Source organism: Rhamphochromis sp. 'chilingali', assembly GCF_963969265.1.
Source record: "Rhamphochromis sp. 'chilingali' genome assembly, chromosome: 12".
In the NCBI taxonomy this organism is placed as follows: Eukaryota; Metazoa; Chordata; class Actinopteri; order Cichliformes; family Cichlidae; genus Rhamphochromis; species Rhamphochromis sp. 'chilingali'.
This window is the reverse complement of record NC_137939.1, coordinates 22,895,761-23,039,939: the sequence shown is the minus strand read 5'-3', so window position 1 is coordinate 23,039,939 and position 144,179 is coordinate 22,895,761. Positions and strand designations below refer to the sequence as shown.

Below are 144,179 nucleotides of genomic sequence, written 5' to 3'. Positions count from 1 at the left end.
TCCATACAAACACTGACATCCAAACAGAACAAGTTGAGGTTTTATGGGGGATTATGTTCCAGATGATTTCTTGCAGCTTCACATTTCGAGTCCTGAAACAAGTGTTGTATTTCTAATCTAACACTCAGTCAGAAAGAAAATAAGCTTATTCCCCCACATATCAATCCTTCCTGCGGTAGCAATTATGCCTATTTTTGCACACAAAAACATCTATATATCTATATAACTCTTAATAGCTTGTTTTGTTGTTGTGAATTGTTCATAAACTGAAATCACTTCCTGCCATTATGATTCATCAGTCACATTAAAACTTTGTGGATTTCCATCTTTGTGGAAAAACTCACTAAAACCCAAATTTGTATGAAGCAGACTTAATAAAATAAAAAAACAACAACAACTGTGGATTCAGGTGAAGCCTGTTGTTTTAATTAAAAAGCTTTGTTCCCTGATGTATCTTCAGCTTTTTGCCAATTTTTATTGACAGCACTTCCTGACTTGGGGAAAAAAGTATTACTATTAAAAGGATCTATTTTGTCCATAGATTTTCGTAATTGTTTATCAAGGTCATGGTTTCATAATTGAAATCGTGTATTTCAAAGGAAATAATCAAACGGAAGAATAATAATACCTTTCCACGTAAATAGCCAGAGATAACTGTTTTGACAAAAAGTAATTTAAATATAAGGTCCTCTGCTGCAATTCTAAGGAAAGACTACGAAGAGATTAACACACCTCCACCTCTGAGTGACATATTACCAATTTTGATCATGTCTCTTTAAAGCAACACAGACTGAAGGTCGCTTTCCACATAAGTATCATTTAATCTTAGCAGACAAAAGAGGAAGGCTGCGTTTCGATTGTGTGCAGGTGCCTGCAGGCCTGAAGTATTGTGCCATCTTGATTATCCACCCGATGCTTAAATATTCTCTCCTCTTGTGCAGGCAAATTAAATCCACTGCAGGTGAACTCTATCTCACTACTAATTAAGAGTGTTTGTCCATGTGTGATATTGTTTCTCATTTCATACCCCCCAATCTACTCTGAACAGCAAGGAGACTTAGAAATGTTTTTTTCCTTTTGTGTGTGTCTGCTTTTTCACTTAGATTTGTGTGTGGTTTCTCGAAGAGTTTGTGCACACACACAACACGTTTAAATCGTCTTAATAAACAATGGACGTATTTTTCCCTGCAATTCTTTTTCCCCTGCATATCCTTTCATACAATTCTCAGAGCTTTAATTTTGTTGCACTTACAAAATAAAGCAGCCTTAAATGTCCGTTCTGTTCTGTGTCCACTGTGAATTCTCTCCGGTTTCTTTTGTTACTTGCACAACTGCTTAGAGGTCAAAGATCCATGACATGGGATCTTTTGCAGTGTCCTTACTTGCAGGGACAAGTTTCAACAAAAGCAAACAGAACTCATAATCTACACCAGATCTCTGCTGGTTTCATTTAAAATGTGTTTGTGCCCCTGTCTAGGACTGCTTTCTTTTATCTGTGCAACACTGTCAAAATTAGGAACATCCTGTCTCTGAGTTAAATGAGTTCATGCGTTTGTTACTTCAAATCTAGACTATTCTAATTCCTTATTATCCCGTTGTCCCAAAAGCTCCCTGAAAAAACCTTAGTTGATCCAGCTTTCCTCACCAAGAGTACTAACAAGCACTAGAAAGAGAGATCACATCTCTCCCATATTAGCTACTTTTTTCATCAGCCCCTTGTTAAATCCAGACTTGAATATGAAATCCTTCGTCTCTCATACAAGTCCAGAATTATCCATCATATCTAAAAACCCAGGAGTTCCATTTTATCCCAACAGAGCACTGCACGGCCAGCGCAGGCTTACTTGTGGTTTCTTATTATTTTTTATTTTATTAGTCCTTTATTTATCCAGGTAAAAAATCTCATTGAGATTAAAAATCTCATTTTCAAGAGAAACCTGGCATCATGGCAGATTTTACAAAAGTAAAAGTAAAGTTGTAGGCAGAGGCTTCAGTTTTTTGTGGAATAGCTCCCAGTTTGGGTTTAGGATACAGACAGTCTCTCTGTTTCTAATATTAGGTGTAAAACCTTTCTTTTTAATAACGCTTAGATTCAGGGCTGGATACACCTATAGTAATGCCGCTATAGGTGTTGTTCCACTTCCCTTTCACTGCTCCTTTGTTCTCCTTTTTCTATTTCTATTTCATAATTTGAACTCACCAACTAGACACAAGAGTTGGCTGAGCCCAGTTCTTGCCTGCCAGGAGTTTCTTTTTGTTAAAAGGGAGTTCTTCCTCCCAACCATCACCAAGTGCTATTCATACAGGATTTGATTTCTTGTTGTCTTTTGAGTTTTCTCATTAATATTATGTTTTAGCTGGCTGTTATGAACTGGTGCTATGTGAATAAAATTGAACTGAATTCACTTGAATTGTTGTAAATAAGTAAAATTATAAATAATAAAACAAAATATCGAACAAAGCCTGAAAAACATTTGTTGTCATCAGTCTGTGTGTTTACCCAGAATCAGCTAAAACACATTACATGTAAGGTAATGGCTAAGTAATGCCAATCTGATTTTTTCTTTGGCTACAGATGAAAAATAGTTTTACCATCAGTTGTCTCTGGAACACACGCATGCACACACACAAACACACACAGAATTCATATCAGTAGACAGGGAGAAATGCATAAGCAAATTCTTTTGTCTCCCTGGTGATGTGATTTTGAGCATTGGTTGATAGACTGTGCAGAGATGAGGATTGGCAGCATCTCAAGATGTCTTTGAGGCTTCTCTCACAGCCATGCTTTATGGTTAAGCAGCCAGCAAATTGGGAAAGTGGCTTTATCTAATTAGAAAATACATTCCTTTAGTAACAGTCCCCCAGGCAGAATCATCATTATTTAAGCTGGCTGGCCTTGAGAGAGGCACAAACGGCATTCAGATACATATCTAATGCTCACCATGGAAATGACTATGTGCAGTGGATATGCTCATGGTACAATCATTACATTTTTCATTCTTTTGCCTTTTTCCCTCTAAATATAATTCTCTCTTTCTCTATCACAGTTCTTAGTCTCCCAAATCTCTACTGTGTATTAAAAGGCTAAGAAATAATTATCTTAGTGCCTTTTCATTAGACAGTTTTCATGCTGTGGTGAAAATCATCTTGCAGATTGTCTCAGTGTGCTGTTACTCCACATTAATGTATTATGATTGGTGCAGTGGGTGCAGCAATCACAAGAGGAAATTGGTCTAAAATCCTTTAGGCTGTGCAGCCAAACATATACCGGTATAATAGACGTGATATCTTGAACTGTAATTATGTGATATTTTCCACAACATATTGGTATCAAATGGTCAGCGCAACACAAAAGCAGTAGACTTTAATGTAGGCCATGGATGCCAAAGGCACGGAGGGATTAAAAGGAAACCTAATGTACAGATGCTAGCTCAGACTGCAGGCTATGCCGCAACAACTTAACTAAACAACATGATACCCACCATAATGAGCTTTCACCATCCATGTACAATGCACATGGGTGTACTTTCACTACATTTTGTGATTTTGGTCTGTGTGTGTGTGTGTGTGTGTGTGTGTGTGTGTGTGTGTGTGTGTGTGTGTGTGTGTGTGTGTGTGTGTGTGTGTGTGTGTGTGTGTGTGTAACACTCACTTTGAAGCTTTTGTTTGTACAGTGAACAGTCTCTGAGTATCTTAGGCTACTATGAGCCCTTCTTTTGCCCAGCACTGTTAATGAGGCCTCTGGGAATGGACATGGAGGTGTGTTTCAGCACATAAAGCCTTTAAAGTTTTACACGTCTGCGAGCGTGCATGCAAGCGTGCGTGCATGTGTGTGCGTGTGTGAGAAAGGGAGAGAGAGAGAGCATGTGAGGGAGAGAGATCACAAATCACAAGCTCATTTTATTTATACTTTTGGATTAGTGCCCCTCTAGAACTGGTGTAATTTTCAGCAGTCACATCTGCAGATTGATTTCTTCGTGTTGTGCAATCATATATAAATATGTCTGGATTTGTTCTCACCTCTTCCTTTCATATGCTTTAAATATGTTTTTAGAACGATTGAAGTCTATAGTCAGAGCCCCCTGAGGCTGTAGACCTCATTACACACCATGAAACAAAACATTTATAGATAGATTAAACACAAAGAAACTACAATTGTAGGTCAGGACTGGTTCTTCCTATTGGGAATACAGGCATATTTTAGTTGTTGGTTATTTTCCTGGCAAAATCATTAATCAATGGGTCATTCAAGGACGGTTGGAAAATTGTAAATCAAATCGTTTCTGTCTTAAGAGGGTTATTAGCGGTCTCATACATTGATTCATTGATCAATACTACTAGGATATATAGCAATGACATGTTGGAAGAAAAGTGTAGTTGGATGGTTGCAAAGAGAGGAAAGGTTGTCAGAACTAAGGCACTACCAGAAGGCAACATTGCAGACACTGAGGATAGCTGCAAGTACCTTGGAATCCCACAGGTAAATGAGAACCATGAAGCTGCAACCACCAAATACCTGCAGAGGGTTAGGCAAGTCCTGACTCTGGTAGAGGACCCAAACTTGAAGGATAAAGGCCACCAACAGGTGGACTAAAGGCTGGATAATTAAGTGATAGTAAAAGGAAATAACCTGAGGAAGATTTTGCCACTAACAGGTTAAGTAGCAACAAATCAGTAACATGATTGTGTATAAAAAGAGCATGTTATAGAGGCCGAGTTTCTAAGAAGTTCAGTTCAGTTTTATCCATCCAGTCTCTTCTGCTTATCCTTATCAGGGTCGCAGGGAGCCCCAGCTACCACAGGGCGAGAGGAGGGGTACACACTGGACAGGTCGACAATCTGATGCAGGGCCAACACAGAGAGACAGATAACCATTCGCATCTTTTGTAACCAGTTGGATGTGAAAGGAATAAAGATAAGCAGAGATTCACGAATGTGCAGAAAAATGTATCTATAAATTGTGCAGCGATTTCAGAAAAATCTTCCTCCACATAAAATTGTGAAGATTTTATCTTCATCTGGTTATCTCCAGTGCATAAAATCATTAAAAAAAAATTGGGAATCTTGAGAAATTTCTGTGTGCAAGGGATAAGGCTGGAAATCAATATTGGATTCCTGTGATGTCCAGCCCCTCAGAGGGCACTGAATTAAAAACAGGTATGAATCAATCATGAAAAATAATCTTTGCATGGACAGAAATCAGTGACTACAAGCATTGTGTGAGCCATCAACAAACACATGATCCAGAAAGCAATCATGGACTGGGCAAAGTGGAAAACTGTTCTCTGGTCAACAATCAAATCTTAATTTAAGGTTTAGGTTAAAGGTTAATAAAATGACCTTGTTTGTTTTTTCCTTTAATATGTGTGTAATGCTTGCATTGGTTTCTACAGCCTGACAAGGAAATTTATAGTCCAAGAAATTTTAAACTCTTTTAACATTTTTAAATGATATTATTATAACATTTTTAAATTTATATTTATTTATAATTATGTGTCATAACAGGTACCACTGTACAGCATATAGATACTAATGCACTGTCTATGGCATTATTCTGTTCTGCCTTATCTCTTGTCATTGTGCACTGCAATATGCTATGAGTCATTAATATAATGAAACACAATAGTTGTAGGTATTTTACAGTTCACTTATCATTACAGATGCACTTTTGAAATATGTGTTGCACACTTGGACAAATGACACTTCCAGGCGTGCATGAGTTCAGAATCGTTCTCTTTACTTGCTCTTTTGCAACTGCAAATACAAAACACAAGCACTTCAGTTCAGCGTAGCTGCGCTCTGCAGGCTATCTGTGCAGTAGAACACACAGGACCCCAAGGCTGCCCGATTCAGTGCCTGCATGAGCCCGAAGCTGCCCGTTTCAGTGCCTGCGTGAGCACCACCCGTGGGAATCATCATTGATCAGAGTATCCTAGCTATATTGCCAGTTATCACAGTATGTGTCAGAAATAGTAATACAGAACTGAACGCATAACATAACAATGATAAGAATGCATAAGATTATGGAGGGGGGGCAATATCTATTACAATACTTCCATCTGTGCCCACCCATTACATGAGTCCCACACTCTCCCCTCCAAAAATGAATGTCATCCTGACATTAGAGATTTTTTCCAGAATGCATGTCTTCAACAGACGGTTACAGCAGTAGCTTCACTGGGAGTCAGCCTCTCAAGATACGTTCTGTCCGGTAACAGTCTTTGGCATGACATACATCTCCCCCTTCCTGTCATGTACCAGCAACAGACACTACTGGCCAGGCAATGTCTGTAAAGTCTCTCCGCCACTCAGGCGTGCTCTGTATCCGGCTGAAGGTGTAGACCTATCACTCTACCATGTAACCTTTTACACAGACACACATTTACTGCTGTATATCTCACATACAAGCCAGTATCTCTCTATGTGTAGCTAGTCTGGTTCTGGTATTCCCTGTTTAACTCATGTGAACTATTAAACAAATACATGCAGTTGTTGCTCTGTCAAATTTGCTCTTTTTAACATTTGCTACTGTGAACACTTCCCTTTCTGTTTAAACTGTCACCACAGTAAACTCAACATGTGACAATGAACTTAGTTTTTTCCTCTTAGCTGTGGACATCACTTGTGTCTGTTTATGACTGATGGCTGACCTAAGGTGTCATACGTGAATGTCTTGGGTGGATTTCTGCATCGGAAAGGATACTTTCTTGTGGGAACTGGCTGTGAGTTGGGCTCTCCCTCGTCTTCTTCATCAGATGACGACACCTGTCCTTGACTTCTTCTGTTCTCCTCCCCAGACAGCTCACTTCGCCCTGCCTCTTCCTCCTCTGCACTTGACTCCAGTCCACCTTTTCCACCCTCGTCTAGGCACTCGCTGCTGACACCACCACTTGACAGTTCTCCGTTAGCTTCTTCTGGCTGGAACTCCTCTGCCTCTGCCCTCAGCTGACTCCTGATCTGGGTGGGTGATTCCGCAGCTTGTGTGGTGATAATTCCCCAGTCACCCTCATCCTCTGAACCGCTGTCGTGGTCACTCTCCTGCTGCTTTTCTTGGGTCTTTCCTTTTCTTTGTTGTTTGGCATCCTCCTTCCCATTCTTGTTTTTCTCCAGCTTCTCCTCCTGGACGGGGAGAAAGTCACAGGGCAGTAGGAGGTTCCTGTGCAGAACTCTCACTTTCCCTGGTCCTCTCTCTGGCTGTACGGCATAGACAGGGCTATCTTTGTGCTTTCTTTCTAACACGACATGTACTCGCTCCTCCCAGTAAGACCTTAGCTTTCCGGGCCCACCCCGATCTCTGAAGTTCCGTACTAGCACCCGACATCCCGGTTGCAGTTCCACTCCATGAGCCTTCCGATCATACTGCTTTTTCGCTCTGTTCCTCTCTTTCTGGGCTGTTTCTGATGCCAGTCTGTATGCCTCTTGCATCCTACTTCTCCACTTACGGACGTAATCACTGTGAGAAGTACTCTGGTCACCTGGAACCAGGCCAAACATGATGTCCACTGGTAGGCGGGGGTTTCTGCCATAGAGAAGATAATATGGGGCATATCCTGTTGCTTCACTGCGTGTGCAGTTATACGCATGCACCACTTTGCTCAAGGAGTTTTTCCAGTCCGCCTTGGCTTCCTCTGTCAGGCTCCTCAACATGGAAAGGAGTGTCCGATTAAATCTCTCCACCTGGCCGTTCCCCGCTGCATGGTAAGGTGTTGTGCGTGACCCCTGGATTCCACAGTACTTTTCCAGGGTGGCAAACAGCTGGTTCTCAAACTCCCTTCCCTGATCATGGTGTAACTGGGCAGGGAATCCAAATTTGAGCACAAAATCTCCAAAGATCTTTTCTGCCGCTGTTCTTGCTGACTTGTTGGTGCATGCATATGCCTGTGCAAACCGGGTGAAATGATCCATCACGACTAGGATGTACTCATATCCTCCTTTACAACTCTCCAGATGCAGGAAGTCTATTGAGACCATCTCAAAAGGGTATGTGGTGACAATGTTGACCAGCGGTGCTCTGTCTGGTTTGCCGGGACGTTTCCGTTTCAAGCAACTGCACACCTTAGTCACATAATGTTCCACATGTCTTTGCATATGTGGCCAATAGAATCGATCACGGACCAAGGCGAGTGTCCGCTCCACTCCGAGATGTCCCATTTCCTCATGGAGCTCCTTGTACACCAGCTGATGGAATTTTGTGGGTAACACTAGCTGAGCTCGAGCAGCTAATTTCCTGTACAGGATGTCATCTTTGTCGAGGTACAGCTTACTCTTTTCCCGGCTTAGAACGGAAGTGTCTTCCCCCCTGTCTCTTCCTCTCCAAGGGGGCCATTTTCCTGTCATAACACATTCTCGCACCCTGCCAATGACTGGATCATCCTCCTGTGCTTTCTTTAGTGTCTCTTTGGAGATCTGTGTCACTGGGGCCATTACTCGTTCAAGCTCTACATCAGCACATGCTGTGGTTATGGTAGCTGGACACATCCATGGCTCATCTTCATGGGCTTTCAACTGAAGCACCTCTGTCGCAGGGGTGATTACCTCTGGTTTCATTTCCTGCGAGCATGTGCGCATGTACTCCTCCATGTCTAGCGGCATTCGTGATAAACCATCAGCATCGCCATTAGCCCTTCCCGGCCGATACTTGATTGAGAAGTTAAAATCGGCTAGCTCAGCAACCCACCGGTGTGTTGTAGCATTTAGCTTCGCTGTAGTCAGGACATAGGTCAACGGATTGTTATCTGTATACACTGTGAACGAAGGTGCGTAGTACAGATACTCCCGAAACCTCTCACAGATTGCCCACTTCATTGCTAGAAACTCTAGCTTTCCAGAGTGGAGGTGGTAGTTGGTTTCTGGAGCTGTTAGAGTTCTCGACCCATACCCAATGACAACCAGTTGGCCCTGCTGTCTCTGGTACAGGACTGCACCAAGCCCTTCTTGAGAGGCATCACAGTGCAGCACAAATGGCCTTTCGAAGTCAGGGTATGCCAGGAGTGGTGGACTCAGCAGGTGTTCTATCAGTTGGCATAGCACTGCCTGGTGTTGTTCTGTCCATGTGATTGGCTGGCTTGAGTGGCGTTGGTCTGCTTTTTTCCGCTGTCCTTTGTGCTTTGTTACCGTTGATCTTCTGTCAGTAATCACTTGACTCTTTCCGATCGATAGCAGCTGGTATAGTGGCTTGGCAGTGCGTGAGAAGTTTGGAATGTAGGGGCGGTAGTATGACAGGAAACCTAGCATTTTCCTTAGGTCTCCCACAGTCTCAGGTTTGCGGTTTTTTAGTGCTTGCACTGGTGCCAATTCAGCAGGGTCCATGCAGTAGCCATCTTTGGATACAATTTTTCCCAAGAATTTCACCTTGTCCTTGAACACTTCACACTTTTTGGGGGTTAGCTTCACCCCGTGCTCTTGGTAGCGGCGCAGGACCTCCCTCAGATCACGCAGGTGATCCTCAAATGATCTGCTGTGGACCAAATTGTCATCCAGATATGGCTGAGATATTTCATCCCTCAAGCCTGCCAGGCACTCTTCCATACTGCGCTGGAACTCTGCTGGAGCCGAGGACAAACCAAAGGGAATCCTTACCCACTCATATAAGCCCCAAGGTGTGATGAAGGCTGTGAGGGGTCTGCTACTCTCCTCCAGGAAACCCTGGTGGTACGCCTTGCCCTGGTCCAACACTGAGAACCATGCACTCCCAGTCAGGCTGTTTAGCATGTCTTGAACACGAGGGATGGGGTGACGGTCAGGAATGGATTTCCGGTTTAACTCACGGTAATCCACGCAGAGACGCAGACTTCCATCCTTCTTGCGCACACAGATGATGGGCGATGAGTAGGGGGAACGGGATTTCTGAATCCATCCTCTATTCAACAGGTCCTCCAAATACTCCTTCACCTCCTTGTGGAGTGGCTTGGGGACTGAGATGTATGTGCGTCTTACTGGGGTTGTGTCATTCAATCTGATCTTTAACTGCAGGGAGGGGATGCATCCCACATCGCTCTCATCTTTTGAAAATGCAGCACACTCATCACGCAGGACTTTTCTCACCTGCTCCTGCTGGTCTGGGGTCAGGTGATCAACTGACACCGGTGGGTCCCATAAATCTTGGCTGCATCTGCCCACCTCGTCATACTCCCCTTTGTGCTGTTCTGGGGCGCTGATGGTGCTCCCTGTGTTTTCACTAGCACACGTCAACTTGCCCATGTTTTCAGCACTTACTGGTCTTACGTCTACTGGGTAAATAGCCTTCACTTGCTGTAGCCGTCCCAACACTGCATGAGGGAGGAGGGTGATGTCATGGCTGCTGCCATTCGTGACTGGAATAACCACCCTGGACCGGGTTCCCCTCTGCAGTCCAATGACAGTTTCATTCAGGTTAACCCCCTCTGGTAGTTTTGAAATGTCCTCTGGTTCGAAAAGAACCTCCTGTTTCAGGCGAAGGGGACCTGTCCTCACACTGCACTTAACCTCCCTGCTTTGTCCCGCTGGAATCACTATCTTTTGCCTCCCAACTTTCACCACACCCTCCTCGTCGCTTTTGTGGCAGCGCTGCACGATGTTAATTAGCACTTCCGCTTTCTTACAATCAATCGAGAAGGCTTCCCTTACCACCGCAGGTGTAACGTCTGGATGCTGCTCCATTCCATCCTTCACAAAATGCTCAATCACATTATAGCCAATGATGGGTGGCTCTGCTACTCCTGGTTCTTTTGAGACAAGCACGGGGACAACTAGCTCTGGCTGTGGATCTCTAGTTGACCCCAGTCTAAATTTTAGCTCAACCCAACCTGCGAAGGGTATGGGTGTTTGGTTCGCTGCTTTGCCCACCAGAGCCTCATCCTCACCTAGGAGTTCACTTGTGCTTCTCAGTTGGATATGTGGAAAGCAGGACTTCCTCCAGTTCTCATTAATGATAGTCACCTGTGAGCCTGTATCCCACAATGCTTGTGTTTCTACACCTTCAAAGAAACAATCCACCATACACTTCTTCCCGATCAGGGCTCTCAGCTTAGCCTGACAGCGTAGTGAGAGATGACTGGCATACGTGGCACCCACAGTCTCTTTAGCCTTGCCACTCTGCTCTAATTCTGCCTCCAACTGTCTTATCCGATTCCAAAGCAGTTCATGCAACTTGTCATCTGCTTCAGCATGGATGGGAATTAATGATTTGGGAGGGGCGATGGTCTGGATTCCCACTTGAGTGCTCTCCGATCTTTCTGTTGCCCCCCTTCGCCCTCTACAGCCTCTGGAGAGGTGTCCTGGCTGGCCACACTTGAAGCAGTGTTCACACCCTTCATTGGTTCCCTGCTCCTGGCATGCCTTACATCCCCTCCTCCCACTGGTTCTTAGTGGGCGAGTGGGGCCTTGAGGGGTGGTGATGCTCCTCCTTAATTCAGCCATCTCCTCTCTCAGCAGCCTGACCGCTTCATGCAGCTCTGACTCTCGGGAAGCAGCTACAACAGGTGTTCTGCGGTTCTTGGGTTTCACCACTTCAGCTGATTGCTCTTGAGTCCCCAACCTAGTTTCAGCTACACCCAGACCCAATTGACTGGCTGGCCTTTCCGTCTGGAGTTCATTTACTTTCACAGATTTGCTGCCTGTAGTTTTCTTTTGCTTCAATTGTCTTTCTGATTCAACACTAGCTGCTTCATTCATCTTATCAATGAGGATTTCATCTGTCACCCGAGGGTCATCCAGATAGGGCTTGAGCTGAAACATGATAGGGTCACTCAGTTTAAAATGCCCCTTTAATATGGCCTTCAATTGGGGGAGGGTGAGGTCACGTTTTATCTCAAGCATGTCTCTAAGACTCAAACCTGGGCTGACAGACTTCACCACAGCCTCTATAACCTCCGCTTCACTGTGTCCTTTGTTCAGACCTCTGTCAATCTGATGCATCAGGTTGGTGTATGAGAGTCTGTCCTTTTGGCCCTTCTCCCCAATTTGACCACAGATTTTGAATTCCCTCCTTATCGTCACTTCCGAAAGGCGGTTGGCTGCGACAGGAAACACATTTTGTGGGGTGGTTGGTTGATTTGGTGGTGTCCTCTCCACCCTTCCACTCAGCCTCCTAATTTCTTCCTGCAGTGCTTCGCTGTTTCTCTGGAGCTGTGCGTATCTCTCTGCTAAATCAACTTCTTCCCTTATTTCCTGAGCCCCCTGTGGCAAGCTCGTTGGATTTGATCCACTTTCTGTGCTTCTGGAGCTCCCTATCGCTGGGTCGACACTTTCTAACATTTTCTTTAGATAGCAGAGCGCAACATCCTGCTCTTCATCATTAATAACCTTGTCCATCGATTCTGTAATTAATCTTATTAACGCTCGTCTTGTTGTGACATTTCCACTAGGGATTTTAGCTTCAGCACATACCCCTTTGAGTTGGTCGAGTTGTAGGTTCCAGAGTGTCTGGGACACAGTCTCTGCCAGCTCCTCGAGGTCCATCGTGGTTGCTGTAGCCACGCCCCTTCCTTATTGTCATCACGCTGGACACGGCGTTAATAATCCCAGCGGTGCCTCCAATATTTGTTGCACACTTGGACAAATGACACTTCCAGGCGTGCATGAGTTCAGAATCGTTCTCTTTACTTGCTCTTTTGCAACTGCAAATACAAAACACAAGCACTTCAGTTCAGCGTAGCTGCGCTCTGCAGGCTATCTGTGCAGTAGAACACACGCGACCATTTTACATATAACTACTGAACACGTGTTAACAAAGTACTCATTTACTCAGTATTTTCCCACCAATGTTCATATTACAATATTCTGCACACTCGTATGCTCCTCCAACTAGTATTGTTGCGCATGGAGACTACCCTCTCGATCCCCTCATTACATCATTTGCGATGTGACATCCCGTTTAACACCAGTTCAGGTACATCATGTAAATCACAAACTCCGACATTAGCGTTGTGTTCCATTAATGACAGTACCATACTCTAATACATTTCTCATACGTCAACATCATTCCGTTTATCAACACATAACTTGTGCTCACCTGCAAATACAAAACACAAGCACTTCAGTTCAGCGTAGCTGCGCTCTGCAGGCTATCTGTGCAGTAGAACACACAGGACCCCAAGGCTGCCCGATTCAGTGCCTGCATGAGCCCGAAGCTGCCCGTTTCAGTGCCTGCGTGAGCACCACCCGTGGGAATCATCATTGATCAGAGTATCCTAGCTATATTGCCAGTTATCACAGTATGTGTCAGAAATAGTAATACAGAACTGAACGCATAACATAACAATGATAAGAATGCATGAGATTATGGAGGGGGGGCAATATCTATTACAATACTTCCATCTGTGCCCACCCATTACATGAGTCCCACATATGCATTAGCAAACACTGAAGTTTTCCTCCTGAAATAGTCCTATTGTTTAAGGTCAGTAACGTTTCAATTTGGATTTGATGCAAATTAAAGTTTAGTATGATGAAAAGTACCGAACATTTCCTTCTATTTTACTTACCACTGAGATGAGCAGGTTTTCTAGATATCACTAAGCTTCTTTATAAACAAGTGAAAATATTGGTCTTTTATATACGAGCTTTCAAGGGGGAGGACACAACATGTTTTTACAATTAATACCTTTCCACAACTTTAATAAGTGGAAAGTTAATTAAAAGAAGCGGATTAGTGTATTCACTGAAAAAACTCTCTTTAAGTTTTTGTTGCAAACCCTTCTCTTTATAAAGCATTCATTTGATACATGGACGCATGGCTTTCTGGAATAAAGCAACAACTCTGCTGAGTTCCAGTGAAAGTAGTTCTGATCAGGTAAAGGTCAAGTGAAGTATGAGTAGAAGAATATGGGTCGATGCTCAAGGATGGCAAAACCACTGACAAACAAGAGATGGCCCTACTTAAGGATGAAAAGAGGAAATGGAGAGCAGCGCTACTACATTTGATTGCCATTGTGCAATCCTGGTAGGAATATGGAACTCGGAGTTGACACAAAAAAGCTGTATTATCCCTAAAATTCAAACTTTCTGAAACAGTTAGAGCTTTCAGCACAGTCTGTAAGGCTCTAAGTATCCATAGAATTCAAAGTGAGTCCTCTCGCCTGAGCTACTTAGACAGACATGTGTTAGCTAAGCAGGCTAATGCCCAAATTGATCATTGTTTCCTGTTTTGTTTTCTTTTTAAGGTTCCCTAGTAAAAAACAGGTTGTATGTATCCTTGTTGATTTTCTATGAATTTAAAATGAATTTTTGTAGGTTAGTAATGATGCAAATAGATTTCACACCCTTACGTATGCATGACCATACCGAGATTTTCTGGACGAAGATTTGGGGCAAAACAGTGCACTGTTAATTTGCAGTTGTTGCATCAGAAACTGCTCAATACAGTTTTCTGACATAGTTTTCAGAGATATTTGGATACAGAGAAATTAAAAGAACAAACATTGTAAATGTTTGCCTGTCTGGTTGTTCTTGATTGCGTCATTGCTTGCCTGCTTTTGTTCACAGCTGGGATTCTCAGTCCACATCCGTCTTGACCAGCTTTTGCAGTGCTGCTTCACATTTACTTCACATTTAAGTTCATTGTAGCATTTTTTATTTATTTTTTATTTTTACTGGTGCAGATGAGACAATCCAAGTAGTTTCTGGTTATTATTGCTCCCTAGATGCGAGCCATCCAAACAACCAGAGACCTAGATGAGGCGCAGCTCCTGGCAGGTGTTCTCTTTAAGACTTTTCACTGTGTAAAATTATCTTGAGTGAAACATACGAGGAAAATCATCCAGTCAAAAATGCTAGTGGATAGAGAATCAGGCCTGCTGTAAAGAGCTGAAGCTGCTCTTTAAAACAACAGCTATAGCTACAGCTCACACATGTTATTAGCTATAAGGCTGTGAAAGACCACAGAAGGTGAATGTGTGCATGTTCTCTCTCTCTCTCTCTCTGTGTCTCTTCTACTTATCTAGCAATTTGAAACAGAGTCTATAGTATATATATAGTCTAAATATCAGCATGCTGTAGAACAGCCAATTTTTACTGTGAATGATATATTCCTCACGTTGCCTTCTCAATCTTTTCATTACCATCTGTACAACTGTTGGCTTGTTTTATGGTTTCATCGCTACAGGAGGCATTTTACAGAAGCAGGTCCTTTAGACGTAGCCAGCATCTTTCTCTGACTCCAATGCAGTGAGTCACTGACGTGATGTGCCGCAAAGAAGGAGAGGTGGACACGTGTATTCGTACTCTGTGTATCAGTACAGGGAAAATCTGCAGAAAAAGTAAAATCAAATGACAGCGAGAACAAAGTACGAACAAATAAGTGGCCAGCTGGTAAATCATCAGAATTCAAGGAATGAAAGGAAGCAATAAAGAAAGCATCTTTTATTTGTCAACATATGGTGATAGGTAAAAAAAAGTACAAGAGCACTACCGACAAGATAAATTAAGTAGCAATTAACTATAGCATAACATTCTTCACAATCTACTGCTATTACTGTCAACTTCCATTTAAATTATTATCAAAATACTGCATATCCTCATTAGTACTGTAAAACTATTATCATTGTCATTATTGTTCTTGTTCTTATATTTCAGTGTATTTGTTGAGAAATTTCTCTCTAGAGTCTAATAGTCCTCTGATTCGTTTTCCCTTATAGTGGCTGTAAACTTTGATAATTTCAGCAAAAAAAAGTTTCACTTCCCATCAAACAGCCTCAGTTCCAAGGGAAAGAAATTAGGCCAGTGATGGTTTTGTATCATCTCCCACCCTAGATTCAGCCGTTACAGCAAGCCGGGGCAGCCAACTTAGATCAGTAGACCACCGGCCTAATAAATGCATGCTGCAGTGAAAGCGTACCCAAATGGTACAATTTACTCAATTTACCCACCTCTGCTGCAAATGCAGTGTATGCTTGATGTTTGATGTGTTTCTTAAACATGCAACAAATGACAACTTGATCCTTTTCAAGTCTGTTTGAACTGTTGGAAATTTTTCCTTGTTGATGTTTCAAACTTTGACTCGGACCTCCCCAAAGAGGCACAGGAGAGTTGACTGGGCTTGTCTGGGGAGGGAGAGATGTTAGACAAAGATGCTGCATGATGTGAGAAGGATCAGAGCAGCAGAAAGTCTAAAGGGCTATAACCTTCCCACTCTTAAGCTCCTCGCAGTGGTAGATCTGTTCAGGCCAAATTCCTAGGGTTCCTGATTTCTTGTGCTTAATTAGTGTTTCTCTCTGTAACTTAAATCTCCACAGTGGCTTCGAGAGCACGCCACTCCTGGGACTCCACCATCCCCACTCTGCCCACTTCCTCTCCAGCGCTTGCAACCCCCCCCTCCAAACCCCTCAACCCCTCTACCGACTGCATCTCCAGAGAGAGCCATCAGCTTTCTCAGTCCCCTCTATTCAAGCGGTGATTCCCTCATCAACTTACAACCAGCTTCAATATCTAAGTGTGCAATAAACTCTTATTCTATTCTAAGAGTCTGAGTGTTGCATTTCAGTCCACTAGCTTTTGTTTCTTAAAAAGATTTAGTGGCGCTTCCAGTCTCTCAGGATATTGGTATTCCTCAGCAGATGTCCAATAAATTTGCTTCGAAAACATAGGAGGGGGGGGGGGGGGAGGGGAGCCTATAACTCCAGAACTTGCAAAAACATCTCAGTTTGTTTTTGTTTTCAAAGCTGCTCATCTAAGGGAGCGATGAAAATGTTTATAGTTGAAGCACTAACGTTCTTTTGGGTCTGTGTTTGCAACAAAGCCCAAAGACAAAAAGCTCGACAATGAAGTTAAAAGCATCACATAAAATATTTCATTATAAAAGCCTGGGGCCATGAAATGGCAGAGATATGGAAATGGTTGGGAAGGGAAAGTGGACGAGTTGGGTATTTATCTAAATACCTAGAAATGGTATCAGTGGACCTCCTTGTGCTGTGGGACACAATATCAGAGTGCTCTTAGCTCGGGTTTCCATGATGACATATATTACCTAGGCTCAGAGAGCCTGTGTACAATGAGCTATAATTTAATGAAAGCCTGCTGCCTAGATGGTCGAAAGTCACTGTTTTTTAAATCCAAATTTTCTGAAAATGATTAAAATCATTCTTGTCTTGTCCATAATAGAATTAACATGCAAGGAAAATTAATTATGCAGCACCATGATTGAGTTTTTGCTTTTAATCATGACAATTTCAGGCTTGACGAAGCTTAGATTGGCCAATTTAAGATGAGGTTAATGGGTTCCCATTATGGTTAGATTTCTCATTGCACAGTGAGTGTGCCAGAACGACATCAAGGGCCCCAGTGACCATCTACTGATACAAAGGCTATTGTGAAGCCAATCGTCATTGTGAGGCACTCTTCTTCCTGAAAATTAAAAAAAGAAAAAAGAAAAGAAAAAGGAAAGAAATTATCCAAAACTGTTAAGGTTAATGGATAACATTTAAGACAGCATGCTGCCTCCCTCTGAGGAATCCTAGTACGTTTAAGTGCAGCCGTTACACTGAAAAACAACACCAGAGCTTTGAATCTTAAATTAATGTCAAGGCTGCATATTGAAAACATCCAAAGCTTGCAGTACAAACCAAATAGGTGTTTACTCTGAAAGTCACTTAAAAAGACTACAACAATAAGGTTCAGATATTTCTGAACAGAAACAGCACAGGATGTCATCATTCAGCGCATATGCTGAAGTTTATTTAAATGTTCATATGTCTGCAGAATGCAAACTAATATTTGCTGTGTGGTTATATAAATAAACGCAAGACAGGAAGGAGGGAGGGGAAGGGGGGAAAGGACAGTGAGACAGCTAATGCATCTTCTTCATTTTAAATAAAGATATGCATTCTCCAGTAATTAGCTGCTTTTTGGTGTTCATATGTATTAGTCATTATAAATACTGTGCATTACTTTTATACTAAAGTATATTCAATAACCATTTAGATATTAAGCAAGGGTTTTCTCCAAACCCTTAGGAGTAAGGAAGTTGTTGTGCAGTACACGAACCCTCAAAGTTTGCTTTGTAGAATGGACCCTATAAGTAAAGTAGGAGTACCATAACCCCAAAAATACACCAGCTGTGTGTCCGTGACCTTGCGTCCCACTCATACTGGGAGAGTTTCACAAGAAGCGCGTGTAGACTTTTAATTTGAAATATGAATGCTTTTTTTTAAAAATAATATGCAATTTAAGAAAATTAAGGTATAATTATATTTTTATGTAGCAAAACACAAGCCTGAAAGTTGTATATACAACTCTAAAACGTATCTCTAATTCTTCAAGTCTAAATTGAGGAATTACTCATAACTAATTCACTAGTAGTTTGACACTTATTAACCTACACAGTTCCCTATTCTTGAGTTGCTTTCTCTTCGCACTTAGTGAATCCATTATAGCGCACAAGTACAGCAATTAACAGCCTCTTTTCTTAAGTGATGGTTACAGCACGAAAAACGAAGTGTATTTACATGCATAGGTTGCACTGCTACTCAGTGTCAGAACAACTAGAACTTTTTCTTTTATAATGATCCACTTTGGAGATTTTCAAACATTTCAGCTTGTTTCTTTAAGGCAGAGAACAAATGCACTTCCTACTTAACAAAGGTTTTTGATTTGTAAAAGGGTCACATAGAATTTCAGCTTCCCAAATATGTAGTACTCACAGTTTTAGAGTTGGTGCAAGATGAGTTGTACAATATAAATTCAAAAAAACATCTTTATGAGTTATTAAGCACCAATACACCTTTATTTTTTCCAGTTATCAGCTAATGAATGATTCATGTCTTAAAATATTAAAATAGTATTACTCTAATGTGAAGTTACATGATATTAATGCATTCTTAAAATATCAGGTGTTTTGCAAAATAATATTAAGACAACTTATAGTCGTGTTATTATTGTGTTATTGTTGTGTTGTAGTTAATTAAAATGTTGACTGTTGACTTACTGTCATTTTCAGACATGACTTAAGATGAAATAACACGACCAGTCAGTGAGGATAATGAGCAAAGATGCTCAAGACTTTTACAACACAGGTTTGCATCTTAACGCACTAAAATGTGTTTGATTCACTGGGGAATGACTCACTATCCACTGATGTAGAGACTGGTTTGAGGCACCCTGGAAATCCCAACAGTACTAATGGCTACTACCAGCAGTGCTGTTCCTATCATCCCAAGACACTAAAGTGGTTTGAACTGACCAACCAACAGATTTACACATGAAACTGGAACTGTGTCCTCGTGGGGATAATTATTTGATATGATCTAAAATGTTTTCTTGAAAAATTGTGTAGATTCGCTTGTAAATACACCAAATGCCTGCAGTGACACAACATCTTTTACAGTTTAAATGTCTGTGAGTCGGGAAATGCTTTGTGCTGTTTTCAATTTAGTCTCTTCCTGTCGTTTCTATTTTCTGTACTTTAAATGGCATCTGCTGACTTTTTGTATCAAATTTAAACAATGTTGTGTTGAAGGGGCTTTGTTCTGTGTACTTTGTTCGCCCTCAGTAATCATAAATCTTTCACTAAGTGTCCCTGACTAAACTGTGTAACTTTTGTTGCTATTTTTTTGGTTAACACACACACACACACATACACACACGGGCATAAATACAATAGGGAGACCCTTTATTTATTTGTTTTACTAACACTATAATGACAGTCAAATAATTGCTTTTTCAAACTTTCTCCTGATTAGTCAAACAGCCCACACATAAAAAACATCCTCCTACATGGGGTCAACCATGTGGAGGTTACTCCACTCAAGTTATCAGTCTATTCAGTAGTTTAATAAATAATACTTAGCAAATTGAAACTACAATAGCAAAGAGTAAATCATTCAAATCTAGAAACAAATCAGTGCTATTCTTACTTCATCTGTAACTTCAGAACATAAACGTCTACAGCTTGTAGAAAGCAAATTAGTCAAAATTTTACCTTTAACACATTTTTTACTTTTAAGGTCTTTAAACTCTTACTTTCAATTTGACTGAGGTCAGTACTATGAAGTACTGACCATAGTACTGTATACGTACCATAGTAACGTATGCTGAGCACATAATCTTGTCCAGAGGAGTTTATGTTCAGAGTTTTGGTTTAATATTGGCTGGAAGCACCACCTGTTCAACAATCCTTTTATTTAAAATATGCTTAAATATAAAAATGCTCTGCTTAAAGAGTATATTTTATATGTGCAACCTGTTGAACTTTATCTTACTGACATGTGAAAATGAAACGTCACATTGTGACTAGAATTTGCATACATTCAGCTGGTGATGCAGAAAATGTGTGAATGTTTTTATGTATGGTCCTGATCTGACACTAGAATATTTCTCACTAAGAGCGCCATACAATCAATAAAATTAATTTCACTTTGACTAGTAAGCAGGGATTTCCATGTTTCCTTTATTAGGCTGTGAGAGAGTTTCAGACCTGAACACTCGGAGTAACATCCATCAGGGCTGGTTGGATGGATCCATTCAGCCAGCGAGCCATCCATTTTCTTCCGCTTATTTGATTCAGGGTCACAGGGGGGGTGAGTAACATTCAATGTATCAAAAGTTTCAGAGTTCAAATGTGCAGCTGTTGTGTTAATAATAAACAGCAGCGCCAGGCACTAAAATAAATATAACTTGAGATAATATTCTTTTCTCCCGCTCATTATGCTTGAGATGATCACGAGTTTGCAAGATTAACAATTTTCTGCAGCATTACTCGTTCTATTTGGAAGGAAAAGAGTCAAATGGTCCATTAAACGCCCCCTTCTATGTGAGCATGCCCACAAAAAAATGCTCCTTAAGCAGAAAGACAGTGAACAACCACCATCTCTGCCTGGGGTTTTAAGTTTTGTTAAGTTAGCTGAACTTAGTTAGCTTAGCTTAGCAAAGAAAGCCTAGTTATGTTGAATTTTCTTCATAGCACATGCCTCAGCTTTCCTATTATTACTGAGGTCATCAGCTTAGGCTTTTGAATTAGATCCCAGCTGGGTCGAGGCTACTGCTCATATCATAGTTTCATTTATTCTTTTTAAACATGAAAATTGTTAGCTTTCACCACATATTTTAATTAACATTTTCTCCTTAATAGTCATGTGGTTTTGGACAAGTCTGGAATCTCACAGATGCACACAAGGTGTCCTTTGATGTCGGCACCATGAGACACTTTATGGCGGTAGTGAGAGGGGGCCTTGCTACCAAGTCATTACATATGGGCACTTGTAAAAGGATCCCTTGGCATCAGACCACCAGTGCCAAAGGACACCTTGTGAGTATGTCTTTAACGCAGCATGAGACAACACAGTATTTAACAGCCTGAGTTTCTGAATAATGACGGTAATTTACAGGTGTTTCATCACCAATTATGTTTTAAGCTGTATTGGTGCTCAAACACCTAATTCTATCAAGTTTAGGCATCTACTGTGCAGTGAATTTCCCTGTATAAGGTTGTTTTTAAGTTCCATGCTTAGCTATCTTTAATTCCCTACTGACATTAAATCGCTTTATGTCTTAATGTCTATTAATGTCTGTTAATTGTGAAATTGAGCGAGCTGCTGGCAGGGGCCGATGCCTTCTCTATGCTTTAATCACCCTGTGTAATCAGCATATTCTTTGAGGAGGACAGGCTCTAAGAAGTGTGGAGAAAGACTGACTGCGAAGAGGAACTGGATGGATTGTTCTAGTCAGGGTTCATGTTGATCATCTTGCACTGGGACCTCGTGCTGACGTGTTAAACTACTCAATGTGAGAGACAAATTAGCTCAAGCTAAGAGGCCTCCAGCCACACACCTCTCACCTGTGCAACTAAAACTTAACTGAAAATGTCAGTTTGCCATCTGACTAGGGATCAGAATCAAGAATCGGTGCTTGCAGAAAACCGGTTGCCAGTAGTCCAATTCCTTGGAATTGTTAGTCTGCCTGCCTATCGATCCTGCTTATCAGTTGTTGCACTGGAACTACAATCAGCTGATTTCAGTTTGCGTGTCAAAGGAGGAAGCATAGAGCTTCTAGAGTGTAAACATGGACATTTATTTTTATTGCACAAAAAGACGAGATTAATAGTAAAGTGGAAAACTGCATCCAGGACAGAAAACAGACAACATTGGTTCTTTGCAAGCATCTGCCAAGACAGCATGCTAACGCTAAGCTAGCCAAGATCACAGAGCAAAAGCTGAGTGAGTGCCGACCCCAGCAGCCAGACCCTTAACTATAACAGGTAACATGCAGATGAGCAGTCAGGATCCAGCCTCCCCTTCTACCTGTGCATGTTTCTACTGCAGAATCATTGTGGGAGTCATGTTTTTGTGCTGTTCTTCCTTCTTTGCTTTGAATGCCGCCCATCAGCTAACAGTCATGAGCAGTTTTATGTTAGATGATTTTTTTTATTTGTTCTTGTGCAGGAAAATAAAAGAAGGATTTAGATTTTAAAATTAAACTAAAACAATAAGATTATGCATTTTAGTATAGAACAAAAAAAAATCACAAGATTACACAAGATTGGAAATTGAAATGAAATTTCTATTCAACAGTGTCATTAAATGTATTTTAGTGATGCTTGAATTTAGATGACAAGTAGATTGTTATCATCACGAATTTCACACTTCCAGCTATTTTTGAGTGTCACAGTTAGTGCTAATTGTTTTGAGTTTTCAATCACAATTTACCTAAAACACTTGACAGTAACAGGATTTCCATGTTATTTCCCCTCAGAAGATGCTCCTTTTTCCGGCTGTACAAGGATACTTTTTGCTTCTTTTTTAAATGAGGATTCTCTCAATGCAGCTCTTCCCCCACTAAACAGCTGAAATGGGAAATGATAAAACCCTGAAGATAGAAAAAGAGAATTTATGGTTTCAGTTACAAAGGTTATGACTGGAAAGAGCTCCAGAGAAACCCTCATGTCAGGACACACAAACAAGATAACAAGAAGTAGGATAGCAGCTAAAAGCTTTATTTCAAGGTTCATTATTGTTGCTTAGACATGAACACGGTATAGCACTTTAAAACTTGTAGGTGCAGTCATGGTCTAATTGGTAGTAAAGTATTTTGTTTTTTATTTATCTATTTATTTGCTGGCTTAGACTTTAGGGGTCAGTGAAGCACAAAATTGCTGTGCAAATACATATTATTCACTACATGGCAGATTTATCGTCTCCATAGAAACTCCTCTCTGTTTTCTGCCTTGAAAGCAATTACTAAACAATAAGGTCAAGAGAAAATGGGTAAAATTGTCATGTTTAAATGAAATGACCCCGAGTGAGACTGTGGATGGAAAAGAATGAAACAAAAATTTTGTGTTTACAGGAAAAGAAACAGTTAATTTGTCTCACAAATGATTTGCAAAGACAATCACTATACTCCAGCACACAGAGTCAACAAGTACACCCTGACCTGTACTGACAATTCAGTGCTTTAAACTGAATGGTCAGCTAAGCAATAAGGTAATGGGCAGCCTGCATAACTTAAACTCAGGTGACATTTCAGCTCCACTTGTTTTTCTATTATCGCAGTGCAGTGTGGGACAGGTGTGCACAATTTATTTCAGATTGAGATTGTCAGCACAGTGACCTGAATGCAAATTTTTTTTTAAATAGTAAGGCCTGTTTTACTGGTAATGTTTTTGTTTGTTTTTTAATAGTAAGAAGACAGTGTTGTTATTTCCATCCATTCATCAGCTTATAATTTATAACTGGTAAGTATGGAGCTCTTTTCTGGGACCTCCCCTCTCTTCCATAGGCGAATGTTAGAAGGCTACAGAGAACAGTAGTAAGATAGAATAGAATTCAACTTCATTGTCATTGCACATGTCACAAGTACAACGCAACGAAATGCAGTTCCCTACATGCAAGATCCATGTAGGGAACAAAACAGACAGGACACTTACACAAATGAGGAAGACTGCAGGTTGAGGCGGGTTGCAAAATGGCTTGCAGATGAGTTGAAATTCGTGATGATGAGTGGCAGGTAAAAGTAGAGTATTGCCAGGTGGAACAGCAGAATTATCACCTGATGTTGGCTGGCTTTGAAAGCCTCTAAATTACCAGATTGCAGCTCAGCTTGACTTCCCTGCCTGCACTAAAGTCATGCTCGATTTTATTTTCTTCAGACCTAAATGGCAGTAGTAACACTACTGATTTCCTTGAATGTTTGCATAGATATTTGTGGTCTCATTGGGATTTACAGATGAAGCCTTTGTGTATTTGGTGATATAATGACTTTTCTTCAAGCAGTGTGATGAGGTTGTCTTTTGTTTTTCAGTAAAAAAGACTTGACTATTAATTGGATTGCTTTGAAATTTGATGCGCACGTTCCCATTTCCCTCAGGATGATGAGCTCTTATTTTCTCCTCCAGCAGCTGTTCAGTGCTTTGGTTTATGACTACATATCTGCAGAACTAATTGCATTCTCATTAGCCTCACCTGTACTTTATGTTTTGAAAGTTTTGATATGCCACCTCACTTGGGCACATTAAGCATAAACAGTACACTTGCTAAGATTAACATGTTAAATATATGATGTTATTGCGATTCCAAAGAAAAAGTTTATTCCATCACTAGAAATCTTAATCATTAGTGAAATAACACAATACAGTAGTAATATTTTACATACAAATACTTCATGAGTCAATCACGTGGCACCAAATTAGTGCAATTAGTGTAGGCATGGTCATGGAAATCTGCTGAAGATAACCAACCAAGCATCACACTGGGGAAGAAAGATGATTTGAGTGCCTTTGAATGTGACATGGTTGTTGGTGCCAGACAGGCTGGTTTGAGTATTTCAGAAACTTCTACATGACCACCTCTCAGGTTTACAGATAATGGTCCAAAGAGAAAATATCTGGTGAGCAGAAGTTCTCTGGCTAAAAAAGGTTTATTGTCAGAAAAGAATAACCAGACTGCTTTGAGCTGAAAGGAAGGCAACTGTAACTCAAATAACCGTTTATTGCGACTGGCATTTGCAGAAGAGAATCTCTGAAGGCACAAGTTATCGAACATTGAAGCAAGTGGGCAACAGTAGCAGAAGACCACATGTCACTCCTGTCAGCTAAGAACAGGAAACTGATGTTACAGTTCCCACAGGTTGACCAAAATTGGACTGAGCTGAGTGGTGGTTATGGGTCAGCTCCTTGCTTCCATTCTTTCTCTCAGTGTGAAGGTCAGTGCTGTAGATCAGCATGGCAGGAAGACTGGGTCTACGTTCCTTACCACCAGATATACCACAGGACCTGTGGATAAGACAAAAGTTCAAGATGGAGGAGAAAAGCGATAGGAATGAACGTTTATGGTACGTTTGTACACACATTTACACAGAAATTTGACAATATGAATACTAGAAAAACATTGCCTTCTCTAATAAATCTTGATTTGTGCTCCGACATGCAGCACATACTCAAATGGCCTCCACAGTCACCAGGTCTCAGTCTAATAGAGCACCTATGGCATGTGGTGGAACAGGAGATAAGATCTGATAAATCTGCAGTAACTGTGTTTCTATCATGTCAATATGAACTAAAATCTCTGAGGAATTTTTCCAGCATGATGATGAGTTTATGCCACAAAGAATTACAGTGTTTTGAAGGCAAAAGGGTGTCCAACCCCCTACCTAACGAAGTGGCTGTTGAGTGTGTATATTGCTGTAATGGAGTGAGTTAGGCTCACACTGTTTAAATGTTTACCCAATAAAAGAAGCTCTATCACTCTTCTTTCAATTTTATTTTTTCATTTAATCCTGACAGAAATTTATCATGAAGAGTTTGTATCTAGCCAACATTGCTGTTTCATAGTTTTAATAAATTAGACAATTTTTGATGTCTTTCAGAAAACTATATCACATTAGCCATCCAGATTAGGGTAGACTTTGACAATGGAACGATACATACTATTAGATTACATTGTTAGGTAAAATTATATAACACTGGTGTTTGTGGTTAGATTCTTCTGAGCGTTGTCTTGCATCACAAGCCAACAACATCTCATTTAAATGCAGAGCAATATTACAAACAGACAGCTAGAGTGTATTTCATTATGGGAAACACAATTTTCAGAAAATCTGCAAACTAAATTTTGAATTAATATGGGTTTGCAGTCAGCACTGTTGCTCTGAATATAATATTTGATAAACAGCTCATGGCTCTCATGTTTCAGTCGCTGTTATTAAACCACTGCAGAAGAAGAGGCTTCATGAGGGGATACAATTAAAAGAGCATCAGACATATCTTAGACTATGAAAAAACTATGTGATGAAAATATTGCACTTTTATTCGTTTCATTTGTCAATTTTTCATTACTTCACTGAAGCTGGAGTCTTAGTTTATTCAATAAGCCAAGTTTTTAATGCCCTTTGTTGCATAGACATGCCCTATATATATATATATATATATAGTCACCATCAAGTGCGGGATCTACCAAGGAGATGCTCTGTCCCCACTGCTGTTCTGCATAGGCCTGAACCCCCTCAGTGAGATCATTAACAAGACTGGCTACGGATACCGACTACGGAATGGAGCAGTTGTCAGCCACCTCCTGTACATGGATGATATCAAGCTGTATGCCAAGAGTGAACGAGACATCGATTCACTGATCCACACACCAGGATATACAGCAATGACATCGGGATGTCAGTGGGTAGTCAGAACTGAGGGGATCGAGCTACCAGAAGGCAACATTGCAGACATAGAGGACAGTTACAAGTACCTGGGGATTCCGCAGGGAAATGGGAACCATGAAGAGGCCGCTAGGAAAGCTGCAAGCACCAAGTACCTGCAGAGGGTCAGGCAAGTCCTGAGTCAGCTGAACGGTAAGAACAAGATCCGGGCTATCAACACGTACGCCCTGCCCGTGAACAGGTACCCAGCTGGTATAATAAGTTGGCCAAAGGAGGAGATAGAAGCCACTGACATCAAGACAAGAAAGCTCCTTACCATGCATAGAGGGTTTCACCCCAAGTCCAGCACCCTGAGGCTGTACGCTAAGCGGAAGGAAGGGGGCCGGGGACTGGTGAGTGTCAGCACCACAGTCCAGGATGAGACAACAAACATCCAAGAATACATTGGGAAGATGGCCCCAACTGTCCGAGTGCTCAGTGAATACCTCAGGCAGCAGAAACCCAAGAAAGAGGAGGGAGACGAGGAACCATCATGGAAGGACAGGCACCTGCACGGTATGTACCACCGGCAGATAGAGAAGGTGGCTGATATCCAGAAATCCTACCAGTGGCTGGACAAAGCTGGACTGAAAGACAGCACAGAGGCACTAATCATGGCAGCACAAGAACAAGCTCTGAGCACAAGATCCATAGAGGCTGGGGTCTATCACACCAGGCAAGACCCCAGGTGCAGGCTGTGTAAAGATGCCCCAGAGACAATCCAGCACATAACAGCAGGGTGCAAGATGCTAGCAGGCAAGGCATACATGGAACGCCATAACCAAGTGGCCGACATAGTGTACAGGAACATCTGTGCCGAGTATAACCTGGAAGTCCCGAGGTCAAAATGGGAGATGCCCCCAAGGGTGGTGGAGAATGACCGAGCTAAGATCCTGTGGGACTTCCAGATACAGACGGACAAAATGGTGGTGGCTAACCAACCGGACATAGTGGTGGTAGACAAACAGAAGAAGATGGCCGTAGTGATCGATGTAGCGGTTCCGAATGACAGCAATATCAGGAAGAAGGAACACGAGAAGCTGGAGAAATACCAAGGGCTCAGAGAAGAGCTCGAGAGGATGTGGAGGGTGAAGGTAACGGTGGTCCCCGTGGTAATCGGAGCACTAGGTGCGGTGACTCCCAAACTAGGCGAGTGGCTCCAGCAGATCCCGGGAACAACATCGGAGATCTCTGTCCAGAAGAGCGCAGTCCTGGGAACAGCTAAGATACTGCGCAGGACCCTCAAGCTCCCAGGCCTCTGGTAGAGGACCCGAGCTTGAAGGATAAACCGACCGCAGGGGTGTGCTGGGTGTGTGTGTGTGTATATATATATATATATATATATATATATATATATATATATATATATATATATACATACATACATATACACTGGTCTACATGCCCATATATAGAATACAACCTGAATCTGTTTGTTTAATTGTTTGTTTGTTGCCTGTGGTAGCACTTTCATAAAGGCACCATTTGTTGTGCTTAATTTCTGTTGTTTCAAATTCAGCACACATGAGGAATAGTAAACAGGATCATTAAAATTATTATTTATCACTGTTATCACTGTTGGCTAATTTGCAGTTTTGATCAGGCATTATTAATTTGTGTTTAAGTTTTTAAAACCTCACTGACTGGAAGTACACTCATAAAGACTTGCAGGTGTTATTTAGAGCAAAGTGTTGTTTTGGCCTTAGACTTAAGGAGCTTTTAAATTTGGGAATTTTTCAAGTGGAAAAAAAAATAGCCTGAGGCTCACGGGGTTGACTGTGTGACAGATTGAGGAATGAATGAGTTGTGGAACTCTAAACCTTGCAGATTGCAAAAGCAAGCAGAAAACGCAAAAGAGTTAACTCTCAAATTTAGATGAGAGTTAAAACACATGCTGTGAAGCTTAGATGGAGTCTTAGACTTTTAACACAGATGCCCCTCGATGTGGGATATTTTTGTCTGCTTTATGTTTTGCATAACTTCTAACAGATTAGTCGATGGGCCTTCATTTGTCTTGGACTCGGACAAGCAATAAAATGTATATGAATGCCAGTAAACTAGTGAGGGAACCAGAGACAGGCAGACTGTTGGAAAGAAGAAAAAAAAAGAAAACGGATAAAATAGTGAATAAGGACTGATGATGAAGACTGGTCAGGGAAATGTATCTGCTCACAAGCCATTCATTTCCAATCCCCCATCCTTCGCATCTGCTCAATCTTTCTCTATTACAGGCCAGATGTATTCCCCAGTGTGTGCAGCACCGGTGTCATTTCCATTCGACACTTTGCTCTTAGCTTCGGTGCCATTGGAAAATGACAAAACTGGAACCACAGCAGAACTTTCTGTTCCACACACCACAGGCAGAAAATTGCCCTCTTTTCACTCTTCTTGCTCCATTTCATCCAGTTGTAGCAGGGCTGCAGTATATGCTTATTCATTTACTGAGATCCATGCCAGACCGTGTCACTTCTTTTCTGCACACATATACAATTGTGCAATTCCTTCTGAATGCATAAGAAATGTAGAAATATGAGGGACCGTGGTGTGCATTGCTTTTTAAATGTATGTAAATCAGCTTGTCTCTGTGTGATTGACAAATGATTTGTGGCAGACAAGGATTACAAATTATTCGCTGACTTTATTTAAACGTCTCTAATCCCACTTAATTACGTACTGGCTTCCACACTGACTGCTATCCTCGAGTTGTTTACTTAAGTCTAGTTTATTCAGATATGGCTCCTGCCATCCCATCACACCCCCACAAATAAACCAAGCAACCACCTTCGGAAATACTTTCTCCTGCTATCTCTTTCATGCAAGTGCTACTATTTATGGGCTTTGTCTCTCTCTGACTGGATTTGTGTGCATGTGTGTATAGTTGTGTGTCTGTGCACGTCATTTTATGCCTGTGTGCACAGTGAGTCTATATATAAGCCATTATGTAGAGTGCAAATGAGAGAGTATTATAACCTGAGTGTCACCTTACTTGGAAATTTCGAAATGAACTGCAGCTTTTTTTTTTAAAGAAAGAGGGAAACATTTACAGAAAACATGTCAACTTCCACTGAGTCCTGCACTGAGTCTGAAAGTAACTTAATTACTACAAATCATTTTGCAAAAGGCCTAAGCTGCATAATTTATCAATATCTCTTTGCTGTTCATGTGACATAAACCTGGGCTAGGGGGTTTTATCAAGTTTTAATATAGCCACTATTAGCCACAATAGCTGCTGGCCTGATCAATGGATTGCAAAATAATTCCAATATTTGTAGTTTAAAGTTTATTTGTATTTGTTAGAAAATATATTTGCTCATTTTTTACACATTTAAAACATTTGAAGGGGAAAATAATCTCCTCCTAAAATGTCACTGATGAAATGTCACCAAAACAACCTTTGCACAACAAATGTCTATGATTCATGATCTCTATGGGAGGTCCTTGCTTCTGTCAGGAGCTCATGACAGTGTGTAGTAAAAGACAAACTAAAGTAAAGTTTATTTTAGACCACTGTAATCATCAAAACACCAAATTAGTGACTATAGTTATAGTAGAAAAATACATTTCCTCCAGTACAGTCCACAAACTTGTACAAGTTGCGCTGAAGCTGTTGTGGTGTAAGATGGTGGTGCAAAAACATTTTTTCCTTTAACCTGTCCTTAAATACTCTCTAGACTGATCCTGGCTTATCTTAGTCAGTACCATAAACCACGGAAACATTATAGTTTCATTCATTCTTTCTAATGCTGCCAATTATACGTGTCAGTCTTTCAAGTTCAAAGTAATTTTCTCCTTTTCACTTTCCCTGTTGTGATTTCACAAATGTTTGATCCTGCACTACAGCATTTCTCTAGTAGGAATTAAAATAGTTTGTGACGCTGCAGGACACTTGCAAAGTTTTGAGATGCTGTAGGTGACAACTGTGACCCACTGTTCTCCTGACAGTATCACTCAGTAAGGCCTTTTAACCCCCTCTTGGACCCTCCACCAGTATACATGTATCATCATCAGTGCTGCCAAGGATAGCATGTTTCATCATCACACTGGCATTCTCTCTACCCTGGGACAGAATTCAAACATGTTGTCCAGACTTTCCATTGTACTCACAAAAAATAAATAAATAAAAACATGTTAAAAATCTATATCTCAAGAAACATCTAAACCTGACTCCTTGTGTACCCCCTCAAATCAAATAACATCCTGCTGCACTAAGCCCAAAGGACCTTAGGACCTTGCTCCAGCTGTGGAACAAATTAACTGGAGGAGACGTTAGTTCATAATCATTTTAAAAATCTATACATACAGAATCCTTTTGCTATGAAAATATTGAACTTGGGGATAACTGGAGCATCACAATGGTGAAAAAAGGGTGAAAACCATTCACTACTCCCGTGTGTAGTAGCATCACATTTTAGCTAACATATAATTGGCAACCAGGAACAAAAATCAACAAGGCTTCAAAGAAGACAGAGAGAAGGTGACATTTCTGAGTAACTAGAAACCAAAGATTTCCAGAAACACAAACCACCAGGGAGAAAACTGCAGAAAAAAGGTGATTTTTGGCTTCAAAATTCTTAACAGACGTCACCAAAAATGATGCAGCTATCTGGCAAATTAGAGCTGTGTTGTGGATTCGTTATTGTATTACATTTATGCATATTTTTATATTCATCAAATCATTTCCAACCCCCTCATGCTCTATAGGTGGTGTGATTATCATCATTAAAGGGCACAACTCCAATTATGACAGAAAGGTGATTAGTCAGATCAACTTTAAAAAGATATGTAGTACATGAACCATCAGCCTCCACTTCAAATGCATCCTAAGCAGTTTCCAGTCCTGGGCGTTTTTTCCTTGTATTGTTGCAAGTTAGGAATGATAAAATCTTCTGGCTGTGCCTAAATGGCAAAGTTGAGCTGCGGTTGATCAGTCTAACCTTTTGATCTATGTGGAACATGTGTGTTAAGCAAAGCGCTTCAGTTCTCCATTTTCATCATGCACTCCATGCTCTGCTGTGCTCCCTGCACTAGAAAAAAATACCAACAGAGAATATTAACTAAACAAGATTATTTCTAAAATAGTTATGATCTTACTGTAAGAAAACATCTGAAATTCATGATAAATGATGAAACCTGGATGTCAGTATTTCAGAAAAAGTTCACATCCCAATCTGGGGCTGCATCTGAAGTGCATCACATGTTGTTGCATTACACTTCTGCAAAGCTATTTTTAACTGAAGTATTGCCACCCTCTGATGATGTACATCTTGCTGCTGGTGAGCTCACCTGGAGCTATGGGGTCTTATCTGCCTCTGCTCCGATTTAAACCCACAAAAGTGAGAGTGCTGCTCAGAAGTGCCTCGGCAAAGCGTGCAGTTTTGAGTTACGGGTAGGTCGGTAATGGAAACTCAGCCTTCAGGTTATATGAGTTTTCTCATCAAACCAGAGAGCATGGTAATATGGTTGGTACAGACAAACCTTGAAGGGTTGTGGTGACTGTGGAGAATCAGGGTGTGGGTGCTCAGGTCACTTAAGGTTTGAGATGATGATGTAAGCAGTGAGAGAAAACATTATGCTGCGGGATGAAGCCTGGTATTGCTGAGTCCTGAGTGGACGGCTGAAAAAGCAAGTCAGGAGGTGATGTGTTGGATGTTTTCGTGTGAATTAGGTGTTGTAGATTTTCCAATTTCCTTTTAGAAGAATGTTGTTTTGAGAAATACTCAGCACGATGTGTTCTGTAAACGCATTCTTTTAAAAATGGAATTCTTACAAAGAGCGGAAATTCTAAACAATCGCATAGCAAGAATATTGTGGAAATGGGCTTGAAGCACATCATGGCAAAAATGCGATAGTACTCAGCAGACTGTTCGTTACTGCAGCACAAGTAAAGTTTCTTAAAAAGGTGGTCATTTCTCGGTCTATGTGAAATATATCTTGAATATCTTTTTTAAAGTCTGTATCATTACAGGCCATTTTCTCCTTTAACCAACAACATTCGGTTTAATGTGGCAAAGAGACACTTTGAGTGATCTGAAAAAGGAGTTCAGAGAAAAACGACTGCAGCCTCACCAAGTGTATCAGCCAGCCAAGCGTTGATAGCATTATCAGAACACTCCACAGAGAGCCAAACAGCCAAACTTTTCACATCAATGTGCTGCTTCTGTTGTTTTTGTGTGCAGCTGAGAGACAGAAAGTGTGTATGTGTCTGTGTAGAAGAGCGCGAGAGACAGAGATAGATACTCTATAATGAGTTTCCATAAAGCACTCAGTGTGCTATCATTGTCGTGATTTTATGAATTCATCATAAAAGAGTGAGTAAATGTCACAGTTGAAGGTAATGGAATGGGATGCTGGGTCGAAAATGAAAGGCAGAAGAGTAAGAGAACAAAAGGGGGGGGGAGGGGGGAGGAAATTGTGGGGACTCCTGTGATGATTTGGCTGATAACAAAAGCCACGACTGCTGTTGCTCGTGTGTGCCGTCTTTACCCGGGGAGATGTGGGGGAGGGGGGGTTCACTGGGCGAGAGCTGGCCATGTCTCTAAATAAAACACGACATTGATTTATGAGTGTGAGCCTGCTACGAGTGCAGGACTCTGCAATCACCCGCACAAGTGCGCACACACAAATACACACACACGCAAAATCACAGTGCAGTTAAACCACTGAGTACAGTCTTGCACTGTACATCTCAGCAATTCTACTTTGCTTCCAACAGAGCACAGCTTTCGGCACTGCTCTTTTTTTTTTTTCTAAGAAAGGAAAAAGAAACCTTTTAGGTATTATTCATTCCACAGCTACTTTTCTTTGAGACACCATAATGCGCTCTTCAGCCTTCATCATCACAATGAAAAGGACTTCAAAGCGGGGAAATTAATTAATGAAAACCAATCACTGTGCATTTGAGTTTGGAAATGAAAGTCGCTGGCCTGTTTGTGTAAAATGATTGATATGGTGGCGTTTCGGGCCCGTCACAATGAAGTTTGAACACAGAAGTGGCGAGCTACTTCCGTGCCAAGCTGATGGCAAACAAACGCTGCAAAAGCAATAAATTCTCCCTTGAAGTGCCTGTTTGTAAAGTTGTGAATCTTTGATGCCGTATTAAAACTACTGCTGTTATCTGGCTGTGCTGCTTGGTGATATGCGTTTGTATCATTTATGTGTCCTTTTAAAAAAGCGCACCCAAGGATGACAAGGTTTTACCAATCGAATGTATAATGTGTATAAATAAAAATGAGCAGGAACCACAAGGGTACAGCAAATATAACCAAAAGTTATCAACTGTAAACTTAAAGTTTAGGCTGTAGGTCATGAATGATCCAAGGAGAGAAACAATGGTCAAATTGGGCTTCAGAACAGGTTTAAATTAGTTGAAGCAAGAAAACTAAAGAGAAGAATGTTGCACTAAATGTTTGATTGAATCACAAAAAGCTGATGATCAAGCAGTGAAAGTTTCATGGTGTCCCATTTACCTCCATGGTAAATAAACAGCTGGCAAGTTAAGCTTTAATCGTGTCATTTTGGTTTTAATTCAAATCCTGTTAATGTCAAGTTCACCTTTGCTCAGTTTTGTCCTGCTGCACTGCACTTGGCATAAAATATTCTCTCATATTTCAGATATTTATCCCATTACCAGACAACACTGGCTAAATTAGTATAAATGCCAAAATATAAACACCTTAATTAGAATAAACAGGACCAAACCAATGAAGGGTGGAATAAAACTTTTCATAATCCGATAAGAATAATTGCAAATGATTTAATCTGATTATTGTCTGGAGGTGTTCTTTCTTTGCATGATCTCAATATTGCATCTGCGAGGGTAAATGTCACCCCTCTTTCTACAAAAACACTGAAATTGTTCTCTGCTGTGAGTTTGTGTTTAATAAAAACTCTCAAACAATTAAGTGCAACACATTAACGGCAACTGCTGTGCTGACCAACAGATACTCTTCTTCTGGGAGCTGATCAAAAACAAGCAACAGAGAAAAGACGTCCACCTGGGAGGACGAGCTCATGACGTATATTGAACTTTTGCACCTGATGGTAAAAGTGTGGCCGCATGCAAACTCCAGTCCCAGCTGATCCAAACGCTTTAATCTGAATGACTTCAATCTGGATGAAAGGACCAGATGTACAAGTATTTTCAGTATCTTTAGGATACTGTATTAATATAACAATGTACCATTTTTTTTATTATTTAAACATCCTGAACTAATGTAGCACATAACAAGCTGAAACAGCAGAGGTTTGTGCAGTCGTTCCACTCTGTCGGCCTCGCTTGAATGCAGCATCAGGTCCAAATAAACTGGAACAGTTTGCCAGCAGCTGAGGAGTAATCAGGACAATGAGAGGCAGCTGAGTGAAGTCAATCAAGGAAGATTTAGTACCTGTAATGGGATGTAGAGGACTCGGCCATGACAGAAATGACACCTTTTAAGTTTGTTTGAACTTCAGTCTGCTTGTAATGTGCTCAAATGTCATCCTGAAGCGGAACCAATTTAAAGAAAAGCAACTCCTTTTAAGAAGTATTTTTAGATTAATGATGTATGATTACTCTTTGTAATTTCTATACCCAGCAGTACTTTGAAAAGCTCACTCCACGATCCGTTAAATTAACCAAAGACCTTTTAAATGAAGCAAATCAAAGAGCGAGCTAACAATTAATATAGCTCTGAGAATAGCACCAGCTGAGCTGACACAAAATCCCAGGCACAGTAAAGAGAAGTGGACCACTTCAACTTGAAAACTTTTCAGAAGAAAACTGAACGTGGGAGCTTTATTGCCGTGTAATTAGTGGACAATGTACAAGCTTGATAATGACTGCAAGGGTTCCTGTAGTTTCACGAGGATGTGAAGTAAAGACTTTTCAGGGAAAGTATTTTATATTTTTGTATCTCTTTTGATTTCAGTTTAGGTTTTGTTGTTGAATTCTCAGAGCTTGTCTGCTCACATCTATCAGTAGCACATACATGCTGTTCAGTGCCATTGCACAGTCTGTATTTATGACTTTTTTGATCCTTTGATAAGACACAACAAAAGAAAACACAATCCCAAAACGAATGTAAGGTGTTTGATTCTCCAGCCTTTGTTTAAAAAAGGGGGAGAAAAGAAATGTGGCTTAGATAGATGTGAGGTAAGAAAATGCAAAATAGTTGAGCTGACAATCAGCGTGAACATTATGGAAAATTAGCTGGTGCTGTAAGAAGGTTGCTCTGTTCTTTTATTGTTCTGAAGCCTGAAAAAATAATTGTGCTTTTACTCTTTTTTTCCAGCTCCTTGATTTTTCTTTTTTCTTTTGGTTGAAGGTTGAATCTATGTATCTCCACTTCCGTGCGTTTTAACGAATATTATCTCTCCATGCAACGTTTATCACAATTTATTCATACTTAACAGCAACTGCACTTCTAAAATGGCATCCATTAATGTGTGATATTTCAAAGCCACATCCAACAAAGGCTGCTATTATCCAGCCTTTTTCTCTCTTTTTTCTCCTTTTTTTTTTTTTTTTTTTTTTTTTGATGGAAGAACTTTGAGGGATTCGCAGCAGAAAACAATGGGACAGTAGAACGAAAGGTCTACACAGCTGCGGACAGACAAAATGAATAGACCTGGAAAAAGTCACCAGCATCACCTTTGTACCTGAGCCTCCCACTGCTACTTCACTTCAGATAAATCAAAATGCAGTCATTTTCTGTTTCCCAGTTCTAACCACGACTTTGTCTACACATTTCACATCATATTTTTCTCTTAAATGAAACATCATCACTTGCAAATTAGCAGATAGCACGGCAGGTATCATAAGAAATCACTTGGTAGCTTTTGTCACGACTGATTCTCAGCGAGAGATATTTCAACTGAAAGATATTTAAAGGAGCTTGAGTTGTTTACCTAACCTCCGCACAAAAACTAGAAACACAGGGTTACGCAAGGTGACGCTAAGCTTGACACCTTTGGTGACATTTGTTTGGTCATAAAATCAGACATTTCTGTTTTATCTTCAAGAACACTTTTAGACAGTAAACAAGTCAGTCCCACAGGCAGCTCTAAGACGTCGACCTTATACGTATGGACAAAAGAAGCTTTAACAAAGAAACTGAGACCTATCATGTGACAAACTTTCCTTTTTTTCACAGAAGTATAGCTGCAAGGTGAAAATTTTTACAGAGAAAGTGCTTTTTTTACTCTGATATCCAGTTTTTTGTGGTAAAATAGCAGATGTTAATCAATATTTTTAAAACTTACACTGAACTTTTTTGTAATGATTTTCTACCCATTTTTTCATCCTCTTTCTGTATCCTGTGGGTATCATATAGGGTAGAAGTGGAGTCATGCACATCAAGAAAAGTAAGCATCCACATTATTGCCTCCTGTGATTTTACTCAGATCCCAGTTTTTTCTCCTTGTTGACTTTGTATGTCCTGTTTTTAAACCTATATATTAGTTACATATATCAGTGCTTCATTTCATAACTTGGTTCTCAGTTTTTTAAACTACATTTGCTATGGCAAGAAAGTTACAAAGAGAAAGAAACTCTGAAACTGCACAAAAATTCTCTTTCCCTTCACTTTTTTGGGTTAATCTGTTCTTTGGCAAACTAAGCTTTATTTAGTTAAAACACTTAATGCGCATTTCGTGTGACTCATGTTGAGTGTGAGAACTGCAACACTGGCATCTCTCCTTCTTTCAAGTGATGTAGTTTTGCTATGCATATTTAAATAGTGGAAGCTTGTGAAAGATGTTCTTATACCAGAACCAAAAATGATAAACAGAAGGATCTTGTATGTTGTCAGAATGTGTGCTGCAGCAAGTGTGATTTTTAAAGTTTCATGAGAAAGGCGAGGGTTTAAATCTTCCTGCCTGAATATTGGATCAGACAAGCATAAGTAACAATCACTAAGGGAAAAACAGAAAAATCGTAATGTGTCAAAATCAACAAGTTCATCCTTTTTACATAATCTCTTGGTTGCACCAGTAAACACAATATACCACTTAGAGACCATTTCAGCAGGTTCAGTGCATCCTCTGACTCAGGCTACAGCAGAAATCAGTCATTTGAACATGATGCTTATTCACAGCTCTTTGATGCCAACATTGCTCTGTCATGCAAAGTGGTGCCATCCTCCATGAAGTATTCAGAATCTGTTGGTGTACTGTCAAAATCAGGGGAATGAACCTGTGTTCAATCATGCAAAAACTTCTTAAAATGGAAATTAATAGAAAAATTGAATATGGAAAATGCATTTGCATGTTTTGGGCACTGGCAAAAACTGCAGGCCCGGAAAGATGAGCTGACTGTTCTGTCTTAAAGTGTGGGCAGAGTTTATGTATGAGGATACATATAGTAGTTTTATTATCTGTCTATATGCCACAAACACCACCTCTCACACCACCTCCTCTGTGTTCGTCTCCTTGTTTCCTGTGCACCTACTCGCATTTGAGTGACGCTCTGAAGGTTCACTGAAGATCACATCTGAAAGCGAAGACACTGGTGCATACACCATCAAGCTGCTGCATGTGTGTGGAGATGTGGCATTTGAAAAAAGATGAGCGTGCATGTTTAAAAAAAGACAAGGTGGAGGATGTGGGGGATGCAGGGGAGGGGCAGTCGAGCGACAAAAGTGCGCCAGCGTACCGCACACCGACAAAGTGCCTTGCGCCTGCCTGCTGCCTGGTGTGGGGAAGGGAGATGCGACCTGTCAGTATGAGGGGGCTGGCTGAATGACTTCACATCACCCTTTCAGCTCCAGCAACTTCCCATTTATATTGTAATGCAAATCCACGGCCTGTCCCAGATGGTGCTTTTCCAGCATCGTGGGTGCATAGAAATATGATTATTTATCCCAAGCACTTCTCAAGTCTTTAATGCACCCTCCTCCGTCTGTTTCTATCCCTTCTTTCTTCTGGCAGCAGTTTAAAGTCTGTGCAGTGTAATGTGTCTCTCCCTAATGGCAAAGGAGAAAAAGAATGGATGATAAATTTGCTGAGAATTTGACAAGGGACTACCTAAGAGATTACAGAAAAGCTGGAGAGAAACAAACCTGAGTGCATAGGTCTAAGGAAGGAAAAGGTAAAAAAAATCTCAGGTAGATCATTTTCTTGGCTGAGCATTAGGGTGAGAGGCATACGCGGTAATTCTCGTGACTCAAAAGGCTTTTAATCACCACTGCTGAACAAAATATAGCCCACAAGCCCACATCAGTGCTGAACATCATATTGCTGAAAGCACATTCAGAATTTTCCCTGAATCAATTTGCCCATCTCTGCCTGTGTGGCACATGGAGGCAGGCTTAATGTTTCCCGCTTACACCGGCTCATGCTTTGGTTTTGTACCATCAGTAGCATCTACTAAACAACTTATAGATTTCACTGGATTAAACTTTAATGAAGTGTTAAATAAGCAGTAGATTTTAAAAAAACCAAAACATTATAATGGATCTATTTTACAGATATTAGATACAGATAAGGACAATGGAAGTGGAAGGCAAATAATATCGACCCATACTCGGAGTTTTGATTATCCTGCTTTTGCAAATATTTTTTTATCCCACCTAAAAGTCAATTTTCAGACTGCTTTGACAGCGCTTTGTAGTCATTCTTGATGGGATCATCTGTGTGAGGTCATGCACAATAGCATAAACAGCATAGCTGTGTGAGGTTAGCACATCCTGAGGGAATGTGTGTGCTGAAATCAACTGTGTACTATAAGTCGCTCTGTTATACTGTCAGCATTTCTATACTTTCATCATAACACCTTCAACAGATCTGCCGCCTGCCTCAGAAGCATTTAGGTAGCACTTGACACCTCCTATGCAGAGTAATTAAAATCACGCTCTAGTGTCAGAACAACTCATCCTACCCCCCCTCACCTCATTATACCATATGTTCTGACGAGTATTTGTACCTCTAACATCAGTTGCCTTGACACTAAGTTTGAGTGAAGCGAGGAAAAGCGTCACTCAATTATGAACATTACTTGAAGATGATGGCTAACGACAAAACAAGGTGCCTACAAACGTACAGAAGCATGAATCTCAACTATTTCCGTTTTAAAAAGGAATGAATATAATTTTGTCCGTTTTTGCCGATGGCTTAAAGGGCGGCGCTGTCTGTGAGGGTGTAACACAAAGCCACTGTCTGTATCCATGTATGCCACAAATATATCTGCTTGTGTATGTGTTCCGATTATACCTGAAGTGAGTTTTTTTTTTAATTGTTCGAGCATAAAAAGGGGCCTAATTCAAAGCAGGGGCAAGTGCTGTGTCTACACATAAAAGACAAAGAACCAGTTTTACATTTTGTCCTCAGGCACTTCATTACCAGCACCATATCACAAAAACACATAATTTGTTCTCATTTCTTTAGTTGAATCTATGAAAAATGCCAATCATGACACAGTTTGACAGTCATAGAGTAGAATTTTTGTATCAACAAGCAGCTGTTAGCTGAAAACTTGGCTTATCTAGGCATGGTGTGCAGTGTGGCCATACGAATGTTTGACGGGACTGGACAAGCGGCAAAAGACGAATTTGCAGGTCTAAAAATCTATCTACAGTAGATCAATAGTATCTGAAAGCCAAGTCCTTAAGAAATAGGAGGCAAAATCCAGCAAAGACCTAATGCAGGACTTGAGAGGTTGATCCATTTACTGTTCACTGAACCCTCATCACACTTTGTCTCAATGGAAAGCAAATGTGGAGAAAAGGCTAAGGTATGTCAAATGACATAAGAGTATCAATATGCAACACCCTCATTTTTCAGCATGACATATAATGTGGATTTTAAAAAATACATGCATCGTGGAACATTGTCAGTTATGGATTGGCCTCCCCGGACCCTGGACCTCAACGTTATTGAAGTAGTGCTGACAAAGAATGGAACAAAAGACAGCCAACATGCAAAGAAGATCTTTTAATGTCTCAGAGGAAGACTAGAGAATAATTTCTGTAAAGAAATTACATCAAAGCTTCCCTAGGAGAGTTCAAGCTTTGCTGAAGAATAAAGGCGATCATGACTTCCAAGCTTGTTGTCAATAAATGCCAATAAATTAATAAATCACTTTACCAATTTATCATTTTTCAAACAAAATATAAAGAAGTGAGGCATGACTTTGTAACCACAGTACAGTTTGTAAAGGCTTACAAAAAAGCACATTTGAGGGGAATTTTAAGCAAAGAGAAACTTTCCCAAACTTCCAAGAGTTTGCGTTTCAGGCTTGGGGAGTATTAAAATGATAATCAAATGATGTGTGTTTTTGCACATTACACATGCACTTTATGAATACAGCTTGTTAAACAAGCTTACCTGTTAACTTAGAAGTGCATCCTCTCTGAAAATAAAAAAAATGGTGGCAGTGGTCAAGCTGACTATGTCTATCCTTTATAAACAGTCTATGCTTTTGGTCTCAAACTTGAAACTTCATCACTTCCTACTGTCAGCTCAGACAGGGTGCAGGCTTCAACATCATATCATAACGTAAAAAAACACAAATCCAAAGCTATTTTCCATTGCACAACAAATCCAGCTTTAGTGAGGATGAACCTCACAAAATGTCTAAATATTACACATAAACCACCTCGGTGTTATTTGCCTGTGGTCTGTTTGTTTATTTTATGGCGAATCATGGAAAGTCATGGTCCTTTCATGCTTCTGCACAGAGCACATTATCTGCTCATATCCAATAAATTCGCATTTGTTTACATTCCTAGTACTGCGGTTTTCAAATGATTGTTGCTGAAACATCTGAGATGACCCCAACATGATGGAGGGAAAACTTCAATTTAAAAAAGAATCCATAGCAAAACAATATCCCGATAAGTAAGGGATATCCACAAACACCATCAACAGTTTTCTTTGTGGTAGATTCGAGCGGGAAGTATCTATAACTGTAACTATACTTTATTTATATGGAAACAACCTCAAATAAGCTTTATGAATAACATATTAGAGCTGCTTCAGCATTTACCATATGAACTATATGAGTGATAACAGCTTGTTATTCACATGCGAGCATACAGTACAGCAAACATGTGGACACTAGAGAGATTTTTTTTAAACATCTACATGCAGATGGGTAATTTCCATAATATGCATGCCTTTATTTTTGTCAAGTTTTCCAAATAGAGTAAATTAAAGGCAATCTAACTTTGAGCAAATGTAAATGGCTTAATGGAGCTATCCCCTGTAATTGCTCCACTCAGTCAAGCATTCATTAAGTGCTGGGGAGGTTGGCTACCCTGTACTTTTTATAAACAAGTACAACTAATTTTCTCCTTGAGCAACTTTCACTTCAGATTTTCACCAATTTTACTTCTCAGATCTTTTCTAAGAGCCATAGAATGATAATATATGGAAGGATTCATTCTTATAAACAGGTCTTTGAAATGCATATGAAATTTTTTACATGCTTCCTCACTGAATGTCAACATAGATTTTATATATACTGTTTTTACTGCCTGTGGACGGCTGTGTTCAGACCAGCTTCATGTTGCGACGTATAGATAATACAGCAATTTTCTTAAGTTAAGTTAAGTGTGTCATTTGAAATATGTAAAATATGTAATTAACTTTTCATGTTTATGGTATGTGGAGTATTGACACCCTAATAGCATCCATCCATGTGTGGGTCTGGGTCATGCAGGCAGCAGACAAACTAGGGAAACCTACACCTCCCGCTCCCAGACCACCTACTTGAGTTCATTCAGGGAGGATACTGGAGGTAACACATCCCCAGAATACCCCATCTAGGAGGGCTCCTTACTAGATGCCTGACCCATCTCAACTAGCTCCTTTTGATGTGGATGAGTAGCAGCTTTACTTTGGGCCCTCCTGATTGACCAGCCTCGTCATCCTATCTCTAAGGGAGAGCCCACCCAATCATTAGTGAATTGCCACCTTCTCTAGTGGAGGGGTTTGTTTGCCCTAGTGATTCCAGGAGCTGTGTGGACTTCCAAGGCAAACTGATGAGGGGCCAGATTTTACAGCTTGAGAAATAACAGCATGCTGTTTATATGCAATTTCATGATGTCACTGTTCTGACCCTTTAGGAGACTTAGTGGGAGTTAACAGGAGAAGTACCATAAGAACTAATGCTGGTATGTTGGTAATAGTGTCAGACACATTGTTGTTTTGTCTGTGCAATATGCATTACAAATAAACCTTACTTAATTTACTTTATTTTACTGTCCAGAAAATGTATACCAGCTCATACCGCTAGTTCTCTTAGAGGCGGTTAGGTGGATGTTGCTTTATTGAACTTAGCTGGAACTGGCGTCACACAGATATTCAAGCAAGGTTGTGATGCACTTCAGTATGTACCACTCATCCCAGAGAAGCCAAACTAACGGTCACAATAACCTAATGTCATCGGATGTGTTGTGAATCATTTCATCACTTCTAAAAGCACAAGCAATCAAATCCATTTCGGCCCCTTTTCACATCCCTGAATACAATAAAAACTGCAGAGCAAACACTGCAGACTGCTCCAACTGAAATTACAAGCTCTCCATCCGATTAGTTCTCTTTTTTAACTTTCTAAAACAATTGCTTGTTTACTGCAAGAGCCAAGATGACAGCATCTTTATTCAATGATCCAGCCATCAGGAAATTATTGTGTTCATCGTGTCTGGCCTCTTGTCATTTCACATCACTCAGCAAACAGTTTACCTGCCCACACAAAGAAAAGCATTTGGCCAAAAGCCTGAATGGTCCCCATAGTTTGATGTCATTCACCATCTGTGCTGAAGGCAGAACCTCACTACAGCCTTATAGTGAAGAGACAATGAAAGAGGTGAACCTGGGAGGTTAATGTATACTAATACTTTACACTACACCATCAGAAAGGAACATTGGATAAAAAGGACAAAATTAATGGGGCGTTTTTTTTCTGTAGGTAGCAATAGACAAGCCTTTTAACCCATAAATAATTTTTGGTTAAATAGTTTTGAAAGAAAAGGGGTCTTCAACTTCAGAGCAAGTTACAGAAAACAATACTTTTATATCTAGCCAGCAACTTTGGATTGTGTCAGCTGATTGATGCTTCTTTTCCACATTACTCAACATTTTCAGCTAATTAATGTTTAAAATGTAAAATGGTAGCTGTATACGTGCAGTCTGGCTTTAACATGCTTTGACAGAGAAAGAATTTTTAATTGTTTCTGCTCTTTATGGCTCCGTATTAGATTCAAATTATGGGGGTACTGAGTAATTACAGCCATGTTTATTCACAGTTACATTCTGCAGTTTGAATGCAGTTGGAAAAATGAACATAGTCATAATTAAAGTGGAGCTTTTTTTAATACTTTGCAAAAAAAAACACTTTAGAGGAAATTCTTGCCTGAAGTCTGAAACCCAGAGAACCCTGAAGGATGTTTTTCTTTCTTTTGTTTTTCAGGCCTTTCATTCAGCTATCTTCATTTGTTTATTCTGTGGGTCGTCCAGCCTTTGGCTTTGTCTTCGGAAATTAAAATGCACGCTGAACTGGGTTGAGATTCGGTCCATTGCGCAGTAGTCCACTTCTTTACCTTCACAAGGTAAAGGTGAGGTAAGGTGAGTCAGTAAACAAATCCAAATTAATATTTTAGGTGAACAGAATCCAGCGAACTCTATCCTATCACTACTTTAGAAAAGTTTCCCCCACATCATAAGCACTGTGTTCTTCCCGTAGGCCATTTGGCTAATCAGAAAACAGTTGGTTTTGAGGCTGGTGGGCATTAAAGAGCTGAGAGCTGATATTGCCTCCTTCAGCACACAGAGGCTCAACCACTGGGCCAAATAACATGTAGTATGATACAAATAAAGATTTTTTTTTTTTTAAAAACCTTTGAATAAAGTAAAGCTCTGGTAGAATCCCAGAATGAAAATATAGAGGTAGAAATGAGCATGACCTTTCTCTAGCAATATACTGGTGTATACTTGGAAACAGTGTTTGTAATTTCAGGCAGTGTGCTTCACTTTCATACAAGAAAAAGATATGAGAGTTAGAAATACCAGATACTTGAAAATATTAAATTATGAAACACAAATTCAGCTCCAGTTGCAAAAGTATAATTTGGAGGAGGTGTTTTAGTTGCATGAAGCTGTTAGATGTTGCTTTTAAAAATAACAATAGGTGTTGTTGTCATGGTCCACCCATCCTTCAGGTGAGGACCTGCCTTCTAGCATTCTTGTGTCCTTTTACTCTCTCTTGCTCTCCTCTCTCTGTGTAGCTGTGTGTGTGGCTGGCACTAAGCACTCTCTTAGAGGAGTGGGTGTGGTCCAGGGAGGACTCATCACAAAACTTGCTCTTCTCTCCACTTATTGCAACTTTGTCATTGTACTCATGTTGTAGTATAACTCAGGCCAAATACTTCTGCTTTGCTGCGCTCACCTTTTGTCCTTACCTGAGCTTACCTTCTCCATCCTGTGGTACCACAATAATAACCTGCCTGACCCACTCTCGCATTCCTTCAGTTGGAGACCTGTCTATCTCTGGTCTATGGAAAACTGGAAGCTTGAACCTGTGCTGGAAAAGTAAAAATACCCACATGAATACCTACCTAAGGGCATTTACCTAATTGAAGTCTTTGCTTCTAGAAAAACTGATCTTGAGCATAATCTGTTGCACTTAGCTGAAACTTGTTAAAATCATTCATCTGTGTCCTGCATTTGAGTTCCTCAGGTTGCACTTTAACAGTTGTTCTTAATGAGCCAAATTAGCATGGCCTGCTAATTTTAGCAACTTGAATAAAAAATAGAAAACAGTGTTCTGTTTTTTTTGTTTTTTGTTTGTGAAAGAAAAGAAAGAGTCCATGCTGCAAAGTCTTAAAATACAGAATATCACTCTTACAACAGTCTGATGCACACCTGTTAAAGATGTCCACTGAACGTTTGCTAGCTAATTAGTCACTGGTCAGTTTGAGGAAACGGTTACAGGTACTGTGTGAGAGCAATGCTAAAAGAATGAGCAGCAGTATGAAGTTGGAGGCAGAGAACAGTAAAATAAACCATGATAATCTGATAATCCCCAAACACAACATAACAAATCTGAATCTATATGGCATGGGCATCTGCTGTTTTTGACCACAGCTGTCTCTTTGTTTGAGGAGGGATGATCACTTAAAGCCCCAAGCAAAGTCAGATCGAGGCTTATTTTGAGAACAGCAGGAAGTGCAGCATCACCATCTATAGGCTGGTACGGCAACGACACTCTTGAGCCTTAACAACAGCTGCTTTTTACACAGTGCCTGCTCACCCTGCAGACACACACTGTGCCCACAAACACTGCTTTCAGAATCAATTACTCACACACCACAGGTCACATAACAGTTCATTACCGTTCAACTACCAGTGATTGTTCAATAGTGAGCCTATTACAGAGATAAACCTCTGCCAAGACAAGAGGAGAACAATTAAGACATTTTAATGATGCTTTTAATGTAGATGAAGAGATGAGTAAAAATAAGTAAATAAAAACAGATGACGTGGTTGAGAAAGAATAGGTGAAAAAGGTAGGAGAAAGATTGTAATCTGTTTAATAGAGAAGCTGGATTCTAAATTGTTATTGATCAGCTGTATTATATTAAACTTCCTGACCTTTAATCTCAGTATCTCTAATATTCTAATGATCAGTGCTGTTTCCTTTGTAGCAGAACAACATTTTTAAAACTCCTAAATGAAAGAAGCTGCATGTTTTTCTCCACTGACTCATACAGGTAGTTCAGTTCAGCAATCTCTCCGATGGCAATTCACTTGAGAGACAGTCTGCAGCGTTAAAGTCTCTGCTGTAGCTAATTAGGTCACACTTGACACACCTTTTCATATCTTTCTCCGTGGCAATTATTCTAGCAGAACACACTCGTGGTAAACAGAAAGTTTACTCTTCGACTTCCTCCAGTTTTTAAATTTACTTTTTCGTTCCTTCACTTTCTTTTTCCATTCAGGTCTCCAGATTCCAAAGTCTGCCTCCTCGGTGGAAAACCACCACACTTACTTTAGGTTTCATCAGATGAAAATTGAGTTGTTGGAAAGAACATGAAAGAAAACAACAAAATTGCAACAACACAAAAAAAAGCTTCCGAACCAAAGAATCACCATGCCCTCATATAGATAACATCCATGCAAATGTTGACCTCCTGCAGCATTTTTACAGAAATACAGAACGGTGGGTCATGAAATCATTTAATTTTCTTCCAGCCTGAATGCAGCATTGAAAGAAAAGGTCTCCGTTGCCTCTCTGAGATTTGCGCTTGACATTTGAGAAACATATTGCATTCTGTTTTTTATGGTTTCTGCAGTCAACAGACACGAGCTGTCTCTGACAGTTACACTTTTTGTTTAATAAAAAAAACATCACATGCAGGCTGTCTGTGGAAGGATAGAGAGGTAAATCTGTATCCAAATAAGTGCAATGGCATTACTATTAGGATCCTTTCCTGAATGAAAAGTGCCAGTGCAATAAAACATTTGAAATGTGTTATGGTATGTGCTTTAGGTATCAAAGGTAAAGGACTATCTGATGTGATTATTCTAATCGGTTATTCCGAAGTACCAAATCAGCATAAAGTAAAGCATAAAGTCGGCTAGCTTAGTCCACCGATTTCCAACCTGATTGTAAGTCCCCTCTAAGGGTCACAAGTAAATGTGGGAGGTCACAAGATGATTAATGGGAAAGGAAACAAGGGAACATAAACTGTTGCCGTACACATTTGTATTAATTTTTGAGAGTTTTTCTTACTGTCTACCACTGATTACCTTCATAATAGAAACACAGCTATGAAAGAACGCATTGTCACTTTCATAAAGTTCACTTTTGCTATACGCACATATACATCATCTTTCACAAGGCCCCATTAAGCACTGACCTGGTGACTAAGATGATATATCATCTATCTGATATTGGTATTGTACTTTTCCATCATGTGAATGACACACAGGCTTTGCTGCCAACGTGAATGGATCCATTCATTCTTTTGTCATATTTGAAAAATGACCACTCATCATAAAGACTTACTGAAACCTTGGGCTGCACTTAATGACCACTGAATGGTTCTCGGTGTGTCTGATAATTTGCAGCAGTATTCAAATTGACATGCACAACTTACTGCAACATGTTCGCCATTAATGATGACCAAGAGCTGTGCTTACTCTCTGCTAGGTGAACCTGAGTTCCAGTTGACATAATAGAAATCACTACAAAAAATGCACAGATAAGTGGAGAAAAGAGCAATATTTAGACTCATTGGTTAACAAAGTCCTGCTGGGAACCCTCAAGCTGATGGTTTTTGCCTCCACCAGAAAGCGAAGGACAAGCGCACTCATACACTAGCATTAGTCACCTGGTAAAGCATAATCATTTATCCTCCTTTGGGACTCTAATGGCGACCATAATTTATTAAATCAACACCATATATTACTTCAAATTTAAAATTAACATACACTCATCAGGAAAAAATGTTGTATGGTTAAAGGCTAAGGAGAAACAAGTTCTGTTTAAGTACAGACAAATGGACGTCTTCTCGTAATCATCAGAGTCGCCTCCTGATGGTCATTAGAAATAATACAGGTACTTCTGCATTAGCTTTACTTGTCAGACCCTGACGTTAGCAGTCTTTTAGGTGCAGTCTATGGGAGAAACCTAGGGCAGAGAAGTCTAGCTAGACAGCACCAAGGATGTAATAAGGAAGGTAAAATATGTTTTGTAATTTAAATGTTGAACCTATAGAGGCTGGACACAGTTGTGGATATTGATAGTTATTTGTCTTTCTGAAGTAACCCCGTGATGGACCGGTGGCCTGTCCAGGGTGTATCTCGAGCTCTTTCAAAGCTAGGATAGACTCCATGAGTATGGATGGATGGATGTATTCCTTTAATATTTAGGGGAGCTCAAATGTGTGCTCATAAACCAGACCGAATGGCTAATGATTACTGGTATCATGTCTTTATCTTTTATCTTTGCTGCTGTGCGGTGTGTAGCGCCCAGATTGTGAAAAATCCAAGTATTGACAGAGCTGAATTATCAGACAGACATTATCTACATTTATGTGAATGCTGAATTCTTCTGACAGGCGTAATTAGCGTCTATTGTTGCAGTGAAGAGAAGGCTGACAGATGATACTCGCGATAACACTGTTATCAGAGCTGTTAATGCAGTCATTATGTAAAAATGATAATGGCTTTTATTTGTCATTGCAGAAATCATTCAAAGAGGTTTTTCTTGCTAGAAGCTTGCTCATTAAGATGTTTTGCATTAAAGAGTTAAATAATGTGTATAAACACAATCATATTTCAGAGAACTGTAAAAAAAGACTGAAACATGAATATGTTATGAGCCTGAGAGCCATAAATCAAGCAAAAGACAATGTAAGTGTCATAATGTTGAATTATTTCAGAGAACTCTGTATGTTTGATCAATGCTTTGAATCTACCATGAAAACGCATTTCCCTCTTCAAATGCTCCCCGCAGAGCGTGGTCTCGCAGTGAAAAATAAGAGAGAAAGAGCGACAAGAGAAAGTTGGCTGGCAAGTACTGGCTCCCCTGGCGTCTTTTCCAGAACACAGCCAAGATGGCCATATTGTGTCTCTAAACAAATCGAATGGTTGGCACTGTGACAAGTCTGCCTCTGTGGTGTTCAGATTTACAGAGTCAGCACGACTGTGCTCCTTCATTCCCAGGTCACCACATGCAGCAGCCAGCAGGGAGTCTTGGTCGTGTTTACTCTACTGCTGGATGGCAACTGTCATTAGTCTTTTGGCTGCAACGTAAAAAAAATAATAAAAAAAGAAGGATTGATTACTTTGTTCAAAGTTTATAAACTAAATGCATCTCCGCTTCTTTCCAATTCATTAAGCTATATTGTGACAAAAGGTTCCTGCTGGGTTGAGGCTGAGCTGTTTCTATATAATCGCATTTGTCCCCAAGCTTGAAGGTTTCACCGAACTCTTTCTGTGTCTGCACAGAAGACTTACAAACACTTTTCAGTGTGTAGTTTTGTTGCTTGCATTCACCAAATTCATTCATAAAATGAAAAAAATATTCTGCTAGAAAAAAAAAAGCATGAATGGTTTGGTTGATAAAATGTCAGAAAACTCAAACAAATCACAAGATTTGTCCGGCCAGCATAGAGAGCCACAACACTGAATTAAAGCTCATATTAATTGCTTTACATTTTATAAAATGCTTACATTTTACAGTCTGCAGCTATTTAACAGTAAATTGTACTGAATCAAAGAAAAGAATAATTGATTCTAAAAGTAGTATTTTACATTTACTCATCAGTTAAACTACAAATCCTTTCACAGGTTTGGTTAGATTTAGACTACAGAAGGACTGGACTGAAAGAGCAACAATCTGAAACAATAAACCACTCTGAAAAAATCATATGTATATGGACCTTTGAGGACCTCTTATATATTGCCATTTTTTCCCGCAGAGGATAGTTTCATAATCATGAACAACTTGTTAGGTAATGACCAGGGTCACAGCTGAGATAAACTAAAAATCTTTAGTCTCCTGTGGCAAACAGCCCGTGCATCCACCCTTACTCTCTCCCCTGCAGACTTCATAGCTCTGTGAGTCACCACCAATAAAGTGACTGATGCTAAAAATGACTGGTGCTGTCATTTGTCTTGGGATGTCTCTATACAGCTTCTATAGATGGACCATAGAGGTTGTATCTTATTGCTGTACTGATTTATATTAGATTGCTTATAATTGTTCATATTATTTTATGAGCGCAGCTTTCATATACGCTGTGAACCCAAAACATGAGAAAATACTTGTCAAAGTCATCCAGTACAAGACCATAAACTTCCAGCTTATGTGAGCACAGAGCTGAATCAGCAGCTCTCTGACACTGCGTGAACAAAAACGAAGCATTAAACTTTTATTTGGTATTTATTACAGAACTGTTATGTTGGGGGTTCTGCTTTTGTGGTCACTCAGTGTATATTCTATAGTGAATAAATACAATTTGCCCACTTTCATAAGGAGACCATATAAAGAAGCTCATGCTGTCAGAGACAATTACTGCTATATATTCCCATATAAAGCTGTTATCTCTAAAGAGTCCAGAAACCTTTTTGTCTATGAAACAGAAATGGCTTCTCTCTCTGGGGCAGTGAATGTCTATTTTTTACGACAGCTCTGCAAAAGAAATGTCTCTGCAACACACACCTACACAAACAACATACACACACACCACACATTCCTATACACACACACACGGCAAGGATTTGACAGCCTTAGACGCATACATCCATTACCGACTTCCCAACAACAGCCCTTTACAGGCAAATAAAGGGTATTTGTGTAAAAGCTGTAAAAACCTGTCACACCTCCAGTTATGTGTGTCAAGCTCTGAGCAAAAAGAAAGAAAGAAACATGTCCAGCGGGAGATAAAAGAATCGATAAAGGAAAGAGAGATAGTGAAGAGAGAGAGAGAGATTAGCCACATATGTGCTGTGTACTGACTGGGATGCAAGCAGGCTAATTGCTCGGAGACCAACATGAGGCACTGGGATGAGAGGATGAGGAGCGTCAGCCTGTTGGATCGATTGTGCTGGTGATATGTGAGTGTGTGTGTGTGTGTGTGTGTGTGTGTGTGTGTGTGTGTGTGTGTGTGTGTGTGTGTGTGTGTGTGTGTGTGTGTGTGTGTAGGAGAATAATGATCAGTTACTAAGCACATGTACACAAATATGGAAACAGTATTCTGATCATTCACTTGCTTTAGTTACATCAAAGTAAAATTACCACAATGTATTTACATTTAATTTAATGCAGCCACTGCTGGTTGTTTGTCTGTCTATCTCAGCCAGGGCACACTTAAAATATATATATTTTTAATTTTCCTGTTTAAATAAAGAATAAAGGTTTTTTTTTAAACTCTCTATTGAAATATCTGAAAAAATATATATTTTTCTGTTGTCTATTAATTATATTAACTATAAATTTAGCCAGTGCAGAGCTACCTTGAGCTTGCATTATTCCTAATGGTCAGCAGGGGGCAAGTGTTCTGGTTTCAGCTCCCTTACGTGAACGACGCGAACCGGCTCCTTATCGCGAGCCATGGGGTTTTTTTTTCTTTCTCTCACCCTCTCTCTCTCGCACTTGTGCTTTACGCTGGGCAGGGGGCGGTAGTTACACTCAGTAGCACAGGAACAGAGCAGGAGGGAGAGACAGAGAAAGAGCCAGGGACAGCAACGTCACATTAGAAAGGTATAGTAATCATCCACAACTAGTATTTTCAGTTGCAGATGATAAAGGATTCAGAAAGTTTATTCATGCAGGCCCATATGACAGAGAATATGCATGTTCTTTTTGTTTTCACATTATAATTTATATTTAATTGTGTTGTGGTTTGTAGTGTTTTGTGTTGTTTCACTTTAAATTTGTAAAAGGAAAAAGCTGAAAATCTAAATAGTTAAAAGTTGAATTGTGAATAGTTGATTTTTGTATTATTTGATTTATTTATTACATTTTATGTGTTGAGCTTTTGTTACCTAGTGGCTACATAAGCCATCAAGTACCAACGACCGGATTTGGTGTGTGGTAATAACAGGTAAATGAACTTTTTTTTTTTTTAAGGATTTGACTATATATGAATGCTTGTGTATAAATACACAAACAATACACATGTGCTTTCATGCTTTCAATTGTGTAATTTAAGTGATCTAGGTAGCTCTGTTTTGGAAGTTCAGTTCATGCTAGAAATGTGTTTTGGAGTTTGTATGTGCTTTTTGGAGTTTGTACGTGTTTTGTCTCTAGGCACCGCATATATATATATATAAACATATATAAATAAAACCACTTTTTTTTTTTACATTAGTAATTCCTTTTGTGCATAATTTTATATTATTGATAATAATAAATTAATTAAAGCAACAAAACAACCTGAAGAGCCGGTTCGGAGTCGAAGGAGCCGGATCTTTTTAGTGAGCCAAACCGAAAGAGCCGGTTCTCTAAAAGCTGGAAATCCCATCACTATACCTGACCCCGGTAAACGCTTTTCTCAGGATTTCAGTTTCGAACGCTACTTTCAAGACTTATTTACAGCATTATGTTAATTTTGTAAACTATACGGCCTCATATAGAGTGGAAAATGATAAAGAATCACTTGCACATGAACTTTGGGAGTTCTTTCATTTTGCTGGTAACATACAGCCTGCTCTGAGAGATTGCTCTTCATCATAGAGGGCCCACAGCTAGAGACATGTGGTTCGCTTGTACATGGGAATTCCGGCTCTTTTTAGAGAACCGACTCACTAAAAAGAGCCGGCTCTTTCGGCTCCCAACCGGCTCTTCAGGTTGTTTTGTTGCTTTAGTTAATTTATTATCAACAACAATATAAAATTATGCACAAAACGAATTACTAATTAAAAAAAACAAACGTGGTTTTATTTATATATGTTTATTAATAAATATAATAAACTTTTATTTATTCAATACACATAAAATGTAATAAATAAATTATAAACAGAAAATCCAACTATTTACATTTAAATTTTTAAATATTTAAATTTTCAGCTTTTTCCTTTTAAACAAATTTAAAGTGAAACAACAGAAAACACTGCAAACCACAGCACAATAAAATATGTGCAAAAAATATGCAAAACAAAAAGAAGATGCACTTTCTCTGTCATATAGGCCTGGGATGATTTTTTGGGAGAGTGTTTTCCTCCTTGGAATTGCATACATAAGATTCACTGCATGAATAAACTTTCTGAATCCTTTATCATCTGCTACTGAAAATAGTTGTGGATGATTACTATACCTTTCTAAAGTGATGATGTTGTCTCTTGATGTTGTCCCTGGGTCTCTTTCTCTGCTACCTCGAGTGTAACTACCGCCCCTTCCCCTCTGCTCAGCGCAAGCACAAGGCTCATGTGCAGAGTGAAGCAGAAAAAATGTGCGGCTCGCATCGTTCACTTCAAAGAGTCGTCTCTAAGAGCCATTTCGTTCATGACCAACACATCACTATTGTACACCCACTGCAACTGGATGTATGTACTTTGATTTCATCCGACGCAGTGTGTGCTCATGAGTTCATAATAATCCAAGAGATTTTTGGCTACACCCGTAAGCTAAGAAAATGGTGAAAGAATAATGGAAATTCCGAAAAAGTTGACATGTGGGAGTCCAGGCGGATCAGTCAAGGCCCAGTGTTTCTGACATCCAAATATTTGCATTGATGAATTCTTTCTGTTGTCACACAAAGGTCCTTACAGAGTTCACTTGTACATTTTCAATCAGACTAGCTTGCTTTTTAAAGGCTTATGGTGGACTCTTGTTGTTTATGTTTAACTGTATTGACATGTTGTAATAGTATTTTAATTTCATAACAGTGACAAGCAAGGGTGTATCTGGGCTAAATGCTACCATCGCCTTATTGTCATAAAAGCAGGTCAGACACATAATGCTGCGCCTTACGACTTTGCTTGTGCATACCTGGTTACGATGACAATGAATTGCCAAAGAGGTTTTTAAGCTTTTAATTAGGAACTGATGCCACGGACCAAAAGTAAAATTATAAAATAGAAATTGAGGGAAAAAACTCTTGAAAAAATTGAACTTACCAAGTGAAAAAGACCAGAAGGGCTGGTGCTTGAGCACCACCTGGGGTCCATCTGAAGATTTTCATTGGGAGTGACCAGAAGAGAAAGGACTAGAATTAGTATATCACAGGGACACAGAGAGGCAAGGCTGAGATGGATTGGGCATGTGCAGAGGAGGGATAGTGCATATACTGGATGAAGGATGTTGAAGACGGAGCTGCCAGGCAGAAGAAAAACAGGAAGGCCACAAAGAAGATTCATGGATGTAGTGAAGAAGGACTTGCAGAGGATGCTATGGCAAACCCTGAAAGGACCAACAAAAAGAAGAAAAATGTTTTAAAAAATCTATTTTTTAACCCTAAAGTCTCAAGTATTTAAAATGAAAGTTTAATACAGTAACTGGTAACATGGTGATGTGACTGTTTTGCTTGTAAAGAGTGGACCGTGCAAAACTACAGATTGAACGTAATTGCAGGTAAAGGTCAGGCACGTAGAAATGTATTTAAAAACATATAAAAGAATATAAGTAAAATGAACATATAAAAAGTAAAAGTACTCTTAATGGCCCTTTTTTCAGATGGTTTCACTTATGTGCACAATTTGTGGGAATGCATTTTATGTAAAACCTCAGTTTTTACAGTAACCCGTGAGAAGCTGAAAGTGGAATAAAAAAATATTTATTTTCCTTCAAATGTAGTGGAGCAAAAGTACAAGAATGCAAATGGCCTCTGATCACACATTGGCACACAAATGGTGACAGAATTGCTATGCAAGACGCCGACCTTCCCAGTGGGAGGATCTCGGGGTTCAATTTCTTGCTCAAGGACACTTTGACAGGAGGAGGTGTTGTCTCCTCAAGTACTCCAACCCTGTGATTAATAGACAACCTCCAGAGCCGAGGTTTCCCCACAAAGTAACAAGTTTGGTTGGATTATATTGGACGGCTTTACCTCCTTCACCTGTGACAAGTGACCGGCACCACCTCTGTCAGATGACAATGGAGATTTAAAAGTCATGTGATGAAGATGACTCTTGAATATTTGTCAAAGACAAGTAAAATGTGAGCTGTCAGTGTCATTTGTTAACCACCAAGCAGTAGGCCTAGACAAAAAAGCATCATTTACACTGCCACCATGAGCAATGAGAATTGGCTATAAAATATTCCACTTGTCATCCTCATCCACTTAACTCCATTTCACACATGGATCAGTTCTATCAGTGGCAGCTCGTCCTCATTTAAAACCATTAATGACTTTCCTGCAGAGAATTTAGCAGGATGGATGAGATTACTTTGTCATTTTTGCACGTGTGTATGCGTGTTGGTGTCCTATTCATTTGCTCACATATCTATTTGAAGTAAGTGTTTAATTATTGTGGTGTTTGAGCCCCTGCTACAATGTGCTCTGTCAACATTTGTATTGAAATGAATGATGAAAGATTTAGCACATTAAAAAAAATCACATTAATATTGGCTTTTCCTTTTGTATCCGTTTAGGAAGACCCTGATTGTTATTCATCATCACTTACCTCCATCTCATGCTTAGCTCAGTAGTGGCAATAGTAAAGAGGATGGGGAGATTGGGAGTTTGGGGGGAAGTGGGGCGGTTGGGGTAATGACAGCACACAAGCTACAGCTGGGCAAACATAAGAGGTGCATTGTGTAAGCTATCTAGTGTGTCACTGCCTCGTAGTGGTGGCTACGAAAGCTGCATGACTGATTCATCTTTATTAAAAGCTCATCCCCTTCCTAGTTTCTGCGACTACGTGTGCTTCTGTTAATTAAAAGACCATCAAAAGGGTCCTTTGGATTCCTAATAGAAAAAAATAGAGCATATGCTTGAGCTCTGGTCCTGTAACCATCAAACTCCCAAAAATAATACATATGTTGTTTATATGTACACCACAGCATTTGTAATGCCTGTCTCTCTATATATATATACATAACAATACTCTTAAACAGGGGTGTCAAAGTCATTTTAGTTCATGGACCTCGTAAATACATTAAAAGCTTGGGCGCGGCTCCTTGGCTAAACAGTCTTACTGCATCGTGATTTCTCAGGCAATTGAAAACGTCTTTGTCAATAAGAAGGCTATAAAGCTCACAATGACTTAAACCTCTGGTTATTAACAGCTCAGGCCACCATTCTCATGGCTTGATCCACGGATAACACCTTGAAAAATGATGCTTTCTAATATAAGAGGATGGGAAGATCAAAATTTAGGCCTTAGTTCTCTGCAGTTTCACACGTTGGCAAGCGGTCCAACAGACCAGTTCTATCACATGGACTATTGATTGATTGATTGATTGATTGATTGATTGATTGATTGATTGATTGATTGATTGATCATACTTTATTCATCCCGAGGGAAATCGGGTTAAGGCTGCCAGCCGTGCCAGCGCCATCTTACCCTTCCAACCATACATACATTACACAAACATCACATGGGTTAGACAGGTCAGAGAGGTATAACAATGGAAAATACACAACATGAGGAAAGACGAGGAGAAAAAAGATCTCCCCCCAGACTGAGCTCCAACAGGGAGATCAGTTTGAGAACAGAAAAAAAACACCTCAGCGCATACAAAAAGCACATGACTATCAATACACCATAGAAACACAAGACAAGCAACAGGGGCGGGTCCGGTCCTGCAGCATATCTGCGCTGGTCCAGTCGACCGCCATCTTCCCCGGGAGGGGACAAGCATCAAAGGCATTTGGAAAGGGAGGGGGGATGGGCATATATCAGTGTTGCACTCTCCTGCTCTAAATAAACAACATAAGAATAAATTCAAACTTTAGTAATGCAATAATCCTTGCAGGAAAATCCAGAAGGAAAAGTTAGAAAGTTAGAATGAGTCTAGAAGAAACCAAAATGTGCATGTGTATGATTTTGAATTTCATTATAATTTAATATATTGGAAATACAAACAGACATATAATTATAAAGGAAAATGGATAACACTGTAACAAAAACAAACTGGAACAGGAACCGTTGCCTGCGACCCATGCATGTAAAGAAAGTTGCGTTAATCCTATCAAATTATCAAACCAATAATCCATCAAAATATGGAGTGTGCTCCCTGTTTCTGTACTGCAGTCCTCTAGGATACGTCTATAGTTTGATTTATAGAGGCCCTGGGCTGTATGCGGCACATGTTCCTCATCATCAGTGTCACATCTCACATTAAAGAGATCAAGCAAGCGAGAAAGCGTTATTTATTTTTATAGCGCTTTTCACAGACAGGAGTCACAAAAATGCTTTACATCAGGCAGGAGTTTGCTGAGTGATGGAAGGAGAGATTCGGCTTTAAAGTCTTTGATGCATGTTTTCTTGCCATCATCAGCTGCTAAAGAGAACAGATGCTTTAAAGCAGCCCCATTATCCACGTGAGCTTAGATTGAAGACAGAACAATAAAGTGACCAAAACTTTTTTTGCATGGTGAATGCTAATTATGTATTCACTTCCTAGAACGGGGGGGGGGGGGGGGGGGGGTCTTAGACCTAAGGCGCCGGCCTCCCGTTACATTTCAAAAGACTCAAATTTTCAATTAATTTGCAGTGACCATCACAAAAGTATAATAAGCTTTTCAAATGCTACCAGCACCATCTCCTATTTTGATGAATCTCTATTTGATTATCCCTTTCAAGATCATTCATTTTAGCAGGAGATGTAGCACCTTACTTTGATCCATGTCCTCAGGCACAAGAAACCTTGTAAAACCCAAAATTGTTTGGGCGGATCATAAAATAGGATGAAGGGATTCTCCTGTCACCGCGGGGAGTTTTCTTGGGTTTATGTAACACTGATGTGTTAGGAGAGAAATATCACTCTCTCTGTTTCAGCCCACTTCAGCCGGGATTAATTTTACCTTTCGGATAGAATGGAAAATGTACAGTACAAAAAAAAATTTAATTAGCAATACGCTTAATCTGAGGTTATTTAAATTCATTTAATTCAACTGAAACCTCTTATCCAGAGACATCCAAATGAGACGTGTGAAGTGGCCATCCATAGCACACCCTGTCATATTTCTAGCTGTTTTATGTTCCATGTTCTAAAAGTTTGGCCATCTTGGCTTTGTTCCATCATCGTAAAATTAATCATGTCCTGGTTTAAAGCCAATACTTTCTTTGTACTACTCATGCAGTTCATTTGATAACTGGTTCCTGGAAAATTGATATTTAAATCGATGGATTCAGTAAGAACTGTGCAGTGGATTAGAAACGATAGCTACAGATGTTGATCCGACAGATATTGATAATCAAATGTAATTATGGCAACGTGGCCAGTCAAAGAGAAAGTATATACATGTGTACAGTACAGCAGCACGTTCAGCAATATCACCTTACATCTGTACATTTCTATACGTCTCTGTGTAACACTCACACTTGACAGTTAAAGGGATGTGGGGGAGTGTCTGTTCCTGGGGGCATGTGAGATGACATTTGAGGCAACATTCCTGTGGCTGAAAATGGGTTTAATTTATCTTGTCAAAAGTATCAATAAAACCAATATATAACATTGTTCTGAGTTTCGTTATCACTGTCAGTATTAGCAGAGCTAACTCGCCACATGGTAAGAAACACTACAGGCACTGCTACTGAACGCAGGCATGCATGGAGCAATCATATCCTCAGTTTCATTACATTTTTTCATTGGGTATTTGTTTAGAATACCTTATCTGTAACATACACATATGTTACATACATGTTCAGTGAAGTAACTGAGACTCGATAGTAAAAAGAAGAGCTACGTCTACGTGTCGTAATGGTGACATTGGAAGAACCTTCAGCTTTCAGGCCCTTCTCCCAGAACCAGCTCCCAGTATGGATTTGGGGATGAGACATCCTCTCTGCTTTTTAAAACCTTCGTTTTTGGTAAAGCTTATAGTTGGGACTGGATCAGGCGACCCTGTATTCACTCTTAGTTGCTGCAGTAGGCCTAGATGGCTTGAGCCCTCCCATGATGCCCTGACTGTTTCTTCTTCACTCACCTCTTTCACCATGTGTTCATACGCCACTCTGCATTTAATCACTAGTTATTTTTAATCTCTGGCTAGCTACCACAGTATGTTTTTTTATCCTCTACCCCTCTCCTCACCCCCAACCGGTCATGGCAGATGGCTGCCCCTTCCTGAGCCTGCTGCTGCCCTAGGTTTCTTCCTGTTAAAAGAGAAGTTTTCCTTCCCACTGTTGCCAAGTGCTTGTTCAAAGGAAGTTGTTTGATCGTCAGGGGTTTTTTCTGTGTTATTGTAAGGTCTTTACTTTACAATATAAAGCCCGCTGAGGCAACTGCTGTTGTGATTTGGCGCTGTATTAATAAAACTGAATAGAATTCAAAAGGAAATAATGTAACCTTTTAAAATACTGACATGTAGCAGGTTATTATTTTTGATCATTGTTTCGATACAAAGTAATAAAACTCACATCTTTGCCTCTCCTTTGTTTGTCTCTCAGCTCTCAGTTCCTCAGGGTGTATCTTTTCTTTTCCCATAAGTGTGAAAGGTATATTTCTGTACATTCTTTTTTTATATCCTTTTTGGATCAGGTATACCCGTACCTGGCATACCTGTTAAGCAAGAGCTGGAAGTCGTTTGTCCTCCTGGATCCATATTTTCCATCGTTTCACAATTCATCAATAATATTGTCATCTTGTATTCCGTGTATACTATCAATAAATTCTGTTCGTGTGACCTCTGCTGCATGTCTGAAGGATCCATCCTCTTTCCCCATTTTCTTCCAAAGATTCCTTCCGATTCTTTCCTACTGGAACTCTCCTGGGAATCCTTTGGGTTTCCATGATTTTTTCCTCAACCGAATTGGGGGTCAGATTATAGACCGTGTCATTTGCTGTACAGATTGTCGAGCTCTAGGGGGTAACAGTAGGAGGTGTGATTCCTGATGTCGGTGTACTGACTAACAAGCTGCTTGTGCTGCATTTTTTTAATGTCTTTGATAGTGCAAACCCAAACACACTTAAGTTTTTAGATTGCTAGACTCTTGATTTATATAGTTCAACCCTATAGATATCAGATAAAAACACAATTTTCATAAAAATGACAAAATAATGACATGTCTGTACGTGTCATGAGGGGGGGGGGGGGGGGGGGGTTTGGAGTGCATGATCCTGTTCAGTATATCTGAGTTTACTCAAGCTACACTTTAACAGATGAAAACATCAGGGGGTTCACTGCCTTTTAAAAGACATACACTGCCCCCCAGTGGCTAAAGGTTTTTTATGACTTTACTTACTTCAAATAGCTCCAAAAACTGTTACCACCTTTAGAGGGCCCCCTTGTCAAAGGTATTGTAGCAGATTTCCCCTCCGTTTTCTCTGCCATACAGAAAGATCAAAATACTTCATATTCTAAAGTATGAGACAAACAAATTGTGTGATTGGGCTTGTTGTACTCAGCGAAGAAAGGATGAGATTTAGTGATGTGACAATATAAGAAAGAGCGTAAATGCCATTGTGTGCATTCACAAGCAGCAGGAGCAGATGGCATTTCAGAACCAATCACCATTTCAGATTCTATTGCCCAATCAGTTTTACATTTATATGTAAAGTAGCTTTCTGTTCCAGCAGACCAACAGATGGCTTGAAATGTAAGCTCAGGGACACTTATGTAAAGACTTTATGACTTCTGGTTTCCCATTCCAAACCAAAAACAGGTTTTAAAAATAGCAAATGGAGGCAATGGGCAGACATTACGACACGTAATGTGATTTTATCTCATGACAGTGGAGAAGACGTAGTGTTTAATGGCTTGAAATATTGGGTGCTCCACTCGAGAATGTAGTTTTATTTATTATTTTTGTTGTTTATTGCCACTTTTGATTTACTCCATATCTCAAATAGACAGGGGTACTCAGGAGAGTTAGAAGTATAAATAACATAAAAGGGCTCCTGGGCTGGATTTAATGCAATAGTCTCAAGGGAACTACATATGAATAGTTCATATGTATTTAAGTCCACAGGTAGTTATTAACTTGCTTTTGGGGGTGGTGTTTTAATATAATATGTATGTAATTTAAACTTTTTTACAGTGTATATATAAGTGTATGTGTGCGTGTGTGTGTCACACATGGTGACATGATGAAGAGAGCATTCAGAAACTATTTTTGTTTTATTTGTTTTTTTTAATATATTTCTATTTATTGGGTAGTTTATTATCTAACAGCAGAACGGTGCAGTTTAATAATACATCTTAATTTTCTTAATGTAATGTAATGTAAAATCTATGCAGTACACAAAGTAAACAATGTGTAAAGTGCATTCACTGAATCAGAATTTCAGTGGCTCAGTGTAATTCCAGTAACTGGATCAAGTAAGTTACAATGCATAAATATAGGCTTACTTTTATTAAATTCCACCACAGTATGCTGTTGATTTGCACTGTTGCCTCATGTTGGGTAAATTGGCCATAGATTTCCATTTGTCAGCAGCCTGCAGTTGGTAGTTTATCCACCTTGGACAGACAGCTGACCTGTCCAGAGTGAACACTGCCTCACACCCTATGGTAGTTTAGATGGATGGATGATATTGTGAAATACCTTCAAATTTTTAACACAACTGGGCAACCGTTTCATGAGTTGCAGAACAAACAAATGGTGAAGGTACAGTTAAACTGGATACAGATTAACAAAAATATTTATGTTACCAGTGCTTTAACAGCTGTAATTGAGTGTAAAGCATGCACTTGATATATTGAAGCTGACATAACACAGAGAACTAAAAAATCTTGATATTTCAAATAAATTTGTCTAATTTTAATCTTGTCTACTGACCTAAAATAAATAAGCCAATGGACTAGGTTGTTTTTTTCTTTATGTAAACCCTATACCATCTTAACAAATGATGAAGTATCACCACAGTAAGTGCCTTCATTAAGGCACCTTTTTATATGCCTTTGCTCAGATATGTTTCTGCAGATAAAGGGAAGTCAACAAAGAGAAAACTGCTTCTTTCCTGCTTATTTTTTTCTTTTCTTCTTACCACATATTGAGATGTTCCAGTAGATTAAAAACTGATCAGTGGAAGACAAGTGAAGGAAAATAACTGCATACAAAGAGGAGCGATTTTGTTTGATGAACAATAAGTTTGAAAAAAGTAAAGAAAAAGAAGCCACTCATTTAATGGCCCTTTTCTTTGGTTTAATAAAACAATAAAACAGACATTCACATTGAATACAAATCAAGTCTACAAAGAAACAGCACTTCCTTTGCTAAAAAAAAAAGTTTTCCAGTTTCACTAAAAACCTGCTACATATACGTTTCTGTTGTGTGCTACATTCAGATTAGTCCTCTAACAAGCGTAATTTCTTTATATCAGAGTGCAGCAGTGCATCCCACTTCACACATGCAATGCTCGATGAGTAAAAAGCCACATTTGTCATGTGCTTGGTCAAAGTTCCTTAAGGCATTTATATGTGTATATATATATATATATATATATATATATATATATTATAACCTGGATGTCCCAGGGTCAAAATGGGAGATGCCCCCAAGGGTGGTGGAGAATGACCAAGCTAAGATCCTGTGGGACTTCCAGATACAGACGGACAAAATGGTGGTGGCTAACCAACCGGACATAGTGGTGGCAGACAAACATGAGAAGACGGCCGTAATGATCGATGTAGCGGTTCCGAATGACAGCAAGTCAGGAAGAAGGAACACGAGAAGCTCGAGAAATACCAAGGGCTCAGAGAAGAGCTCGAGAAGATGTGGAGGGTGAAGGTGACGGTGGTCCCAGTGGTAATCGGAGCACTAGGTGCAGTGACTCCCAAGCTAGGCGAGTGGCTCCAGCAGATCCCGGGAATAACATCGGAGATCTCTGTCCAGAAGAGCGCAGTCCTGGGAACAGCTAAGATACTGCGCAGGACCCTCAAGCTCCCAGGCCTCTGGTAGAGGACCCGAGCTTGAAGGATTGACCGCCCACAGGGGCAAGTGGGGAATTTTATTTTTTTTTTTTATGACATCTTCCATCTATGGCACGAAAAATTTAATTCTCTCCAAACCAGGAGCAAATTCCACTGAGGATTGTTCACATATCTTCACCAAACAGTTATACAGTCATAACCCTCATAGCCAAAATACTTTTGATTAAAAGTGTAGATTAAAAAGGCTGACTTTTTACATCTTTACATGGCACTCGTGCAGTCACCTTTTGTGCTATACATTCTCTTTAGCATGCACTGCACTGTGCCTAACATGCATGCAAAACAGCAGAATCACCAACAGAAAAAAAAACAGTGAAAGTAAAGAAAAAAAGAAAAAAAATCCTTCTCGCTTTAGAAATAAAATTATTTTCAATAGCCACAACAGACAACTTATTTACTAAACAGAACTATTGTCTTCATGCACAATGGAGAAGTAACACAAAATACAGTGTCTCTGAAAATACTGTTTACAGTTTGTGCAAACACAATAATGCTCCTTATACTGACTTTCTTCGTAAATGAGGGAACTCCCGGAAACTATGGCCAAGTGAGATCCTGCTTCCTGGCGAAGTTAGTCCAGTGTTGTCCCTGGAACTTGGTGAACAACCCTGAATCCTGTAGGAAACTGAGTTGTAATAAACAGAATTAACGTGGCAGCCACGATGTTCACTGTGGGACATAAGAGAGCTATCGCAAATCTCTAAACGGTAGCACATGCAGGAACAGAGGGAGCTAAGGCTCGACTCCTGTCTGCTTCTGCCTGCCTTTATCTGGAAATGCAACCTGTGCCTGCAGGGGCTTTTTCGTCTTTCCTGATCCACCGGAGAAGAGATGAGGTTGGTGCGACTGGTTCCTTCCTCCATCGGGAGGAAAAGTGTGCTATGGCTGTGCACCATGTTGCTCCTGTTCCTCTCACTGTGGCTATCTCTGCTTTGTTCCCCTAAAACACCAAGGCCCAGGGTCCCATCCAAAAAGCCTCTGTCTCTCTTCATTGAAGCCCTTTCTTGTGCATCCCGTCGCTCATCCTCAGTGTTCATGGTGAGAAAACGGAGCACCACTAAATTAAGAAATGCCCCGATAACAGTTAATCCCACCAGAATGTACATAAAGCTGAAAGCGACATAGGGCGTTTTCTCCTGGAGGTCCTCTTTTTTCTGCAAAGCCACAAAGTCCCCAAAGCCAATTGTGGTGAGTGTGATGAAGCAGTAGTAGTAAGCATGGAAGAAGCTCCATCCCTCAAAGTGGGAAAAGGCTGCGGCGCCCACACACAGTGTTCCGATGCAGGACAAAAAGCCCACCAGGACCATGTTCTCCATGGACACCTCAGTGCGTCGAAAGCCCAGGCATTGTTTCAGCTTATGTAAGAGATAGCGGACAAATGTGTTCATCCTCTCTCCCAGGCTCTGGAACATAACCAAAGTGAGAGGAATGCCGAGTACAGCATAGAACATGCAGAAGATCTTTCCAGCATCTGTTCCAGGGGCTGCATGTCCATAACCTTAATGCAAAGAGATGGAAAATGTAATGACACTGTGACGCATCATGAAGCAACGCTTAGTTGGTAAAACATGGAGCAACTGTCTATTTTTAATCAACACGTCATTAAAACCAAGCCTCAAATATTGCATTCTTGCAGAAAAAATAATGTTGTGCTGTGAATTACGAAGCAAGCAAAGTGACACATCACCCGTCATTTCCAAAAACATAAAATAAAAAAGCAGAAGAAGCCTTACATTGACTTACCAATGGTAGTGATTACTGTTATGGCAAAGTAAAAAGAGCCAGCAAATTTCCACTGTCTCCCGGCGCGATGGGGCTCAGCTTGCAGCACTACTCTCTCGATTTCGCGGTAGTCGTCCTCGGAGAAGCGGTACTTCTTCTTCATTTCGTTGCGCTTCTGCTCCAAGATGCGCCGACGGGAGCTCTCCGACTCAGACTCCAGCGCGTCAAACACCGCGGCGCCCACCAGCAAGTAGGAGAACATGCAGAGGATGAGCGACAAGGTCCGGACGTTTTGCTTCTTCATTCTCGGCATCGGCACGAAAGTCGGAAGCACGAGCACGGTGTTACAGGTGGTACTGTTCTTCAGCTTAGACTCCACATTGGTTTTGCAGCCTGTTGCGTGAAATGTAATTTCACGAGGGGCGGGTGGGAAAATAACGCCTTTAACTCTTGACTGTGTTATGGTTCAGACGTCTTCTTTGTTTTTAAAACGCGCATATTTTCCTGTGCGTACCGAGAGCTATCGGCTCTCTGCGCCGTTATCTGTTTTAGTGGCCTCAGCTTGCCTTTTCGCATGCGCAAAACAATCACCAATAAAGAAGAAGAAGAAGAAGAAGAAGAAGGAAAAATGTTTGTGTATATCTATATAACATAGATATATAAGACATAGCACAAAATACAAAGTAATATTTTTCGCGGATGTTCAGTTATGTTATGTGCAGCAATTTCTATGCCTATTTAATATGAAGAGGTTTGCTCAGCACCATGGACAGCAACCAGTGGGATTTCACATTTGACCTGGCACTGTGACTGCACATACTAAGTGGAGGCTCAAGAGGCTGTGAAGCAGGGAAAAGGTTCAGGTGCGTTTAATATGACTGAAAATCTTTGCAGACACCAAATCTGGGGAACAACATAACCATTAAAAAAGTTTAAAATAAAAAATAAAAAAGCTCAAAGTTCTAACATCTGGTCGTGAAGTAAGTAATCCCCAGGTTAAACGAAAGTTAATTAAAATCCATTCAACTGTACTAACATTAAAATGAAAGCCTAATTTAAGCCTTAAATAATAAAAAATAAACATATAAAGGTCCTCATGAGCTAAAGACATGGAAACAAATAAAATATCAGGTAAGACAGTGTTTAGAAATCTGGCGTATTGGATTTGTTCTATAAAATAGATCAGTAATAAAACAGCGAGAAAAATGAAGTAATAAAGATATCAACAACAAAAAAATTAAGGAATCAAGTTAACAGTAAAAATTAAATAAGACTGAAGGAATAAAGTAAATATATACATATATATAGTTTATCCCAAATTACAATGTGGTCAAAAATACAAACGGAAGTTAATACAATCTTAATTCCTTTTTTAAATCAGTTTCCTTAGAGCGTTACTTATGTGAGAGAGCTCTTGCGTTCATGTGCAGTGGCTAAAGAGAAAAAAAAAGCACTGCTATTGTAGACGCTTCTAGAAATTTTTCTGTAGGTGATGCTGGTTGCTATGGTTACTTGTACCAGTGGCACAGACTTGGACTATCAGTGAGGTTGACACTAATAAGTTAACAGTAATGAAGCCGGTTTCGTTAATAACGTTGTCACAGCATCACAACATAAATTATCCTTATTTAGACCTTTTTTTAAGTTAAGCAAGAAGAATCCTCTGTATGTCAGTACAGGGCAGCAGCAGGTGGATTATTGTGTGTGCTTTTGTTCCTGTCAAACAGAGCAACCTGCTCTCCGTGGTCCTGTTTTTGTGGCAAAATCAGCGCACTTACATCCCTGTTTTGATTCAAACCAGCGCTCCATAAATCAATTACATCTCAGCTGATAAGAGAGGAACACAAAGCCCCAACAGCCACCCATCAATCCAGACAGCTTGTATTCACATCGTTTTCAAAGCCCAAGGACCTGGAACAAAGCGAGAAGGCCCATCAATCCCCACAGAGTTGAAGGATAAGTGTTTAGACTTAAACAGAAGCTTCATTAATCGAGTTATACCTGTTGTCTGTTTTCTCTAAGGTGTATTTTATTATAACCCCGCAGACCTACAAATTAATATGTCAGGAAAATATTAAGTAGACTATGGTGAGGTCATATTTATACACATTCAGCAGGATGCATTAAAGGCAGTGTTTTCCTTTGTTCCCTAAACAGTACTTGTGTTTTGCTTTTTTCAATCTAATATTTATGATACTACAGTATGACACATCACAATGAAAACTTGAAATCAAGTAGTACATGTTCAAGGGCTGGATTATACTGTGTTTGCGTCCATATTCATTACATTAATATTAACTTTCTGACAGCTGCCACATGACAGCTGGTAAGTTTATAAGGCTAAATTATTTGTGGAGAAAAATGTGAACATAAACAGCTATGCTATGCAGAGCTGTGCACTGTCCACGCACAGCATTTGCTATTTTTGTTTTGTTTTTGTTTTTGTTTTTATCTCACAAAGTCAGTTACACCCACAGTGCATGTGGTAGTTGGTAAGTGTATGCAGATTTTGCAAAACCTTGTTAAAGCTGCACATGGCATGCAGTGAAAAGAGAACCTCATGCCTGAAGGCCCATTTTTTTCCACTAAATAAAACCCATCTGTCAGCTCTACAACAACAAAAATGCAAATCTGTCAAAATCCTGGAGGAGAGATTGTAAAAATTAATCTCCTCTACAAAAAAAGAAAAAGAAAAAAAAACTTTCAGGGTCTTTTTGTTTAACAGGCTGCAAGGACAGAAGAAAGAAAATTATCTAGGGACAATACGTGTGATGCAAGAAGCAGCTAGACACAAAGACACGGACAGCTGTGGGTTTTTGAATCGAGATAATGAATTTCTTGTTTCTATAGCGTGGTGATTTAGGACAGCAAATAAGAAATTGTAGCAAAAAATCTAAATCAGATTGCTTGACAGCCTGGACATGTCATACTCTAATTTCTTTATGTCTTATTAAATATTTAAATTATGACCCTTAAAAAAAAAAGAGATGCTGACATAACCTTCTTATATAAATTCTATATGTGAGAGCTGTGTCACAATGAATTGATTGAGCAGAAGTCACATCGGTTAAATCAGTGTCAGCACAGTATAACATACTGTCTTTATCAATAAAGAAAATACACTGCAAGAATAAAACAGTGTGTTGATCTATATGTACATATAAAAAAAAAACACCCAGCACGCCCCTGCGGGCGGTTTATCCTTCAAGCTCGGGTCCTCTACCAGAGGCGTGGGAGCTTGAGGGTCCTGCGCAGTATCTTAGCTGTTCCCAGGACTGCGCTCTTCTGGACAGAGATCTCCGATGTTGTTCCCGGGATCTGCTGGAGCCACTCGCCTAGCTTGGGAGTCACCGCACCTAGTGCTCCGATTACCACGGGGACCACCGTCACCTTCACCCTCCACATCCTCTCGAGCTCTTCTCTGAGCCCGTTGGTATTTCTCCAGCTTCTCGTGTTCCTTCTTTTTGATGTTGCTGTCATTCGGAACCGCTACATCGATCACTACGGCCGTCTTCTTCTGTTTGTCTACCACCACTATGTCCGGTTGGTCAGCCACCACCATTTTGTCCGTCTGTATCTGGAAGTCCCACAGGATCTTAGCTCGGTCATTCTCCACCACCCTTGGGGGCATCTCCCATTTTGACCTCGGGACTTCCAGGTTATACTCGGCACAGATGTTCCTGTACACTATGCCGGCCACTTGGTTATGGCGTTCCATGTATGCCTTGCCTGCTAGCATCTTGCACCCTGCTGTTATGTGCTGGATTGTCTCTGGGGCATCTTTACACAGCCTGCACCTGGGGTCTTGCCTGGTGTGATAGACCCCAGCCTCTATGGATCTTGTACTCAGAGCTTGTTCTTGTGCTGCCATGATTAGTGCCTCTGTGCTGTCTTTCAGTCCAGCTTTGTCCAGCCACTGGTAGGATTTCTGGATATCAGCCACCTCCTCTATCTGCCGGTGGTACATACTGTGCAAGGGCCTGTCCTTCCATGATGGTTCCTCGTCTCCCTCCTCTTTCTTGGGTTTCTGCTGCCTGAGGTATTCACTGAGCACTCGGTCAGTTGGGGCCATCTTCCCAATGTATTCTTGGATGTTCGTTGTCTCATCCTGGACTGTGGTGCTGACACTCACCAGTCCCCGGCCCCCTTCCTTCCGCTTAGCGTACAGCCTCAGGGTGCTGGACTTGGGGTGAAACCCTCCATGCATGGTAAGGAGCTTTCTTGTCTTTATGTCAGTGGCTTCTATCTCCTCCTTTGGCCAACTTATTATACCAGCTGGGTACCTGTTCACGGGCAGGGCGTACGTGTTGATGGCCCGGATCTTGTTCTTACCGTTCAGCTGACTCCTCAGGACTTGCCTGACCCTCTGCAGGTACTTGGTGGTTGCAGCCTTTCTAGCGGCCTCTTCATGGTTCCCATTTGCCTGCGGGATCCCCAGGTACTTGTAACTGTCCTCTATGTCTGCAATGTTGCCTTCTGGTAGTTCAATCCCCTCACTTCTGACTACCTTCCCTCTCTTTGTTGCCATCCGACTACACTTCTCCAGTCCGAACGACATTCCAATGTCATTGCTGTATAGCCTGGTAGTGTGGATCAGTGAATCGATGTCTCGTTCACTCTTGGCATACAGTTTGATGTCATCCATGTACAGGAGGTGGCTGACAACTGCTCCGTTCCGTAGTTGGTATCCGTAGCGAGTCTTGTTAATGATCTCACTGAGGGGGTTCAGGCCTATGCAGAACAGCAGTGGGGACAGAGCATCTCCTTGGTAGATCCCGCACTTGATGGTGACTTGTGCTATGGGCTTGGAGTTGGCCTCTAGTGTTGTACGCCACATCCCCATTGAGTTCCTGATGAAGGCTCTTAGGGTTCTGTTGATCTTGTACAATTCTAAGCATTCCAGTATCCAGCTGTGGGGCATTGAGTCATAGGCCTTCTTGTAATCAATCCAGGCAGTGCACAGGTTGGTCAGTCTGGTCTTGCAGTCTCGGCTGACTGTTCTGTCTACCAGTAGCTGGTGTTTTGCGCCTCTGGTATTCTTGCCAATCCCTTTCTGTGCCCCACTCATGTATTGACCCATGTACCTGTTCATCTTAGCCGATATGATGCCTGACAGGAGCTTCCATGTAGTACTGAGGCAGGTTATTGGTCGGTAGTTGGATGGGACCGGTCCCTTCTTGGGGTCCTTGGGGATCAGGACCGTCCGACCTTCGGTTAGCCATTCCGGGTGTCTCTCGTTAACTAGCAGCTGGTTTATTTGTGCTGCCAGACACTCGTGGAGTGCAGTCAGCTTCTTCAGCCAGTAGGCGTTGTAACGTCGGGTTGCGTTTAGTGGTTGAGAGGAGGCGACAAAACACTTAGCAGGGTAGCCAAAAGAGTACACACTCACGCTGGCGTTGGGAATTCCACAGTGTGTTCTTTAATATACCTTCTCTTCATCAACCATATAAGCCCGGTTGAACGGCTGCGGCTTAACAAACATAGCGCACAGTGTTCGTACAACCCATAACGTTGCAAACAAAGGTGTCTGGAGAGGTAAAACATGAAATACGTCCCTCCTCATACACTAGCGTGCAAGCACATGTCCACACAATCACAGAGAGAGAGACCAGTGGCACAAACTGATGACACCATCAACCCTCGACTTGGGTGTCTTAAAGGGACACCACACCATAGTGGCTGTTACAGCGTGAACGATGTCGGGCCCTGGTGCTGCCCAGCTCTTCATACTGGAGACCCTTTCTTGGATATCTGCCACTGTGATGGTTACTGGACCCTGTTCAGGGAGGTCGCTATGGTCTGCCCTCAGATCCACTAGCCACTGAGCATTGCCGTTATGGGTTGTGTCCTTCTCCCATATGCTCTTCCAGTATTGCTCCGTCTCCAGCCTTGGTGGTGCTGTTCTCTTATTGTTCCCTTGCCACTGAGAGTACACCTTTGCTGGTTCTGTGGAGAACAGCTGGTTTATTCTCCTGCCTTCTATCTCTCTGGTGTACCTCCTCAAGCGGCTGGCCAAGGCTATATATATGTATGTGTATATATATATATATATATATATATATATATATATATATATATATATATATATATATATATAAACACCCGGCACGCCCCTGCGGGCGGTTTATCCTTCAAGCTCGGGTCCTCTACCAGAGGCCTGGGAGCTTGAGTGTCCTGCGCAGTATCTTAGCTGTTCCCAGGACTGCGCTCTTCTGGACAGAGATCTCCGATGTTATTCCCGGGATCTGCTGGAGCCACTCGCCTAGCTTGGGAGTCACCGCACCTAGTGCTCCGATTACCACGGGGACCACCGTTACCTTCACCCTCCACATCCTCTCGAGCTCTTCTCTGAGCCCTTGGTATTTCTCCAGCTTCTCGTGTTCCTTCTTCCTGATATTGCTGTCATTCGGAACCGCTACATCGATCACTACGGCCGTCTTCTCATGTTTGTCTACCACCACTATGTCCGGTTGGTTAGCCACCACCATTTTGTCCGTCTGTATCTGGAAGTCCCACAGGATCTTAGCTCGGTCATTCTCCACCACCCTTGGGGGCATCTCCCATTTTGACCTCGGGACTTCCAGATTATACTCGGCACAGATGTTCCTGTACACTATGCCGGCCACTTGGTTATGTATGCCTTGCCTGCTAGCATCTTGCACCCTGCTGTTATGTGCTGGATCGTCTCTGGGGCATCTTTACACAGCCTGCACCTACATATATATATATATATATATATATATATATTATATATATATATATATATATATATATAGTAGTGTAAGTCTATATTAAAGTTTTTATTGCAACAGCAGGGCCAAAATAGACACACATAGCCCAGGTATGGAAATAATCTGCAGAGTGATCTGAAATTAAATTCTTCAACACTTGCTGAAAACTTGACTGAAAGAATTTTATCACAGGATAACAATCAAAATATAAGCTTTTATTCAGGGTACTCTGCACACATATTTACAAAATGTTACGGGAGCTGCTTTCTTCCTGGAGGTAAGCTGAATCTCCTAAAAATACTTGCACTCCACAAAGTGACACAAGACCAGCATTAAAAATATTTGACCTTTATCTCAAGAGAGGAACACAGCCGGTAAGAAGGCAATAGTACGGATTATCCCCCTGGATATGTCTCTAATTTACAGTTATAACAACTGCTGGGGTGTAGCAGACACACAGGCCTGTCATCTTTGTGCTGTACACAAGGGAGACCAAGGGTTAAATGCATAACACAGACTATTTGATCATACCTGATTTCATCAGTTCTCTTACTTAATTAATTCCAAAGGGAAATTGCACATGAAGTCACAGTCTATGCAGCTCTCCAAGAATAGTTTTGAATGTTCATCCTTCAGTCTGTGACTTCTGTCTGATATGAGAATTGATCTTTTTTGGCAGCTCTCTTTTTTCCTGTTCTTACTCTTCGCTTAAAATGAATAACTTTTCTTTCCTCCGTGTGCTTTATCAGCAATTAAACCATTTTTGTGAATTCTGTACCGCAGGTGTAAATGCATACTATTGATTCCCATTTTCCCAGTTCCCTGAAATAAAAGCACCCAGATATGATGAGACTGAAAAAAAAATATGACTCATGGTAATACCTCTGCAAGGCTTTCCCTGTTAAACAGCTGAGGGAGATATGGATTCTCTTTTTCCACAGAGTCAGGCACCAAGAACTAAAGATGTTCAATAAAGGTTGAGCTAAATCTTCATTTCCTTTGTGAAAACCTAAAAGGCATCAAACATTTGTATTACTCTTGATGGACACTTTATAAAGTGTGCCCTTTGACACTTGAAGCACAGAGTTCTTAAATGGCCAGCGAAAGCATATTTTGCACGTAATTAGGATTTTGATTTATTCTGATAATATGCAGTCGATACATTTTAACACACAAAGTCTGCACATCATTTGGTGACCACATTTAATGTCAGAATTATTATAACAGCAAGGTCATTATTAAAGTTAATGCACTCAAACTTAATCTTTCAGTGCTCCATTAACATGTGTAGAATACAGTGCATAAATGAGTATGTAAATGCTAAATATAATTATATTTAGATGCCATAAATAAATTAAATACTACATTTTAAAATGCTGGGACTGGGTTTTTATCAGAGATACAGGGTTTGTGCATAAAGGCACACATTTTTCAACATTTACATTATTTGTATGAGGAAGGAAAGGAAACAGAAACAGCTGTGTATTAATGATATCAACTTGTCCATAAGGCACATTATCTTCTCCTCATTGTAAGACTTATAATGCCTGGCTAACCATAGTAAAGTCAACAACTGGCAATTAAAATAAATACATACACCATGATTGTGCCCATTTGAAACTTTAATTGCTGTAAACCATCCACACAAACGTCATAGAGCCACTAGGTCCTTATTAGTAGGTTTTCAGATGGGTTTTCAGAAGTGACTGTGTGCATTTGTCCTATGCTTTAAGATGTAAGATCATTAAATAGCCACTGGTGAACAAACTATGAGCCATGCAGGGATCAAGAGAAACACATAAATGTCAGTGGTCTGGCAGCCGGGCCATGAGCTGTGTGCCTGCTTATGTTGGACATGTTGGATTACCTTGGGAGAGTTTAAGTCTGTCTTAAAGGAACGAGAGAACAGCTCTTTTACTCAGTGTGATTGTTTTTAATGTACTCTTAATTTGATCTGTAATTGTATATTTTACACATGTTTGTATGGGATATTGTATTTGTTTTAAATGTTATATACCTATGTGGTATGTGACTTTTGTTGCTATGATGCCAGGTCTCTCTTGGAAATGAGATTTTTAATCTCAATGAGATTTTTTACCTGAATAAATAAAGGATTAATAAAAAAAAAAAAAAGGGGGAGCAAATTAGCTAAAAGAAGTTTCTATGCAAACTTTGCTCCACTCTACTTTCCACCAGGTTTCATGAATTTCAGCTTCATTTTGCATAATCTTGCTGAAAAACAGACATGTCAGGACTAATTATGTACCTCCAGCTGCTAAGCACCTGAATTACTACCTAAAGTTACCAAACAGGAGTATTGCAACACAAAAAAAGAAGAACTTGCAGATCGATCACAAATGGAAATATGACCATATATACTACTGGTAAAAGTGCTGTTGCCCAAGAAAATCTGTGTACTTACTGTGAAAAGAAAGTCTTGCATGCATGCCTTTATGTTTCTGGATGGCAGTGCAACAGATTTATTGAATTTGTGTTTTTTGTGGGGGTTTTTTTTAATCATTTCTAGTTAAGTAAATTAGTTTAAAATTGGCTTAAACATATGGTGCTTTTTGCAGAAGTAGCCACAAATGTTCAGCCGGTCCAGGTGTCTTCTTGTTCTGTTGCAGATGATCCTTAATTCCAACCACCAGCCTGTTGCCGGAAGCTCATAGTCAGAAGGGGTGGCAAGGGTTAGGCATTATATTACTATCAAATCTCTGACAAACACAGCTAGATGGGCTTACATGCTTTTTCTAATCTCTGTGTAGAGCTTCTCATCTGTACTGAACTTGCTGGGGGGGGAAAGGCGACAGAGAATCTGTTTTATGAGGCAGAGGTACTAAATAGCAACAGCAAATACTGGATGCCTGCAGAGCCCTCTGGTTTCCACAGTAACTGAGACCAAAAATAGTAACCCACACCAGCGGCTATTCAACACTGAATCCCCTGTGATAACACATGATTCTATTTATACCTTCTAATGCTGAAATACTGGCGTCTCGTATAAATAACTCTGTCCAATTACTGTCAAAAAATGATATAATGGTCCAATTATATGTTATCACCTCTTAATCCTTGTTTATGCTGCAGGTTCTTATTGTATGAAACCTAAATGCAAGTTATTAGACCGTTATGCTGAAGATATTGCACGAAAGAAAATACACAATCACATAACTTGTCAGTGTGCATTTTCTGGCATCAATTAAATAACTAGTTAGTAGACAAAAAATGTCATGATCTAATTGATAATGTCATTTTTTTAAGCTGAAATAATAAAACAAAGTTGCACTGTTTAATAACTAGTAAAAGATTAACTTGGGATTTTAGGCTGTTGGTCAGACAAATAGTAATAGTAGTAAGTGATATCATCTCACCATAAGAAGGTTCCCAGTTTTCAAACTTCCTGGTTTGCTGGGGGATTTTTGAGTGGGTTCTCATGCCTGCAAGGGTTTCCTCCTACGGTCCAAAGACATGCTTGTTGTTATGTTAATTGGTGGTTCTAAATTGGCTGAACTGTTGTGTGAGTGTGTGTGTGGTTGTCTGGCTTGTTGTGTGATATACTGCCCCCCTGCCCCAATGACAACAGGAAAAGTGTGCATCCTTATAGACAGAATAACTCCCTCCTGACCCAGAAGTAGATGGCTTTGTGAGTGAGTAGGAAATTGAAAGATTGCCTTTTTTGTTGCTATTGCTCAAAAATATATATAATAATCAAGATTGCAAATAACTGCTCATTTTAAGCAAACCTTCACATTTATAAAAGTTGCCAGATCACTATTGTTGGATTTTTGACCTTCCTTTAATATCTGAGACATTCAGCTACCAGACAGGAGGGGCATTAGATTCACATGTCATCTACAAATTAAATGAGATAAATTAGTAAGACACATTTTAGGTTTATTGGTCTGGTTAGTTTTCCTATTTTTATATCGTTTTTCTTTATGTAGAGCTGTTTCTTTTTTCTTTTTCATTAATGCGTTAATCAGTCCTCATCTCTCATTCCTGCCCTGGTGCTTCGTTATTATATAACAGTAAAGTGAAAGTTTTTTCTGCATTTAAGATATGCTATCTGACTCAGCTGGTTTGCGGGTTTTAACACCGCCAACCAGCTCAGTAAGCTGATGTCTTCGGGGTGTATCGGAAAAGCGCGTTGCTAATGAGTATATTTAAAAACCCAAACGATTGCAAATAACACCAAAATGGAGTTAGATTTATATGATAACAATTACTAAGAGAGGGTTTTTAGCAATGCATAGCTTCCAGAATTAATAAATATAAAATATAGGTGGATTAAAGTGCTAGTAAACGTAGTTAAGTCACGTGGTTGATTTTTAAATGAAGCTCCTGAAAGCAGCACTAGGACTGCAGCCGCCAGCGAAGCCGCTATCTGATGATGGTAGACCTGAAAGACGGATGGTCAGGGCCGTCCTCGTCTAACCTGAACATGCAAGTGTAGCTTCATTCAGCAACGGTTGCAGCGCTAAACCAGGCTACTCGACAATTTAGCCTTAGCTAGTCGCATTTTTTTTTTTAAATTAAAGCATGGAGGACGATTGTGTTTGTGAGTACGACTCCACCTGGGACACAGAGAGTGATGGAGACGACCCGGCCGGAGAGAGCCAAACCCGTCGGTCAAATCAAGACAAAAACAAATCGAGCTGGGCTTTAGTACGTGCTTTTATTATTACTCAGCCAGAGGACAAAGGACAAAAAAACCCTACTGTACCTTAGTGTAGCTCGTTTCTTTTACATGCAATGCTACGTTTTCTGTTGCCTGTTGTGGAAAGCTAACGTTAGCTTTACGCATCACTGCTGCGACTTTGCTAACTAGCCTAGCTTGCTGCTAGTTTACTTTTTAGTTGAAAATCGTCTTCAATGTTTACTCTGGCCTGCTCACAGTTAGCAGTAGTCTGTGAGTCATAGTTAGAATGGAGGAGGAATTAATTAACATCTAGACTTAATTCATTGCAACAGTGGGAATTTTATTAACCCGACCTTATATGGCAACTCCTATGACGTTATCAGGAACAGCATAGGTCGTGACACAATTATTAATGACCCCTTGATTTGTAGTATATCAGTTCAGGTTGTTTATACTTTTAATGCAATACAATGCAAGACCTGTATTTAATTTATGTGAGACGCCTGATGCATATCAATGTTTTTTATTATGTATGCTTAATATTTGCAGTGGCACCACACGCCCAGAAACATGAGAGCAGCAAAGGACATGCAAAACTACAGGAGAGGATACCCCGTAAGTTACACCTCAGCTCATCTCTTAAACAAAAAAACAAAAAAATCGTGCTCATAGCTGAAAGATGTTAAAGTCTCCTTTATTCTGTTTGGACAGAATCTTGCAGACGAGGAGTGCTCAGAGGACAAAATGAACAATCTGCAGTTTTATCTCAATAAGTTTCCCTCTGCTCCTGATGGTAAAATACTCATATGTTTGCATATAATATAATATTTGCTGTATGCGTGAAAGTCGTGCTTGTGGTGATGATACCAATATTTTGTCTCATTTGTCGCAGATATCTACATTGAATCCTTTCTTAAAGAATGGAAAAACGACTACAAACGGCTGGAGAGAGTTCACTCGTACATCCAGTGGTATGTACTGTTTGACACTTTGAACTTTGTACTTTAGCCATATCCAGCCTAACGGCAACAGAACTGACCACAGCTTACTTTTGCCATCTTGATGAACTTGTAGTCTGAAGCCTGTTACGCATGCACACAAACACATTCACTCGTTTCTCATTTTGTACTTCCTTCATTCCTTGCTTCCCCTCCTCGCAAACAGGAAGAGACATTATTAATTCTCAGTAGGGTTGATTAAATAGGACATGAGCCACACTTGCATTATTTTCTGTTATTGCCCAACTTCTGCTTTATTTTATGATGTCAGATGTAACTGTCTTTTTTTTTTTCTTTTTTTTTTAAATTTTCACTAAAGCTGGTTACACAGTCTACTGTATTTAAGTAACTAACACTACTCATGAATACTGATTGGACTAGTTGTTTGTAGCATCCTTCCATCTGTGCTGTGCAAAAGTCCTAAGCCACCTGTCATTTCTTTATATTTTGCTTTTAAGGAGACATAGTTAGAGCAGGACATCTATTAATGAGAAGGCTGGTAGTTTGATCCCTGGGTGCTCCAGTCTGCATGGTGAATATCCTTGGCTGGATACTAATCTCCTAGCATCTATCAGAGTTTGAATGTTAGATAAAAAGTACTTAAGCATAGAAAAAGTGTTTGTGCAAAGGAGACATTTTGTATAAAGCACTCTGAGTGCTCCGGTAGAGTAGAAATAATATAAGAATCAGTCTATTTGTTAAGCCTAAAAAAGCATCTACTTCAAGCGGTGATCTACTGCTGTCTACACATAGCAGACAACTCAGCAAAGAACCAATTTTGAATTGTATCTGTAAGCACTTTAGTCCTCACAGCCTGTCACAAAAACAGATTTTTTTCCTATTTCTTTTGTTGAATCTAGTGGAAAAGCCAAAAATAACAATTCGAAAGGCATAAAACTGTATTTTTGCAACGAACAAAGAGAGCTATTAGCCAGAAGCCTGGCATATCTTCAGTGTGTGTGTTAAGGAGACAGACTCGATGGTGAGTGTCTACAAAATACAGTGGAGGCTGTGTCATGGTTTGGGGCTGTCTTTTAGTCAGTGCTGTTAGCAATGATTTTAAAATTGATAGGTGGATGATTGCAGAAAAGTACCCTCAGATTTTGATCCACCATAAACTACCATCTGGAAAGAGTCTTATAAGCAACGCTTTCATTTGGCACCATGATCCCAAACTCAGTGCAAATGCACTAAAGGCGTACCTGGATAGGAATTGTAGTGGAGAACTATCAGTCATGTTTTGGCCTTCCCACAGGCTGGACATCATTGAAGCAGTGCAAGATCATCTTTACAGAAAACTGAACAGGCAAGAAAGAAGCCTGGAAAACAATTCCTGAAGACTACTTAAATAAATTACAAGAAAGTTTGTTTATATACCAGATGCTGACTGTCAAAAAACTCAGTTTTTGCTTTTTATATACTGATTTTCCATGCATGTTTGCACATTTCAGTAAATCGCTAACACCTATTTTCCTAGCAAAATATAAAGAAATAAGGGCTGACTCGAGACTTTTGCAAAGTACTGTATATTCCAGCTGCGTGCCTAGGACACACCTGTACAACCTCAGTTATAGCTACATCGATACGCCTCTGTTCTCCTGACACGTTTTAGGATTTGAGATATTTTTGAGCATGGAGTACTGAGATCGATTTCCAGATCACAGGCAGGAGGATTGAGGAGACGGAGAAATGAGAGAAGCCTACGCTCTACATGTGCACAAGATGTCAAGTAGCAAATGCTTTTCCACATCCATAGTACATACCAGAAATAGATGGAGTGTTCACAGTGGGAAAAGAATTGTTACATATACCCTTTCCTTTCGTGGCACGTTAATAGTTTTTACATTTGTTACTGTAAACTGCCAAAAAATAAACGTTAATACACTGAAGGATGTCACGTTTGTTTACACAGTGGTGTTTTGTTTAAAAATGTTTTTAAGAACGAGGCAATTTATGAAATTATAGGATATACATGTTCTTTTAAAGTATTGGATGAAGGCACTAGAATATATTATATTTGGGTCATAAACTGTTCGCAGGGACATCTGGCGTCAGCACCACTGAATTAAAGTGTCGTGTCATTAGAAGTTAATTGGTCTTCTGTTGTTTCTCTCTTGAACTGTCTGCTGTTGCAAGGCTGTTTCCACTGCGAGAACCAGGGGTTAATTACATGGCTTCAGAACTTACCAAGAAGGAAATTGAGGTAAGTGTAAAATGGAAAGCGCTCTCACCAAACAGTAGCAGAGTTGGTCAACAGTGACTTTCTATCACAACACAAAGCAACTGAAAAAGAATTAAGGTTAATGCCATAAAGTTGTCAGAGTCCAAAGTCGGAATGAAATGAAGTCTATTGAATCTGGACTGGAACTGCCAGGTTAAATCAACCAAAAGACTGCTATAGTTTTCCTAAAATTACTGTCTTGGTCAGGTACTCTGACTTCCTCACACAGTCCAAAGACATGCAGTTAGGTGGGTTACGTTAACTGGCGATCCTAAACTGACCGTCGGTGTAACTGTGAGCATAATTAGTTGTCTCTCTGTTAGCCCTGCGACAGACTGGCGACCTGTCCAGAGTGTACCCCGCCTCTCGTTCCAGCCCCCCAACCCACTTTGTTTGACCATTAACTGTGAAACAAAGTCAGTTTGTTGGACAGGTTAAATTTCTTATGTTTTCCATAATAAGTTCATCACATAGTAATGTTGGCTGTTTGTTTGGTAACTATTCCTAAAAAAATGTAGCATGAGAACTGTCAGTGTCTACAATATGGCTGCAGGTTGATGCATTGGTTTTATCACTTGGCTACAGGTCTGTTGGTGTCTCCACAGCCAAATTTATTTAATTCTTTTACATTGTAAGGAAACAAAAGAGCAAATGCAGTGGCTATATGCATGTCACTAGGCAAGTTCTACGATTCTTTCAACAGCATGTTGAAAAAGGAAACAAAATATGTGATGTAACCTCTTTGCAGCATTGTGGCTTTCCTGCCTCTAGGAGCGCCCAATAAAAGGTTACCGTAGAGGTCAAAAGGTCAAATAAGATGCATCACTGAAAATTTGACAATTTCATTTCATATTTGATACAGTTCTAGCCAGTAAATCTCTTTTCCTTTTTCTTTTTTTTTTTTTTTTTTTTTTCTTTTTAAATGTGCTGTAAATTCTCACCAGGCCTTCAAGAAGAATGAAGATGCCAAAAGGCGACTAGTCGAGTCCTATGAACTCATGTTGGGTTTTTATGGAATCCGTTTGGTTAACAAAGAGACGGGTGAAGTGAAACGTGCAGAAAATTGGAAGGAGCGCTTTGGAAATCTGGAGCGGTAAGTATTATTATTCTCATGTCAGTAATTTCCCGCATATGTAGTAGTTGTTTTTGTGATTACAGCTTCAACTGCCTTGTCCTTTGCAGGAATATGCACAACAACCTGCGGATAACTCGCATATTGAAAAGCCTCGGGGAGTTGGGCTTTGAGCACTATCAGGCTCCTCTGGTGCGCTTCTTCCTGGAGGAGACTCTGGTCAAAAAGACTCTGAGCAGTGTTAAACGGAGCGTGCTCGACTACTTTCTGTTTGCTGTGCTGGACAAGCATAAACGTCAGGAGCTTGTGCGCTTTGCTTACCTTCACTTTGAGCCAAAGGATAAGTTTGTGTGGTGTCCCAGAAAGGTTCAGAAGCTATTCAGAAAGGCAGAGAAGAGACCTGACACTATAGGGAATGGTGATGGAAAGGAGGAAGTCTTTTCACGTGTTAAAGGCAAAGATGGAGAAGCAGCCCTGCAACAGAAGGAAGATGGACTGGATAGTGTTGCAAAGGCTCAGAAAGGAACTGTTAAAACTGCAGTTAAGGACAAAAGCAAACCATCCGAGGCATCCCCTGAGCCTAAACCAGAGTCTGAAGTAATCGAAAATGGAACTGTGGAGACTGAGTGTAATAATGAAATTTTGGGTAATGGAAATGACTCTTCAGATGACGTTAATGAAATGGAACATTCGCCCAGTAACGACACTGTGACAGGGAAAAGCGAGTCCTGTGCAGACAGTGAGCTGAAATCTACAAGTAACTCAAATGACCAGGATGGAGACATCAATATGCAAACGGAAGAGGATGTAGAACCCGAAAAACCACCGAAGAAGAAAAGAGAAGATAACAAGGTGCTGCCAAGCAATGGCCTGGCTGGGGGCTTAGCCGGTGGGCAGATAGAGGAAAAAGCTGTTCCTAGTAAAGCCACTGGTCAAACGAGCCCGTCAGTGCAAACTCCTCATAAGACTTCAAAACACCCGCCCTCTCTGTCTTCAGAAAGGGAGGAAAAAATCCCTAGGACTGATTTTAATCAAGTGTCACATAAAAAAGAAGCAGACGAAACGTTGCAGGACAGTATGTCTGCAACAAACGGGTCACTGATGAAAACCGACAACGGTGTGGATGAACAGACAAATGGGAAGGAACCCGAGGATATTGACATGGAATCGAACCCCACGAGCTCAGACCAGAATGTGGGGAACTCATTAATGAACTGATTCATATTAAATTAAATGGAAAAAATGTAATATAGGGACAAAGTATGGCTTAAAATCTTTCTAGGCCTTATTTCTACTATATTTAATGTTAAGATGTTAACTTTGAAGGACTATACAGCTATCAGCCACAACATTAAAACCACTTTGAGGTTGAAGTAAATAGCACTGATCTTACAGTTTCTGCGGCGAAACATTACGTCCTGGCTTTTATATATTTTGATACATATCACCTACCTAAACATTGTTATAGAACACGTACATGCCTAGTTGATGTACTTCCTCACCCAGCAGGATACGTGACCCAACACACCACAAAAACTGCTCAGGAAAAATGACAAATCACCCATAGTGTTGACCCAATCAACACCAATGTCCCCAGAACCCAATCCAACATGCCAGACGGAGCCCAGACTATGAAGGACCCAACTCTCAATGATCAGGACCCAAACTTCTTTATGTCAGACACCACCAGACTGTGTCCATGCTTTGGATGAGGTTGGTCAGAGCTGTTTGGTGGAATGAGGAGGACCTGCACAGTGTTATGTAGTTAGTTGTAATGTTGTGGCTGATGGGTATATGAATTGATTAATTTGTTAAATGTGGGACCGGATTCGACTCTTATTTCTACATGGCCATCAGACAATATTAAAGGATAAACACGACGTATTGTATATTTTTGACTTTTAAACCAATCCCAAAAAAAAGGACCAAAGCGTCACCAAAGTGTGTGATTAGTTAAGCCTCAGTCACACAGGCCTAGAGACCGATTGGCAACTGCCTGGCAACCAGTGGTTTCTATAGGAAAATTAGTATTGCTTGACCAGTTGCAAGCAGTTGCTGTGAAATTGTTAATGAAAGGCCCACTTTCATGAACAAGGGGGACCTCGAGACCCCCTCTGGTAACCAACGGGTAAATGTGCAACAAGTTGATGGGTGGTTGCAGGAGGTTGCTTGCTGTTGCTCAAGGAAGCTGGTGGCAGAGAGATGTACAGTGCTGCACCAAAGGTTTGTGTGCGGGTGCTTTGGTCACTAGCAGGTTGCTGCAGTCGCTAGTAGTTTGCATGGATGACGCTGGCTTGCAACGCAAAATATAGAACATTCGCCTTTAAAGTAACAGTTGTGCCTTTTGATGCTCAAACCAACAAGATGCAACTTTTACTTTGATACAAACCTTCTCAGTTTCTGGTGTGCTAGCACCCAAAGCAATCACAAGGAGTTCTTTGATGCCACCACGCTCTTTACAACCAATTTCACACAGCAACAGTCAGCAGCTGTTCACCAACCAGTCAGGTAATATATATTTTTCCCTAGAGATCAGGCTGGTCGCCAACTGGTCTCTAGGCCTGTGTGACTGAGGTCTTAGACTCTGAGTAATTTATATACTCTGAGTATACTGTATGTTATGTACAGTAGCAGGAGAGTGTCTGGGAGATTGAAATGGTGGGTCACTGATGCATTTTCAGTAGTTTTAGAATGACAGTGGAGCTCTCTGGCACCTAGAGCCTGACTGCAATATGCAAGTTGGATAAATCTACTGCTATTTTTGGTCTTCTGCTTTTTGTCAACAGTAAAAATATAGAATATGGCCTGTCTTATCCTTTAAAGTCGTTATGACTAAGACTGTCAGCAGCAGATACTTAATAATTTTGCAGAATTCATAAAGTACTATTATTACTGAATATCAATGAAATGAAGTTTTCAGCGTTTTTAACACCTTAATACTTTGAATTTTGAACATTTTTTTTGCACTGAGAAATAATGAATTTGAAGAGCTTTTTTCCCCTCTTTGAGGTGTGTGTGTGTGTGTGTGTGTGTGTGTGTGTGTGTGTGTGTGTGTGTGTGTGTGTGTGTGTGCGTGTGCGTGCGTGCGTGCGAGAGAGAGATTCTTGTGTTTCTGCTGGATCCTGCTGTTAAAATGGAATTAATACTCGGTATCATTTAAGTTATATTTCAGTAGTGTTGCACAGTCTGTATGTCTCCATGCGGATTTGGGAGGTAGACTTTTGAACAACTGAAATCCTTGCCAAAAATGTGATAAGACTGGTTGATTGTACAATGTGTAATTCTTTGTGGCAGAATTGATAAAGCTTTGGATATAATTTAAAGTCTGCTGTATGTTAATTTGAAATGGGTACAGTCTGTGAACTTACAAGCCAGGGTGATTATATCGATGCATCTTTTTATATTTGCACTTAATTTCCACTGTTATTGTTCAAGTTACTGTATTTGCAAAATGAAATGGTTATGACTTTATATATTCCTTTTTTTTCCCTCCTGACTTACCTGGCTGTTAATGAAGCAGAATAAAGCTGTACTATTTTCTGATAATTTTTTTTGAAATGCATTTCTGATGTCGGAGTCCAGATTTTGTGTTAAAATTGCATTTCTTAAGAACACACCGAGATGGCAGACAGCATTTGCGCCAATTCCCAAGACCCTTGCTTTTTCTGTGAAACTGTTATGTCGACTGAAATATGAGTTGTTTTTAGTATACAAATTTGGCTGTGTGAAAAGATGTGACTCAAAGCAGCGACAAGAAGAAAAAGGATGGATATTGATGCACAACAACTTGTTCAGGACTCAGGAGCAGTGTGGAGTCGAGGGCGTAAGGGAGAGCTAGAGGTACACACTGCTGGAGTTTCAGCATTGTTTTTATGCCCACCCTCAGTCGTTACATATACCCTTCCCCTCTTTGGAATATTAGACATACCTCAATGCAATATTTTACATTTAAATTACACAAAACTTGCAATGTGTCACTAATTTTGTGCTGCTTTAGCTCATCCAGCTGATGGTGTCGGTCCATAATTTACAACAGTCACTACTTCTCTTATGCTACAGGTCAAATCTTTTAGAGAAGGTCACACACAGCGATCGCCAAACAGTTATTCAACCAAATTGCTCTCAAGGTCACATTTTATGATAACCTGTCAAATCTTGGCTGGTTGTGAGTGTTAGCTACTATGTCACTGATGAGATATGATGATGTTCTTTATCTGAAGTGGGGCTGAAACGCCTAATGGCTTAAATGGTTAAATACCAAATATTTACTTGTTCAAGCAACTGAATTCTGAGGATTTAATGCTCTTTCTAAACTGTTGGTCGATGATCATTTGAGTGTCTTTGGGTCTTAACAACATTTACACAACCTTCATTTTAAATAGGTTGTTCATTCTTATTTTTCTGTGCATTTCCTGATGATCTATATAGCAAAGTGTCCATAGCTTGCGAGAATGTAGTTTATATCCATCGAACTGTTCTCTGCTTCAACAAGTGGTTAACGTGAATAGCTCAACCATGGATGTGCTTTGTTGTGCCCCTGTAAACTGTAATGGCTCAGTCACACTAGAGTAAAAATAGGACAACGGCCTTCTTGCAAATAGTTAAACTGGTTGTCCAGTGACTTCACCGATTTTGCATTTGGCAACTGATTTCAAGTAGTTGTGACAGCCTGCTGGCTAGCTTGCCTGCTGGGCTCCATCCATTGACTCATTTGGTTGTTAACTGGTTGTATTTGAGTACACTTCTATAGAAGAGCAAGGTTGCCTAGTGCTTACATCATTTTGCCTTAAATCGCCATCCTGCAGCCACTATGTCATTGTGAGGTTATGGCTGAACTCTGAAAGTAGCTGATGTTAGTTTCTGTGAATGTAGACCACAATATTGCCATTTCTCCAGCTCATCACAGTTAATTGCTGTATTATCACAGATAATAATACTTTTTTTCTTCATTTGTCTAAAGAAAAACTCCAGGGAAGCTTTGTTAAGACAAGTAACTCAAGTTGACTTCATTCAGTCGCAGACTGATAGACTGATTCCAACTTAGTGCCATTTTATCACCATGTTGCTGCATTGTTCATGCCACGGTCTTCAACCACTGTTGTCCTTCCAGCTACAGTCACACTAGACAAAACAGTGGTTGGAGACCACTGCCTGACCAAAAATATTGCACCTATGTGCAATCAGCTTGCAGTCTCCTGCCTCTGAAATGACCCTGATCACATGATCTCAGAAACCTGTGGAGGATGGATGGATGAATGCAAAAATACACTGGTGTTTGTCAATGCAGGGATCTAAAGCTCATAAGGAGAATCTTAAGGTGGACTCTGAATTAATAGAGAGGCAGTAAAAATGAATTAGCAATGATGTGACATGTGAGTACTTAGAAGATTTGGTTAGAAGCCTCGCAGGGGCATTCTGAAAAACCTGCAAATGTTTTGTTCACTTCACAACCTCCAAAGAAGTTTTCTTAATTGCACAATGACTTAAAAATAAAACCCAGAGATGAAATAAAGGGAAGTAATAAAAGTAAGAGCAAACCAGAGATTAGAATGAGAACATCCAGAGGGAAAGCAGAGTCAAAACTTATCCCCAATGTTCTTGATAGAAGATTTAGCAAAAGTAGCAAGGGCATCTAGAGTTTCTGTTACCATCAGCGCAAACGAGGATTTCTGTTTTCATTAAGATGGAGAAAATTGTTAGCCATCCAACTTTTGGTAGCACTTCATAATCATGTTAAACTATTAAGCATCATTAAGGTATTAGTAAGTATTTGTATAGCAATACTCCTCCGTAGTATGCCACTTCTACATACAGATACTATTATTATGATGATGATTATGATTATTACTAGCAGTGATAGCTGTACATGGAGTAACAGATGAATGTCTGTATTTATGAATAACATACTGAGGAGTAATGGTATATAAATGATGAATTAAGTACTTGCACCTTACTGATGCTTAGTGTGACATAAAGTGATACCCAAGTTTCAATAGTCTAAGCACCTGTGCAATATCTGTAGTAGGACTTAATAGCTCTATCGATCGATCGATCGATCGATCGATCGATCGATCGTGTGGTATTGATAAGAAATGTCCTTAAAATGTTCAAAATGTGCTACAGAAGATATAACAGAAATGTTAAAGGCCCCAAAACAAAACCATGTGGCAATTTTTGTCAAATTGATGAGAATCACTCCAAAGCAGACCCCAATACACCCACCCAGTATCTCAACCTATCAACCATAGCTTGGTCACTCACTGGTGACACGTTTCAGTGGAATAAGCTCTAAAAGCCAGACTGAAATTTATCAAGAATCCTGTATTTGTATCAAACAGCTGTTCTCTCAGATGCTGAGGGTGAAGACTCAACCAGCTGTTAACTATTCTATTCGACTCCTAAAAAGACAAGAATCTAAAAAGAAACTAAAAACTCATGGAAAACGTTTGGATACATCAGGAGAGCAGCAGAGCTTTCCCCGTTTACTTCTGGATAATCAGGCTCCTTTTAACAACCAGAGGTGTCGCCCCTGCTGGCCAATGTTTTTTTTTTATTTCCTGTGTTTCTTCCACATACATTTCACTGTGTGAAGTTTTTTTTTTTTTTGGGGGGGGGGGGGGGTTCTGGGGGGTAATTCGGCCCACATTTTCAGAGTCCGAAATCTTGTCTCCCCTCTGCATACTACCACCTTCTCCACCTCCCACCCCCCTCTCGCCTGTGTTCAGCCAGCTAGATTGAGTTCAGCCCCTTCGGCTGGAGGCTCGGGTTTATCTGGAACTAAAGAGAAAGCTATTCAGGAGCTGTGCGCCGCCAGGTGAAGGAAGGCTCCGTTTTGGACGCTGGGGGGGAGCGAGAGAGGACCGAGGGCCGGGGATTTGACTTTTTCTGTATAAACTCGGGTTTGTGAGGGCGAGTGGGGAGCTATGGCGGTGCTTTCTGCGCTTTGGGTGCTTTTATTGTCCCAACTATTGATATCATCCTCAGCCCAGGTAAGAGTTACTAAGTTATTACCCTTCTTTTTCTTTGCGCGTCATTGGTGATGGGTTTGTTTTTTACCTGCAGATCTCATGTAGTAAGCCAGTAATTTAAAAAGTGTGTCTTTTGTTTTGGTGACAGTGATGATGATGATGATGATGACAGAAGTGACTCTCTTCCGGCAGGTTTCAGGCAGACATTTACACACTACCTGAGAACCTGATGCTTTCTGTAAACCTTTTTCCTTAGTTGTACATATATTGTAATTAATCCTGACAAATTAAAGAGGAACTAAAATGAACAGGGGTCTCTCTGGTTCTGCAGGTTTGTTGCTCTGCAGTGTAATTGTGTGCAGGTGGCTCTCTTTTGCGCTAGTTAGTGAAGTCAGGCCGAACCTGTGGAATGCGCGGATTGGAGATCAGTGCGCACAATGAAACCTCTGTTCACTCCCTGACTGAGCTGAGCTGTGGAGCAAGTCTTTAGAGCAAAACTGTTGTATTGGGTGATCATAGCAGTACAGGTTTAATTGAAGAGGATTCTCATAGTGTTCTTACAGCACTGATTTGAATAATGATTTTCATCGTGATGTATATGGTTGCCGTTACATCGTTAATATCAGTTGTATTATTTTCTATCTCTCTCCCTCTCTCTTATTCAGTCTCACAGTCACTGTGTCAAAATATGCCAAACATTTATCACCACTTTCTGTTGCCTCCAAATTTTTACTGCATTCCATCAAAAGAGGGTTGATTCTCATTAATTTCATGTTCCAGAGGCCAGGCCTCAGAGGAGCTCCTGGCCTACAAGGACCCCCAGGGCCACCAGGAAGGGATGGCACTGACGTGAGTAGACCAAGGGTGTCTGCATATAAAAACACCTCTCTGTCACTTAGACTATTAAACATGCACCAAAGTTCAAGACGATGGGAGTTAAGAGTAGATGGTAAGCACTTATATTTTTGTGGGTAATAAACCCACATATATTAATTTATTTTAGATTTATTTTCATATTTTAAGCAAAATTGGGAGTAAAAGTACAGAATAAGAATACAGACAGATGTTGGGGTTTTTTTAACCGAAAATTTAGTTTATGTAGAAATTCACACTCAGTTACGTATGGTATACTATGGTTTGCTTGTGTTTAGGTGTGGATAGGTGATATTATTTATTAGCATTATTTGAGTGACTCCTCCCACAACCCCTCCTACAAGTATTAAATAATAATGATGGCTATTAGGTAGGCAGGCTTTAAGTTTATCTTGTGAACAGAGTTGTTCTAAATTAGAAAAACTTATGTTTTCTTGAAAAAAAACATTTTATTTTGTCTACAGTGCTCCTTAAGATGATTACAGGACTCATACAGTGTTAAGGCCATTATAGCATGTAGTTAGACAAATCAGAGAATACAGACAATGTTTTTACATTCCCCTGATGCCTTGCCTTTAAGGTTTTTATTGCAGGTAAGCATATGATGTTATAGTAAAAAAATTAATAGAGAGTAAAACAATAAAACAAGGCTTTATTTGCACAGGGATGAAGAGGAAATTGGATTACAGGCAAGCTAAGTAAAAAGAACAACTTTGCTAACGTTGCAGAGTACTCCCTTATCCTTTCTGATTTTTGTCAAACTAAACTAAAAAAAGAAAAACACTGAAAGCAAATGTTGTCCATGCCTGTCAGAAAACTTTTAGTTGTGACTCCAGTGAAGCTTTGGCTAACAGAGGGCCCATTCATACATTCCCCAACCCCGTGAGACCATCTGAAGTTACACCTCATACCTCCTGCCTGCACCTTCAGCACCCCTCCCCTATACAAACCAAACTGTCATGTGACCGGTCAGCATCAGGTCGCTGACTGGTTTGGTAGTGTTTGCTCTTCCCCAGTCACAGCAGAAGCTAAACATTGTATAGAGTGAAGCAACCCACAGTCTCACTGCTTCAGTTACCTACAACACTAAGTTACTGATGAGTATTAAAGATGGGCTAATGCTAGCTCTCCAATAAAACACTAAAGTTTTTGGGTCTGTGTAGCAGTGGCTTTGAAATTTGTCTCTTTCAAGATTAGCTTGAAAACAAATTTACTTCTTTTTTTTTTTTAATCTGATTAACAGGGTAAACCAGGACCTCCCGGTCTGCCAGGGAAACCAGTAAGTATTCCAACAATTTTAGCAAAGTGCGTTTTATTCAGCCACAACTATAAGCATGCACCTAACTGTAAGTGTTTTTCTTGCACCTTTTGAGTTCCTCAAAATAGGTCAAATTATTGTAAAATGGTGTTAAATAGCTGCAACTTGTTTAAAGACCATGATCCAGAGACAGAATTGTTTCTCCTCCACTTGAAGTAAAATGCATATCCATGAACTATGGAGCAAAGAAAGGCTGCCATTTAAATTTAAATAGTGAATATGCAACTCACTAACAATTAACTAGATGTGCAAAACAAATAAATTAAGCGTAACATTATTAGGAGTCTTTCCTACTGCTTCATAAGTAATCAGACTAACCTGCCTTCAGTCAAAAGAAAACATCACCTTGGTGCCTTAAATAACCTGAAATCAGAAATGTGTTACTTTACAGTCTTTCTTTTAGGTTTTCCCTTTAACGTGTTTACCTTTATTTTAGTTTGATGATGATTTTGTGACACAAGAAGAAGAAATCAGTTGTTTATCTGGGATGTAAATTACTCACTCTGCTTTTGTAGGGTCCCAAAGGGAAAGCAGGAAAACCAGGGGGACCAGGACAACAAGGACTGCCGGGACTTCCAGGTGTCGATGTAAGTGTCTGATAAGCAAACACAGCCAGTCCTTAAACTAACAGGACACCAGCTCTGTTTTTATCTGTACACAAACATAGAGATGCTATAAAATGACCAGTTACTGTTTAAAACATCATTGCACTTCCTCTCCAGGGTTTGACAGGTCCCGATGGTCCTCTTGGCAGGGATGGACCCCCAGGAGAACCAGTAAGTTTTTCTCAGTTTTATGAGCTTTCTGGGACACTGCGAATAAATTTAAAGATGCACTAGCTGGGTTTAAAGACCTCCTATCTACTTCACACTGGCCTTCATAATTTAGCTGAAGTCAGCCACTTGCAAGACACATGTAGGAACGTATGCATGCAAACTCTGCATGTTGATTCTGTTGCATGAAGATGCTTAAGAGGCCTAACAGGGACAAGGTCTGTGCTTTCTCTGTCAGCCTGGATTTGTCAAGCTGGCTCAGCCTCCTAGTGGGAATATTTTTAATGAGGGATCAGAATCGGATTTATTTCTACTGCTTCCATAATCCGGCTAGGAATGCACACAGTTTCCCACCAATCTGTGAAACCATGGGAGATAATGAACTCTTGCTCCAATGCCGAGGGTAAACTGGTATTATCCTATCAGAGGCACAAGAGAAGACAGAATTACAGCACCTATGACATCAACTGCTGCTGCATCTTAAAATGAAACAGGAAGGCTTTTCTTTACCATTGTGAATATATGAATATAACATATGATATGATAAAGACCGTGTGGCCACTATAAAATGGCTTCAAAGTGACCAACTAGACAGATAATGCTCTCACTCTCCAAGCCCCTTAGCAATTCCACTAATTAGCCAACTTAATGAGGAAGCTTGTGTCAACCCATGTCACTGATTACTCAGACGACTACACTGTTACTGCTGGCTCATAGTACTGAAGAGTCATGCAAAGACAAACAGGATTAAAGTGCTAAAGTCTTTGACAGAGTCAAAGTACAACTAACTGAATCAGACAAAGTAAAATCTGTGTGAGTGTATACACAGCAACATCACAACCATTTGTTTATGATTTGTGTGACAGTATGTCCTATTACACGCTGAGGAATGGAGCGAATTAGTGTAACATTGCTGTGTTACATCTGTTTGTTTGGAGTCATTTTGCCAATCGTCCTCTGAGGCACCACAAATACAGCTGGGAGGAAGTAAACAAAGGAGAACTAAAAGAAAAGAAGACGGGGCACCTCAGCAGACCACAGTTTGATCATTTAGTCCAATAACTTGAAAAATAATTATTGAAAAAGCATCTTATCACTGTGTCCTCCACAGCTAGCCTAAATCTTGGCTAGAAAACCAAACTTAGGCCCAGCCAATGAGATTATCTGTTTTTATCTTTCTATTGCTCTTTCTTTCTTTTGTTTGTTTGTTTGTTTGTTTAGTTGGGAGGGCATCATTGTATAAATATTACACATGAGTTCAAATAATATTTTATTTGTAATGTGCAATACTAAATATTTGACGATATGCTTTTGTTCTGAGACCTCCCCGTCCTCCCATGCACGTGTGAAAAAGTGTCATAACGACACACGAGATGCTCACAAAAAAGCAGTCTTTACAGCTCAGCCCAAAAAAGCCCTTTAGCTCACATATTTCACACGATTCACACGTTTTTTTTGCCGACATCTTCCAGTACTGATGATGGGAGAGTCCATCTGCTAAAGTCTTCTGCAGTGCATCCCACAGATTGTCTCTGGGGTTGAGATCTGGAATCTGTGGTGGACAATCCACGAGTGAAAATGATGTCTAATGCCTCGTGAACCACACTTTCACAGTTTGAGCCAGAAGAATCCTGGCACTGGCATCTTGGAACATGCCTCTGCCATCAGGGAACAAAAAATCCATTGATGGAAAAACCAGGTCGTTCCACATATTCAGGTAGTTAGCTGATCTCATTTTTTCAGGTACATAACGTTGCTCAGTGTACGCCTCCAATTCAGTGCAAGAATCTCATATTTTTTCTATGTTCATGTTCATGGACATTAATTCTAATATTTTGTCATGTGAGCACAAATTTTTGAGTGACATATTTAGAGATAATAAGATAAGATAACCTTTATTAGTCCCACATGTGGGAAATTTGTTTTGTCACAGCAGGAAGTGGACAGTGCAAAAGTTATGAAGCAAAAATTAGAATACAATAAGAATAAATACAGTCCACAACTGTACAGAATAGAATAAAATAAAATACTATATACAGTAGAATAAAATAAAATATACAATAGAATAAAAATAGAATACAAATGCTGTATACAACTGAGTAAAAATACAACGATGCCAGAAAAGAGTATTGCATTGTTGTAATTGTTTGTATTGTATTGTAATTGTTGTGTCAGAGGCACATATTTTGTCCAGAGAAAGCAGGAAGGAACCATCATTGCAAACAAGAAATCAAACCTTTAAAAGAGATCACAGCCATTGAATTTGAACCCAGACAATAACCTTTTTCTAAATCCAAGGTAGTAATTCTTAATGCCTAACTTAAACCAAGTTGAATTTAGGCCCCTTGCATGAGCAGTGAAATGATTTGCTCCATCCCCAACCCATCCAAGTCCTCCAACCTTTATTTTTCATTTATATGCCATAAATAGTAGCAGATCACAGATCTGATACAGCATGACAGCAGGTGTTTGGGTGGGCACGGGTTGCAAAGTGGCTTGCAAATGCACAAAAACGGCAGACAGACCAAGACAAATTCAGCACTGCATGATATTAACCAACTGGATGCATAAAGTGGCATCAGATGAGTGTTCAGCTGATGTAGCTCTGTTGTTAAGATCAGGTGATCTACCAGAACTGTGGGCTGGCTCTTCCTGACCTAACACTAGGCTGAAATGTATTGCCAAAACTATGGAAGCTTGCGTCGAGATAGACGTTGTACTGTTTGAAACTATTTTTTTCATTTAGAATAAGTTGATGTTTATCACCAGTACTGTTCATCCTGCTGGAATAGCAGACTTTATTAACACATAAAACACAAACTGTTGCAGACAGGCTACTTTAAAGCTAAAGTATATATATAAAAAGGAAAAAAATCGGAATTTCTGTTATGTCTATATGTGAGCATTTATTGTAGCGTCTCTACTTTACAATATAAAGTGCCTTGGGGTGAGTGTTTTTATGAGTTGGCGCTATATAAATAAACTGAACTGAATTGAATAGAATGGGCCTTAAAAGTTTCTGCTAGGTGTGATTATGCCTGAGAGGCTGATTGTGATTTTGTGTATCTACAGGGTGAAGCAGGTCCTCCTGGGCCACCTGGACCTCCTGTAAGTAACCCCACATGTGTAAAACCTAACAAGCCTTTATTTTCCTCTTCTCTTATAAGTAAGCGCATGACTGAAGCTACTGTTACACAGAATATTTCCCTAAAATACTTTTACCCACAGTAATTATTAAACCTACAGCAGTTGCTTTTTTCCGACTTTATTATTTCATGCTGAGAGAATACCTTTCTGTACTTGTGCTCCTGTTAAGTCAGGTTTATGATCAGCTCTTGCCTGACTCGCGACAAAATGTGACACTCAGTGTCACATTTTGTCTTAGGATTACTCAGATGTCATATACATAAGCGCACACTAGCCTCAAAGCAACAATCCATGAGAAATATTCTCATGGTGGATATTGTTTCAGTGTGTGAATCTAATCATTTCCCAGGTGTTTGTGACTTAATTTGCCTTCCTGTGTCTTCCGTAGGGCAGAGGGAGACCAGGAGCTTCAGTGAGTACACAGCACTGTCTTTTTATGTTGTTCTGGGGGAGTACACCTGTGGTGTCCTTTTTTTATTTATTCATTTTTGCTTATTTGCATTCTGCGATTAGATGCTCGTTATTCTTTGATGTAGTTCAGACAGTGTGCGGCATATGTACTCTGGTGGCATGCGAACACCCAGTCTCTTTTGTTTCTAGGGACTTCCCGGCACCAACGGGTTGCCAGGCGGACCCGGACCCCAGGGCCCAGTGGTGAGTGTCTCTAATTAAGATCTCCTGTCATCATTAAGTGATTTCTTCATTCAAATAAGAATGAGGTAGTCTGTTTCATTTCTGTAACTACAGGAAACTCTTATGTTCCGCTTGATTTTTAATGTGAAAAGATAATCGCAGAAAATGTATACACGAGCCTCTGCAGCAGAAACAATAAGCTACAGTAAAGCTAACAGATCCTGTGATCTCAGCTTCAAATCAACCACGACAACATTGCCCTAAATTTCTGTATACTGTAGCAGGAGGATAAGAATAACCACTGACCGAGAAGGACACATCGTCAGTGTTTCTACTGGGTCACACTTTATTTAGGCTGAACTCAGCTCATTTGTAAAAGCTCAGTAGGTTTCCAAAGACCCCGCAGGCCTGTTAGACATCAGTGCAATGTTCAGGCTACTCTCAGAATTACTATAGCAACGGGTCATCGGTTGTTCACTGAATAATCATAAATAGTGTTTGATATGGGTTTTCTACAAAAAAGGTCTAGCAAGACGTTTCCTTTTTAAATTAAATTATTCTGATTGCTCTAGAGGTTTCAAGTTTACTTCACTCTGTACAGTTAAGCTCAAACAACAGTGTGAAATGAAAACAAGAAAATCACTTTTTTTTGAGTATAGTACAAAGAAAATTCCTGATTTTAATCTAGTTCCATCACAACCTTCCAAATTAAATAATCACGTCTTTTATCCTGAGATGCTGAAGGTGCTTCTGCTTCCCCTGATGCTCCTCTGTGTGTTTCTCAGGGTCCTGAGGGTCTTCCAGGACTACCGGGACCTACTGGCCCAGATGGACTCCCAGTAAGTGCAGTTATCATTGTATATCTGGTGTTGGTACAGTAGCCACATTGTCATATTTTCCCAGTCACCCAGTGGATATCAGGAAAAGCACTAAAAAACAAAGAATGCAGCAAAGTCACGTTTAAAGTAAATGTCGCCGTATTTCTCACTTGTGTGTGTTGTCATTATTCAATCTTTCAGGGTCTTCCCGGTACACTTCATGATCTCAATGGAGACCTTCTGGTAAGTGTTTCTTGTGAAAACGGTGTGATTGCAGAAAAATGAAGATGTGCTCTCTACATGCACTGGCTGTAGAGGTCTCAGTTTTTTGTCTCTGTACTCTGCAGTGTCCTGCAATCTGTCCCCCTGGCCCGCCTGGTCCTCCGGGAATGCCGGGATTCAAGGTAAACAGAGTTTTGGGGGGTTTTGTTTTGTGTTGTTTTTTAAGCACGATGCTAGACCAAAGGTGGCCGACAGGAAAGAGTCATACTATAAAAAGCAATTTAAGTAGCACTAACAAAAGTGTTTCAGAAATGTAAGATGACCTTCTCAGAATGCATCTGCTGCTACAGCCTATATCTACTAACCTACCAACAGCAATGTAGCATGGCATTGCTCATGAAAAAAACAATGTATGGAGTTAAAATGCACAAAACTAAATGTTTGGCATTGCTTAAATGATCCGTAGTCCATCACAACTGCACAGAGGAAGCTGTGTGGTGAAAAGAAGAAGCAGAGGTGTTATTGTCATACAGTTTATTAGATCTAGATCACAGTAAACCCAAAATGTTGCTGAAATCTCCCAGTGTGTAAATATAAGCACTCGGCCTATGACGGCATTCACTTCTGTGTGTGTTTGTGTTCATTTAGGGTCACACTGGGCATAAAGGAGACAAGGGAGAACCTGGAAAAGATGGAGAGAAAGTGAGTTAGATATATGGCTTGAAGATTTTTTCCTGTTTCTGTTATTATTATTTTATATTACGGCGGAAATGAGCTTCCTCCGAAGGGTGGCTGGCCTCTCCCTTAGAGATGGGGTGAGAAGTTCGGCCATCCGGGAGGGGCTCAGAGTAGAGCCGCTGTTGCTCCACATCGAAAGGAGCCAGCTGAGGTGGTTCGGGCATCTGACAAGGATGCCTCCTGGGTGAGGTGTTCCGGGCATACCCCACCGGGAGGAGGCCCCGGGGCAGACCCAGGACACGCTGGAGAGATTATATCTCTCGGCTGGCCTGGGAACGCCTTGGTGTTCCCCCGGATAAGCTGGAGGAGGTGGCTGGGGAGAGGGAGGTCTGGGCCTCTCTGCTTAGGCTGCTGCCCCCGCGACCCGGCCTCGGATAAAGCGGATGAAGATGGATGGATGGCTGAAAAGAGAATCAACATCTTTCTGTGATTTAATGTTTACATTTTGCCCTGTTTTGTCTGTAGGGTGATGCTGGACCACCGGGTCCACCAGGTCTTCCTGGCACTGTGGGTCTGCAGGTGAGATTTGCCCACATAAGTTTTGCTGATTTAATGCACTACGAAAAGGATTTTCTGAAGAATTATTTGATGATAATAGGTTGTTGTTGTCTTTTGTTGTGCTTTCAAAATGTTCAAATGCTGTGTTTCAGGGTCCACGTGGTCTAAGAGGTTTACAAGGCCCAATGGGACCTGTAGGCGACAGAGTAAGCAGCTTTTACCTGTTTTCACTCAGTAGATGTAGATTTGTGTCAGGGTGTTTCTTTTGACCTCGTTCTCTGTTTGTCCCCAGGGCTTCCCTGGTTTCAGAGGCAAGCCTGGCATCCCTGGCATTATTGGAAAGACAGTGAGTCTCCCAATGTTTATATCACAAAAATAGAAAGAGTTTATTAGTCCTGGTTAGTAGTTCACAGCTTAAATAAATGGCAGATCCCATCAATGAATAGCTGTGTGTGTGTTTAATCTGATGTTTCCAGGGTGGTGGCGGAGAAAAAGGACCACAGGGATTCAAAGGACCCAAAGGAGAAATAGTATGTAAAAGAATTTTGATCTGTGATTTGAGCGTATACATAAGATGTAAATATCAAGTCTCAATGTGTCTTTTAACAGGGTAAAATTGGTCCCAAAGGAGCTTCTGGTGGACCAGGGCCCAAAGGAGAGCCTGTAAGTGCAAATATACAGAATTTAAGATTCTATATTTATATAACCTGTCAGAACAATGCGAGTCATATCTGATGGATTCAACAGGGAATTCCTGGCAGAGATGGCAAAGACGGAACCCCAGGGTTGGATGGTGAGAAGGTAAGATGCTTTTTTTTTTTTAAAAAATCTTTTGCTTTAACTGCTTAATTAAAGAGATTTTACACCAACTATGACGTCTGTCTGCTGACAGGGCGATCCTGGACGCCACGGGGTAGTTGGAGAGAAAGGACCAAATGGCCTTCCTGTAAGTGTTATTAATAATCACCACTTTCATCACTGCCATGAGAATCACCTTCACTTTCTGTGCTTTATGATGTACATTCATGTCATTTTTGGGGGGTTCTAGGGTCTGCCAGGAAAGGCTGGTACAACAGGATCTAAAGGAGAAGCTGTGAGTATCACCACAAAATCTATTCTAACTTTAAAACTATGATTAGAAACATAGAGGAAAACTGTTATGTTCTCGTTCCTTTACACCAGGGTGATCCAGGAAAGCCCGGGGAGATGGGACCCTCTGGAGAGCCAGGGATTCCTGTATGTATCTGATGGTGCTTTTAGGGAGTTACAGTCTAATGTGTCACTTGACCCAGCAGGTGAGCTCTCTAAACTTTTCTGACTTGTCTTGCAATTTCTTTCACTTCTCTTCAGGGTGAGATTGGCATCCCAGGAGAGAGGGGGATAGCAGGTCCAAGAGGAGTGGCGGTAAGTTAATGATCACGCTGTATATTAAGTGAAATCGTGCACTACCTGTTGGTGCATTGCTGAAATTCTAGCATTGCTATTTTAAAAAAAAAATCAGAAAAAGCCTCAATATAAGCTCTGCCACATTATTAAAATTCCTGCTGCACATCTTTTGATTATAACCCATTTATAGAATTTAGGCTTAGGAGTTTCCAATACTTTAAAGTTTGCTTCTTTAATGACCAGTAGGCAGTTTTTAAAGCACAATGGCTGAAAAAGAGATGGGATTAACAGAGCCCAAAGTAAAAGGCTAAAACGAGGAGCAGTCTACAACATGGTACTAAATTGGAATTAAATGAACCACTGGCCTTCCATGTGAATGATAATCTCGAAGAGTGCTAGGAGTATTTTTCTCTGATTCAGTGACTTACTAAGGTGGAGTAATGGAGCGATACCTACAGGGAGAGCAGGTATTCATGAGGGAAGAATTTATAAACAGAGAGATCTTTGTTTTTCACATCAGAGCCTGCGGCAAGGAAAGAAAGATAAAACTCGCAACAGAATTAACACCCCTACTATCACACAACGCACTGCATAATAAATCCTGCCTCACATAACAACCTCCTGCATTTGTTTAGTTTCTCTTACCCGAATCAAAAGAAGGAAGCATCATTAATTTCCAGTGCTTTTTTTTTTTTTAGTGCTTCATGTTTTCTAGAAAAATGACATGACTATGTCTCTTTCTGACAGGGAGGTATTGGACCAGTGGGCAACCCTGGGCCTCGGGGAGTGAAAGGCTTCCAGGTAGTTGCTTTAAATGATTTATCATCATCATTTTTTCTTATTACTATTTCTTAATTTAATGACTTTGTGTCATGTGCTGCAGGGAGTCAAAGGAGACTTGGGAGATCCGGGTCTTCCAGGACCAACGGGAATTCGTGGAGAATTTGGTGACAGGGTGGGTTTTTAATTATTCAGGAGAATGATGTCCCTGTAACATCTTAAAATGTCTATTTTGTCACCCCAGTAGTCCAAAATGCAAATGTGACCAGTTTACAGCTGAAGTAGAATATGACAGCAAGAAATGTAAAGTGATGGAGTGACTGACTTATTTGTTGCTAAAAAAAAAAACAACCCCAGTATAAAACAAACATGGACATGTGTGGGTGTGTCCCCGCGTATCTCCACACAATCACAGTGGAGACGTGTGACTGTCCAGCTGTGTTCACGTTAGGACACTGTATCCCACTGTATTACCATCCTGTCTCAGTCTTAGTGGTATAAACTCAAACTGCAGCCCAGCACAGACACAAAGTGGCCTCCTGTTCAGAACATGAGGACAGAACAAAGCCAGCCTTTATACCAGTCCTGGTTCCCCTCAACCAGCCCACCGTGCTTCCTTTCATCCCCCACCCCCATCCTTTTCCCAGCCAGCCGGCCTTCAATAAATATCTCTGCATGCCTCTTATTTATTCTCTCATTCTCTTTTTTTCAATCCTATAGGGCCCAGTCGGGGCTTCTGGACCTAAAGGAGACATGGTAAGTCACCAACATCTCCACTGATGTCCTGTGATAGTTTTCATCCAGCTTTTTGAAAAGTAAACTAAAGAAATGATTATTTTATATGTATAGTCCTGCAAATACATCGATTTTTCATAAGCTTATAAGATGAAAGACTTTCTTCAGTTATGAGTTATGTCACATGCAGTTCAGATCTCACGTTGTCATTTCAGGGTGTTGCAGGAAGTGATGGGTTACCAGGAGAGAACGGAGATCCTGTAAGTGTTTTCGTCATTGTCTGAATACTAACACTGTGCGGTGTTCGTAACCTACAGAGCAGTTACTGTGTTTGCAGTAGTTAGTTGTACTCTTGGTACAGAGGCTAAGACCATTCCACCTACTCAAGTACATGCACATGTCTTTAACGCACTTCATTGTTTTGTACAAGTGTATTTGGCTCTACGGGTCCTTTCACACGGGTTTTATGGTGCTGGACAAAAAGTTTTAGGGAGGTATCTTTTAGTTTTTGCTGCCAATGGATCAGAAAACACTGAAAATATGGATATTTGTACATAATTATAAACAATTATTTAAATCTACTTATTCTGATAGTGTATTTCTCTGTATTTTAGCATGACTTTGGGCTCTTATCTATTGTCTTTATCCCCTCTTTTTTTTATTCAAAGCTGCATGAAAGATGCTGTACCAAACAATGTTTGACTGTTTGAATGCTGCATACTGTTCTGTAATATAACGTTTTCAGAATTATCTAAAACAATGTCCTTATTTCCAGGGTCCCTTTGGGCCAGTGGGACAAAAAGGGCAGGTGAGCTATATTTCCTGTCACATTTTGCAATGTTTTGTGCTTTTACATCTTAGAAATCAGCTTTTTATCACCAAACTATTAACATCTATTAACACCAAACATTTATCAGATGTTGTGTGTGGGTGTAATTAGCAGCAAGTTTGTTCCAAACTCCCTCTGTTTCTGCTCCCTCACTAAACATTTAAAACTGGCACCTAGCTCTGAGCTTTTGCCTACTTATCAGAGTCACTGCACATGATTCAGCCTCACATTCCATGTTTAATAGGATTAATTAGAGATAGGTATTGCTGCTTTAGCTTTATTGGCCTGTTTGCTGCTATGGCCACGAGGGAAAGGCGAGTAACATTAAGCTGCAGCACAATTTATGTAATTAGAGACAGCACTGATGAGCCACCCTCTCTTAGTCTCATTTACTGTTTGCTGTGCTAGTTGGAGTAATTATCAAGCAACAAGATGCCACCCTCGCGTTGTTTCAACAGACCCACTTTGCTCCTCATTTGGTGTTTAGTCAGCGATCAAATGTTATGGATGTTTTCAGCTTCAGTTTGGAATAAATCAATTTGTTTTTGCAAACATAATGAGCGATTTAACAGATAATTGTTGTTGATTGTAGCCAGGGAAGCGAGGTGAACTGGGGCCTAAAGGCGTGACAGGTCCACAAGGAGAGGTTGGGGGAAGAGGGCTTCCAGGAAAAGAAGGCCCAATGGGCTTCCAAGGGGAACAGGGTGTGCCTGGACTTCCAGGAAAGAGAGGTGTACCTGTAAGTGTGCTGTTCTTTTTTTCTTTTTCTTTTTTGACTGCACAAAACTACCTGGTTAGAACATATAGATGTAAATGGTTTCATATAAACTGCCTCAAATCTGGTGTTTCAGGGTAAACTGGCAAGTGAGCAACACATCAGAGAGCTATGTGGCCCAATGATTGATGGTGAGAGATCCTAATTCAATCTTCACGTGTAACTCATTCTATTGTCAAATATATATATGTACCGGTATATATTTTTTTAAATGTGGGGTTTTTACCTTTTGGTGCTTCTCCAACATGTAGATCAGGTTGCACAACTGGCTGCCAACCTGCGAAGACCCCTGGCACCTGGAATGGTGGGCCGCCCCGGCCCTCCAGGGCCGCCAGGAAAGCCAGGAGTTGCAGGCTCTATTGGGCATCCAGGTGCCCGAGGTCCACCAGGGTACCGAGGCCTGCCAGGAGAACTTGGAGATCCAGGTCCCAGAGGTATGAAAAATAAAACATGTCACAGGAGCACAAAAATAATTTCACTGCTGTTTAGCCTTACGGTTGCATAATCAGATGGTTAACATCAATGATAGAAGACATACTCAGATCCTTCACTCAAATAGCAATAGTACACAAGTACCAGTAAACACGTTGTATTAAAAGACATATTAGCAACATAACAACTTAACTATTCAAAAATAAAAATATTCATTTTAGCTGGAAAGAGATTTAATCATTCATTACTTCAGTGTAGAAACAATACATGAGATATTTAAGGCTGCTGATTACCAGCAAAAGATTGTGAGATGATTATTGGGCTAAAAAAACTTTCTTGCTACCCAAATATGAATTCTGTTTTCTTACTTTTGTTTGCTTTTCCTTACTAAAATATTGGATCATTTGATCTAGCTAAGCCTCGAGCAGTTACTTCCATAAAACCATCCCGAGTTTTTGGGGTTAAGAGAGAGCCATATTTGGTGGAAAAGCTAATTAGTCATGACAAAAAGCCCCACTGGGATTTTTATAAGAGGCAGCAAGACACAAAGGTTTGAATTCACTGTAAAGTTTAAACTGGTATAAAAAGGAAACATGTAAACTGTACTTTAGCACAACACCTATGTAAATGCACTTTGTTTCCACCACCGATTGAAATTTTCTGCTTTCACAACAGGTGATGTTGGTGAGGCAGGTGATAAGGGATTCATTGGTAAAGCCATTGATGGGCCTCCCGGAGACCAAGGATACCAAGGTATGTGCTCTCATACGGAGAACTTCCATCTGAACCAGTCATTTTCTTTTTTATACCTACATTTGAACTACTGTTCTAAACATCCACTCATCTCAGACTTTGACTTGTCAAACAGACATAAGTGTATAAGTCTTCTATCACTCCTGCAACTTCTAACTACAGCACATTCCCACAGGTCTTCCAGGGGTACCTGGAATTGTTAAAGATGGGCGCGATGGCTCTCCAGGAGATCCAGGTGAGCCCGGAGAGCCAGGCAGAGTAGGCAGGACTGGGCACCAAGGACCTCCTGGAATCTGTGACACATCAGCTTGTCAGGGAACATCACCTGCTGGGAAATCCTCTAACCCCAAAAACAATTAAGCATAAGTTCCTGCACCCTGACACCATCCACTCCGAGGTGAGAGTTATAAGTGAGGATAAAAGGAATGAAAGAAGAGAGTGGCCACAAAAAAAAGTCCTCTTTATTTAAATACATGCATCACAAGTTGGGAAGCGTAACATCAGACGGTGTGATATTTCTGACAAAATAGAGGAACATCCAGCGAGTGACATGAACATCAGCGCAACTGAGAGACAAAAAAACAAACAAACAACTTTATGATATGAAATGGAGAGAGGTAAGGAGAAGTGCAAGAGAACAACTGCATTGATCCAAGTACTATCACATGACAAGACTTGACTTACAAACACCTGGAAAGTGAATGATGAGTCCTTTGTGTATAAAAACTTTGTACATGTTGCTTCAACGCCCCAAACACTTTGATTAACATCCTTCTGCAGATAACACTAAAAAAATGGTGACTGTCTCTGATGTGAATGTGCATTTATCATGGCCCATTATGTAAATCACAGATGTTACCTCAACATGGAAATAAGTGCAAGAAGCATAAAAGCCTCTGTGGAGGAGCTGTGTATGTACTGTAAAAGGAATAAAAAACAAAAATCCAGGTTCCCAGACATTGTGTAGATTAATGCAAGACAAAAAAGATTTGAGTCTTCTTTTTTTTTACAGCTTGTTTTCTGTTATTGTTTTTTTTATGACATGTGAATTTGATTCTTCAGACTTCAGAATCAAAAGCAAAATAAACTCATGAAAGCATAAATCACACATTGTAAAATACAGTTTAAGAATATTAGGAACAAAGTATTTTATTTTTTTTTCCCAATCTGCAATGACCACATCCACTATGTACTACCGGTGCTGTAACTATTAAATATACATGACTTTAAATACTATTTATTATTTGTGGGTGACTGTTGTATGTACAGTAAGATGCTACAGCGACATGTTGTAAGAAAGAACAAATAAAGCCACTTTTCAGTAAAACATTACTCTTCTCTACATATCAAATGAACAGTCTGCTTTTCAGAATACTCTGCTGTAAACACTGAAATCAAAAAAGTCCATTAACTAACTAGGAAGTAACACTTACTTTGATACCAAACTGCTTAAATATCCAAATACAGAACAGATGTTGGCAGGCACTCAGTAGAAAACATTCTGAATGAATAAAAACCAACAGAAAACAAGACATTAAAGTGCAATTTTGAATACAGGGTATAAATACTGCACATATTATCAAAATAAAATAGTTGAAGGGACGGCATCTGCCAACTAGAGCGCCGCCTGTGCTTTTCGAAGAGAAACAGCGCCATCTGTGTGTGGAAAGCCCTTCCTTTCCAAAAGGTTGATGTGTTAAACTCGGCCCTCACACTACCTGAACTAATCCTTCCAGTTTCTAGATCGTTGCAGTGTGATCGAAAGGATATATTTTACCATGTCAACAATACTTCATCTTAACCCCACACCCACACCTCACTGGGCAAGCCTGAGCTACTCTGACAGTTGAATTTAGTTTAGTGGCTGACATATAGAAGAAAACAATGAGGAGAGGTCACTGCTCTGCTGCCAGGGAAATGCTGCTCAGTGTCTCATCCATCCTGTGGTGCACTGGGTCCTGACCTGAGCTGGACTTACCAAAGCGTTCTCTCTCATGAGCGAAGACTTTCTGGAACTCCTGCAAACAGAAGAATTGGAGGTTGAAGTGGTTCATGACACATAGTACCAGAGATGTTTTATCTTCCTGCAACTCTGTAGCTGTCTAGATCGCCCTTCTGGTGGCGGTAGTGCATGTTGTAAGTATGGCGTGATTTTATTTGCTGCGTTGTACATTTTTTTTCAGCATAATCTAACTGCAGCAGATGATTTCTCTCAGTTAAAACAATAAAGTTTATTTGATTTTAAACTGTAAAAATGTGAAGACTTTAGTTTGAACTCTAAATAACAAAAGTCACAAAGTTTCCTTCACTAATTAGACAGGCAGCAAGGGGAAATGTAATTAACTCTTATCTTCCAGCCACAGCTTTCTAGTCTCAGATAATTCAGTTAGAGGACACTTTTCATCAATCACTTTTCTACACATGCCCACCTCTTTAAAAGTGTCTCCATACGTTTTAGTAATGTATCTCAGGAAAGCTGTGGTCCACTGCAGGGTGGTGACTTTGTCCGTCTCCGAGTCACAGAACGGCACCAACGTGTTCAGTTCATCACAGCACAAACGAATCCTCTTCCTGTACGACAGCGCAGACAATGCAGATGATTTTGAGCGATGCAGTCCTGTATATTTAATAATCAGTCATCAGTCACTAAGAATTCTTTGGTAACTCGTCAGCAGTTTCAAATCATGAACCATTTAACTTCTGAGTGTATCGGTTTTAAACTGATTTAGCATTTGCATAGGAATCAGGTTTCTTTTCAGTCCTCAGTGACACTCTTATTTTAAATCAAAATAAATCAAGTTTCCACATAAAGCAGCTAAAACTAATGATCACAACCCAAAAGATGTTCAGTTCTGATGCGTTGCTGTTGCACTACTTATCTGAATATATTCAAACGAGGACTGAGTTCACTTAAATCATGCCATCACCACACTGTGAGTGCGAGGCTCTGAGAAGAAACTATGAATGCACTTTTGGTAAAAGGACTGGTTCTTATTTAGCACTTTTCTACTCTACTCAAGCACTCAAAGCGCTTTATACAACATTCGCCCATTCACGCAAGCACTTTCTATTACTGAAGGATGCATCAGAGTACAATATGGGGTTCGGTATCTTGCCCGGTGATACTTTGGCATGCAGACTGCACAAGCCATGGATTGAACCACCGACCTTCCAATTAATAGATGACCTGCTAAAACAGAGACAGACAACCACACATATTCAACTACAGCCACCGCTAACCAGTGCACCACTGTTCCACCCGAAATAGAGGACAAAATGTTTAAAATTTGTAAATAGTTTTCTTTTTGTGCCTAAATGCAACGCCTTTTAAATCTCTGACCTTGAAAGCAAGCACACTTAACACACTTTAAGCATCCCAGGATATTCCTGAAATGCAAATGTTTATCTTGTTGCACACTGGATGCAGGGACGCTTCCATGTGTAACCTTCGGCTGCTCACCTGCGCTCCCTCTCCTTACTGTTGTGTCTCTCCCGGCGCTGGCTGAGCAACATACTAGATCTAGCAATTTTCCTCCTGCTGCTCTGTGGCTCTCCAGCAGAGTCTGGGCCGGCTTTAGCAGCTTTGGGTATCACCGCAGCAGGTATCACCGCATCCTCTGTGGAAAAAACCCAAGCATGTGAGACCAAGTTAGACACAGCCTTTCAGTCCATAATTGTAGCCAACAACACAGTTATGGCTTATGAAGAAATATTAGAATACTAATTATTACTTTCTAGATTAACCAAAGGCAGCTCTTCTGCTGGGTGAAAATTTAAAACGCTCTTGGGGATCATAACCTGAAATTAAATCAGAAAAACCAAGGATTAAACAGTGGGCTCTGCTTTACCATTAAGAAATATTAAAAGCACATTGATTTGTTTTTTTTCCCCCAGCATACCTGTCCACACGTGTTGGTGACTGGGCCATAAACACCCTCTATATATGAACTAGACACCCCAAAAGAATTTGCTCTGTCCATTTTCACCCACTTCTGCTTTGGAGGATGCGTGACTGTCTCTTGAACCTCTGCAGACTGCTGAAGTATTGTCAAAAAACTGAAACATGACATATCACACAAAATGAGTACATGTATGCTATACTTTAATAAAATGATAGTCACATATAGTATATACATATCTCTGAAACTTACTTGCTGAGAACTGCAGACTGTATATCTTGTTGTCTTGTGGTTTCAGCACACATGGCGCTAAATCTTTTCTCTAAGCAAACTCTAGCAGCTGGTCTGGTGCGATTCTGTACAGACTTCTTGTCACTGGTAAAAGGTTCAGCTGGGCTTTCTTCAGCTCTAATTCTGGCCAGCACAAAACCTGGCACCTCTCCATAAGACACTGGTGTCTTTTCTCCAGGCATTACTATACAGTGGTCTTCATTTGAAGTTGATAGATCAATAGCCTGAGCGCTTCTGAAGGGAGAAATCACTGTGGATGTGGCCTGTTCTTTGACCATCACTGTAGAGAGGTGACATCTGACATCTGGAAACTCTGACTGTGCCTCCACATGGGCTTGGAGAAGATGCTGAAGGTGAGAACAGTCAACCTCTGTCATCTCCATCAGCCCAAGCTCACTGCCCAATACCTCCCCATGTTCATGGGTAAAGCATCCACCTTGACTCACAATCATTCCAGCAGAGTCACTTATCTGTTCTCTCGATGAAGGTAACACATTGATGTTTTTACAGGTTGAAGAAAAGGACATATTTCCCTACAGATCAGGAAAAATATTAGATATAATACAGACCACTTACTCTAAATACTTTGTTACTTAAAGTTACTCTTAATGTTAGCTAAAGAAATTGTATAATTATAATTTAGGTCGTGAAGGTACGTTGTCGTGAATTTTAGCTTAGCTACAATTAGCAAAGGAGACGTTGGCATAACCTGGGCAAAATCAACAGGCTGTACCGCCATTTTAAAACTTGTAATACTATTAGAAACTCCAGGGCATTTAAAACAATCAGTCTTAAGTTATACAAATGCATAAAAGGTTGTTATTACTGAATTAATAAAGTCTTTGTACCGCTTTCTGTTCGGGGATTAGCACGTATTAATGCTTGGCCTCAGGCTGTAACGACGACCGTGTCCAGTTACCGGCGCTAACCTTCTCCCCGTCACAGATAAACCTCCGATTATCTCAGTATACAATCATTTCTTTAAGCTCGTAAGCGGAACTTTAAACACAAAAACAAGCGGAAAATATACGAGGGGTCCTAAAGAAAACCGACAGCTGTCATCATAAATTACTTATGTCAAATTAGAAAATGTTATTTTTTTTATTGATCAGTTAGGGGGCGGAATAGTCCTACTTTTTCCACGCTTTTCTGTCATTCAGTATCTTTTTGGCGATCAAAAATAGTTAAATATGTTACATTTTTATACAAAAAACAGAATATGTAAATACATTGATTGCAGCTTCTTGAAACTTCATGGTTAGACAACTACATTTATACATGCGCATAGATAGATAGATAGATTTCCAGATTTTCTGTTTTGATTATTTGATTCATAAAAACTGAAAGTGTGTCATTTTTTAAATGAATAAAAGCATTTGCGCCTAAAAAAAAATTAGCACAATAAAAAAATATCTTAAAGTCTTTAGATATATAAAATAACTATCTAGTTTGAACCTCGTGGGGTCCAAAACAGACTGTGTCTCATGTGTTAAACCTGTTATGGTCTGGTGAACTTTCCAGATTTACCTCATCTCCTGCTCTGAGCAACCTGGGATAGGTTTCCCCCACACAAATGACCCTACCTTCCATAAGTCGTTGAGAAAATGAATTAAATATATATTACAAAGAAAAAGAAGTTTAAGCACCACCCCTAACAGCACAACTGGCCAACATAGTACTTTTCTACATAACAAAAACTGTTCCACAATACTCATTCACATTGCAAAAACTGTAATGACTTCCTTATTTATTTTAAATAAAAGATTATTTCCAGTTGCAGTTCAAACTTTATACAGATTATCTCTTAAGACCTGAGAATAACACTACTATGGAAAACAGAGAAATTAATCCTAAGTAAAATGACAGAAAACAACAGAACAGCAGTAACAATGCTTGAGTTAAACTAGACTCCTGCAATACAAGTTTTATACATGTGGAGGGTTACAGAAAATATGTAGACCCACTTTCGCATATTGTGATTTCCACACTACCCAGCAAGAGGCCTCGAAAACCTAAAAACGAATTAAGTATTGCCTTAATTTGCCTGAAGTTTGAATCCATTGTGTGTGTGTGAATCAGCACCCACTTTACAAGACAACCAGTAACAATTAATACCTCAGAGTCATGAGTAATCTTTACAGTGATCAGAAGATCTGAAATGTTTCACCGAATAGTTTTAGCAGTTTGTATTTAAATAAAATAATCCAGCTTTTATGTCTCAGAATAATTTATTGCCATAAAGGTAGTAAAACTGTCACTTTTCTTTGATATGAGATTTGCTTGTTAAATTAACTGGTTTTAAGCTATCAATCTAAATGTGACAAAATAAGACTTCATATAAAGTGTGTTACTTTATTGACTTCTTGCATTCTAAAAGAAATGGAACGGGTCATTTTTAACCAACAGAACTACATAAAAGAAGATGAGAGCTACCATATTGACAGTCTGGCTATTAAAAAAAACAAACACAGAAAAAAAACTGTACATTTTCTGTACAAAACATTTATGACTTTGTCAATCTACAAATACAAATAAAGTTAAATTTACAACTGAAAATTATATTTAGCAGGACTTTTACTAATAATCAAAAAAACAATAATAAAAGCATCTACTTTGAAAACAGAAAAACTACAACACAATAAACTTAAATGGTAATCTCTGAGCACTTTTCTATCAAGTTACAAAGTTGGATTTTTTGCATGGCTTTGCCTGTATGTCATATTAAAATTTAACAAGCACATGGGTAGTCAGTCTCAGTGAGAAAAGAAATACATTCATTGGGCATTATGATAAGGTATTTCTGTCAAGTCTAACAATGCTAAGCAATTTTAGATGTCTGATTCTTCAGCTTTAGGTCCTTAAAGGTCTGCATGTTTTTCCCAGTGACTAATCTGGCTCACCATTGCTTTAATTTCCAACACTGATAATAGAGGTTAATTGTTTGTTTGTTTTTAATTCTGAAACCCATTATTATTTTTTCATTCAAATTGACCTTATCCTTTGTTTCTTCTTCCCTTATGATTGGACCTTCAGGTGTGCTATTTTCTTTCTTCTTTCTTACAAGCAGGTTTTACCCATTCTTTACATGTTATCAATTTACCTACATCTACTCCGCTCTGTCTGTTGGAAATGTGTTTTAGTTTCATGCCAAAATCCAAGCAATCATATTTTGGGGAAACGTATGAGACCTTCTTTTGGAGTGGGAAGTAAGGCACCTCTGTGTCTTTGAGGTCTTATGGCTTGCTGATTTTGTGGGTTTTCAAAACGAGGGAATGGTTTTCCTCCGCTATTTGGACCTGGGCCACGGGGCCTATTAAACTGTGCCAAATGTTGATCTCCAGGATGCTGGAATCTTGCAATGGGACGAGGACCTCTTCGTTCATTAATGGGTGTATGACCTCTCTGCCTGGGATCTCTCCCCCTTATATTTGGGCCCCTACTAACATAACCTGCCCCCCTTATATCTGACACCTGCATGTCATTATTTGGATCTGGCTCAGACCTAGTGTTGTCACCCCACCTACCAGGTCCATTTCTAAAATCTGAACGCTGAGGTGATGGCCCCCTGCTGTCTGTTTTATTGGGCCCCAAACTTCTCATTTTTGGACCTCTACTTTCCCTTCTGAAATCAAATCCTTGTCTACCTGGTTCAGGATTTTCAGGTTCTACATTATGCCTTTCAGATCTTAGATCACCACTATCTGAAAATCTCCCATCACACCTTGGAGCTTCAATGCTTAGATTTCTGTTTGCAGGTCCTGGGGGTCCTAGATCTCGACCTGCTGGAGGTCTTCTATCAGGGCCTTCCATCTCAAATTGCCTCCTGTTTAGACATGAATTCATCAGGCCTGGACCTCCTCTGAGAGCCCCACGCCCTTTAATGTTTGGCCCTCTCATTTTTCCCCTGACATTTGGCAGCCTCCAGTCATTTCCCATATCTGGATGATTGTGCATATGTGATCCTGGCCCTGCTTTTCTGTCTTGTCCTCTATTGTCTAGATCTCTTTCTCCTGTAAAGAATTCCCCAGCACCCTCTCTATCAAGCTCTGTCCAATCATTTCCATGACCTCCCCTACTTGGCCCTGGGCATACCATATCTGGATTTTCTTCAACAGGCCCTGCACTTCTGCAGCCAGGAGCATTCCAGTTATGTCTACGACCCCTTACAGGTCCTTGAAATAACATACTGGGTCTATTCTGCATGGGACCTGGTCCACTACTTTCAGGGCCTCTCCATTCACTAAATAGGCCTTGATTAATATCTTCTTGGTCCTGTTCATCTTGACCCTCTTGGATAGGTCCAAATCCTCTACTAGCATATGTTTCCCAGTCATCCACTGAGCATTCTCTGTCTTGTCCTAAGAATTCTATATTGGTCCTTCTTTCATCTAACCTTTGTTCCTCTGTGTCTGGCCCTCTCCTCTCAGGAGCAGAACCCCAGAAGCCGGGCCCTGGTCTTCTAATGTTTTTCCTCATAGGCCTTCGACCTCTAAAGCTCTGGCCCAATCTATCAGGTTCTGGGGCATGGTAATCTGGGTTTTCTTGAATAGGTTCACACGCTACCCAGTCATCCCTTCCCCCATGTCTTGGATCTTCAGTATTTGAACTTTCATGTTTGTAGCCTGGAACTCTTAAATCAGGGCCATCTGATTTTCTCCAACCTGGTCTTGAGCCCTCCATATCTGGATATCTTTTTTCACTGTAGTCTGGACCTACTAGAGCTATTCTGTCAGGCCCAGGATCCACATCAGAACCTGGCCTTTCCACCCGCTGTGCACCAAATTCTGGACCCCTCCTATGAGGCCCTGGAATCTCCATATTTTGATACCCAACTTCTTTTCCACGACCCCTGAAATGTGGTCCACCTCGTCCTCTGTTGTGAGGCCCTAGATCTCCCACACCTGGACCAATTCTTTCAGGCCCAGCAACACCAATATGTGAACCTCTCCTGTCAGGACCCTGTCCACTTGTGTTTATTTCTCCAGGTCCTCTCCTTTCAGGTTCTTGGCTATGCATAGGAAAACTTGGTATTTCATTTATTGGCCCACTAAAATCTGGACCTTGTGAAACTCTGCCAGGCCCCATAGCAAGACCTCTACAATCAGACCCTAGCCTGCTGATATCAGGACCTCCAGGTCCTCTTCTCTCGGGCCCAGAACCTTCTATAGGTCCTGGTCCCCTGAACCCAGGACCTCCAGGTCGTCTATTCTCATGTCCAGGACCTTCGATAGACATACTTTCCCTCTCATGCCCTGGTCCTTTAAATTCTGGACACCCAGCCCCTCTCCTATTAGTCCCAGGATCCTCCATGGAATCTCTCCTTTCAATTCCTGGACCTCTACTATCAGACCCTGGACCAGCCATATCCAGACCCATCCTTTCACCCCAGGTTCCCCTGAAATCTGGACCGCCAGGACCCCTGATGTCATGTACTTTTTGCTCCATATGTGGACCTTTTTTCTCAGGTCCTAATCCTCTAAAATGTGGACCCACAGGACCTCTTTTGTCAGGTCCAGCAACCTCCATGGCTACACTTCTTCTTTTAGGTTCTGGTCCCACAAAATCTGAAGCCCCTGGTATTCCTAAGTCAGGTCCTTGATTGTCTATAATGGGGTCTATCCTTTCAAGTCCTTCTTCCATGAGGTGTGAGTCCTCTGGTCCTCCACTATTAAGCTTTGGATACTGCATGTTTGGACCTCTCATTTCAGCCCCTGGTTGTCCGAATTCTGGGCCTCCACTCCCTCCCGTGTAAGGTCCCTGGCTTTCCATGTTTGAACCTCTTCTATCAGACAACTGGACACTCCATTCATCTTGTACCAATGGTGCTTCCCTGACTGAATCTGACCCTCTCCAATGATCTCTTATGTCTGATCCTGGGCCATTCCAATCTGGAGCACTTATATGTTTATTTTGATTCTCCTTATCCCTTAGTCCTTGACCTCTCCAATCTGAATTCAACATGTTTGAATTAACTGCATCTGCATGACTGCCACCAAGCTTGCCAAAATCTGCATTTGTGCCATGTGGCTGAAGAGTACTTTTACGGGGGCACCTTTCTTCAAAAGCCATACTGCCATCATGTCTTGTCTTTGGAGGTCTTCCTAAGCCCATAAACAATGGACCTGACTCCCTCATCCCACTACTTACATCAGATCTAAAAATCTGACCTTCATCTTTATCTTTTTGTCCTCTACCACCTCCACTACTATCTGGAGCCATAGCTTCTACCTGTGGACCCCCAAATGACTGCTTTGTTCCCATTTTTTTCACATCTTTCCTGATATCTATGTTTTCTGGCTCTGATCTATGTTCATTTGTCTTTGGACACTGTAAACCTTCCTGCACACAACTAACATTTTGGTTTCTCTCATTAACTTCAAACAGCCCGCTCATATCTGTATTTAGATGATACACAGCTGATAAAGAATCCCTTGGACCTGGACCAACATTACCAGGTGCAGATCTGTCAGACAAAGGGCCCTTCATGATGTTAACTTGTCTTTTGCGCTGGAGGCTTGCCTCTCCCATATACAAATTTGTAACAGTAGGTACAATATTTTGTGTAACATCAGGACTTGGGCATTTTATTTCTGGATTTACACCAGAAATAAAAGGCACACCAGCATTATTACTATCTAGTGCTTCACTTCTCATTTCTGAATCTCTCAAGGCTGGCCATGAACCAGTTATTACAGTATTTTGATGTTGAATACCTTGTTCTCTCATTCCTAAGATTGTACTTGGATTTGAATATCCTCCCTCTTGACCCTTTGTTTCTGAATGCTTGAAGCAAGGATTGTCTGCTAGAGTCTCATTATGTGTCTCTGTCAGACCTTGTCCCTTGGCACCAAAAGCTTTCAGATTCAATGCTCTAAAATCCATGCTTTTAATATTTGAGATCACATCTCCAACAGACACCATTGCTTGACCACAAATTGGCAAACAATTATTTTCAAAGACTCTAATATCTTCCCTTGAATCGCTGACTTCATCAGTTCTAACAGAGTCATTCTTTTCTATGCTGCTAGGTTTCACAAACTGTGGTTCTGGATCTGGGCTTTGGGGAGAATCTCGAATAGGTGGATCAATTTCTCTAAGAGGAATTGTACTGTCAAGTTTGCTGTGAAACAAATTGTCCTGTTTATAGAGTTTATTTTGCTGTGTCATATCATGGTCACTCAGTGAAATCTTTTGAAGCTCCTGAAATTTTGGTGGTTCGGAAATCTCAAGCTTCACATTACATAGAGGTTCGTGTGAGTGTTTTTCAGAGCTCTCAACATGATTACACTCTGATTTTTGTCCATCTGGATCACTTTTGATTGTAACATGTGATATGTTACTCTCTTCAAATTGTCCAGCAGAGTCTAGAGAACTGCATGGAACACTTGCATGTTTTGATTTCTCAGGGACCTGAGGCAAGGGTCCTCTGTTCAGTTTTGGTGAAACTGACACAGATTCTGTTTTTCTAGAAGAAGATGGGGATCTTCTACGCCCAAGAGAATGCCGGCGTGTGGTATGATCTTTGCGATGGCGTCCCTGCCGTTCAGATGGATCTCTAACTCTGTGTCTTGACCTGTCTCTTTCACTCTTTCTGTGTCTATCCTTTTCTCTGCGTCTTCGGGACCGAGAACGAGAACGATGCTGTGACTGTCTTGAAGGACTTCTGTGGCGGTCCCTTTCCCGATGACTCCGCTTTTTTGGTGATGACCTTCGTTTTCTACTGTGGTATGAATTTGGAGACATACCCTTGTGAGAGCCACCATACCTTGCTCTAGACACAGAGTCCATAGTTGTTACAGTTCCCCCCTTAAAAACATCATCTTGAATTTCATTGAAAAGTGATTCATCCTCAGGATCATAAGCTACATCAGAATCTTCAATCTCTCCAGCAGATGAATATTTGTCAGATTCCACACCTTTCTGTGTTTCATCTTGCTTTGCAACACCATCTGTATCATTTCCTAAATTTTTGACAGGTGTTGCGTCTTCTACTTTCACAGCTTGTGAATCCAAATTTGAATTGTCCACAGTCTCTGTAAGGGGGGTAGCCTTGTCTGTTGTTTCTGAAGATTTTGACTCTGTTTTTATAATACCTTTCTGCAGAGAGGACAGTTGGTTAAGCGGCAAAGATTTTTGTGGGGGAGACATAAGTGAATCCGAAACAGAAAAGTGAGCCATGAACATTCCCACAGCCTCTCTCTGCTGACGTAGTGCTTCCTCCTGCTCTTTTAACTGCCGTTTTTGCTCTTCAATTTGTTTATTGAGTTCCTCAAGCATTCTCTGTTGTTCACTTAGTGTTGCAGCTGAGACAACCACTGTGCCCGTAGGGAGTTGTGGCATGACTGCAACTGGAGCAGAAGTTTGTGCTGGGGAAGAAGTGGAAACCGTCACTGGGCATGATGGAGAATCAAATGTTTGAGTTGTAACAGGGGGCTTTGCTACAGGAGTATTACTTTGAATATATTCAAAGATAGTGTCGTCCTCTGGATCATAGGCCACATCATCTTCCACAAAGCTTGATAATGCTGGGGCATCAGCTTTAATTTTTTCTGTGGTCTGTGGAGCAACGGTTGCATATCCCATTGCTGGATCATATTCTTCCTCTGGGTCATATGGTCGGTCAAAGTCATTTTCATCTTCAATCTCCTTGGCTTTGGTTTTGTGTCCATACTGTTGGACAATTGGATCCACCACTGATCCAGAAAGCACTGGGTTCTTCTTAACAGTTACTGTTGTTTTTGTAGAACGTCCATCAGAGACAGTGGAGTCAGCCTGATTACTACGAAACAAGGTACTCAAGATTGTCTGTAGTGGTGTCTTATCACTGGATGCAATAATGGGATTTTTATCAGAGCTGCTGTTAAAGGTGGACTGTGTTGCAGCAATAGTGGCTGAGGTAGAAACAGAAGGGGCCGCTTTAACAGAAGTTAATAGAGATGGTATGGTGACTGAGCCAGAGGAGGAAGAGTCTGTTGGTGACCCAGGGCATGATGGTGAACCAGGAGGGGTGGTACTAGCAGGAGTCTCTGGATCATAGGGTTGGAATATCTCCAATTTGTCAGAACCGTAAAGGACTGGTGGTTTTGGGATCCACATAGGGTCCTTGGACATATGAACTTTGGGTCTTTTGTCTTCCATTTCCTGTGGCAAACTTCCTGGACGTTTGACCTTCTGGACGATTGCTAGACCAAGAAGAAGATTGGGGCGGTTTCTTTCAAGTCCTGGAAAAAAATTAGATAACACATTAGAAAACACACTAAGTCTAACAACTCTCTGGTATGGTTTTGGTATGAACCCTCACATATTCAAACATATAAAACAGAAAAATGTCAATTATTTATGAATAGGCAGCAGTCAAAGCATTTCACACCTGGTCCTTCAAGAGGTTGTAGCATAGATGGGATTGGTTCCTTTGCACTGAGTGGGACAAGGTATACATCTTTGATGGAACGGCTGCTATTGGCGACCACACCGAAACGACCTCTGCTGCTGAAATAGGAAAAAAGGGAGACATAGGCGACCTCCTCTTCCTCTGTTGCAGGGTGAAACCGGATCACACATAACTCCTAACAAATACAAAGCAAACAAAAGTGCATGTAAAATACTGATGTAGCCTCAACATTATTATATGTGGTAAGATGCAAAAAGAAATACAGTATATTCTGCTTGCCTTTGTAACTGAGGTCTTTAGTTTTGCAACGTAGTCCCACACTGTTTGAGGCATGATTCGTCCTCCAATTTGTATAGTGTCAGGTAGATCCTATACAAACCACAAAAATAAATGCTTTTTATATCTCCACCCAGTGACAATTATAAATCCTTTTGATATAGCCAGTAAAAAATGTAATTAATATCATGCATTACAATACCGCTTTAAGATTTTCAGGAGATCCTGACACCAGATATCCCTTGGTGACAAACTTGGCTACAGTGAGCATGTTTAGAAAACCCTTCCACAGTATTTCCTGCTTTGCCAGGAACTGAGTTGTCTCACCATCAGCTGGAGATTCAGAGATCACGGTTCTGAAACAGAAACCACAACAATCACATGTACACAATGCCCAGCTTCTGGACAAATTTAAAACAAAAAGCAAAAAAACATTGGCTTGGAGTTCTTTATACCTCGAGCGTGGTCCATAAAGTCTGGGATCAGCAGTGGAAGATGGCTTCATTAAGATGGATTTAGGTACTGTTTTGGTTGGTGGTAGTGATGATGCTACGTTCGATGCAATGTTTTCTTTAACAAGAGCATAAGGAGCTGCCCGTTTATGAGTTGTGTTACTGGAACCAAAGGTGCTACTAGACGAAGCTGAGAACCTGTTTGCAGTGCGGGGATCACGACGCTGTGTAATGGTTACCGTGGAAACAGGTGGAACCAAAACTGGTATATATGGTCTTTTTGGTGCAGTAGCTTTAGAGGTATCTGGAGTTGGGGATGCAGGGGACTCTATGGTAGGAGAAGCAGGAGATTCTAAAGTGGGGGAGGCTGGAGAATCCATTACAGGAGAAGCAGGTGATTCCACTATAGTCAGTGCAGCAGAATCAATATTGAAATGGGATGAAGGGTCCAATAGGTTGGATGCTGGAGAATCCATGTCAGGAGAGTCAGGTGGTGCCAGAAGTGGGGAGTCACCCCCTGCAGACTTTCTCCAAGATGGTTCGTGCTTATCTCTGGATACAGATAGCTTGGATTTTTTCTTTGCAGGTTCCTCCTCTTCCATAGGTTGCATTTGGCCTTTAGGAAGGAACGACAAACTACTTTTAAAAATCTGAATTTAACAGCTAATCAGCAGACAATGATGTCTAGTAGTTTTTACATTTATTCTCATCGTTTTTTAAATTTACCTGTGCATATCTTGCATTTTAAGTCAAATAGATGAGTTTTGTGCTCTGATGTTGTGTCTTTTAGCATGCAGGCAAGAACATCTGGCACTGCATTGGCCAGGCTTGTTTGGCTTGCCCTGGGCTTGACTGCAGGAGCAGGAAGACTTCTCTTCTGTTCCTGTAAAGCAACATATACCAACACAAGAACACAAAAAAACAATTCTTAGTCGATGTTGATGTAACGCGTCATGAAAAAAAATATGATGTAAAAGACACAGCATAATCACCATAAAAACTGTGTATCCAACTGTTTAATTTAAATAAGATAGGTACGTACCATGCTATCAGGTTTTCTGTCAGATTTTGCAGGATTCAAACTGGGTAAATCAACCTTAACTGCTTCAGGCTTGGGCAAACTTATTTTAGCAGCTGTATCCTTAACCTAGAAAGACATAAGCAACCATTTAAGATAATCACTTATGACAAAAGCATTGGCTGATCTTTATCGGGCCTGATATCAAGTAGAAGCATACAATACAATTTTATTTCACTGATATGGTTTATGACTAATACTATTTACCACTGTTGTTTCTTTCACACTTGGCTCAGGTGCCTTGGTAGCCTGCATATCCTTCTGGCTCATCCTAACTAGTCTGAAAGGATTGATATCGCCATGTACCACACAGTATAACAAGCCCTAGAAGACATAAAGAAGTAGATTGTCAATTTGATTTATATTTATATGTACATAAACTAAAATTGGTGTTAACAAATTTCAACATACCTTGTTTCTTGGGTCTTTTAGGTTGAACATTATAGTTCTGTACTTGTTCATGTATTTGCTGTCTGTGTTGCGAAATATGTCAAACATCTCCATCTCAATGCTTGCAACAAGCTTTGCAGCTTCGCTCTCAGACATCTCCAAATCCTCACATTCACACACCCTTAGCAAATGGAAAAAGAAAAACAGTTAGTCCAGAAATATGCTGTTTTTCAAGACTGAGAGACATTTACTGAAAAAATTTAAAGCTTAGTTTGAGAAAACTGTTAAATTGTCTAGGACACTTATTTTCACTGTGTTGGTAATGCTACTTAATAACCAGTCACCGAGATGAGAATGATTCTGAATTGTGGAAGGCAAATAAAACAAATGTTGGTTCCCTCAGCGCAGTTCATTACTGCATGCTCAAGTGTCATTTTTAAAAAACAAAAAGATACTATACTTACATTTTTTTCTACTAGACCTATTATTATATGTTTTTAATAATCTCATGTTACATTTACTCCCCCAAAAAAGCAGAATATGTGCAATAAAAAAACCTAAGGCTGTGACTTTCATTTAATCAGTGATATAGTTCTCACCTTTTGAACAGGATGCTGGTGAGAGAGCGCTGGATACTCTGTCTGACCTGGTTATTGGGTTGAGAGGGCCTGGAGGAGGGTGCACTGGGTGCGGGTGGCACCGGCAGATTTCGGGTTTCATTCAGGGGTGTGGGGGCTGAAGACAGCTTCTGGCATGATGCTGAGACTAATGTGTGGCTTGATGGAGACTGAGATCCAGACTGCTTCTTTGGTATAACATATGTGGTCTTCGTTATCATAAGAGCCCCAGTCTCATGATGTCTGCGCGCTGAGGTGGTTGGGGACGATGTGGCTGGAGTCGGGCTAGATTTTTCTGGGGCGGGTGTTATTAGGGGATCTGATTCTGATGACTGATGCTTTGGCAAGTCACTGTTTACAGTTTCCTTTGCTCCTTCTTCACAGTGGCTTTGTGGCTGGGCTGCTTCAGTGGTAGGTTTAGAAAGGAGACTTGCATCTAGTGAAGGGTCTTCTGGAGATTGTGCTGAAGGAGATACAGCTTCCTTCTCAGCCTCTACCTGTTCACTGTCCTTATTAGCTGTTGGGGAAAAAAAGCACAAGAGGCCATTCTGTAAATATGAAGAAATCTCTCAGAACAGTCTATCAAATAAATCTAACTGTGATAAGAACCAACATGGCACACTAGATAAACAAGTAAGTGGCATCTTTAAAAAAAAAAAAAAAAAAAAAAAAAAAAAAATCACAATTTCTTACTGCAAATCCATGAATAAAAACTGGTCTTGCACCCCATTAACTGCTCAGATACTAAACAGTAAATATAAAGATTTACAAGTTCTGTATCAGATTCAGAGTCCCATCTATAAGATTCGGATTCAAATTGCCAGATGTGTGAATAAACTTGTAGTTTATACGGCCAGATAATAATAGGTTAGGTGATTTAAAAAAATTCCTTTTGGTGATTTTATGACTGTAAAATTAGAAGAGGCAAAAACTGAATTACAGGCACAGAGACTCACAAGTACAGGCTCATGAACATTTAACATAAACCTGCTGTTTAAAAAAACACAAACTTTATTGTATAATACATCAAATGCTTCCCTACAATGATATTAAGGAAATTTATAGCACTTCTTAATTTGTTTTTTTTAGATTAACCAATTCAGCCTGGTTAAACATACTCTAAATGATAACAAGGTAAAATGTTGTACTTTGGAGCTACAATGATTAATCCAAGAGCAGTTTAGGCATTTTAAATTTGCATGTACAGCTACACTTAATATTTGCTTTTCAGCATCATTAGCACTGCCTGGCTTTACTCTCCTCACTGTTTGCAGTGAGAAGTCTTGCATTTATCTTAATTTATTTGTTTATTTTTTAGTTTTGCATTAAAAAACAACAACAAACTGAGCTAAAGTTCAAACAACTCTGAATACACTGAGTTTTATGTGTTTAATTTTTGGTTAATCAAATATCAAACCTTAGTAAAATGTGTTTTTATATGCTATTGTTGGGGCAATCACCCATTTTATTTATTTATTTATTTTTTGTAGATGCTGAGTTCACAATAAAGCCCAGTATAGGCGGATATTTGAAATCTATTGTGGAGAAGTCTTTGTTTGCTCATTGCTCCATGAATACTTTCATTCTGGCATATAACTATATTACTCTGTCTATCCAGAGTAATGCTAGCAAGTGAACTGTATATGTGCAGTTATTGTTTTCCGGTTCCACTCAGTGGAAGAAAAAGAAAAAGATCCTTTTTTGTATACATCTATATTCCATGTACATTTTGTATGACTTCAGTACTATGTGTTTGGTAACTCTTGTACAAAAAAAAGGACAGACTTTCCAAAACCTCTGCACTCCTGGGGTGTATTTGTTTTCCTCTCAAAGGCTTTTTAAAATTTATCAGCAATTATTGTTTACTGTGGAATGCTGAGGCATTAAAAAAGCGTGTTGAGTCTCATGAACACACTTCACATTTATCACTATGAATGAGAATTAACCACACAGGCATAGTTCTGTGATTCCAAACTACTGAAAAATAGACCCAATGTATCATTTATATTTAGATTACAAATTTCACATGCACACAAAATGTTTGATAAATGTGCTTTAGAGTTCTGCTATAAGGAGGAAAATCATAATCTACTGACTTCCTGTGCCTGACATAATAACACAAGTTCTTCCAAATAAAATTTCATAAGAAAAACTAACATCAGATCTTCATAAATCACACTGCCTCCTACTGTGTATTGGACTTGCTGTGTAAATAGCTGTCTGTGCATAAGACACATACAAATAGCTCTGATATATTAGTGCAGAGCCACTGGGATAATAAGCAAAAACATTACAATATAAAGCCAGTTGTATTGATGAGGATGTTTCCAAAAGGACGTTAATAATCCAGCCCAAAACCTGAACTTGGTATTGATATAAAGTTAATTGTTGCTATTTATGAATTACAGCTGAATGAAATGACAACATTTTATGTTAGCTCAACCAAAGACAACCAACAATAAAGGCTTGTGTGTAAACCTGTATAATCAAAGTGCCCCTGAGGACAGGTAATGTGACTATTACAGGTTATTCTAAATAGTTAATCCCATATTTAACCATGCTAATAATTTTTAAAAATGATTGATAATGATTTTACTATATTTATTATACTTTTACATATTTAACTTCAGTTTTATTGTGAGAGTAAATTATTTTTGTTCAACAGCTAAAACACCAAAAAAAAGAAAATATATGCAATTTGTATTGCATATATAAATTGATAAACTGCACAAGTGCAATAAAACATCCCAGCTTTGCATACTACTCTGTTAGGCAAAACTTTTTAAATTGCTATTTATAAACACAGCTTTTGAACCCTAACACAAATAATGCGTGCATTTTTCAGCCTTTCCACTTATAAAACTGATGAATTTTATGCATAACATATAATACACTGGTCCCATTTGGAATATCAGACAAATACCATCCAACCTCTGCAAGACCACACAAAGTCCTGTTGACGTTGTATGGTGTGGTTTGGAAGTCTTAATGTTCACATGTGGAAGTGTTTGAGTATTTATTGTGGGATTAGGACGGATGGCACAGTGTAGCCTCAGCTTAGCAAGAATGGGAAAGATGAGCTTTTTTAGGTCAGTGTATGGCATGACTGCTGCTCGCCTGCTAACCGGTACCAAACGGAGAGAGCATATAACCACAATTTTAGCCTCTTTACACTGGCTCCCTGTCCCCTACAGGATCCAATTTAAACTCTTACTTTTTGTTTTTAAGTCACTCAACGCCCGAGCCCCCCCCTACTTGTCAGAGCTCCTCTCTGCCTATGCTCCAGGAAAACCCACGAGATCTAGTTCAAAACTATTGTTGTCCATTCCACGGACTAACCTCAAATCTCATGGTGATAGATCCTTCTCTGTGGCAGGTCCCAGACTTTGGAATAGTCTCCCCTTTAATATTAGATCTGCTCAAACTCTTGAGTAATTTAAATCTTTACTAAAGACACACTTTTACGCTCTGGCTTTTAACACATTATGACCCAAGCATTTTGGATTTATCTGAATTAGTTAGTATTGTTTCAATTCTTCTATTTTATTGTTTCTATTGTTATTATTGTATTACACTGTAGTTTCTAATTTTATTGTTATTGTTAAGCACTTTGTGCAGCATCGGCTGTTGGAAATGTGCTATATAAATAAATCTGACCTTGACCTTGACCATTATTATGAAGCAGGAGGCTTAAATCAATGCAATGTGAAGGAAATCAAGGAGACTTTGTATGAGTAATGTAGGCTCTTAACCTTGGATTATAAGGTGCCTTGAGGTGACTTATTGTGAGTTTGCACTACATCAATAAAAATTAAATGAACAGAAAAAGTGAACTTCCAGAAATGATGAACATTATGGTTAGAAAACCCAAATTGCTAAAAGAAAGAGGAAACAATGACACATCTTCAGAGAGACAGGAAGCACCGTAGATTGTAAAAAGAATTTGGAAAAGCAAGAAAATAAAAGATCAGGGATTTAGTGCGTCATCTGCAGAGATTTTACTGCTTTCTTTTGTCCACTGTCAAGCAGAAAGGCTTAAGACAAAATGAACAATATAAAAAAATAAGGATAGAGCAAAGGAACAAACATGCAAGTGAGTCACTTCTATGAGCTAAATCATGAAGAATCTTTATTTGTGTGATTAGGCTACTGTGTATGTGAGTCAAAGTGAGAAAGAAACAAGCATTTGCCACAGTGAGTAGGTGCAAAGTTATGATGCAAATCTTTTTCAGTTGTTCAGAACACATATCTATGAAACTCCTTATTTATTGACTAAAATTAAGAATGTCGTCACTTTAGGTATTTGTGCTGAAGTTTCAATAAATGTTCAGCAAGGGAGTTTTTCAGTCACAAACTTTGGTCTTCTGAAGGTACATTTCTGCTTTAATCCTGTTCTCATCCTTTGCATAATTTCCACTGTCCCATACCGTCAGACATCATTATAATGAAAATGAACACAAACACCAACCGATTAACACCTTGACATTCAGGATCCTCATGAGGACTTAAGGCAAAGGTTCCATCTACTATTTCTTTGATTAACCTAACCACTATCAGATGAGGTGTCTTCATAGTGTCCTACTATTAGTGAAAAAACAAGAGTGGGCCAGGTGTCAACAACTGATATTTGCTGCAGACTTCAGTAAAAACAGCTTTACTTTTCCCTGCTCACTATACGTGTTAATTGTAAATATTGCTTTTGTTGTTTTTCTGGTGTATTTACTGACAGATGTACTAAATCTGTCAGGAAATCAGTTATTGCACTGTGAAAAACACAGAGCGTCGATGTGGCAGCTAACTGCAGTTGGCTTAAAGTTTAAATAGCAATGAATCAGTATCTAGCTCCCATGAGGTCGTTTTGAAAGCTGCACCACAGGCATACCCAAACACAACCTGACAGCAGTCCCCCCTTTTTCTGTCAATGGACTTGAGGTAGAATATTTAATATACACTGATTTGGCAAAATATCATGACTACTGTCAGGCAAAGTGAATAATACTGATTGTCTCTTCATGATGGGCATTTGTTAGTGGGTGGGATATAACTAGGGGGCAAGTGAACATTTTTTATCCCCAAAATTGCTGTTTTAGAAGTAGGACACATGGGTAAGGGTAAGGATTGAGTTTTGATCAAAGTCAAATTGTGATGGCTAGATGACTGGGTAAGAACATCTCCAAAACTGCAGCTCTTGTGGAGAGTTCTGGGTCTACAGCAGGCAGTATCTATCAAAAGTGATTAAAGTAAGGAACCGTGGTGAACCAGCAACAGGTCATGGGAGGGCAAGGCTCACTAATGCATTTCGGGAGTGAAAGTTGTTCCATGTGGTCTGTTCCAACAAACAAGCTCCTGAGGCTCAAATTGTCGAAAAAGTTCATGCTGGTTCGTACAGTACATTGGAGTTTGTTGTGTAATGGGCTGCATAGCCACAGACCAGTCAGGGTGCCTGTAGTGACCCCCCTCCACCGCCAAAAAACAGAACGTGACCAGCAGAACTAGACCACAGGGGAATGGAAGAAGGTGGCCTGATCTGATGAACCACATTTTATTTTATATATACACTGTGCAATTTTTTCAGTCGCGTTATTCAGCTCCTGCTTAAATTGTACGATTGAATCACAGGGGTTAGAAGTTCATGGGTCCCTATTCACGGTCTCACACTATACGGCCCGATGCTCTGATGCGACCTGAGTGCTCACACTGTGCGTCTATAACATGAGGTTTATAACACAAAATCTGTCACTTGCTCTCCCCCTCTTTCTGTCTTTCACTCACACAGACACACACACACCACCACCATCAACTTTGCTATATTGCTAATGAAAAACATTGACCAGGCAGCTGCAATTGAGCAGCAATGTCCATCCAACTCTTTTCATGGTTGATGCAGTCGTGATAATTTTGTGAGGCCACATCGAAAAGTTCTACGCGCTGCGCTGCCATGCTACTCCGTCTTTTTCACTTCCATTTCTGTGTTTGCGCGTGCGCAGTGTGAGAGTTTGCGTTGAAACCCTCACGAGGGGGCGACAGGATTTCAAACAGGTTTGATTTTCTTGTGACCATATGATTGCTGATCGGGAGCTGATCGTGAGGTTTTAATCGCTTCTCGTTATCCCATGTATACAACATGGGATGCATGACACACAAGTAAGGCCGAACTCGGGGCGATCCCCAAAACGGTCGCACGACTGAAAAATAGTCTCGAAATGGGCCAGTGTCTCAAAATCGCACAGTGTATGCCCAGCTTTAGGCAGTAGCTCATAATGTTATGCCTGATTGGTGTATTTACTAACAGCAACAGATTTACCAAGTTATTATCATAACTTTTTGAACCACTCTTTTTTTCTTTCTTTTTTAGCCAGACTGGTGTAATAATTTCCTTTTCTATTCATTTTGTAATTTTTCCAAGCAGGATATACTCATCCATCACAAGGCCCTGTCAAAATGGATGCATCTGATTTTTTTATTTTAAACAGTGCGATTTCTAATTTAACTATATTTTTTACAGCATTATTCTTAAGCATACGAATCCATCTAATCCAGGGGTGTCAAACTCAAATACACAGTGGGCCAAAATTCAAAACTGGAACAAAGTCGCGGGCTAACGTTAATATTTATTGAAATATATTTATTCCTCCAGATATAAGAATGAATCTTTTCTTATGGACTCAAACACGTTTTGCTGAAAAACTGAATATGGAACAAGCAAAGTTTAATACTAAACAATATATATATTAGCTGTATAATACCAGTAGGCCAGCTCTGATAGTAATTTGGTATGGCTTCGCGGGCCAAATGTAAGTAGGCTGCGGGCCAAATTTGGCCCGCGGGCCAAATTTGGCCCGCGGGCCAGAGTTTGACACCTATGATCTAATCCATCCATATGCACAAAGAATAAGATAAAATAACAATGAATGTAATGATTTTTAAATAATTATTGTAGGTTCTTTACCTTACAACATAAAGTGCGACAAGGCAACTATTGATGTAATTTGGCGCTATATATAAACAAAACTGAAATGAATTTAAATCTTATAGTTTTTTTTCCTGCAATGACTCCAGCACTAAGAAATTATTACAACAATGCAATTAAGTGTTATCTGTAAAATCAACTTTTGCTTTAGCTTTATTCCCACTGCACAAACCAAATTTTTCTTCTCAATAAAACCTTTGAGTAGCTGAGATACAAACAATATACTGCATACACTGTATATACTTTTTATTTAAATTAAGCAATTAGTCTAAGTAAAAATATAATAATCCTGTTATTGAAATTGGGTCAGTCTTCTTTTTGAGGTTCTCTTTTCTTACATCTCTGGGTTTTCAGCACTGCTGCTATTTTTAAGTCACCCGTTGGAAGACCACTTGCATGTTGACATTTGTGATATACAAATGTTTTAACTTGAACCCAGGTTCTAAACATTAATGTATTACAAATTCAGACTGTGACCATCAACACGCAGAGTTCTGGAATGAACTTAAATAATTGCACGCCATTATGTGCCAGTACACATTTTTTTTAAGCAACACAATCTTTGCTCGCTGCAAGTTATGCACTTCCACAAAATGAAAATCAAATTAAAGGATAACTGTAATATGGTTGGGTGATTTCCTCCACAGTCCAGATGCCATACTGTTGCTTTCGGCATTGCTAATGGCCAGTAGCATACCCTCAATAATGCACACTGTGTAGCCCAAGCAGGAGAAGAGGGCACAGGTGAAAGAGAAACACACACACCAGGAGTACATTTTTGGTCCAGCTTGTGTTTTGTGTGTAAAATATTTCATCTGTCACACTTTCATTCTTCAACTGCCTAGTCCTAGACAGCTGAGTCCAGCAGTCGAAAAATACAGATCTTTTCTCATTTGATGATGATGGTTGAGCTTCATTGCTTCAGTGACTTCAAAGCAGCACAGAAGTCCAGACATGTACCTGTTTGTGTGCACCCAAGCATGCTCAGATACCTGTGTTGCAAGTGTCGGCTATATGTGGAGGTGCAAAATGAACCAAGAGCGAGGCAGACTCAATTTTTTATGAATCTTATAATAATGATAATTTAATGCATTACTTGGGAAATGAGATCTGTGAAAAAATGCCTTGACCTGAGAGCTATAGCTGCTCACTTTGCCCATAGGTGATCTCTGACATCCATCACCATAACCCTATACTGCTGACATACTGGACAAAGAACTGGTAAGGAGTACAGATGCACAAGTGCTAGGGAACTAAATGGGACTGAAAATAGCATCCGCATGGGAAGACGTCTGGATATGGGTCGGATGATGATCTTGAAAATGTGTTTCAGTCTTTAAAAAAACCTGTTGAGGCCTCAAAATTAATTTAGTTTCTAGCACCTTGTTGGGAGAACATCCAAGAGGAGTTGAAACTTTCAGAAATGGCGACAGTGATGAGTTCTCCAATGTGTTAAAAACTGTGTGGCAAATGATTGAACAAATTATGAACCAAATGCAAAGATTGGAGATTTTCTCATTTACAATACATATAACTGAAAAGTTCAGAGAAAATCTTTGTACACAGGGGACAAATCTAAAAACCAATACTAATCTTCAGATCCTCTGGCTGCCTGGATCAAAAATATTCCATAGTGCAAAATATTGTGATCAGAGTCACACCCAAATTGCAAGCAAACATATTCTGACCCTGCATTAACAAATACGAAAAAATAAAATAAAAAAATTCTAACTTAAAAAAAATAAAAAATAAATGTGAATCATGGAATTGACATGCTTTGGACGAAGAAATAGAGCATCCATTAGAACTGTCATATTTATCAATGGTCAGCTTCTACTTAAAGGGTAAATTGGTGCACAATGGGTGGCTAACTTACACATCTGTGACCGATATTTGAAAGTTCTGCAGCAACATATACTGCTTGAGGCTTGCTCATTGCAGTAAGACATTACCAAGTCACATTATGCAAGTACTACAACAGCATGTCTCCTCTGCAGTGTGGCAGCTTAAAAAAAATTAAAAGATCAAATGATTTTCCCTTAGTTTCCAGTTTTAAAATCAAATATTTTTTCTCAACTTCAAATAAATTAGATTAAAGAAGAATCACAACGTTTTTGGAAATGACACTACCCTAATTTGATTTTATGAGGCGAGAAACATAATTAAGTTGGACCCAGAAGAAAATTTAAACTGTAAACCTCCTCCTCACATCTTTAAGACTCACTGAGAGTAGAATTTCAGTAATTTAATACATTTATAATCAAGTTGTGTTTTAATGATGAATAACATGCTGGGCTATTTTTCAATCAAGCTATTCCCTTCTGGTCATTAAACTTTTTTTTTTAAAACTAAGACGGCATAATGTTACTGATCTTTTCACGTTCCCAACACAAAATCAAAATAGGGGTAAAGTAGGTTGAGAGCACTTCACACCAAATTTCACTGAACAAAAAAACCCCAAAACCCAAAAGAGTTTAAAAATGTTTGTAAGCTGCGTTTCTAAATATCTCCTTTCATAAATAAGAGATTATTCAGCACTGTTCTGCTATACATACTTACACACACACACACACACACACACACACACACACACACACACACACACACACACACACACACACACACACACACACACACACACACCCCTTCAGGAGAAAATAGTGAACGCTTCAAACACTGCAACTATAGGTATGCTAGCACATATGTTTGTTTTTTGATGGAAAAAAATCATTTAATTTCTTCAAAATGATACTACTTAGAATAATATTCAATAATAAATACTCTAGGTTACTAATTCTCTGCTATCACACAAGAATGTCAAGAAATCTCCACACTGAGCAGATGTCAAAAATGTGAACTACTCAGAACATCAGCAGTGTTCTTTCCATGGTTGCACATTATTTGTTTGGCCAGTAGAGGGTGCTTGTGTTTTACAATTAGGTTTGAGATGGTATTAAAAAGATTCGACTGTTGGAAAAAACACACTGAATATATACAGGCCTTTCGAAGCATGCAAGACAAAACTAAAGAGGTTTAAGATGCAGCCCCGAAAATAAAATAAAAATGAAAAAAAAAAACTTCAATCCGCTGAGGCAAAATTTCTCAAAATGGAATTTAACAATCAAGTATTTGTGCTCTGATTCAAATTAAATATAATACAGCCCCCTCTTTTCTTGGTGTAAACAATCAAACTAATCAAAAGTCTTTCCCTCAAAAGCTACACTACACACCATAAGGTTGCAGCTTGGTGCTCAACCTGAAAACAGTGAAGTCTATGAGGACATATAGCTATAATTTTCACACATGCAGCGCAGCTCCCAAACTTTTCTCGACACAGCCCAGCAGAGGTGGATGGGAGAATGCACATAAATGTCCAGCACAGCTGGATTGAACATAAATTTTCTTCAGCCTGCCAGCTCCCTTTCCAAAGTCTGTGTGATGTCTGATTGCAGGCAGGTGAAAATGGCACAGGCAACGATTAAATGCATTCACAGTTTGTGAGTGGGTGTCATGTTTGTGTACACCATTCCCAGGCAGCTCCTTCGTCCAAACCAAGCAGAATATTTTCAGAAGTGAGAAAGCATGAAGCAAACTATGACTATACATGAAGCCTGCTGAGTGCTACTTATGAATAAAGGATAACTTTGGATAATATTTGGACCTCGTTCTCCTGAAACTGTCTGGGCAACATGTGTGGTAATATCCTAAGAAATACTGTGGGGGAAAAATGCTTGCATGCCCGTATGTTATCCAGAAAATCATTCAGGTCTCATATGAAAGCATTTGTCATGTGCAAGCTCTATGAATACGAAATATCTGGTATTCATGCTTACTTCGTGACATGTGTTCAGAGGAGTGGGCTGAAAGTTGGATGCTGGTTTGGGAAGTTTGGAAAAGTAAGAAATATACTCTAAGCAAGAGCTTCACTCAGATAACGTCTGATACAATTCATTACCATCATCACAAAAATCATGACACCCATTGAATCACTCATCCATGAAAAGCTATAATTACTAATTAAAGGCTTCTCCAATCAGAAAGGTTATTCAGGGAAATATTATTACATACTCTTAAAGGTTACAAGTGTAAAGAATGGATGGAGACCACAGACCTTGTCCCTTCCTGCAACTCCAAACTGATCATAATCCAACAAGGCTTTGCATTTTCAGCTTCATTGGTTTTGTGTTTTGTCATGTGTGACAAGATGTGCTATGACACAAGTATGACAGGGACTACTGCAGCAGACCACTCAACTCCATCAGAGTTTTGAAAAGAAAAAAAAAAAAAAAAAGGCCAAATCCATTTGTACAAGAAAAATAAAGCAGGTAAAGAATTTTTTATCCAGATGCAGTCACTGCTCTAAATCAAGACTAATTACTGCAATGTACTATAGCATTTTTTGTCTTCATAGTCATAATTATCTTCAACTGAAAGAGTTCGATTTATTGTATGAATGTTGTTTTATTTATTGCTTATTTTCATAGTGTGTACTATTTTAGAGGCACCTACAGAAGTAGCACATCTATTCGATGTATTTTATAATTCAACAAGGAATTCCAATTCTAAACGTTTTAACTTAAGAAATATATGTTAAAATGGATTGTTATGCTTTGTTGTTTTCCCTGCCTACTGAGCAATGAACTTGAGACAGAACCTGTTGTAAATAGCAAACTTTTTGCGATGAATATGGTCTTAGGTCAAGTTGATCAAATGTGTAGCAACAGTGATAAACGCTGCTCAAGATAAATAAAAAAATAAAAAAATCATAGCTGGTCACATTTTGGTTCTGTATTGTTTCCTTTGGTGTTTTAAGAACTATTATTTTTTTCTATGAATGTATCTGTGTGAAAACAGACCCTTCAGACACCCAAACTACAGACCCTTTCTCTCTTTTTTTCCATTTTAACAATGCCATGCACTGACTTCCAGCAGTACAGAAAAACTTCTTTAAAGCATTTTGGCTCTAACACAGAACTTTCATCTCTTTCCAAAACAAAAATAAAAGAATTATCAATACACGAAGCAATACTACTGTTCAGCGTACAGACACTAGACTATTTCGCCTGCTTTTGAGAGTGTTTGTGAAACATTATACGGTTTAATTTGCTTGGTAGTGCACTATGCATTTTTCGGAGCAGTGCTAAAATTCCAAAGAAAAAATGGGATACGAATGACCACCTTTTTGGATTGGTGTATCTGAGAGCAAAAATGCTAAATTGCTGTTCCATGTACTGTATCACCAATAATGAAAACTAATGGGACACAGATGGAAAACCTATCTGATTTCATTTACTATCCAAAGGAAACCCCATCCATTCCATCACTGTTCTGCAACTATGAAGAGGTTCAACGTCCATGAACCATGCTTTCAGCTTTGCAATAACATGCTCTTTCCTTTGGTTGTTAGGTTACATGAAAGAGGTTACATCTTTCTGAAAGGTGCAGATGCTTATTGAGGGGACAGCTAGAAATGCAATTTGTTATATATACACTGATGTAAAAGAAATTCTGCATACCAAGTAGGAACAAAGAAAATTTTTTTGTCTTCTAATTTAGGAGTACCAATATAATTAATATGATTAGAAACCACAGCGAGAGATCCCTGAGAGTACTTTGATGGTGGGAAGGGGCAATCCTCAACAAGCTCCTCCTTACACAAAGGTAAAAGCCATATGAGTTCAACGTTCCATTTCTGAGTCGGCTCATGTTGCAGCAAATGAATTGTGCAGAATATCATCACATTAAGTGACACCACAGTTCAACAGGTCATAATTGACTGCTGCCATCACAATCACCCTGAGGAAAAACTGGTGAAAAATTATGTCTCAGCCTGCATCGCTGTCTGATCTCTATCCCACTGAGACACTGTGTGGCACAGAACAAAAGCTGGAGATATGACTCCGAACCATCAGCTTTTGCCAGAATTGTGCCAGTGATCACACAGCTCCACACATTCAGAGGCTCCATGAGGCATTAAGCAGTGGCTACCACCAGTGATCAACCAGGTTTCCGATGGGCTGCTGGGTAGCTACTGTAAATTGAGTTCATGTTTTCAAGAAACTTACTGTTTTGATCTCTTGAGTTGTTTTGTGTGTTTGTGCAAGTGTGTAGAGTAGACTTCCTTTGCCATCAGTATATAGCTTAAATTTCATGCTCCCATCTTTCTCCCTCTTTTACCTATTTATATCTTTCAAAATGTGAGAAAGACATGATATTGTTATCTTGTCATAACCAGACTATTTTAATCTCGACATTTGTTGTTTTCACCTTTGTGTTTTTTAGTCTGTTGAGTAATTTTGCAAAATTTTAATTTTGACAATCCAGTCAAGTTGGGCCAGAGCCCAAAGTTCACAAAATTATTAATTAATTATTGTTGTTAATGTGTATAAAATTGTAAAGAAATATGGTTTGTACATGTTTGAAAGAGCAAAAAAAAGAGTGTAGGGATTTAAATTTTTAAGTTAAATGTGGGATAACATGGCCTAAGTAAGGCTATTTAACACTATGAATGTACCAGGTTTAAAAAAATTAATTTAAAAAAAAAAAAAAAAAAAAAAAAAAAAGATGTACACCTCTTTCATTCCCAGTGTGTGTGTGTGTGTGTGTGCGTGTGTGTGTGTGCGTGTGCACGTGTGCGTGCATTGTGAAGTATTTTTTCTTCATTTGCAGCAGTGTGAAGACTTTTCTCAGAGGAATGGAGCCTTTTGCTGACAGTGGCCAGCTGACACTTCAAAATCTTCATGAATCCTTCAGTCCCCTCCTCCTCTTCCTCCTCCATACCAGCTGCAGCGTCTCTATTGATTCCAAATCCTATCCAACTTAAGGCTGGTGTGTCTGTGAAATGACTGATCCAAGAGTGTGTGCTTGTGGTTGTTTGTGTGTTGACGACTGAAGGCATTGGAAGTTGGAAAAATAAAGTTTTCCTTGAAATACCCAAAACGTTGCGTGACAGTGAGACAGAGAGGTTTTCAACTTGTGCATGTGTATTTAACACAAAGGGTAGATTATGCTCCAATGTTGACTGCCCACAAAATAAACCAGGAAGATGCTGCATGTTGGAGGAATCAGACCAATGTCTGAAAGCAAAATGCATCCTTATGGCAGGGTTGCTGGAATATTAGGGCACTTCTTTGAACAGACGATCAACTTTGAGAAAATTATACCATCTGGGCACTTGAGACATCATTATGAGGACTTCACAAAGCCAGTGTACTTGGTGGCATTGTGGAGCAGTGTGTGATTGATGGTTTAATGTGGTTTGGTGTGCAGGTGATTTAGTTTAATACATGTAAACCCAGGAATACCAAAAACCGGAATGTTTAATGTTATCTACGGTCAAACCAGCAGCAGGACAGCTGCAGCAGGTCTATACAGTGTTTGAACTGCGGTCTTGAAAAGAGGTCTGCTTTTTTACAGGAGTGGAAAACATGCATGTAATTTTAGATGAGTGTATCCTAACTTGTTAAATAGAAAAAAATCAACCCTTACATCCACCATCATATGTTGGCTGCAGTTGATTTGAGAAGAAGAACTTGTATAACTAGCGCTAAATTATTTCAGAAACCAAAACCTTTCATTACTTTGATTTAGTTTTGAACAAGTATTTTTTATCCATTTAAAATTTCTTTCTGTCTGTCTAAGACTTAACCTTGTTCAGAAAAAGTTCTGCATAAATAAAGTTTCTCATTATTATTCAATACTGAAAAAAACCTACTGAAAAAAGAAAGCCTCATATCAATTTTCATAAAAACAAGCTTTTGGGCAAAGACCTAAAGGAATGTCATATATAGTGTGGAATAAAATATATGCAATGTAGTGTTTAATGTATGTCGCAATGCACCATATTACTGTTATAAGTTGACGTCGGTCTTGTTGAATGCTGATTTTGGTAAGATGACTTATTGACCATTGCACTTGTCTTCTAACAATCTTCTAACTGAATATAAAGAACTAAAGATGTTTTATACACTAGCAAAATGTTGGAATAAATTAAAACAGAAATATATACTGATTTTGTGACTTTAAACTGACATTGGAGCCAAAATTTCACATGAATCCCTTGCATAGTTTTAAAATTGAGTATGCATTTTTTCTTTATATTCCCTTATATGTAACCATCAATCAATTACAGAATCATATATTGTGATTCTAAAAAATAAATCTCATAACAACGTCATTATACTGCATGGCCAGACATCTATAATGGAAACTTTCAGTTTCTGATGCTACAACTTGTTATAGTTGAATTTTAGAGAGTATAATGAAAACAGAATGCACGAAAATGCTTAAATTATTAAATAATGAGTAATGCTGTGAATATGGGAGCACCATGCTAGAGCTAAGCATTACTGTACGTTTTATGTGCTGTTTCGTCCATCAATTTAACATAGTATTTCTTAAGGAGCCCTTTGCATCACAATAGATATTTTGTTTGTAGAAATAGAGATCATCCCAACAATAACTTGGTTCCAGCTTGCATTCATAGTTTTACATTTGCAAAAGGTTTAGACAAAGATCAAAGCATTGTTTGAACACAGTCACCAAGCGCAGCTGTGTGTTGCTCATTTAGGGATTTTTGTTATGACACGGATTTTATATGCATGTGCTTCGGTAAGACTGGCATTCTGACTTGTCAAGATTGTTTCATGAGAACATCTGTGCTACTGCAACTGAACAGGGGAATTATAAAAGTGAAAATACTTACCCACTGCTGACCCCTGCTATGAACCAGGGAATAAGTAAAAATGTGTGTGTGCGCGCACATTGCGAATTCTACTGATTCAAAAGGGGAAGGTAAAGCTGTAATTCCAAAACAGGCACTTTGTGCATGATGTGTAAACTGCTTGAATGTGTGTGAGTATAGAATGATACATACACGCTGTGTGTAAGTTTGATGCTGGTGTGGAGGTAGCCTGAGCTTCTGTGAGACTGGGGTCACAGATGACAGGAGATGCAGCCGCCTCCTGCTCACCATCATCCTCCTTTTTCTCCTCCTCACCTCGCAGCTCAGCTTTTTCTGCTAGCCTCTTTGATGTCCGACTTGACCTTTGAGCCTATGATTGAAATGTTTACATAGGGTGAAAAAATATGATTTTTCAGTTGCTGAAACTAACTACCTGAAACTATAGAAATGAGCCCAAGATGAAAATCTTATTACCCACACACCTCAATACTCTTCTCAGTCTGAAAGCTAATTTTTCTTACCTTTGCAGCAGGTCTTGACATGGAAGCTTTTCTCTGTGCCCGTCCTTTGGATTTGGGCACCTTAGGGCCAGAGAGTGTCTTCATAGTGAAAGCAGCATGCTGAAGGATGCAGTCATTGCCACAGTAAACAGAATCTGGTAGTGCTTGTTTAGAGCAACCAGGTCCGATGCACAAGGGAAGAGAGCTATCCATCTCAGGCTCAGGTTGAGCTTCAGGTTGAGCATCAGGGTCTGGCCTTGCTTCAATAGCCTGCTCTTGCTCCTCCTCCTCTGTTTCCTCCTCTACCAGCACAGTCTGCTGAAAACAGATGTTCATCTTAAATTCAGAGAGCAAACTTTCTTCATGAAGATTATCTATCACACGTATGTGGTCACACAGGAATGAAAGAAAATGCTAAAGGTTTTGTAAATGAAGGCGATGGGCAGTGTAAAGATTGATGACAACCCAAATTAAATTCAAACCTTAACTGCTCGCTGGTCCTCTTGTGCTTCTTCAACAGCAGGACTTTGTGTCAAGCATTCAGGAAAGCTAAGCTCAGGGTCTGGCTGAGGGTGAGACTCAGACTGGCTTTGTTTCTTTATAGTGCAAGGCGGGCAGACGTACTCTTGCATACTCTGATGGCCTTGTGTCTCACTGACACCGACGCATTCACCGTGGAACCACTCCTGGCAGCTGTCACAGCAGATCATAAACCTTTAAAAAGCAGTGAATAGATAATAGGAAGTGAAAAATGGTACACAGCTGAACTATGCAAATCGTCCGAAAGAACAGCTCAGCCTAAGAAATCCAGTTACTACATGTAAACATGTACCTCTTATCTTGTTTCTGTCTGCAGATGCAGAACAGAGCATTTGAGTCATATCCTTCATTGTGTGATATCCTTGAAAACTCTTCTGTATTTTTAGCATCTTTCTTCTCCTCCTCCTCTGGCACTTCATCAAACTGACCGGGAGTTAGCTCAGGAATCTGATCAAAGTCACTGTCTATGATCATGCAGTCTGAGTTTGATTGCTGAGCAGGACTTAGGGCTGTATCAAAGAGAGCAGCCGAACCCTCTTTTTCAGGAGGACTTTGTGGATCAGTTTCTTTTTCCACTTCTTGTAAATGCTGTTGCTCAGTTAAATTAACCAGCACCACATCATCATCACTGTCCTTATCATCTGCAATGGTTGACTGAAACTCCACAGCCCTCCCCTTTCCTCTACCCCTCCCTCTACCTTTGCCCCTACCTCTTCCTCTACCTCTCCCCTTTCCTCTGGCCTTTCCCTTTCCTCCTTTCCCTCCTCTAGCTTTGGAGTCTTCCTGTCTGCTATTAGAAGCCAGCTGTTCCTTAATCTGTAACAAAGTCATTTCATCACTATCCTCTTCATGACTTGAGATTAAAACCACATCATGGATCTCTTCTCCCTCTGCATTGCCAGAAGCAACTGGCTGTGCAATCTCCATGTCATCAATGTTATCAGCCATCTCAGTTTCATCTATAGCCTGTGGATTAGGAGACTCAATGGCTTCAGTGGCTTCTAAAATGTCAGGAACCGCCAGTTCATCTGACATTGTTAGTGACAGGCCCTCACTGCCCCCAAGCAGTGTGAAGGCAGTGTGGAAAGCAGACCCAAAATCCTGCCATAAGCTGGGATCAAGGCTGCCTCCTGCGGAAGTTTCTGAACCAGTTTTGCTATTCTCAGAGACAGGTGAGGATGGGGCAGACCACTGAAGTTCATCAATAACACTCCTTGCTGTACGAGTAGCTTTCTGGGTGGTGGGGGTCTCTGTAGCGGTCTGGGCTGCTGTTTGATTGGTCCGACGATTTCTGCCTCGTCGAACAATTGGAGGACTGTAGGTTAGGTCTCCAACCTCCTCCATGAACTCCCTTCTTGCAATGGTTGTTCGTCGAAACCCCCAAGACTTTCTAACCTGTGACAAGGTCGGCCTAACACTTGACTCGGCCTCTTCTGAGGGCATCTGCCGTTCGTCTGCAGATAAACAGAAAGAAATTGATTTAACAAAAGCAACACCCACGTTTCACCTTTAGGCAACTGGCAGGCTGATTGTACCTGAATTATTATTATCATCAGCAACACTGCTGTTGTCCATCATGTCCATGCTGACATTTAAAGGAAGCCACGCTGTTCAAACCTACAAGATCCTTTTAGTTAGTGTCTGTAAACTATGTTCACAATTCACTAAGTTAAACAAGAAATAAAACAGAAAACACGTACCTGTGCAAACTGTATGCAGACAGCTGCAAACACCAAATGTGTTTAGGGTGTGTAAAGAGTCATCCCAATGTTTCTTGCTGTGAACCTGTAAAAATCATGGATGGAGAAAAAACCCAAACCAATCTACATTAGAGACAGGTGATTTAAAAAAATATACGCAAAAAACAATTTTGTTAAAAAGCTCAATTCCATTTGTTGCTTTGCAATGAAAGAGCACTGCAATAAACTCCACATCACATAGTTTATTCATTAGCACCACAAACAGTTTCAACACTGAGGATTTAAAAGGATTTCTGATAGCCTGTATTAACTTTAGCTCCTGGCCAGCTAATGGGCCTCTTTGACATGAACTCCTATTCAATACTCTGATTGCATCTTAATTTATGAAAGTGAGCAGTGGAAGCCTTACAAAGTCTCACCATGCAATGTTCATGTATAATTTTTAACACAAGTCTAAACCTCATGCAGTTGCCTTAAAAGAAAGGCAGTTACAAGATTGTGTTCATGCATCCATCTCCTTGAACTTCATGCATCTTGATTTGGAGCAACAACATGTGGGGAAAACCACTCTTCACCAATATTTGTCCACCTTGTAGTAACATTAAAATGCATGACATGTTGCTTAAACACAAATACTGTTTTTATGTGTATACACACTTCCAAGCTCACTTGCACAGTGGTCTCCATGACTGTTGTGGGTATGTCTGAACAAACCATGAGGGTCACCAATTTATGAATTGAAAAATGTTAGTCATGTAAAAGTTTTCCCATGACTCAATAAAAGACCTAATAGTGTATATAACTACCTTTAGTTGTATTTAGTGGAAGTAATTTTCTGTATGACTTTATCAGTTTCTCACATCATTGTGGAGAAACTTTAGACCTCTCTTCTTTATAATGTTTAAGTTCACAGGTTTACAGGCATTATTTAATGTACTGATCTCCTAAAGAACCGCCACAGCATTTCAGTCAAACTGAGGTCTGGATTTTGACTGGGCCATTGCAACACCATGTTTCTGAATTTCTTTTAACCATTCTGTTGTAGGTTTGCTGGTGTGTTTGGGGTCCTTGTCCCAATGACCCAATGTCAGCCAACCTTTTGATGACAAACAGAAGGCCTCAATTTTGAGTCCAGGTATGTGGTATATAGAAGAGTTCATGGTTGAGTCAATGACTGCAAGGTCCCCAGGTCCTATGGCTGCAAAACAACCCCAAATCCTCATCCCTCCAATGCTGTGATTCACAGTGGGTATGAGGAATTTGTGCTTACATGTCAGCATAGTCTTGGAGTTTGTTCTAATGCAATTTTGTAAACCTAAGCTTTGCTGCCATGACTTTTATAAAGAAAAGAGACTTTCTCTTGGCAACCCTTCCAAATAAGTCATTTCTTATTGTACTGTTATGAACATTTAACATATTGAGGCCTTTAGAGCATGAGATGTAGCTCTTTTTTTTTTTTCTTCAGGCATTGCTTGAGCATTTCTTTGAGTACGTCTTGATGTATGCTCAATCATCCAGAAAAAAAAGAAAGAAATGCTGACATTCAAAGGAAGCCACGCTGTTCAAACCCAGAAGAAATCCCAAACAGTTGTAGCGTTTTCAGTGGAAGATACGTTTCACTGAGTGAAGAAATGTTTTTCACATCCAGATGAACAGAATCAACATTTAGGATTTCTTTGAGCACTGACCTTAAAGTGATTTTGCATGGACATCCACTTCTGGTACTGTGTTAACATGATAATGATCAGTTAATCAAGTGTATGTTTTTTAGCACCACCTGGCTTCTCCTTACCCTCTTAATTTTTATGAAAACATTAAGGGAATACTTAGTTTTTCACAGGACTGTATAGAGTCCGCTTTCTTTTTCACATGACTGCATTTCATGCCTGAAATGAGCATTTGTTCACTGTACACTTAGTTACATGGATCTCTCCAACATCAGACACTTTCAAAACCCCTTTGAAAACCCTTTATTTCCTTTGGCTTTAAACCAGACTGAGTTACTTTTTTATCTGTCCTGCTTTCATCATGTTTTTTCCACTTTGTGTTTTCTTTTTTCAATCTCTTACCCATATCCCATAACCACATCATTTTCTGGAACTTTGGTCAGCAAGTGTTTTTAAAATGTGCTTAGAAATAAATCTGACTTCACAACTTACAGTCAGCCAATCAAATCATCCTATAGTTTAACTGTGAAACAATTGGATTTGATTTTTTAACAATGCCAACATTGGGCTTAATCCATCTGATGCGCAAAGATGTCAGTACATTTACTCAAGCACCGTACAAGTGCTTTCTTTGCACTGCATTTAAGTGTTTTCCACTTCTGAATTGGGTGTATGTGGAAAATGTACATGAAATAATGATATTTTACAATTCAGCTTAAATACAATTTGTAGCAAAATCTGTACTTTTTGCTCAAGTAGGTTTGTTGGAAGGTTACAGATACCTTTAAGCTAAGATAAGGTAAGATTAAACCACATAACACACAATCATGTTAACAATATCTTTGAATCATTTTCGGAGTTTTAAATAGAAACAAACTGCATATTAATAACTATATAATTTAACAAACTGTAGGATACAGTTATAAAAAGAGGGGTGAAATGTTGTTTAATGTGTATAATTTATCACGTTACCCTTTGTACTTTTGAGGATTTAACTTGTATTAAGTCTTCCCATACTGCCACAGTAAAGGAAAAGATGTTTGCACTTTTCACAGCACTGCACGTCTGTAAACACGTGCTGTGTCCCTGTTTTGCTTCGTAGACAAATTACTTTGTTGAGTTTAAAATTCAGCTCGGCTGTAGTCTGCATTAACAGTTTATGAGATGCAACTCGCAGAGACGTTTATGGTGATGAAAGTCACAGTTCATTTTCTCACTGTGGTTAATTTCTGAGCTCTACTTGCTGCTAATGTTACCCGGTGCAACCAGCTGCTGTGTTCACTGATGCTTCACATTGCAAAACTGGCCTGCTAGGAGCGATACGTTTATGCAAAAACTCAGCAAAGTGTGGCTGGGAAGTCCATAATGTTTCTGTACTCCAAATGAAACCACAGCACGTACTAATTTAACTGCCACACCTAATTCAGTTGTAAAACCGCAAACGAAACGTCCTTGCCCTGAAACCCCGCAAACACTCACAAGTTATTCCATAAAGGTAAAAGAGAGGCGTCTTCTATGTGGTGGCGACGACATTGTTCTCTGCAGCTAGCGTAGCTAAAGCTAAACTTAAGCTTCTAAATCACCTGTTAATAAATACTCTACGCAGCAGCGCTACGTCTCACTAGCGATACCGACTACGGAATTAAATGCTGAACGCCCGTACACAGACACGGAAATCATACCTTCGATGTAATTTATATATTTTTCCAGCTATGGTTTGAGTCGCTCGGCAACCTAGCTAGCACCCACAGTACAGCCTTCCATTTTCTGGACCTTGCTGCAACATACTCTCGCGAGAAGTATTCGCATGGAGAGCGACGTGGTTTCTTCTTCGTCAGACCACGTGACTTTCGCGCATTGCTTTGTGGGTACCCGTGGCAACAAAATCAAAACACTGCATCAAGCGCTAGTATTTACAGCACCGGTAATCATTAATTCTGCGGTTTTAATCCCTACTTGCATTTTATTTGCCCCAAAACAGTTATGTACAAAACGACGGAGAACACGACAGGTCCGTACAAAGACAGACTTGACGAAAAGGCAAAAAAAAGGACAACGAAAAAAATCAAATGAGTGAAAGGGTTAGACGCATACGAGCATACAGAGTGGAGTAAGGACGTTAGCGTGCTGCCCGACTTTCATCACGCACATATTTATTATTATATGGTCCTAAGTTTTAGTGCATACACTCACAAAATGTTTAGTAACTTCAGATCCCTGCAACAAGCCCAGGTCCAGTTGACTTTGGTGATTTGGACTATTCCATTTCACAGGTGTTGTTAATTTCTTTCCCTTTATCTCATGTACAGGCCAACGCAATCTATTTATTGTTTCAGGTTGTAGTATTACACAACGTTTTCAGATCTAATAGAAAAAATTTTGAGTGTGTCGTAATTCATTCAATTTATTGTCTTTAATAACTGGCATTATTGTTTCTTTCTATTATAGAATCTTACAAGAAAGAGGCAAAATTGTATTCCATTGTGCTTTATTAGCTGCTTCGGTAAAATAACAAATCAACAATGCAAAAAAACCCATTGCAAAACAACATACTGGAAAACAGTTATTCATCACTTGATTGCTTCAATACAACACCTGGGCACATATATGCGGGACTTTTCCATATTTTTTGCATACTTTTTTTTGTTTTGATATCGCTCTCTCTCTTAACCGATCAAATATCGCTGTGGTAGCAGCTTTACACTCGGTATGACCCAGGTTGATAGAGGGTGCCCAGTCTGGATCGCATTCCAGCATTTTGTAGGGTGGTTTTCCTACAAAACACAACAAACATTATCCCGCAAAGCCACAGTGAACGCAGCATAGGGTGGAAATTAGTGATGTGCGATACCACTTATTTCCTTTCCTTTCCGATCCGATACCAAGTAATATTCAGGGTGGTATCGACGATACTAATCCGATACCGATACTTTGTACAAAAACTTATTTTATTTATTGTATCTCAAATTATAGCATCATAATGATTGCAGGACATCAGATTACTTGTTCTTATCACTTAATAATGCAGAGTTCATCATATAGAAATAAAAAACCTGAAGTTGTGCGCTATTTGAACACCTTGCCTGCCAGCAGGACTAAAGAACTCCGTGAGAGACATCTGTCTCGCCCTAGCAGCACCTGTCCCTGTCCTCCTCTTCAGTTCACCTCAACATACGCTCGTCATATTCTGTGATATGATTTACTCTGAGGTGTTTGACAAGGTGTTGTGATGTTGCCACAACCACAACCATACATGCCAACCCTCCCAATTTTTCCGGGAGAATACCGAATTTCAGTGCCCCTCCCGAAAATCTCCTGGAGCCACCATTCTCCCAAATTTTTCCCGATTTTCCACCCGGACAACAAAATTGAAAAACCATATTGCAGAATTCATAGCGGGCCCAGCCAATTCCGGTTTCCAACAATGGCGGCAGCGACTTAGTTTTAATATTACTCTTATTTCTCTTTCTGGGTCGCAAAAAAACTTTTAACATATTTTCAGGTGAGAATGTAGCTGTGTAAACTTCAAATATCTGAGCCAATCGACACATCGTTTTCAAACCCCCGCGGTCTTTCGCTACTCGGGTTAATATATATATATAAGTCACTTTGATAACTTAAAAATGTTATTGTTTGGCTTTTTCAGTGTTTTATTTGTTAGTGAGTAAATCGGTTTGGCTGAGATTAAAGTTATTAGATTAGATTAAATTAAATTAAATTTAACTTTATTAATCCCTCGGGAGGGTTCCTCCGGGGTTTTCACACAGCTGAATAAACGTCAAACAGAAAATGATTAAACAGAAGAGTTTACGTCAGTGCCTGGTTATATTTTAGATAGCAAGGAGCAGACGGCAGCGTTTCACTCCACCGAGGGAGCTCATGACGTACTATGGTAAATGGCCTGTATTTGTATAGCGCTTTTACTAGTCCTCCCTAGGGACCCCAAAGCGCTTTACACACCCAGTCATCCACCCATTCACACACTGGTGGAGGCAAGCTACAGTTGTAGCCACAGCTGCCCTGGGGCAGACTGACAGAAGCGAGGCTGCCATATCGTGCCATCTGCTATCGTGCCTTCTGGCCAACACCAGTAGGCAGTAGGTGAAGTGTCTTGCCCAAGGACACAACGACCGAGACTGTCCGAGCCGGGGCTCGAACCGGCAACCTTCCCATTACAAGGCGAACTCCCAACTCTTGAGCCATGATCGCTCTACCCAGCTTTCTTTAGACCACGAAGGCCGGGTCCTCAGGTGGAAGCAGCCTCTGAATTTGGACACCCCAGCTGTTTCCGGGCCGGCCAATAATAACGGTGACATTTAACGTATTTTATCCGATAAATAAACCCTGTAAAATGTATTTATCACCCCCCCCCCAACAGCTCGTTTGATTGTCTCCCTAGTACGGCCACAACACCTCACTCTTGGAGCACTTTTTTGCCGCATGTATGGCAAACCACGTCTCAGCTGTTTGTGAAGGTAAAATACGTCCGCACAATTACAATCAGCAATTGTGAGTGCGCACGCCAAGGGGCTGCGAGACATTTATGCCGCTGTATTTCGCACATGACTTTGAAAGGCGGAAGAGGAAGTAGTTCCTTTGAATGTAGATAATCCGAATGTTATAGTTTCTTTCCACTGTTTTCCTGTTAATGATAAACTACAAATTTACTCTAAATTACTAAAATATCGATATTTTAATGTGAGAATCGATTCTAGAACATAAATGATTGGTATCGGAGGAATCGATATTTCAGGATCGATCCGCACATCACTAGTGGAAATGCTTGGAGCAGACTAACATGTAAGCTGGAGTGTTCTGGAACGTTATATTTGGTCTTGGAATGGCTGCAATCCAGGCCATCCGTCAGCTCTTTGTTACTTTGGAAACACGGCTTAAACAATTTCTCCTCCACAACGTAATCCGATAACAACCGATCTCTTTACCCGTAGGCTTCCCGTGGCTGTCATGCGACCGGCTATTGCAGTTAATAATACAACAGCTTCTTGCCATTTTCTGTGTTTCTTTTTATCGCTGTGTGACTGACTGTTTTCATGTGAAAGCCTGCGTGCGCTAGTACCGCTTGCCACTCATTCCCAGAATCCTTAGCGGTTTTACCCCTGAATGACGTCACCTTTTCAATCTCTATGGGTTTGAAGAGGATGTCCAACACTGAGGTCTACTGTGCTAACATAAATAACGTCAAATATGTTTAATGCTTTTGTTATTTTAGTTTTCCATTACGAGTTTTATGTTGTTGTTTTTTATCAGTGTGGTTTCTATTAATTTCTAAAGTGAATGTGTTTCGGGGTTTTTTTGTGTTGATTTTAACTTTTTTTTTTTTTCAGCCTTGTCTCTAATTTTGTCACCAAAGGGCTCAACCATCGCTGTCCCTGTGATGTACTCATTCCTAATTTTGTTCACTCCCAGTGAATATCTTGGCATTTCAGCTCTGTCTCCTTATGTCAGTGCCACCCTCTTCAAACTATACTTCAAAGGACCCCCTCCACCTTGCCTGCATTCTCTTCACTTCTCTTGCGGCACTGTCTATTGCTTTGGATGATTGACCCTAGTTTGTCTGTGAAGGACACATTGGTGG

General features: G+C 40.0%; 5 protein-coding genes across 10 annotated transcripts; 2 read left to right on the top strand and 3 right to left on the bottom strand.

Annotated features, from left to right (window-relative positions):
• Positions 1 to 63,459: 63,459 nt before the first annotated feature.
• Positions 63,460 to 65,214, bottom strand: kcnk15 (potassium channel, subfamily K, member 15). Its single transcript, XM_080899417.1, has 2 exons — positions 64,809 to 65,214; positions 63,460 to 64,563 (listed from the first exon to the last, which is right to left on the bottom strand). The coding sequence occupies exons 1-2, from the start codon at positions 65,098 to 65,100 to the stop codon at positions 63,563 to 63,565; spliced, it is 1,293 nt and encodes a 430-aa protein (XP_080755543.1). The 5' UTR covers positions 65,101 to 65,214; the 3' UTR covers positions 63,460 to 63,562.
• Positions 65,215 to 75,875: 10,661 nt separating this feature from the next.
• ogfr (opioid growth factor receptor) lies at positions 75,876 to 83,997 on the top strand. The gene is made up of 7 exons (XM_080899527.1): positions 75,876 to 76,186; positions 76,710 to 76,775; positions 76,872 to 76,953; positions 77,053 to 77,131; positions 79,295 to 79,361; positions 80,324 to 80,472; positions 80,562 to 83,997. Exons 1-7 carry the CDS (start codon positions 76,061 to 76,063, stop codon positions 81,667 to 81,669), a joined length of 1,677 nt encoding a protein of 558 aa, XP_080755653.1. The 5' UTR covers positions 75,876 to 76,060; the 3' UTR covers positions 81,670 to 83,997.
• A 3,177-nt stretch (positions 83,998 to 87,174) lies between these two features.
• On the top strand, positions 87,175 to 103,365 carry col9a3 (collagen, type IX, alpha 3). The gene is made up of 32 exons (XM_080900103.1): positions 87,175 to 87,440; positions 88,200 to 88,268; positions 89,536 to 89,571; positions 90,126 to 90,197; positions 90,333 to 90,386; positions 93,456 to 93,491; positions 93,919 to 93,942; positions 94,131 to 94,184; positions 94,949 to 95,002; positions 95,183 to 95,224; positions 95,329 to 95,385; positions 95,852 to 95,905; positions 96,407 to 96,460; positions 96,592 to 96,645; positions 96,732 to 96,785; positions 96,916 to 96,969; positions 97,049 to 97,102; positions 97,187 to 97,240; positions 97,332 to 97,385; positions 97,488 to 97,532; positions 97,622 to 97,675; positions 97,790 to 97,843; positions 98,573 to 98,626; positions 98,709 to 98,780; positions 99,326 to 99,361; positions 99,556 to 99,600; positions 100,116 to 100,148; positions 100,762 to 100,908; positions 101,021 to 101,075; positions 101,196 to 101,378; positions 102,052 to 102,129; positions 102,305 to 103,365. The coding sequence occupies exons 1-32, from the start codon at positions 87,375 to 87,377 to the stop codon at positions 102,487 to 102,489; spliced, it is 2,037 nt and encodes a 678-aa protein (XP_080756229.1). The 5' UTR covers positions 87,175 to 87,374; the 3' UTR covers positions 102,490 to 103,365.
• Positions 102,642 to 107,845, bottom strand: LOC308408046 (uncharacterized protein). 2 transcript variants are annotated; one of them, XM_080900105.1, is made up of 7 exons: positions 107,168 to 107,845; positions 106,281 to 106,852; positions 106,029 to 106,185; positions 105,861 to 105,927; positions 105,590 to 105,746; positions 104,559 to 104,700; positions 102,642 to 104,147 (listed from the first exon to the last, which is right to left on the bottom strand). In XM_080900105.1, the coding sequence occupies exons 2-7, from the start codon at positions 106,844 to 106,846 to the stop codon at positions 104,025 to 104,027; spliced, it is 1,212 nt and encodes a 403-aa protein (XP_080756231.1). In that variant the 5' UTR covers positions 106,847 to 106,852; positions 107,168 to 107,845; the 3' UTR covers positions 102,642 to 104,024. The 2 variants fall into 2 exon arrangements, with proteins under 2 accessions (XP_080756231.1, XP_080756230.1); XM_080900104.1 differs by having other exon boundaries at positions 106,281 to 107,845.
• Positions 107,846 to 108,105: 260 nt separating this feature from the next.
• Positions 108,106 to 140,390, bottom strand: LOC308408044 (uncharacterized protein). Of its 5 annotated transcripts, none has more exons than XM_080900098.1 (17): positions 140,266 to 140,390; positions 136,917 to 137,001; positions 136,752 to 136,833; positions 135,509 to 136,670; positions 135,159 to 135,390; positions 134,698 to 134,994; positions 134,369 to 134,546; positions 118,506 to 119,040; positions 117,928 to 118,087; positions 117,724 to 117,840; positions 117,481 to 117,585; positions 117,165 to 117,321; positions 116,442 to 117,054; positions 116,189 to 116,342; positions 115,990 to 116,079; positions 115,690 to 115,885; positions 108,106 to 115,540 (listed from the first exon to the last, which is right to left on the bottom strand). In XM_080900098.1, exons 3-17 carry the CDS (start codon positions 136,798 to 136,800, stop codon positions 109,482 to 109,484), a joined length of 10,104 nt encoding a protein of 3,367 aa, XP_080756224.1. In that variant the 5' UTR covers positions 136,801 to 136,833; positions 136,917 to 137,001; positions 140,266 to 140,390; the 3' UTR covers positions 108,106 to 109,481. The 5 variants fall into 5 exon arrangements, with proteins under 5 accessions (XP_080756224.1, XP_080756226.1, XP_080756225.1 ...); XM_080900100.1 differs by having other exon boundaries at positions 134,698 to 134,991; XM_080900099.1 differs by lacking the exon at positions 140,266 to 140,390 and adding an exon at positions 140,063 to 140,258.
• Positions 140,391 to 144,179: the final 3,789 nt, after the last annotated feature.

Bases quoted from the DNA above. Each gene is read 5' to 3' on its own strand.
- kcnk15 (XM_080899417.1), bottom strand. From the start codon at position 65,100: ATGCCGAGAATGAAGAAGCAAAACGTCCGGACCTTGTCGCTCATCCTC. The intron at 64,564-64,808 runs GTAAGTCAATGT...CTTTGCATTAAG, and splicing joins AACAGTAATCACTACCATTG to GTTATGGACATGCAGCCCCT.
- ogfr (XM_080899527.1), top strand. From the start codon at position 76,061: ATGGAGGACGATTGTGTTTGTGAGTACGACTCCACCTGGGACACAGAG. The intron at 76,187-76,709 runs GTACGTGCTTTT...TAATATTTGCAG, and splicing joins ACAAATCGAGCTGGGCTTTA to TGGCACCACACGCCCAGAAA. The intron at 80,473-80,561 runs GTAAGTATTATT...TGTCCTTTGCAG, and splicing joins CGCTTTGGAAATCTGGAGCG to GAATATGCACAACAACCTGC.
- col9a3 (XM_080900103.1), top strand. From the start codon at position 87,375: ATGGCGGTGCTTTCTGCGCTTTGGGTGCTTTTATTGTCCCAACTATTG. The intron at 95,003-95,182 runs GTAAGTGCAGTT...TCAATCTTTCAG, and splicing joins CTGGCCCAGATGGACTCCCA to GGTCTTCCCGGTACACTTCA. The intron at 99,601-100,115 runs GTAAGTGTTTTC...CCTTATTTCCAG, and splicing joins CAGGAGAGAACGGAGATCCT to GGTCCCTTTGGGCCAGTGGG.
- LOC308408046 (XM_080900104.1), bottom strand. From the start codon at position 106,846: ATGTCCTTTTCTTCAACCTGTAAAAACATCAATGTGTTACCTTCATCG. The intron at 106,186-106,280 runs GTAAGTTTCAGA...GTCATGTTTCAG, and splicing joins CAGTCTGCAGTTCTCAGCAA to TTTTTTGACAATACTTCAGC. The intron at 104,701-105,589 runs GTGAGCAGCCGA...GCTGTCGTACAG, and splicing joins AGTAAGGAGAGGGAGCGCAG to GAAGAGGATTCGTTTGTGCT.
- LOC308408044 (XM_080900098.1), bottom strand. From the start codon at position 136,800: ATGGACATGATGGACAACAGCAGTGTTGCTGATGATAATAATAATTCA. The intron at 115,886-115,989 runs GCAAGCAGAATA...TGTATTTGTTAG, and splicing joins TAAAGACCTCAGTTACAAAG to GAGTTATGTGTGATCCGGTT. The intron at 115,541-115,689 runs GTGTGAAATGCT...ATTTTTTTCCAG, and splicing joins ACAACCTCTTGAAGGACCAG to GACTTGAAAGAAACCGCCCC.